The 138,806-nt window shown below is 48.9% G+C and overlaps 5 protein-coding genes, 1 long non-coding RNA gene, 2 other non-coding genes and 2 pseudogenes across 31 annotated transcripts in view; 6 read left to right on the forward strand and 4 right to left on the reverse strand.

The window, feature by feature from the left end:
• Nucleotides 1-210: 210 nt before the first annotated feature.
• On the reverse strand, nt 211-662 carry LOC130840990 (COX assembly mitochondrial protein 2 homolog; annotated as a pseudogene).
• A 2,425-nt stretch (nt 663-3,087) lies between these two features.
• PITPNA (phosphatidylinositol transfer protein alpha) lies at nt 3,088-38,919 on the forward strand. The gene is made up of 12 exons (XM_057716474.1): nt 3,088-3,243; nt 7,253-7,283; nt 11,773-11,918; nt 14,981-15,072; nt 20,180-20,187; nt 21,310-21,384; nt 23,332-23,415; nt 25,572-25,649; nt 25,811-25,921; nt 26,811-26,933; nt 37,436-37,503; nt 38,514-38,919. The coding sequence occupies exons 1-11, from the start codon at nt 3,224-3,226 to the stop codon at nt 37,478-37,480; spliced, it is 813 nt and encodes a 270-aa protein (XP_057572457.1). The 5' UTR covers nt 3,088-3,223; the 3' UTR covers nt 37,481-37,503; nt 38,514-38,919.
• Nucleotides 17,786-17,888, forward strand: LOC130841068 (U6 spliceosomal RNA). The gene has a single exon (XR_009050112.1). It is a non-coding gene; the product is annotated as a U6 spliceosomal RNA (small nuclear RNA).
• On the reverse strand, nt 24,973-41,922 carry LOC130840716 (uncharacterized). 2 transcript variants are annotated; one of them, XR_009050045.1, is made up of 3 exons: nt 41,798-41,922; nt 41,572-41,697; nt 24,973-25,386 (listed from the first exon to the last, which is right to left on the reverse strand). It is a non-coding gene; the product is annotated as an uncharacterized LOC130840716 (long non-coding RNA). The 2 variants fall into 2 exon arrangements; XR_009050046.1 differs by lacking the exon at nt 24,973-25,386 and adding an exon at nt 28,030-28,337.
• On the reverse strand, nt 41,312-41,413 carry LOC130841162 (U6 spliceosomal RNA). Its single transcript, XR_009050198.1, has one exon. It is a non-coding gene; the product is annotated as a U6 spliceosomal RNA (small nuclear RNA).
• Nucleotides 41,923-41,999: 77 nt separating the features above from the next.
• Nucleotides 42,000-60,583, forward strand: INPP5K (inositol polyphosphate-5-phosphatase K). 5 transcript variants are annotated; one of them, XM_057716468.1, is made up of 12 exons: nt 42,000-42,481; nt 44,278-44,385; nt 44,693-44,801; nt 48,374-48,490; nt 48,864-49,039; nt 49,622-49,733; nt 50,406-50,551; nt 57,272-57,458; nt 58,324-58,461; nt 58,728-58,811; nt 58,980-59,084; nt 59,273-60,583. In XM_057716468.1, exons 1-12 carry the CDS (start codon nt 42,432-42,434, stop codon nt 59,327-59,329), a joined length of 1,389 nt encoding a protein of 462 aa, XP_057572451.1. In that variant the 5' UTR covers nt 42,000-42,431; the 3' UTR covers nt 59,330-60,583. The 5 variants fall into 5 exon arrangements, with proteins under 5 accessions (XP_057572451.1, XP_057572452.1, XP_057572456.1 ...); XM_057716469.1 differs by having other exon boundaries at nt 50,442-50,551; XM_057716473.1 differs by lacking the exon at nt 44,693-44,801 and having other exon boundaries at nt 42,453-42,481.
• Nucleotides 60,584-62,778: 2,195 nt separating this feature from the next.
• MYO1C (myosin IC) lies at nt 62,779-85,768 on the forward strand. 6 transcript variants are annotated; one of them, XM_057715020.1, is made up of 32 exons: nt 62,779-62,868; nt 69,857-70,012; nt 70,131-70,246; nt 70,798-70,996; nt 71,080-71,160; nt 72,913-73,092; nt 73,173-73,271; nt 73,478-73,591; nt 73,681-73,752; nt 74,162-74,281; nt 74,394-74,476; nt 74,698-74,803; nt 74,915-74,995; nt 75,276-75,367; nt 76,841-76,935; nt 77,023-77,069; nt 77,184-77,264; nt 79,855-79,960; nt 80,066-80,183; nt 80,773-80,886; nt 80,962-81,038; nt 81,382-81,450; nt 81,541-81,625; nt 81,727-81,886; nt 82,166-82,249; nt 83,090-83,183; nt 83,279-83,334; nt 83,466-83,601; nt 83,687-83,757; nt 83,846-83,949; nt 84,031-84,130; nt 84,535-85,768. In XM_057715020.1, exons 1-32 carry the CDS (start codon nt 62,794-62,796, stop codon nt 84,559-84,561), a joined length of 3,198 nt encoding a protein of 1,065 aa, XP_057571003.1. In that variant the 5' UTR covers nt 62,779-62,793; the 3' UTR covers nt 84,562-85,768. The 6 variants fall into 6 exon arrangements, with proteins under 6 accessions (XP_057571003.1, XP_057571007.1, XP_057571006.1 ...); XM_057715024.1 differs by lacking the exon at nt 62,779-62,868 and adding an exon at nt 63,333-63,473; XM_057715023.1 differs by lacking the exon at nt 62,779-62,868 and adding an exon at nt 63,660-63,791.
• Nucleotides 85,769-92,070: 6,302 nt separating this feature from the next.
• On the forward strand, nt 92,071-133,978 carry CRK (CRK proto-oncogene, adaptor protein). 13 transcript variants are annotated; one of them, XR_009050050.1, is made up of 5 exons: nt 92,079-92,456; nt 101,540-101,905; nt 116,440-116,572; nt 117,355-117,441; nt 118,842-118,857. XR_009050050.1 is itself a non-coding variant. In XM_057716498.1 (3 exons), the coding sequence occupies exons 1-3, from the start codon at nt 92,216-92,218 to the stop codon at nt 112,889-112,891; spliced, it is 615 nt and encodes a 204-aa protein (XP_057572481.1). In that variant the 5' UTR covers nt 92,071-92,215; the 3' UTR covers nt 112,892-115,389. The 13 variants fall into 13 exon arrangements, 7 of the variants coding, with proteins under 7 accessions (XP_057572481.1, XP_057572477.1, XP_057572475.1 ...); XR_009050051.1 differs by lacking the exons at nt 117,355-117,441; nt 118,842-118,857 and adding an exon at nt 120,574-120,705; XR_009050052.1 differs by lacking the exons at nt 116,440-116,572; nt 117,355-117,441 and adding an exon at nt 120,574-120,702 and having other exon boundaries at nt 118,842-118,982.
• Nucleotides 131,375-131,556, reverse strand: LOC130840728 (ATP synthase subunit ATP5MJ, mitochondrial-like; annotated as a pseudogene).
• A 22-nt stretch (nt 133,979-134,000) lies between the features above and the next one.
• Nucleotides 134,001-138,806, forward strand: part of YWHAE (tyrosine 3-monooxygenase/tryptophan 5-monooxygenase activation protein epsilon) — a 53,004-nt gene continuing 48,198 nt past the window's right edge. For both annotated transcript variants that reach the window (XM_057716502.1, XM_057716501.1), the window contains exon 1: nt 134,001-134,140. In XM_057716502.1, the coding sequence (XP_057572485.1) occupies nt 134,077-134,140 (64 nt within the window). In that variant the 5' untranslated portion in view covers nt 134,001-134,076. The remainder of the gene's footprint in view (nt 134,141-138,806) is intronic.

The raw sequence follows: 138,806 nt of genomic DNA on the forward strand, positions 1-138,806 counted from the left end.
TCCTCCCGGACCAGGGATGGAACCTGTGTCCCCCGCACTGGCAGGAGGATTCTTAACCACTGCGCCACCAGGGAAGTTCCAGGGCTCGATTCCTCACAGGTCATTTTCCATTCAAAGGATTCTGGAGACCAAATGCAACAGGATTCCTTCATCTACCAACCAAGAGTCTTTGAGTCTTCTCTCAACCAAGGCATCCAGTGAAAATATGTTCTATTTTTCAGATTCCTCTGGAGGATTAAGAAGTCTCCTTCGCATTGCATTGCCATGCCCCCTGCTCTTGCTCCTCTTTTCCATGTAGTCATTCTTCAAGCATTTTCTCATCTCCCTATCAAGATCATTTCAATGACCAAAACATTTCAGAATGCTGTGATTTTTCTGACATTCCTTACGCAAGTTAATTAAGAGGTTGCATTCTTCAGTGTGGAGATAAGTCAGGATGCATCTTGAGGAGGAGATGGAGCACAGCAGAGCAACCCGACTTGCAACCACACCCGGGGAGCAGAAGCGGTATTTACCGGTGAAGACTGCACCCAAAAGCCAGCAGCCTGGGCCCTGGAGCTCGACCAGCTCTGAGTGGCCAAGGCTCCTCGCCCTCCACTCCAGAGAGAGGTTTATTGCAGGACCAAGCAAGGAGAACACGTGGCTCCTGCTCAGAAACCCTGAACTCCCAAATGGTAAGTGAGCGGGGGCTACTCTTCGCTGCACAGCACGGGTTCCAGGTGCACGGGCTTCAGTAGTTGCGGCATGCGAGCTCAGTAGCTGTGGCTTGCAGGCTCTAGAGTGCAGGCTCAGTAATTGTGACCCACAGGTTTAGTTGCTCCACTGCATGTGGGATCTTCTCGGACCAGGGCTCAAACCTGTGTCCCCTGCATTGGCAGGGGGATTCTTAACCACTGTGCCACCAGGGAAATCCAGGGAAAAGTTTTTATAGGCAAAATTTGGGGTGAGGGCTGCAGGGTGTGTGACTTTCTTCTGATTGGTCGGTGGTGAGGTAACGTGGTCTTGTTTCAGGAATCCGTTTTTTTAAAAAAAGTTATTTATTTATTTAATGGCTGCGTTGGGTCGCGTGTGGGCTTCCTCTAGCTGCTGAGAGCGAGGGCTACTCTCCATTGTGGTGCGCAGGCTTCTCATTGTGTGGCGGCTTCTCTTGTTTTGGAGTACAGGCTCTAGGCACGTGGGCTTCAATAGTTGCAGCACACAGGCTCAACAGTCGTGGCTTACGGGCTTAGTTGCTCCATGGCATGTGGAATTTTCCCAGAGTAAGGCTCGAACCCACATCCCCTGCATTGGCAGGCGGATTCTTAACCACAGCGCCACCTAGGAAGTCCTTGTTTCAGGAATCTTGTGTTCAACTGGAAGTTACTGTCCTCCACCTGGGTTTGCAGCAGCAGAACTCAAAGATATTGTTATGTATATTCCTTGAGGAGGACCCTGCCCCAAGGCTGCAATATTGTTTCTTGACTGCTGCTGCCTCATTTCTGCCATTCCCTCCCTTCCCTTTTTGAGTCTGCCCTTCGGAAGTCAGGGAAGGTCAAGGAGGCTGAGTGATGCCTATTTCTTACAAACTGGAAACGGGGGACACAGAAAGGATTTGTACTTGGGAGGGCCCCCAGGGTCCTGCTCCGTTTCAGCCATTGTCTTCCCCTGTGTAAATCTGCCTTGCCAGTGTTTTCCAGAAGTCATCACCATCCACCCAGGCTCCCAGGTCAGAAACCTAGGAAGTTTTCATCCTTCCTTTCTCGCTCTCACTCTCTCAGCCAGTTAGTCAACAAGTCTTGCCTATTTTACCTGCTGAGTTGCTCCTGAATCCTTCTCTCTTTTTTCCCCCTTTTCCCACCACTGTCCTAGTCCAACTCCGCCTGGACTTCTGCAGAGGCCTTCTCACCAGTCTTCCTGCCTCTGCTCTGTTTCCCTTTTCACCCAGCTGTCAGAGTGAGCCTTCAAACACTAGACCTGCTTAAAACCCGTAGATGACCGCCCATGCCCTGATGATGGACTCCGAACACCTTGTCACCCAGGCCAAACTGCATGCTCTGGCCCCACCCCTCTTCCCACCCCCATCTTCTACAGCTCCTCAGCCCCCAAACTTTATGCCCCAGTCACTTCTCTCAGTTCCCCTAAAGCACATGCTGGCCCTCTGGCCCCCAGCCTTTGCACTAACTCTGCCTGGTACCTCTTCCCCTCCCAGCCCCCCACAAGGCTCAGCTTAGAACCTTTTCCTCCAGAATGCCTTTGCTGACTACACCTCCTGGGTGTAAACCCACCAAGCCTGTGTTCACAGTCCTTTTCATCCTAACTGCCTAGCTGTCCCTCCACCTACCCACCTACCACCCCCACTTGACCTTGAGTTCCCTAAGGGCTAGATGGTATCTGCTTTGCTCACTCAACAAAAGCACAGATTTTGATACACAGCAGGTACTTAGCAAATACTTTGACGAAAGACAGACTAAGACAGCAGGGTGAAAATCTCGGCCCCATCACATGTTAGTTTTGGACTTAAGCAAGTCTCTCTCTCTCTCTCCCTCTCTCCCTCTCTTTTTTTTTTTTTTTTTTTTTTTGAGCAAGTCTTTTAATCTCTGCCTCCTCCTCACCTATCAATGAGGACAGTAATAATATATTTCTGGTAAAGCTGTTGTGAGGAGTCAAGCCCTTAGAAGAGCACGTGCAAGTAAACTTGGCCATTATTAATATTTTTTGACACCTTTTCCTAGAGCTCAAACCACACCACCGGGGAGGCACAACTGTACAGTGGTATCTGTTCCGCCTGAAGATGAACAGTCATCCCTAGGACCCTGCGGCACACCTCGGTGTCGACCTCGCCTACTGCCCCAGTCTTGCGCACGCCGGGGACCCACCCCGGACGCGGATGCTCACGCCGCGGCCCACTTAAGGACGGGAGGGGGCGGGCCTGGGAAGGCTCCGCCTCCGCGCTGAGGTCAGCGCGCAGCGCTGCGCGTGACGCTCTGGTTGCCGCAGAGACGCCCCGCCCCCGCGTGGCGCTGCGGAACCGGAGCTCCGGGCGGCGTCGGCAGCGGAGCGGGAGGCGGCGAGGCCGGAGCGGCAGGAGCCGGCGCGGCGACCGCAGCGAGAGCGGCGGGGACACAGCAGACCACGACGAAGGCGCACAGGCAGCCGGGCCGGGCCGGGCCACGGGGAGAGCGGCCGCCGGGAAGCGGGCGGGAGGCTGGGCGGGCAGCGGGCAGCCGCCGAGCCGCGAAGCGACATGGTGCTGCTCAAGGAGTAGTGAGTGTCCAGCCGGCCGTGCGGAAGCGAGGAGGGAGGGAGAGTCGAGGATGACGACCAGGGAGGCCGATGGCCTGCCGGAGGGGATGCAGCGGCCGGACGGGGCCCGACGGGGTGGAGAGCGCTGGATGGGCTGTTGGGCGGCCCAGCAGGGGCTGAGGGGACAGCAAGGGCCGAAAGGGGCCCGAGGTGGGTCGAACCGAGATAACGAGAGAGGGACAGCTCCTGAGGTGTGGGGCCCAAGGGGCAGTGAGGGCCGAATAGGCCCGAGGAGAGGCTGAGGGGACAAAGGGGGCCGGGCAGGTCTGAGATGAGGTCAAGGGGACAGCAAGAGCCGGACAGGGCGTGAGGAGGGACTGAGGGGATCGAGAGCGCTGGTTGAGATGTGGGGTGGTCCTAGAGTGGAGGCTGAGGGAGGCAGGGGCCAGCCAGAGCTGCAGGAGTGGCTGAGAGGAGCCTCGGGAGAGGGAGGAGTTGTCTGAGTGGCCGAGGAACAGTTAGACAAGGGCAGACAGGGCCGGGGAGCCGGCCAGAGTGGGGAGGGGTTTGGGGCTTGAACAGTACCAAGGGGCAGGGGGAGATCAGATACGCCAGATTCAAGAATGGAATTGAGATGATGGGGCGGAGTGCTGAGGGCAACCTGGGTTATGAGCAGTGGCTGCCTTAGGCATCAGGGGAAGGATTGTGATCAGTAGACACAGGAGGACTAGGGAGTCAGGGTCAGGCTGAGTGACAGGGGAAGGGTATAAGGAGTTAGCAGAGGGGATTGGTAGTGTGACATGCTGCCCAAGTGGTAGGCGCAGAGGATGAGGTATTTGGGGAAAAAGCTTAGGATGATTGCTTGGGACTTGGAGACACTTGGGTGAGGAGTCCAGAAACTATTGGGCAGGGGCTGAAGTGATATAAGGGAGTTATGGTGATGGAGAGGGCTAGGTTGTTACCAGGGAGGAGGACAGTTTGGAAAAAGTATGTTTGTGAGTAAATATACATGTTATTGGAGTTGGGGTGGGGGACAGGACCAGCCTGTCTCTGGGGGATTCTCAGTCTTGGTGCAAAGAGATGGGGAAATTGATCTGAGGAATTGCTGTTTTCATAAAGCCATTGACTGAGGTAAAACAGGGATTGAGGGAGTTTCTGAGTACCAACGGGGGTGGGGGGTGGAATGAGTGACTTCTGTTAGGAGTTGCAGGGTGATGGGCTTGCTCCTGAAATCCAGGGGACTGGATGACAGGTGGGGATGTTTGTATTGCTATATCTTTCAAATATGAGATGACCTATTCTTGAAGCTCATGGTTCCAAGCAAGCATCTTAGGACTTTTTTTTTTTTCTTCTTCTTCAAAGAGAACAGGTTGGGGGCGGGGGTTGAGGGGAGAGAAGATATTGGATGTGTACCTGCAGAACTTTCAGTGAAATCGTGCTTCCCTGGAGGGGAAGGCAAGTGGGCAGCATTGGGCCAGAAACCCAGGAAGTCCGGAAATGGGAGTTGTCCGGCTAGAGAGCAACTGGTGGGGTAGCCAGGCAGATGTGCTGAGAGCTGTTTCCATTTTGTCAGTGAAGAGATTTTGCCCCATCCCATCTGGCTTGCTCCTTGGAGGTGTTTAGGACGTATAGGACATAGTGTGGAGCTTTGCATAGCAAAGGGAAGAGACTCAGGTGTCATTGCAGCTTGACACCTCATCTGAAGAGTGTTATTTCAAAGCCCCTCCACCTATATTTCTTTCTTTCTTTTTTTTGTTTTTTGGTTTTTTTTTTCAGTCCGCGCTGAGCCACATGCGGGATCTTAGTTCCCTGACCAGGGATCGAACCCATGCCCCTGTAGTAGAAGCTCAGAGTCTTAACCACTGGACTGCCAGGGAAGTCCCCTCACTTCTATTTCTTGACATCCAGTGTGATGCTGATCCAGCCAGAGCAAGAGTTTTGTGTGATTTGGATTTTAATCTTGACTGTCCAGATGACAGACTTTTCCCATTCTCTCGATTCTTTTTTTCTTTCCCAGTTGAATCCTAGAACCTGTAGAAACCTGTAGTTTTTGTAAAGAAGGTCAGGCAGGGAAGGGAAGGGACCTTCAAAAGAGATCTGAGTGAGTTTTGAAAAGAGGTCCTCCCTTCCCAGTCTTTGTTCTCCTCTCCTTGAAGCCTGCCAGGGAAAGGTCCAGGGTGCCAGGGATGCAGAGCCTGTCTGGCATCTGCATTTCCTTCCTGCCCAACTTGTGCCCTGTGTGTGCTCAGGCGTGTGTGTGCATCCCTGGGCGGGGGACCAGGAGGGGGCCATCAGAGACACTTGGCTGTGGCTGCAGCGCTGCAGTTCTGGGGAGAGTGCAAGTGAAGGTCACACTGAAGTGAGCACAGCTCCAGTCCCAGCCCTGTACCGCCTCTGTGGCCTAGTCCTTTGGAATTGCACCCTATTGCTGCTGAAGTGGTTTTGCTCCCAAGGAGCCAGAGAGAAATGTTTGGATGTGCAGCTGTCCCGTAGCAGCCTCAGAGCATCCTGTCAGGAACTGGCTGATGCCAGTCTCTTTTGGGGGGGAGACTTAGTGCCCACCCAGGGTCTGAAGGTTGTCCCTGTTGATTTTTCTGACACTTCCTCTAACAGGATTCTCCTTGATTTGATCTCTGCAAATTCTTGGATGTGATTTTTACTGCTATTCTTGAAGATAAAAGGCTTATTGTTTTCTAGGAGGTTTCTTCTGAGGGTGCAGAAATTGTAGCCTCCAAGTTGGAAGTATTTTTCTGCATCGTCGGCTTTCTCTAATGGGTGGAGAGCATTAGTGGCAGCATCCAGTAACCTGCAGGATTTACCTTATTTGAGTCATTCTGGAGGAGGGGAGTTAGCAGGCAGTAAAGACTTGAAGCCCATTTTGTTTTTCCTGTTACTTTCCTGCTCAGTGCTTTGCCTCGAGTGTGATGTTTTTCTCAGACCCCTCTGGGTGCCTTTTGCAATCTGGGGACCTTTGTGGGACTAGAAAGTAGTGAGAGGGCTATTTACCAGCCTGGAGCAAGGATCCCAGTTGGCTGGACCACTGCATAGGAAGGAGAGCATAGCAGCACGTGCTTCACCAAGCATGCAAGATGCAGGAGGCTCCAGGAGGTTCCAGCTAGGGTCTGGGAACTGAGACTCTAAGCTTGGGAGCCAACTTAATTTGTAGGAATACAACCAAGCGTTTTTGCCTCAGCTCTCTGACCTCACAGCTTTGAGCTGTGGGTTGGCCCTTGCTGCGCATTACAAATGCAAGCCACCTGGAGGAGGGCCGCTGGCCCCCGCACCTCTGTGTGTAGAGTTCTGACCAGTGTGGAACTTTGCTGGCCATGGCTTCTCCATCAGGTGATTAATTGGTGGTACCTCCAACAATTGGTAGTCATTGAAATGGAGAAGGAAAAGAAAGTCATCAGTTGGGGTGCCTTTGGACAACTTCTGGAGGTCAGGACATGAGTTAGGTGTCCTTTCTTGGTGGCTTTATGGTAATAGCTTGTATTGTAATATTTGGCCCCAGAACAGAGATGGTTGGTGCGTGCTCCTGGGGTGATTAATTCTCCAAGGAGCTTGGTCCCTTCCTAGCCTTTCACTTTGAGGGCTGTTGTTGGCTGGTGGGGCCCACAGAGTTGTGAATCCCCAAGGCCTGCTTCTTTGGGTCTGAATCCTCATTTTGGCTTTGGAGTTTGCAGGGGTGGGTTCTCCTGTGTTAACCTCTGTTTTACTAGACTCATTGGCAGGTTTTGCTGGGGAAGATATTGGTGGGAGAGAGGGAGAAGAAGGCAGCTCCAAACGTGAGTCAGAGGCCTGGGAAGGAGCTGGTGTGGGGACAGGTTTGCACTGAATCATAGGATTCTAAATGAGGTGCCAGAAGGGACAGAGGGTCCTAGCCTTGAAGCAGTCAGGGGGCCATTCTCTGCTGGGTTTTTGACAGTGAGTGATGTCATGTGCAGCAGAAGGCTTAATACTTTTCTAAGATGATTCTTTAAGAGCAGGTTTCAGAGCCTGAAGTTGATGCTCTGTTTTCCCTCTCTTGCAGTCGAGTCATCCTGCCTGTGTCTGTAGAAGAGGTAAGTCCTTTTTCTTCTTTTTATCCATAGTTGGATATACTTGCTGGTGACCTTAGCTCATTTGGCCTCCTGACGGCCCACACTAGTATCTTTGTGTGGTTTTCATGTTTGTTCTAGCATAGAGATAATCAGTACTCACTGGGAATTTTCCTGGTGTATCTGACCAGCTATGTGCGACCTGCCTCAAGCTGTTGGCCAGCGAGATAACTTTGAATAGGCACGAAACCAGTCCCTCTTACCCGCTGGAACCCTGCCTGTTTGGCGACATGTTACTGAGGGGATGAAGTATGTGCATTTGTGGGACCTCCGTGACTCGACAGGGAAGTGTGCCTGGCTGTCCCTGGTTGCGCAACAGATCAGTGGGGCTGAAAGTCTCTGAGGCCCTTCCTAGCCCCAGTCTAGGTGACTGCTAGGAAGACTGAGGCCCAGAACCCTCCTTTTACGGAGGGCAGGGAATGACAAATGGGCCTGGCTTGCCCTCTGTCCTTTTATGGTTCCTGGGCGTGACCTCTCTGTGTGTGAGCATCTGGCAGGATTTGCCACAGGAAGGTTCATAGAAGGTTCATAGGCCGTGCTGACTCAGAGTCGGTCTCTGGGACAGCAGAATACTGTCCCAGAGCCTCCCTCGTCCCACCCTTCCTCTGGACTTCCTTCACTCTCCTCTCCCAGCTCAGCCTTGCTCTTTGCTCCCTTTGGAATCCACAAGTCCCCCAGCTTCCAGTCAAGCTCGATTTCGGGTGAAGCTGCTCAGCCAGTGTGGTGCCCTCAGTCACTCTCTTTCCTGCAGTGTCAGCCCCTGTGATAACTTCCACTCTGTTCCGAATATGAAATGAACCTTTGGAAAATGAGATCAGGCCAACAGAGCCCACAGCACACTTGAGAGATGAGACAAATAGCCTCTTGGCCCCCAAAGGGGGTGGGCAGGCATCTGCCCCCCGGAGGATTGTCTCCAGTGGTGGGTTGCGTGTCTGTTAAGAGCAGTGGAGACCTGGGGGAAGGGTCACAGTTGGGCCTCAGACATGATGTGGGAGTTCCGGGAAAGGAGAATAAGAGAAATGAGAGTGGGGAAGCTCGGGGAGGAGATGGCTGGGTGGATGCTGCGATCCCTGAAGGCCTCTGAGATGTACATGGAGCCTGGAAACCATGTGCTTGGGCTGACAGCGTTTGGCTTGGGGGGGCCTTGCTAACTCACCTCCTTTGGGGTCCTTGCTCTCTTTGTGAAAAAACAGCAAGTGATGATTTTCCAAACCAGGAGGCTAAGCAGGAAGGCCCAGCACGTCACTTGCCCTGAAACTCGGCTCTTGGGGGTCTGACGACTCCCTCTCTGCTGTATAGGAGGATCCCACACCCCAGTGAGAACGATGTCCCCCGGGAATTCAGGAGTGCCTCAAAGTGGCACTTAGGGGTGAAATAGATCTTTTTTACAGGAAGTTTCTTGCTGGAACGACACGTGGGAATGTCTCTGAGAGGTGTGGCAGGAGGGCCAGCACTGTCCGGGGCCACCTCTCGGTTGATTGCTTATGACGGGGCCAAGAATGGAGGGAGAGGGGAACTCACCTCGAGAGCATCTGCAATTGGCGGTTTTCAGTTTGTGGTGGTTTGTTTTTGGAGCATTGAGGAAGTGGTTTGTGGGGTGAACCGAGCCTGAAAGCAGAAGCTTGGGAAGTAAGCACTGGTTAGGATTCACCTGTAAGCCTGGTTACAGTCAGTGAGAAAGCAGTGCTTGGCCTGTGTAGGGTTGAAGCAGGAGCTGCTCTTTCAATGGCTTGAACATTAGTTCCAGAAGATCAGAAAATCTTGAATGGGAAAGTCAAAGAAGAAATAAGTAATGACCAACCTTCTCAGAGTCTTTATCAATAACCCTTCCTGGTTCACAGTTCCCATGGGAACAGCTCAGTGTCATGTGGCTGTTGGATTCACTTCCCAATTGGAGGCCCTTGGAGCTTTCTGATTTGGGAGGGGAAAGAGAAGAGAAAAGAGAAGGCCCTGTCTTTATGACCATCCTGTTGGCTTGAATCAATGTTCTGGGGTGAAATCAGCTTCTGGCTGGCCAGAGCCTTTGGCCTAATACTTACTGCACAGGGTTTCTAGACGTGCTGCAGCAAAGCAGGAGAGCCCTGGCTGTTTAATGTGGTGTGTCCACCCGTGGTTGCTCGCTCAGTTTGGCCTGCCTTTTCCCCCTGCTGTGGGTAGGGCTGTTTTACTTCTCATTTCCAGAGAGGCACGGCACTGGGCCCCTTTGGTACCTGGCCTGGCAGAGCCATGGGGGTGGGACCAACAGCTGTTTTTCATGACATGTTTCAGGCCTACCCACTACATCTTCCTGGGCTCCCACTCTCAGATTACCAAAGTGGTGGAGCCTCTGTTTCCCTTAGCTGTCTTAGTTCTTGGGAACAAGGGAGCAGATCTCCAAGGCAGGGAACACTGTTCTAGGCCAAAGGAGGCTGGAATCCTGGTCTCCTCGGGGCTCTTTATCTGATTTAATGTTCTGACCCCCAACCCCCACCTCCACCCCATCTGAGTCTGGCTGCTTTCTGCTTTCCCAGGGTGCGGAGCCACAGTGCCAAAGGGAGCCCTGTGGCATGAAAAGTGTCCCTCACTTGTAGCTTGTGGACGCCAGTCTTACTCACCCCTTTGGATTAACGAAACTGCCTTCACATGTCTCATTGGGATTAAAGGATCAGAATATCAAGAGAGATTAAAAGGGGAAGATGCCAGCCCAACACACTGATCCTCTTAGAGCCTGCGCTCTGATTCCTGCAGCTGAAGAGGAATGAAATGAAGGGGATTAGTCTCTGCCGGGGCCCCTCCCCAAGCAGCACCACCATTCACAACCCAGTCCGCTCCACCAAGGCCCTTTCCCTAGCCTGCCCTTTAGGATTGCTGAGTCAGTGGTTAGATGTTCTCATGACTCTTCTCTGCTCCTTAGGAGCCCCTGGCTCAGCCAGACCCTGCCCCACCTGATAGGGGTTTTCATGTGTGCCTCTGTTAGGGGGTGGGCTTGGAAAGGCACAGGGACAGCTTGGGGTTCCCTGGGGGCATTGAGGCAGCCCTGATGTTGCTCTGGATTAGCAGCGTCAAGGTGACTGGCTCTCACCCACATGTTTCTCTTTACGGGATTACTTGAGCCTTGATGGTTTGCCTGGGCCTTTCCTTGGCATCCTGTACTGCGTTTTTGCTTTGGAAGTTAGGATTCTCCCAGCCTCGTGGTAAACAGTGAATTGTCTTGGTGTGCTGCTTCGACTTGCATGTTTTGCCCAGAAACGTCCCCGCAGTGCTTAGGAGGCTGCCTGGTAGAGCAGGCTTCCAGGGTCGAGGCGGAGCCCGGGAAGCTGCACTGCTCCTTCTGCTGCAGGCGGTGGTTTCAGCGGCAGCTGCCCAGAGAACCAGAGACGCAGCTTCTGTTTTAATCTCAAAGGGAGAAAGACCTTTGTCTTTCACTCCTGGGAGTACCAGGAGCTTGGGGAGGGGAGGGGGAGGGGGAGGAAAACCTCAACCCCCACCCTTCCCCCCAAACTATAATCAAGTACCTTTTTCTCATACTCCCTAAACTGCTGTGCCTGGTGGCATTGGCCGTGATAGGGAAGATGCATCCTTTGGTATAGACGTAACTTCCTGCTTTAACGGTTGCTGTTTATTCTCTTTCTACCTCATTTTTCCCTCTAGACAGCTGCCCTCAGAGAGAGAAAAGCAGAAGGGCCAGGCCTGGGCAATGTCCAGGTCATTGTCCCTAATACTGTGTTGTCCTGAGGGGATCAGAGGAGGCCAGTGATCTTGACGGGTGACTTGATAGGGTGGCATGTGACCCAAATAATGGAAAACTAGGCTTTGGCCATCTAGTAAGTGCCAACACAGAGGGTGCACCCCACCAGCACCGTGGGGTAGGAATCTGTGCTGTCTGGTACGGGAAGCAGGGCACTTGCTTCATTCCTACCAGGAATCAGGAAAGCATCAGGAGGTTTGGTTGCCTCTCTGAGTGGCTGGCAGGGTGAGGAGGGGCCCAACACTGGAGAAGAAACAAGTAGATGAGCCAGTTTTACAGCAGGGGTTGTGGATCTCAGAGAGGACCGGGTACCTCTCTGTACAAGAAGTCATGTCTTAGGATCTGTTTAAATGAATGAGATAAAGGGATTTCTAACAACCAACCCAGATCTTGTTTGAGGATCTGGGACCAAAGGCAGGTCCAGGACAAAAACTACCTTGGATTCTATAATCTATTTTCTGGATAGTGGTGTGAGATTAAGCATATTCACCTACCTCCTTAAGCCTTGAAGGAGAATGTAGAAATGGGAAGGATGAAATTAAACACATCTGATGGCTAAAGAGAGGCCACGAAGCAGTATTCTCAGCAGCTCTGGGTGGATTTGGGCAAGGCCGCGTGAGAAACTGCAGGGCGAGCTCCCAGATCAGGGGGTCGCAGAGCGATCTAATTAGACAATTCCCAGCAACTGGACAGTGTGCAGTAACTCTCGTCTCTCTGTCCCTTCAGTATCAAGTAGGGCAGCTGTATTCTGTGGCTGAGGCCAGCAAAAATGAAACGGGTGGTGGTGAAGGCGTGGAGGTCCTGGTGAATGAGCCCTATGAGAAGGACGGCGAGAAAGGCCAGTACACGCACAAGATCTACCATTTACAGAGGTAGGTGGCCGCGCGGCAGAGCGAGGGCGGCCTGGTATCAAAGTGGAGACAGCGGATAATTGGGGATGTTTCTAGGTCGTTAGCTGGTTGCTCAAGTTGCTTCACCTGTGAGAGTGGGTAGAGGTGGTTCTTCTTTGCTCATTTAAAGGGTTATTTTGTTTTTAAATAAAAGTAGTTCTTGTCCCACCAGGCTCCTAGTCCCCAGGAGTGATAGTGTTTAGCTTCTTGTGGCTCCTTCCATTGTCTAAGTTACAGAAGTGTGTGTGTGTTTGTGTGTGCGTGTTCGAGTGCACTGTGTGTGTAAACGGGTGTTCATTTCCTTTATTGTTATCTGACAGAGATAGGATCTCTTGTTTCTTTATATCATGCCTCTCACTGTCAGCATATTTGGCCTCATTCTTTTAAAGTACATGCAATACCTATGAACAGACGTGCTGGAGGTTGTTTCACCAGTCTTCTCTTGACGTATGTTTACAGTCATTTCCAGATGTTTACCTACAGTACTCCACTAAAACTCCTTCTGCACAAATCTTTTGATGTACTCAATGTGTGTAAATCTATAGTAAATGCTCCTAAAAGTAGAATTGTGGGGTCAGGTAGTATTTTAAATTCTGATATTGCAAAATCAGCTACCAGAGAAATTTTGGTACCGCTTTTTGGATCAAAGGCATAAGTATTTAAAAGTATAGCTTGAACTGCTGTGTGTACCAACATCTGTTGCAAACCACACAATTGCTGAATCCCTAACCAAGACAGTAATATTTAAGTGAACTGTAAGCTGGCCCAAAGGACACTGAAAGCCATAGTAAACATACACCAGCTTGAATGGAAGTTGAATCAAGCTAGTTTTAGAAATTACCCAGTACTGGAAAAAATAAACCTGCTGTTTTTTAAAAATTGTGGTCAAGTGTGCATAACACAAAATTCACCACTTTTATCGTTTTTAAGTTCCGTGGCATTAAGTACATTTACATCGCTGTGCAACTTAAACCTGAACCTTAATCTCTAGTCAATTAAACTGAACAAAGCAGTTTCATTTTCATTTGGTACAATCACTGATTTAATGTAGCCTGCTGCTCTAGGGATATAAAAGTGCCGGCCCAGAGAAGTCCAGGATTTTGTGAGTGCCGGCACCAGGAGAGCAACACTGAAGTGGGGGAAAACACCTCACCAGGAGACTTCCTAGCGGTCCAGCAGTTAAGACTCTGCGCTTCCACTGCCAGGGGCACGGGTTCGATCCCTGGTCAGAGAACTGAGATCCCACATGCTGCACAGTACAACCAAAAAGTAAAAGACAAAAAAAAGAAATCTCATCACGATCCCATTTCCTTGCCATTGTGCTCTTTACCCTCCGTGCCTCCTGCTTGTCCCCTTCTGAGTTGACGGCCAACCAATCCTTCCTGAGCCATTAACTGTTGATTAGAATAAGGCCTAAGACATACCTTCCCCACAGTGCATTTGTATTTTTTTAAGAGGACTTTGAAAAGAGATAGTGAGGCTGGTAGCAGGGGCCAGTTGGTCTCAAGACTCAGTTGGTCCAAGCAAAGGGGCAGAGAGGAGGTCTGTACTTATGGAGGGTGGGACATGTCTCACCTTATTCCTTATGGAGAGGGTGGAAACTTTGAACTGCTGCCTACCAGTACTCTTAACCCCAAAACACCCAACTGCCCAAAAAAGAGAACAAAACCAACACTGCTAAATGCCATGACCGCCTCCCCTCATGAGGACCAAACCCAGTAGTTGTCCCAGTCAGAAACCATGGGTTCACCACACCCTCTTCCTTGTTCGTCATATCAAATCAAGTCCTTCTGAGTCCGTCTCCAGTGTTTCCATTTCCTTCCATCATCTCTTGCCTGGATTACTAACTGATCTCCATGCTTTCCACGTCTCTGCACAGCTCCAAGTGTTCTGTCCAGAAGATCTGTTGCTCCCCAGCTTAATATCTGTAGGTAGCCCTTTGCCCTCGGGATAAAGTCCGTCCTCTTTGATATAATTACAAGATCTCTTATGACCCAGCCTCTGCTTGTTCTCCTGTGTTCCCCGCCTCATACCTTACACCAGCTACTCTGAACTTCTCACTCTTCCCCCCAGCTTCTCGCACCCCACTCCTGTCCTCTTGTCTAGCTCAGTCCTACCACTCGCTACTCTGCGTAAACCTTCCTTTCCCTGGGGAGGCTCCCCGTGCACTGCGTGCTCACAGTGCCCTGCCTGGTTGGTTCCACTCTTCAGTAGCATGGAAGCTCCCTGAGGGCAGGAGCCACGTCCGTGTGACTTCTACACACATCCCAGTGCCTGACACACAGAAATACTTACCTGAGTGAGCATGGCCACGAGCGAGTGGACCTCAGAGGGCTGCTGAGTGTGCCGGGTTAGCCCTCTCCTGGGGGCAGCTCTTTTTTCTTAGGCCTCAGGCACTAAAGCTAATGAGATGGTTGGAGCCTGCTAGGACTGCATAGATTTCCAGTTAAAAGCTAAGGCAGAGAAATATACATACCTTTTTTAAAAAAAAAGAAACAAGAAGAGCTCATATTGTACCTGCTGTTCTGTAACCTGAGATAAGAATTGAACAGAAAAAAATATTTTGTCCTGGGAGGCAGATGGCCGTGAGGCCCTCCTGGCTGCCCAGAACTGACCCTAGCAGATCACATCTTCTTGGATCCCATATTCCAAGTTAGTCAGCCAGTCACTGTGGTCCACTCTCGGAGACGTCTCATCCTTACAACGTGTAGTGTCGTGCCCTGGGCCCAGTGAGCTCTGGAAGAGCGCGTAATGGTAACGTAAGGCCTGATTAGCCATGGCAGGTAGCCCCGGGCCTCACCTGCTGTCCTGTTCCTGGCGGGTAGTGGGGCAAGTTTCGGGTGGATGTTAGTAGCCGGCCGAGCTGGGGTGTCGGTCTCTGATAGGTGCTTTTTCACGCACAAGGGTAACCCGGTCTCATGGGAACTTGTGTGTCAACTCCCCACTGAAGAAGCTGGAGCTGCAGCTTGTAGACTATGCTGTAGAAGCCCATTGTCTTCTAACTCTCTCCTCTGATTCTCTCCGTAACCCTTTCCTCACTACAGCAAAGTACCCACGTTTGTTCGAATGCTGGCCCCGGAGGGAGCCCTGAATATACATGAAAAAGCATGGAATGCCTACCCTTACTGCAGAACTGGTGAGTGCAGAACTGGAAGTAGGCCCAGGGGTGGCAGTGAATTGGGGTTTTGTATCCCACCTTCATTTTCCAGATTAAGCCAGTGGAGGGATGAGCTTGGGGCCTCCCTTCAGGCTGACGGTGGGTGGCAGTGTAGTCCAGTGCAGTGTGGCAGCCATCTGGGTGGGAACCGCTGAGTAGCCCCGCCTGAGGTGACGCAGAACCAATCCCGCCTATCTGGGGATGCCATGGTAATTTTGATTATTTTCACTGATGACGGAAGCAACGTCTTCTGTTCTGGGGAAAACATGATCACCCATGATCCTTCCGTTTCTAGTTACTGTTAACATTTTAGTGTCTTTCTTTCTAACCTTTTTTAAAACGCTTTCATATACGCATATATATATAAAGTCTCAAGACGTGTTTTTCAGCCCAATTTTGGGTCAAATCATACTAATTATTAAATTGTTCATTTTTTCTCTGTAAATGGAAAACCTTTTCTCTGTCACTACATATAGTCTATTTTTTTAAATTTATTAATGGCTGCATAGTATTCCATTGTATGAATGTACTGGGATCTTTTTAAGCCACTCCCTTATTGTTAGATAGTGAAATTTCCGCTTTTAATGGGCTGTATTCGTGTTTGGCTTGAAAAGCAGCAGTGAGGCCCAGGGACTCTTGAGAGAGGCAGTCATAGGAGAGGGCCTGTAGGGTAACCTTCCTGCTGTGGGGAAGGGCCAGGCCTAGACACTAAGAAAACATAGCAAAGAAAACCCTGATGTTGTTGGGGGAAAGCTGAAATAAGCCCAATGGTTGATGACAAAGGATTTAGAAACAGTTATCCCCCAATTATGTTTAATAACACCTGCAGTCCGCGCACCAGATTTGAGTGAGGGGGACCAGCAGGAGGGAGCTCACTGCTAAAAGCCCTGAATCAGTGGCTTCCATTAGACCAGCATGGTTTTTTCGGTCTGCACCATGTGGCTTGTGGGATCTCAGTTTCCCGACCAGGGATTGAACCCAGGCCACAGCAGTGAAAGCGCTGAGTCCTAACCACCAGACCACAGGGAACTCCTTAGACCAGCATGTTCCATAGTTGAAGGTGGGAGTAGGAATGGAATCATTCTCTTAATCTTCACTAGTCTCCTCTCCGGAGCTTATGGAAAGGAAAAACTTTGACCCTCCACAGAGAACTTTCTATTCTAGACATTTTGGGATTTCAGACTCTTAGCTTTCTAAGATTCCTAAGTCTTGAGGGCCATTTAAGAGTAGGCCTCTGCCTTTTTCTCACCTTCTGAGTCGGCCCACACTCTGTCTGTAGAGTGTGTTTCTCTCTAAATAAATCCACTTGTTACCTTAAAAAAAAAAAAAAAAAAGAGAGAGAGAGAGAGACCTCTTGGAGGGCCCCTGCTCTTATGAGCCATATGGGGGGTGGGGCTAGAGGTCCCCCTGAACTTGACTGTGAATTAAGTGGCTTTCCCCCAGCCAGTCTACATTTGTTGGCACAGACAGCCTGGCTGTGGGGTTCTCCTGCCAACCTCTGTTTAAAGGTACTGGTACACTTCTCTTATTTGTTGGGATCTGGCACTCCCTAGATTGTATCTGATGTGGAAGATACATGTGGCCCTTATCCTGTTGACTTTGGGAGTGACTAAAGTCTAGATCACAGGGTCATTGCTCTCTTCAATCCTACTCAGGTTCAAGAACCTTGTATCAGGAGATACACAGTCATTGGTGGGACCTGGGATGTGTAATGCTTAGAGTTTTATTGCTGTAGCTGAAAATCGCTATTAGGGAATAGCAAACATCACTATTCCCTAAGCATGAGGCAGGAAGCTGTTCAATTCTTGGAAAAGAGACACGCACACACCTTCTTAAAAGACAGTGTGACTTGGTGTACCCCCCCAAAAAAAAAAAAAAAAAAAAGACAGTGTGCACAGTGGCTGGGTGTGTCGGGTCTAGGGCCAAAGGCGAATTTTCTTGATGTCTGAGAGAGTTGCAGTGAGCATGTGTCATAAGAACCTTAGCTAACTTGGCATAAAGGAAGCAAACAGATAGGGTGGACTGCTGCATGCCTGGGGCAGGGTTCTGGGTACACAGCTTGTGCCAACTGAGAGATGCAGCCGTCCTTTGTGTGATTCTGGGGAGAGTGTGCTAGAGCTGACCTGGGCATTTTTCTAGATGCCACATGTTCATTCGCATCTTGTTCTGATCCTTGGCCAAAAGAAGAAAAATGTAGTTTCTAAATGCTCCGTGAAGAGGAGAGGCAGGGAGTAGGGGAGGGGAGGTTGGCTTCTTCAGTGGGTTCTGACCTTGTAGACTTGACTCTAAGAACCCACCGTCACGCAGAGTGAATGTCTTGAATCTTAGATCTGTTCAGTTAGACATTGCTCTTTTAAAAAAAGATATAAACAAGGAAGGCTGTGTCCAGTTCCCTCTGGGGACTGGTGGGAGAAAGATTATCAGTTCAAAACTCTTAGGTTGGCCTAAGTAGATCAGAGTTTGAGGCAAGATGGATAAAGGAGTGTGGAGTGAGACTTCCACATGCCTTTTGGAAGGCTCTAACCTTGCACTCGGTGGAGTGAAGATGGACTTGGAGTACTCGAGTCACTATCAGTCCTTTCTATCCTCCTACCTTATTTATCTCTGTTTCTTTTCCCCTGATGCTCCTGAGCTGGGACATGAGAAGGGGGTTAGATGGTCTGGGTCTGTGAATGAAAGTAGGAAGAGACGCTTGCTTCAGCAGCACATACACTAAAACTGGAACGATACAGAGAAGATTAGTATGGCCCCTGTGCGAGGATGACACGCAAATTCATGAAGTGTTCCACCAAAAAAAAAGAAGTAGGAAGAGGAAAACAAATGTTTCTCCTCCTGCGTCTCCCTCTAACCTTAACCCCAGGCTGAATACGGTCTCAAAAAAGTCATTGTTTGTTTGTTTATGGCCATGCCACGCGGCATTTGGGATCTTAGTTCCCTGACCAGGGATCAAACCCAAGCCCCCTGCATTAGAAGGGCAGAGTCTTAACCATTGGACAACCAGGGAAATCCCAAAGCCATATATTTTTTTAATTAATTAATTAATTAATTAATTAATTTTATTGGCTGTGTTGGGTCGTTTTTGCTGTGTGCAGGCTTTCTTTAGTTGCAGTGAGTGGGGGCTACTCTTCGTTGTGGTGCGCGGGCTCCTCATTGCCGTGGCTTCTCTTGTTGTGGAGCACAAGGTCTAGGCATGTGAGCGTCAGTAGTTGCAGCAATAGTTGTGGCTCACGGGCTCTAAAGTGCAGGCTCAATAGTTGTGGTGCACGGGCTTAGTTGCTCACGGCGTGTGGAACCTTCCTGGAGCAGGGATGGAACCTGTGTCCCCTGCATTGGCAGGCAGATTCTTAACCACCGTGCCACCTAGGAAGCCCAAAGCCATAGTTTAAAATTTTTTTTCATTTGCCTTTTTTTTTTAAGAACTTTTATTGAGATATAATTGACATACAATAAACTGCTTATATTTAAAGCCAAAGCTGTAGTTGGTCTCATTGGAGAGCCCTATTTTCCAACTGCAGAGGGTTTCCTGAGTCTTTTCCAGTGTACCTAGGGTTGCAGGTTGAAGAAAAGGCAAACGCTCCGAATGCAGAGGTGTTTGGAGGCTAACAGGGTGTTTGGAGGTGGGGAGGCTAGCAAAGATTGGGGAGGATTGTCTGGTCATCCATGTTGGCATTAAAGACCAGAGAGGGTCTTCACCCTTGTAGATTCACCAACCTGATTTGTCTGAACTGAATGGATCTCTGTCTCAGGATCTCAGAAAGACCTGACATACACAGTGCCAATACATTAAGTTATGTTGAAATACAAAATTACTAATGAAAACCAGATATTCCTGTTTGCCGAATAGGGCGTGCTTTCCTTGTGAACTCCCCTGCATGGCAAACTAAATTATAATGAGAATACCAGCCTGTAGTGAAAACATCCACTTGCTTAAGTGATCAGACCCTGTGTCTGTTGATTAGCACATTCTGTTCCTACAGAGGCCAGACCAGGAGAAGGTTGCTTGGGGAGCACAGACTCAGAATCAGGTGGTTGGTGGGAGAACCTTGGTGGCTAGTGTCATCAAGCCAGGCCAACTCGACACTCAGGATGGGGTTGCTGGATACACCCGGAGGCAGCCTGGGGCTCCTGCTACCAGGACAATGCTGAGAATTGCTGCCAAACTGATCTCTTTGGCCTCACCTTCCATGGATTTTATACCCGTCATTTCCTTTTTTGTTAAACTAATAACAGGGCGGTTAATTTCAATAGGCCTTTTAGTTAAAATCTTGATCTGGTGCTTCCTTACAAGTATCTTCCGTTGTATTCAGGAAAATTACTTATAGTCTCTTGGGTTGCTTCTATACGAGGTGGATCTTATCCCTTATATTTCAGCTTTTCCTCATCTCAATCTCAGAGGACACCTTAGTTTCAATTTTGGAGATACAGATTGACTGTTAGCCCCATGTGCTGTCAGATGGGGCGGTGTGGCATCCATCCGAAATTGAGATAACTCCTAAATTCAGAGGGTACGGAATGATCTGGGCTGTGGTCAGGAGGAGAGCTAGTCTGTTCCCCAGTGACATTAGAGCTGCAGTCATTTTCTCTGATAAATAATTGAACGGTGCTTTCCGAAGGGGGGTCTCATTACAATGAGCAGGAGTGTGGAGGGTGAGAGGTTTGGTTACAGTGAGAGGAAGGATGCAGAGGGCAGATAGCGCCTGGCCTACAGTGCCCTGCTCTGTGCCCCGGGAAGCGGCGCAGGGGACACCAGGTGATGCTCTGACGGCAGGGCAGTGGGTACCATGCTTCAACTCCTCAAGCTGGTCCCTGTCCTTGCCCAACTGTGAAGAGGCCTGAGGAGCCTATAGTGGCATCGCTTTAATTAAATTCCATATTTGGTCTTTGGGGACGTTTGTATGAGTGAAACTTGAGGGTTGTTGCATTTGAGGTACCAGATGTGCCCACTGGCGCTGGGAGGGTGACTGGAGTAAGCCCCCGGGAGCGGAGGATTCTCTGCTGCCATGGTCCCTGGGGGTGAGGGGTGGATATTTTATCCATCCTCATTAATCTTTTTCTCTCTTCTTTCCATGTCCTTGCCTTGGAGCAGTTATTACAGTAAGTATTTTCAGGGGGGTTGGAATTGTAGATGATTTATAAGAAAAGGAGAAATTAAAATGGAACTGCCCCAGAGGCTCCTGGGTATTCCTCTCTTTCTCTTGGGTGACTTTGGGGCTTTCGAGGCTTAATCTTTTCAGTCCTAATGAGGAACTTGTTAATTGGCAAAGTGGCCTCTCACTTGAAGCTCCATTGGCAGGTGGCTTTGTAGATGTAGCAGTCAGGACGATGGCATCCTAGCCCCGGGTCTCACGTGTACCGAATGACGCAAGGCTCTCCCCTGCTCGCCCCAGACCAGGCCTTCCCAGGGTTGTACAGAAACTTCAATTCAGCTGACCCAGTTGCGGCTTTCCCATTTAGTCATCTGTTGACCCCAGCGAGCACTGACCCTTGGCAAAATTGTGCCATCAGCAAGGTTTCTTTTCCATGACCAGCCTGTCTGTCAGTGCCCCTTCTCTTCACGCTTCAGCGTCCTCATCCAGGTGCCTTGTCCCTGCTGCTAAACGTAGGACCTTTCTGGGAACCTCATTCCCACTGAAGAGTGAGGGGGTTAACGTGTTCCTCCTTTGAGTAGTTCCAATTTTCAAAAAGCACCAAGGGAGGAAGATGATAATTCGCATGAAGGGTTAAATTGCTGAGAACTTCAGGCCTCAGCAAAAGGCTGGCTGGGGAGAAGGGGAAGTGCAGTGCGTGGGGAACACGTTTGGTTGGCTGGAAAGTCTCCCCGTGCTCTTCCCACACTGCCAGTCAGCCGTTACACCCTGTGCACGAGGTAAATGGCAGAGGTGCATGGATTAAATACATGATTTTGAAGTCAGATGGAACTGAGTTTGAGACCCAGCTCTGTTGTTATCTCTTTGGCTTTGGGCAAGTCCCTTCACCCCTTTGAACTTAACTTTCCTCAACTGTAAGATGAGGGTGGTGTTACTACAGCCCTCATAGGCCGGGGTGGGGATTGAATGGGATAACACACGCCTGGCATGGTGCGGGCTCCCAGTATAGTTAGCTGTTACTATAAGGCAGAGGCTAGGGTCTCTCGACTACCCGTGAGAGGGTAGTGGGGGATGGTTACTCTCCAACTTTGAGACTGGTGACTATAAGGTATTTTTTTCTCCCTTCCAGAATGAGTACATGAAAGAAGACTTTCTGATAAAAATTGAAACCTGGCACAAACCAGATCTTGGCACCCAGGAGAATGTAAGTAGCACTTCCCAAGAGCCTGGAGGACTTACAGGTCCAGGACGGCGTGTTGAGGCTCCATCGCTTCCAAGAGGTCTTTGCCATGGTCCCCTTTTTCCCAACCAGGAAGGCAGCAGCCTGTGCCTAGATCTGTCCTACCAGCATGGGATTGCTCTGTCTCTAATCTGAAAACTATGATTTCCAAGACCCTTTATAAGACCTTCTCCTAGTGCTGGGATTAGTCTAAAATGTAACTCCTGGCGCAGAGGAGCTGAATTTTTAAAACATCAGAATTAGGGAATTCCCTGGTGGTTAGGACTGGTTAGGACTCTGCTTTCACTGCTGAGGGCATGGGTTCAATCCCTGGTCAGGGAACTAAGATCCCGCAAATTGCATGGCACAACCAAAAACAAACAAACAAACAAAAAACCCCAAAAAACAAACCATCAAAATTACGGCCTCTGTAGAGCATAATTTGCTGATAACTCCTCAAATTTAAAATACACCTGTCTGGGCTTCCTTAGTGGCGCAGTGGTTGAGAATCCGCCTGCCAATGCAGGGGACATGGGTTTGAGTCCTGGGCCGGGAAGATCCCACATGCTGCAGAGCAGCTAAGCCCATGCGCTGCAACTACTGAGCCTGTGCTCTAGAGCCCACGAGCCACAACTGTTGAGCCTACGTGCCACAGCTACTGAGGCCCGTGCATCTAGAGTCTAAGCTTGACAAGAGAAGCCACAGCAATGAGAAGCCCGTGCACCACAATGAAGAGTAGCCCCCGTTCACTGCAACTAGAGAAAGCCCATTTGCAGCAACAAAGACCCAACGCAGCCAATAAATAAAGTTATAAAAATAAAATAAAATACACCTGTCCTTTACCTCAGCAATTCTACACCTAGGAATTTACGTTTTCACATGTGTGAAATAACTTATATACAAGGAGATTCATTGCAGCATTCTTTGTGTAGCCAAAGGTTAAAAAAACGTAAGAGCCTGTCAGTGGGACCCTTTTAAATAAATTGTGGTGTGGTCATTTGGTGGTGTATTATGCAGCCATTAAAAAGAATGAATAGGGAACAGTCTTCTAGATACATTGTTCAGTGGAAGAAGCACAATGTAAAGCAGTGTGTATATGTGCTACCATCTGTATTAAAAGAAAAATCTCTGCAGTGGTGGTACTTGGGAGCTGACTGGGAGACAAGCAAGAGAAAGAGTTACTCTTTATCATATCCTTTTGTTTCACAATTTTGTATCTCGTACCACCTGTTTTGAATTTTGTTTGGTTTTTTTTGCTGCATTGGGTCTTCCTTGCTGCACCAGGGCTTTCTCTAGTTGTGGCAAGCAGGGGCTACTCTTTGTTGCGGGGCACGGGCTTCTCATTGTGGTGGCTTCTTTTGTTGTGGAGCACAGGCTCTAGGCACACGGGCTTCAGTAGTTGTGGCACATGGGCTTAGCAGTTGTGGCTTGCGGGCTCTGGAGCACAGGCTCAGTAGTTGTGGCACACAGGCTTAGTTGTTCCACGGCATGTGGGATCTTCCCGGAGCAGGGCTCAAACCTGTGTCCCTGCATTAGCAGGTGGATTCTTAACCACTGTGCCACCAGGGAAGTCCCCTGAGTTAATTTTTAAGAGCATTAAAATAAGCAGTATATGGTTAAACAGGCAACATCCCCAGAGAGGAGTGTACAGTCTTTATAAATGGGGAACATGTGGAGATAAAGTAGGTGCTGGGAGAGCCCTGAAGTGTCTTGAGCTGCTGCAATCGTACTTAGCCTGAGAAATCAGAGCATTAGTTCTCAAATGTATGTCCACTTAAAATCCATCCTCCCACTCCTTTGGATAATTCTGTATGTACCAGGAGGAATCTCACATCTCTGGCTATGGGAACAGCTGCTGCTAGGTATCCATTCTGGGTGAAGGGTGCTTTGTAGCTGAAAAACACTACACAGTGGTCCTCCTTGTTCCTGCAGGTGCATAAACTGGAGCCTGAGGCATGGAAACATGTGGAAGCCATATATATAGACATTGCAGATCGAAGCCAAGTACTTAGCAAGGTAGGAACTGTCCAGCCATATGGGTGGCCTTTGAGATGCAGAAATGACTTCTAAGTGTGAGAGAAACGAGGGAACCATACCCAACTTGGCTCAATGGGAAGTTCTCTCTTGGGTATTTTATTTTTTAAATAAGTGTTAAAAATTGCCTTGCCTTGACTTGGGAATACCACCAGGAACATAGTGGCCCAGATGTACGTGTCCTGTTTGGCCTCTGGAAATTGTCACTGACAACACAGGTAGCCCTGGGGGTGATTTCGCCCTGCTGAAGTGAGACTTAGCCTGAATCTAGTTCTCTTTCCAACCATGTGATTAAAAATATATATTGTCTGTGTGTTGTGTTTGGAATACTCTCTTCTGTGGTTTCCAGGTTGGGGGGTTGCCAATTACATGAAAAGACAAGTTCCATGCCCTCAAGAGATTGGTGGTCACTTCTCAGAGTAACAGACACAGCAGCAGCCACCTGAAAAAGTCCGCTGCTAGACTGTAAAGTTGGAGAGAGTGGGGACCAGGTCTGTCTTGCTCACTGCTGTGCTGCCAGGAGGTACTGGATTAGGAAAGTAAAGTACTAGGTTTCCCCCATTCCATACTCTTCCTATTTGACAGAGGCCTGTTGAAATCTGGGCACAGGAACTTGACTCTCTGCCCATTGGTAGGGAATAAGTGTTTGCTCTCTGTATCCCAGGGGTATGCTACCTCTTTCCTGGAGTCACTCTGTGCGCCTAAGATATTTTCTTTTGAGCATTCCCAAGTAGATACAAAAGCCATCTTATGCTTCTTTGCCTAATATCCCCATCCCTACCCTCAAAAGATTAGTGGATTTTAAAAAAAAAAGGTTTTTTTTCTTTTTTTTTTAATTTTATTTATTTTTTATTATTTTTTTGGGGGTACACCAAGTTCAATCATCTGTTTTTATACACATATCCCCATATTCCCTCCCTCCCTCCCTCAACTCCCCCCCTAAAAAAAAGTTTTTTATTCAAGTATAACATATATAGCAAAGTGAATAGATCATGAGTGTGCAGCTTGATGAATTTCCTCAAACTGAACATCCCCAGTTATTTCTCAAACAGAAATACTAGCCAAGAATATGGCGCTTAGAGTATTTTGTCGACTCTGGTTGTTTCATGTGAATGGAGAGAAACAGAGGTGGGGAATGTTTAATAAACCGTCTCCTTCATTTTGGGAAATGCTTTATGATTGTGTGCTTATGTGTGTGATTTGATATCTTCATTATTTTTGTTAAGTGATGCTGTAAGGAGTTTGCTTTTCTGTTGCCCACATTAATCAAGGCAGAGGAACAGCCCAAGAGTAAACTTTTGTTACTGTTAATTAACGCACAGCATCGACTGTATTTTAAATCAGTGAGGGGAGACTGACGATAGTGCACAAGAGTGTAAAGTCTATACATTGAACATTTCCAATAATGATTTTATTAAAACAAGGCAGTTTAAAAACAAAAACAAAACAAGCCAGAGGGAGGTGGGACTAGAGATTTCAGGAGTGACTGTGGCCAGTTGTTCTCAGCTCCGACTGCCATTTTAGAATCACCTGCGGAGGTTTTAAAAAAAAAAATGTTATGCTACCCTCCTCTGCAGTTGTTCTTATTCACTAGGTTTTAGGTGGAATGGCCCAGAAATCTGTACAATTGGCCCTTCAACAACCTGGGTTTGAACTGCGGGGGTCTACTTAAAAGCGGGTTTTTTTTCAGTAGTAAATACAGTACCACACCATCCATGCTCGGTTGAATCCAAGGATGCAGAGGAACTGTGGGTACGGAGGGCAGACTGTCAGTTTTACTTGGGTTTTTGACTGCGCAGCAGGTCAGCATCCCTAACCCTTCCTTGCACAAGGGTCAAGTGTATCTTGAAAACGCTTCCTTGGTCATCTGGATGTTCACTCCAGGTTGCAATCCCCGTCTTAAACAGTGGAAATCTGCCTGCTCACACAGTCTGGTAGAAGTGAAAACAATCTCTGGTGGAGAAAATCACAGAGAGTTCTCCTCTGAGGCAAATGTAAACAGTTCTATATCTTGTTTATAACACTTTCTCAGATTTTCTGTGTGCCAGCAGCTTCAGGAATGGTATGAACTGTTCTCTGGTGGAAAATCTGATCTTTCTCTCTCTCTCCCTCCCCCTTCCAACTCCAACTTCTCTCAGGATTACAAGGCAGAGGAAGACCCAGCAAAATTTAAATCTGTCAAAACAGGCCGAGGACCCTTGGGCCCCAATTGGAAGGTGCAGTTCACACCCTCACCACCGGGGGGGGGGGGGCGGGGGCCAGTGTGGGTGGGCCTCCCCCATGAAGGAGGGGAGTGGGGGCCGGAGGGCAGCCTAAGGGGAGCCAGAGGCCTGCCCTCTTAGTTACCTGCCTGCCTGTGGGTGTGTTTCTAATACAGCAAGAACTTGTAAATCAGAAAGACTGCCCTTATATGTGTGCATACAAACTGGTTACTGTCAAGTTCAAGTGGTGGGGCCTGCAGAACAAAGTGGAAAACTTTATACATAAGGTAAGTGACCAGGGTGGGAGCCCTTCCCAGTGTGTGTTGGGGGCGTGGGGGGAGTTGCCCAACAGGAGAAGATCACACAACCCATGTGGCTCGTGTCCTCGGGTAGCCAGCATCGGGATGTTTTGGTTTGATTTCTCAGACCTGCACTTCCCCTTGTACTGAACTGCCTTACAGTTTAATGCTGTCCATGGGCACCACCTGTGAAAGGGAAGGAAACTGAGGCAAAAGAAGGAGACAGGAAGGGGCTTGCTATGATTAAACATCAAATAAAACTCAACATCTTTTCTTGACGCCAAAAGGCAAGAGGCACTATGAACCAAATTCTCCAGTGCCCTGAACTAGACAGACTTAAGGAGTTTTTTCCTTTTTTCTGTTTCTTTTTTTTTAACAAGACTATCAAAAGTGTAATAACGTGTATAAATGGGAGACCCAGGAAAACAGAGCAACTTGCCCAAACGGCGCCTAAGGAGTTTCCATAGCCTTCTCTCTGATGTGTGAGGGTCTGGTAAAATTGGGCAACGTTTCATAGCTGCTGGCCAGTTTTAAGCTGGCTTTAGGCTCCAGAGACAAGGAGGAAACTTGGCACAGTTGTTTTGGGACCTTGGCTGGTGGACTACCTGTCTTGGTAGCATTTTGAGCGCAGAGAGAGCCTTGAGGTGAGGTAAGCATCCACCCTCTCCTGGGGGCGTCCCCTACTTGAGGCCGTACCCGTCAGACACGTGGAGGCAGAGGTCACTGACCTGAGGGACTGGAGGGCTGATCCAGTTCAGCCGGCCAGGCGTCACCAGCCCACAGTAAAGTGTGGGTACTGGCGCAGAGGTCATGGGGTGGAGGGCTGCAGCCGTGGCCTGCACCTTCCAGTTCTAACTTGGGTCCCTCCTTTTTATAGCAAGAGAGGCGTCTGTTTACAAACTTCCATAGGCAGCTGTTCTGTTGGCTCGATAAGTGGGTTGACCTGACTATGGACGACATTCGAAGGATGGAAGAAGAGACGAAGAGACAGCTGGACGAGGTACGTGGGAGGCCGGAGGAGACTCTTGGGCTGTCCACTAGATAACTGTGAACATTGCAGAGACTGTCGTGCTGGGGCAGTTCACTGAGGGCACCGTCCTGTGGTTCTAGGAACATGTCAGCATCCACTGTGGGTAAGGTCTAATGCCAGGCGATATGGGAACTACAAGGAAGAAAGCAGCCTGTGCTCTTGAACTTGCAGTCTAGTCGAGGTCTTGGCATATCCAGAGAGAGAAATATGGCGGGCTGTGCTGAATGCCAAGTGAGTAATACAGTTGCTGCAGTGGTTCCTCAGAGCCGGGTGGGGGAATTGTGCTGGGCTGCAGAGGTGGAGGTGGCCCCGGGAGGAGGCAGGCTGGCTGGTCCACAAATACCACGCACGTCACCCACAGAGGACAGCAGTGGCACACGCGGAGCTAAGCCCCCTAAAAGGGTGTTTGGAGCTATTTTTAGAGTTTGGAGCCTTTGCCTTTTTTTCTTTTTTTTTTTTTGGCCTTGGCATGGATCCCAGAAGGAGAGCTATCTGCTGCTCCATGGGAGCCTGAAGACCCAACACTCCTCTTGCCTCATTTGGGGAATTTGGGGAATTTGGAGCTGCTTCCCTGCAAGGCTAACTCTGAGGAGACAGTCAGTAAATAACATTCAAGCACCCACTGTGTGTGAGGCACTGTTTATTCTGAGGGCTTTTCCATGTCTTGTCCCATCTCCTGTGATCCTCGCAACCCCTGTGCCACTGTTACCCCCGCACTCAGGTGAGGAGGTAGGGGCTCTGAGAGTTCAAGGCCGTGCCCAGGGTCACACAGCCTGCAGGTGATACAGTCAGGGTAGCTCTCAATCACTCGGCCTCTTCTCCCTCTAAATGCCATTTGAGGCTCCCTCTTGCCTCTCAGGGCTGAAAATAAGGCAGGAAGCTCTGTTTCATAGGAACTGCCATCCATTTCTCCCTCCTTGCCCTGGGAGGGTTGGCACGGCGCCTGGGTGTCTGGCAGACAGGGCTTTGCCCGGCCTTGCCCGGCTCTCTGCCAGGGCCGCAAGTGAGACGCAGGCCTGGGTCCGCGGTGCCCCCTACCCACGGTGCTCCCGCTGCACTGTGCTGGTCTCGGTGGACACTGGGCCAACAAGCTCTTCCTTCCTCAGGAGCCCCGTGGGGAATTGATTTTACCCTCCAGGATGACACTTCCTCGGCCGACTCACTGGTTACACTGGCTTGCTGAGTTAGTTCCTCTTGAAGGCAGGTGTTTCAGTTATTCATTCAGCTACATTTGGCAGGGAAGTGACAGGATTTTGGACACAACCCCTGATTCTTCTGCTAAGGATCTTCAGGAAGTGGTAGATTTTAATGTCCAGGACTTTGGTAAGTCTAACTGTGTAAGAGAGAGGCCTGAGTCTTGTGGTCACCTGAGTCCTGACAAAAAGAAAAGAAACGAGTTACCAAATGGAAGAACGTGAAGCCTTCGGGGTTTAGTCTGTAGCCTCAGCCGCCCACTGCCTGGCAGGCCAGCCAGAAGTACACTGGGGTCATGGAAGCATTTGCTGACAGCCTTTCAGTCTTGGGTTGAATTTGAATTCTTGGCGCTGGGAGAACTCTCCAGAGGACCTACTAGATCTGCCTCCCTCAGATCCAGAGTTTGAGATCTCATCCTCAGGGAGTTTTTTTTTAATCACCAGCCCTTGTCCTTGCCCGTTTCTCCATTCTGTGGATAATTGTGCCAAAAGCTTAGATGATCTCTGTCCTCCAAGATAACTGCAAATGCAGAAAACCCTCTTTGGAACTGGAATTTTTAAAATAGTTGGCAGTGGAAGAGGAAGCAAAGCCTCTGGGAGACGTGTTCCGATCCCCTTAGCAACTCTATGGGACCTTTGTGTGCTGACTGTACCTCCAGCTCGCTTGTCTTTCTTATTTTTCCTCTTTCTAAAAATATTTTTATCAAAGTTTTATTTTCAGAGTTTTTGTTTCATCTTTAATTTAAAAAAAATACTTTATTGAGGTCTGATTGACATACAAAGAGCTGACATACACATTAGCTGCATTAATGTGTACATCTTGATGAGTTTGCAGATAAATAGTCATTCGTGAAACCATCACCACAGTCAGTGCCATAAGCATATCCATCACGTCCACAAGTATTTTTATAGTTTACAGTATCCCAGGTTTATAGAAAGACGCTGTCCTCCTCTGCCCTGTCCCTGTGGCCCTGCCCCCAAAAGTAGCCCCTTGCAGTTCTCACAGTTGTTCCTTTTGTTAGTTACCTCCATGTTTCTAAATAATAGGCTTATCCTCTTAATTCTTAATTTTTCAACTTTAGCTGCTAGTTGCCCACCTCTTATGGGAGATTTAGCTCTTTTACTCCACCCACCACTCACACTCTCCTCCTCTCCATCCTTCAGTCTCACAATTTGGGGTTAACTCGTTATTCAGCATTTATTATTATTATACCTTTGTCATTCTTGTTCCCAGCTGAACCCTTTCATCTACTTTGATTTTCGTTCCTTCCTTGGATAATTTTCTTGTTTTGTTAGGAAGTTAGTAACCACGTCCCTTCTCTTTGTTAGCTTAGTTCTCTGTGTCTGTATCATTAAGTTTCTGAGTCTCACGGGGTGGTTGGCCGGGTTGGTTGCACAATAATGTAGTTGACGCTGGTTCATCCTCGTTCCTTTTGCTCCCACTCAGTGGGCACTTTGATCTAAAGGTCTCTTCAGTTCTGCAGAATGTTTTTGTGTTACCTGTTTCATCATTTTCTCCCCTCTGTTTTCTTTGTTCTCTTTCTGGAATTTTTTTTTTAGTTAGAAGTTGGAACTCATGAATTGACCTTCCAGTTTTCTTATGTTTTATCCTGTTTTTTGTCTACTTTCTAGGAGAGGTTTTCTTTCCTTTTTTTTTTTTTTTTAATAAATTTATTTATTTATTTATTGGCTGTGTTGGGTCTTCATTACTGTGTGTGGGCTTTCTCTGGTTGCGGCGAGCGGGGGCTACTCTTCATAGCAGTGTGCGGGCTTCTCATGGTGCTGGCCTCCCCTGTTGCGAAGCACAGGCTCTAGGTGCGCGAGCTTCAGTAGTTGTGGTGCGCAGGCTCAATAGTTGTGCACAGGCTTAGTTGGTCTGTGGCACGTGGGATCTTCCCAGACCAGGGATCGAACCCGTGTTTCCTGCATTGGCAGGCAGATTCCCAACCACTGCACCACCAGAAAAGTCCTAGGAGAGGTTTTCTGAAGTTAACTTTTCTTTCCTCTACTGAACTTAAGACATTTTTAAGCATTTTTTGTTCTGTGTTCTTTTTTTAAGTATTTTTTCTTTTTTTCTACTTGCATCATTTTCCTTTTCCGAAGCTCTGGGTTTTGGTTTTGTGTTTGGCTTTGCGATATCTCTATCCCCGGAACATGCTTTGTTTCCTCTGAGCTCCTTTTTCTTATCGGACTCTTTGCTTCCTGGTAGTGGCTTCCCTCAAATGACTGGTTGAGGGGGTGGTGTGGTCCTTGGCTGTCTGTTCACAGTGAAGAGTGAAGCTCCAGAAAGCGGTTGGAAGTTCTCTGAGTCAGTGGCTGGGCTTATTGAAGGGCAGTCAGGTGGTTCCACTGGGATCCCCCACTTCAGGATCCCAAGTCTGTTTTTCTTGGGCTGCTTGTTTTGCTTCGACAGGACTCCCCAGTCTTTTGCTCGTGGGGATGGTCAGGGCCAACGTTCTGGGAGCTGAGCTGGAGGAGGGTCCTGGTGGGCTCACTATGCCATGGGGTGGCTCTAACTTAATCCCCTTGTATTCTGCACTGTGCCCACCTCACCCCTAGCTGAGCCTGGGGTCTTGAGTTCAGGACCTCAGTGCCTCCAGAGAGTGAACCCCCTGGCTTTGCAGGAAGTGGGGGTTGCTTGACTATGAGAACTGGGGGAGGGAACACCAGGGCACTCCAGGCCCAAACTGTTCTTTATTCCCACTTTCAGTGAAGTCACCTGTATTCACCCCCAGTTGCACTCCCACTTTTAGAGGCACCTGGTGCTGCCAGTTCCCAAGCCTCTGAAGAACCTGCCACACCAGTGAGTCCGCTCCTTCCTGGCTCCCCTCCTCACTGGCACTTAGGTGTCAGCGCCTGCTGCTCTGCAGATTAGTCACTGCTCATCCGTCCTTTTTCATCTTCCAGAATGCCATTTCCATCTCTTATCTGCAGTCGTCTCCTCTGTTCTTGCTGTCTTTGTAGTTTTCTTTTTTTATTCTTTTACCATCATTGTGGTAGGGTTTTGGGGAAGAATAGCAATAAATGCATGTATTCAACCCACCATGATTAACTGCAGGTTTGTGATAGAAATTCTGACTGTTAGGGAGTTCCCTGGTGGCCTAGTGGTTAGGATTCTGGGCTTTCAAGCCGTGGCGGAGGTTCAATCCCTGGTCCGGGAACTGAGATTCCGCTAGGTGCACAGCACAGCCAAAAAAAAAAGTCGGAGAAATTATGACTGTTATTCTGGAAACCAATGCGTAGTAGTCTGGTGTGAGTGGGTTGTTTTGTGAGTTATGAGAGGTCACTATAAGGTCACAGTCACCACAGCCATAACTTGTCCCTCCGGGGGTTGGACCCACCATTCTTGGATGAAGCTCAAGGATTTGAGAAACAAGGGATCAAGGGATCAGTCCTTTGCCCTAATAACAAAAATGTCAGGAAATATGTGCCTGTAGGGGAGCAGTGGCTCTCTCTCCCTCCCTCTCCCTCGCTGCTGTTCTTAAGAAATTCCTAATCTCAAAAGTGGAAGAAGGTACCTTAAAGGTCATTCAGTCCAATTATATGGCCAGTGCTTGTGTCCTCTCTGCAGCTTTCCCACCAGCTTGTGCTTGATCACCTCCTGTAGTGGGGAACTCACTGTCTTATGAACATGGTGGTAATAAACATATCTATATATTTTAAATTTAGATCTCCCCCACCCCCGTGCCACTCGGCTTGTAGAATCTTAGTTCCCCGACCAGGGATCAAACCCAGGGCTGCGGCAGTGGGAACGCCGAGTCTCCTAACCGCTGGACCGCCAGGGAATTCCCATACAATGACATATCTTTATTATTAATAGAAGCTAATGTTTATTGAGGTCTTACCATGTGCCTGTCATGTATGGTAAGCATTTGACATGTATTGTCATGAAATCATCATGGCTACCTGTGCCATAGGTATTATTTTCAGAGAAGTTAAGGATACCTTCTAGTTCAGAGAGCAGGTACCTCCTGGGCCTTGGTCATAAACTCTGGATAATGAGACTGGGAGAAGAAGACTCACTTTAAAAATTTTGAGCAACCTTGTTTCCCTACCTACTGGACCCTCTAGAACATTTGCTGAAAAACAGCAAAGAAAACACGATTAAGATCCTGCAGCGTTTTCTTCCCCAGCCTTCCCTTGTGGTCTTCCTCTCTAAATTGGTTGGCTCCTCTGAACCCACCATAGCCCATTCCTTCCGGACTTTGTACTTTGGGTTGGAGCTCAGAGGCTACACGGCGCTCTTGCTCTGCGGGCCCACCTTGGGGGATGTCTCTGAGCCTCCTTGTAGACCGTCTTCCTGTCCATGTGCTTGCATGTAGATGCAGCTGTCTCTTTCTCATCACCTGAACTTGGATGAAGAGGGCCCTTGCTCCATCCTATGGCTTTTTGAGTGAGGGATCACCATCAGTTTTAGATTTTAAGTCTTAAACTCTGGACTGGTTACCAGTGATTGTATAAGTGACCCTGTGCAGTGAAGTGCCTGGCAGGACACTACATTCAAGAGTTTCCCATTTGGGATTGTGGTAGACAGAGGGTCTGAGGATAAAGAGAAACCACTCAGTGCCTAGTTCACCTGCTGGGCCATGGGAGATTGGAATCAGATTCCCATAGCGCCTGCAGAGGGCAGAGCTTGGTTGCTCTTTTGAGGCCCGAGGGATCCCTGTCTGTGGAGTCTTAATTCCCTCCACCCTGCCCAGCAGTGATTGACCCCAGGGCAGACTACCTGGAACATTGACCAGCATCTTGAAATATAGGAGCAGCTTTATTTTCTTTTTAAACCGTTTTGTTTTTCAATATTAAGGTAATATATAAGCATTAAACATTTTTTGGAACAGAGTAAAAAGTAGAAAGAAAAAAAAAATCACTTGTACTCTCACTATTTAAAGATAACCACTGTAAACACTTGAAGAATTCCCGTACACTTTTACTTAGCTGTGATGGTACTGCATGTGCCTTGGTTCTCTCACTTTTATTATAACAAAGCATTTCCCGTTAAAAAGTTTCTTCACATGTTTCTAACAACAGCATACATATTGCTCTGTACTCTGTCACTACTTTGTGTTGGATTTCCCTTCATGTTGTTTGTAGCTTCTGTTTATAAATAATGCTGTGATGAAAATATTTTGTGCACTCAGTTTTATTGGTAATTAGGATTATTTACTTAGAATAAATCCCTACAAGTGGAATTAGGGAACTTAAGACTCTTGTTACTTATTGCCAGATTTCTTTCCCAAAAGGCTGAGCCTGTTTATAGAGTGGCTTTCTAAAGAGGCTCTAAAAACAGTTCCACGTTTGCCTCATATCTGCGCACTTTCAGAACTAACTGGTTTGTGGTTACTTTTCAGTGTCTTAAACTGATTTTTTTTTTCTTACTCGCTTTATTTTTTTATTTTTATTTTTATTTGGTCCAACTTATCTTTTTTTTTTTCTTTTATTGCTTGTTCTTTTGGTGTCATATGTAAGAACCCATTGCCGACACTCAAAGTCACAAAGATTTGCTTTATGTTATTTTAGTTTTTTGGGTTTTTTTGGCTGTGCCACAAGGCATATGGGATCTTAGTTCCCTGTCCAGGGACCGAACCGACACCCCCTGCATTGGAAGCACAGAGTCTTAACCACTGGACCACCAGGGAAGTCCCTAGCTTTATTTTTTTATTGAACTTTTTATTTTGAGATGATTATAAGATTCACATGCAGGTATAAGAAATAATACAGAGAGGAGATCCATTTCTCCCAATGACATCTTGCAGAATGATAGTACAATATCACACCCAGGAAACTGATACTGATACTTTTATAAGTTTCTTTAAGTCAAAGGACTATTTCATACTTATAGTAAAAGCGATTTTCAAAAGATAGAGAAAAATATTAAAAAACAGAAGTCCAAATAAATAAATGAAATAAGTAGATGAATAAAAGTCTCTTTCTTCCAACCCCTGGCCTCATTCCCTAGAGGAAACCACTGCTAAAAACAAACCAACCAGGACTGGCGCTTCTATTTTCATGTTCCTCGACTATACGTGTATATATAGCCTGCAGTGGCTTGATCCGAGGAACACTACAAACATTAGATAAAATCTCTCGTGTCATTTAGGCCCCAGGAAACAGGAAATAAGCGTTCTTAGAGCATTTCATTATAAGAATGAAATAATGCATTTTTATCTCAGTGGCACCCTCTGTGGGGGGAACCTTGTCTCTGAGAGTAAAGGAAGCTATCGTGTTTCCTGATAGGAAGCTGCATCTTATTTCAAGCAGTAGGAAAACAGGACCTGGCTTTGCAGTAGTAAATTAAAGCCAGGCAGTGAACTCTCAAGAGTATACAAGGATCTGTTTGAGGCCCAAGGAGCTTTGCTCCCATGATGCTAAATCTTAGCCTCTCTGATTACTGAAAACCTATGTGAATGATCATTAGTCAGGAGACGTTTAATGAGTGCGTTTCTGTCTTTAAAAAACAAAAATTTTTGTTTTGAAAAAGTTTCAAACTTACTGAAAATGACAAGAATACGAAGAACTCCTGTGTACTCTTTAACCCAAAGACTTTTTTTTTTTTTTTGGCCACACTATACATGGTTTGTGAGGTTTTAGTTCCCTAACCAGGGATCAGACCCACGCCCTTGGCAGGGAGAGTGCAGAGTCCTAACCACTGGACCACCAGGGAATTCCCCAAGAGACCTCATTCCTTTAAAGGAAAGGGTACAACCCAGCATCACGCACTGCCCCCTTCTAGTCTTAGTCTGGTGCAGCTCCTTAGTTTTCTGGAATTTCCATGACCTTGACATTTGTGGAGGTTATAGGCTAGTCATTTTTTTTTTTTTTTCTTTTTTATTAGGCTAGTCATTTTGTAGAATGTCTTTCAATTTGGATTTGTCCAGTGATTCTTTGTGATTAGATCCAGTCTCTGTATTTTAGGCTAAAACGTCACAGACTTGGTGTTCTCTTCATGGTATTATACCTGTCTTTCTGTCCAGTTCTGGTGAAGTTACGACTGTTCACCTGAAGTACAGCAAGGTCTTCCAGGCTTGTCTTGCTCTTGCTGTGACCAGCCCTAGAATCAGCTGTATCACCAAGGAGCCCTGGTTTCTTTAGTGGAGGATGGTGTTTGGGTGCTGGGTGTGCTCATGACTGTTGGGGTGTTGCTGCTCCCAGACCTTCTCATAGGGTGGAGCTAGGGGACTTTAACATCTGTAGTTATTTCTGTATCTATCTGACATTGTGTGTTCACACAAGTACTTCCAGTTCCGACTTCACACCACAAGGTTAACTTTTTGTTTTTTTAAAAATATGACAGTACCCTTATCCTTAACAGATTTTTCACGTTGAAAAATCTTGAATTCGTTGAGCCCTTATGAAGTAGTATATTAACAGGTATTAATTAATATGGATACCTGAAGTTACAGGAGCAATAAAAATGCAAAGATATCATCCAGGAAAGTGAATTTTGAGCAAAATCTACAGGGTGGAGGCATTCCAGAGGGAGCTAGGAATAAGCACATACTGGCTTGGTGTCAGAAAATAGGCTTTCCTGTTTGGAGCAAAGGATTTTTGCTGGGGATGATGAAAAGCAAGGCTTGTGAGGCCGATTGATTTTTCTGACTCACTTAGGGTCCAGCTCCTGTAGGTTCTGATTCATCAGGTCTGGGGCCTGAGAGCCTACAAGTGCCCAGGCGATTATCTTGATCAAGTTTGAGGAAACTCTAGCCTCAAAGACCAAGCTAAGACCTTAGGTGTAATTACAGTAATTGTTGTCAGTAAGGAGTGACTATGGGAACCTCTGGGGAGGACCAGGAGAATGTTTTTCTTGTGTCCAAGTTCCACATGGACTTACCGATTTATAATAGCTGGTGGGGGGAGGGGGGATGAGCAGTAGACACGGGTTTGAAATGTGGCAGCAAGTGTATTTGAAGATGTTTCCCAGTGGAGAACTACTACGGCTGAGATAGAACCTCTGCACCGTGTGGCAGTATGAAAGTCTAGTGAAGAAAACCAGACTGAGGAGGCTATAGCTTAAAAGTGCAGGTTCTTGAGAGCTGCGTACACGCACATCCCCTTCGCTGCGCTGTTTGGAACAAAGACAGAACAACACAGATAACGTGTACAGGCTGCCAGGCACTCTGCTGTGCTAAGTACTCTGCGTGAATATCTTACTCTTCACCACAACCCCATGATGTAGGCATTATTATTGTTTCTATTTTATTATGACAGAAATTGAGGCTTAGAGAGCAGGGAAATAACTTGTTCAAGGTCACACGATTTAGTGATGGAGCCAGAATGCCATCAGGCAGTTTCATTCTAGCACTCATGCTCTGTGTGCTCAGAAGTGGTTGAATGAGTAAAGAAAGAACGTCAAGCAGAAAACTCACAGATAGTGAAGACGTATCTAATGGGAAGTTAAAATATACGTGTTATAGACATCCTGCAATTGGCATAGAATTTTCAAGTTGGAAAGGATTTGACAGCAGTCGCCTCCACAGCATCCCCAACAAGAAGTTGTGTCCACCGCTGCTTGGAAGGTGCCAGGGACAGGGACCACTCAGGGCTTCCAGGGAAGACCCAACCCTGTTTTCCAGCAGCCTCGCACTTCTGCCAAGCTGAGATCCACTCCCTGCACTTTCGAGCCCTGAGTTCTGGTGCCGAACACTGGTGCCACACTGTGCCCACCTGGCTGACTGGGCAAAGCCTCTAAGCAGAGCTCAGGAGAGGGAATTGCTGTTCCCTTTGCCTGGAGTGCTCCCTTCCCCCCACGCCCACAGGATTTCCCCCTCACTTCCTTCAGGTCTCTACTCAAACGTCATTTATCAGAGAGGCCCTCCACAGCCAGCTCATAAAATAGCGCTTCCCCACAGTCTCTCTGTCCCAGCAGCCCTCAGCCCCACCTGACATAGTTTGTTCATCGACCTTGTTCCAGAATGTAAGCTCCTGGAGGAGAGACTTGGTCTGTTTCGGTTCACAGCTGAATCTTCAGTTCCTTGCACAAAAAAGATGCTTCATAAATATTGGTTGAATGAATGAAAGAAAGAGAGGAGCTTAAGGACTACACCCCAACACTGGGACGCAGGGGAGAGAAACGGAAATCATGGATGGTGGGACCAATGGCCGAGCTGTAAATAGTATGACTTTGGCTGTGTGTACGCAGAATTCTATTCTTCTGATTTGCTTTGGGCACAAAAAAATGCTCTACCCTATCGACTGGCGGGATTGGGGAGAAGGAGGAATGTATTTGGGGTGGAGTTCCATCAGCAGCAGAAGCCTTCCACTTTCCTGTTCTTTCTGTTCCAGATGAGACAAAAGGACCCAGTGAAAGGAATGACGGCGGATGACTAAAGCCACTCCTCCCCTTCTGCACTGTATGTACCGAATTTCTCACTGAGCATGACACAGACACCAGAATCAGTTTGGGTCCTTGAGGCTCAGCAGCTCACCCTGGAGGCAGAAAGCTCGCTTCTTTCCTGCCCTCTAGTAACAGTGATGGTTGTGATGCTTAATAGCTCTCGGGCTTCCACTGAAAGAGGTTATGCCTGTTAAGACATTTCAGGGATCTATGCGATTGTATAAAGAACCAGTCAGAGACAAGGACAGGGTGGTGGGAAGTGGGGCTGGGGTGGGGGCGGTGGGTGACAATCAAAACTTATCTGGGCCTAATTACGCTTCCTCTCGTAACTTGAGCCATTTCAAGTTGAAGCTGGCATTCTGGGTGCTCGCTGTGCCCCCTGTGCCAGAGCTGCTCCCTGCCCCTCCCTTGGATAATTCACTGGCCAGACAGCCTTTCCTAGTGGTCCTTGTGGGGTCTGGTGCTTCATTTCCTTCCTCTCTGTACCCTCTGATCCCAGACCAAGTAGCTGTCCTCATCAGAGGCAGCATCTTTCAGATACTTGGAGAGTATTTCTGCCCAGGTCATGGGACCAGGCTGGGATGTCTCTTGTTTCATGTGGTCATCTTTCCCAAGACCCTTCCTTCTATTAGCTCCCAGTGCCCTGCACAGCTCCAGACTTGCTGTTATTCCAGCAGCTCAGAGGGACTTAGTCATGGAATCAAAAGCCTGGTCGTGCTCCCATCAGACTTGAGAGAAAATTGTTATCGCATAAAGCCTGGCTGGGCTCTCACCAGCCGTGAAGCGAACCTCTGCTTGCTCTCCCTGCCCTGCGTGCTTGAGGAGGACTTCTGGGAGATAAAACAGTAGGATTAAGTGGAACGTGGTGATGCCAGCCTCTCAGTCAGTGCTTGGACCTTAGTTTCCTCTCTCCCCCCCACCACACCGCCTGGCATCCTTCCTCCTTTAGAAATTCCCCCATCAATGATTTACAGTGTGTTTCTGTTTTCCTCTGTCGCTTCCTTAATAATTGTATTTCTCTTCTAGTTTTGCAAGACAGTGGTCAACAGGAAGGCCCAGCAGCTCCACCCTCCCGAGTGACAGGCCATCTTCGGACGCAGCCTTTCTGTGCCCATTCTTCAGGCAACTTTGATCCTTCACTGTAGCTAATTCTAGATGCCCTTTAATATTGTGAACACATAGACCGTCTGGTATTATGAAGCCCGTGTGTGCGGGAGCCTGCCCCTCTGAGATACGTGGTGTAGGTGGCTGTATTTACAGCTCCTCCCTCTCCAACCATTGTGTTCTTGACCCACTTCTGTGTCCCCCCCCCCTCCATTTCCAAGTGACATTTTTAGTCTTTCAAAATAGCTGCCTTTTGTGATGTGGTGATTTAAATGATTACTTTGTTTGTTTTCAACCTTGGGATAAACTGAGGTATTTTGCTTCCTGGGCAGATCTTTGCAATTTTGAATGCTTACCTGGGGAGAGGGGATGAGTTAGAAATACAGACTTTTCTCCCTCCAGTTCCACAGAACAGCATTGTGGCTTCAAAACTCTGACCTCTGGTCCCAGTAACCCATTGTTCGAGTGCTCGAGGCACCATGGAAGTACCCAAGGCCCAGCCAGCCTCTGTTTTGGAAATTAAACAAATACAAATAACCCCTACCCCAGGCATTGCATCTCTGGTCACTAGTCTTAGAAATACCTATGGCTTCTTGGCCCTCCTGTTGCTCACTCTGTCTGAATCCCCGCAGAACCCGTAACGTGCCCGGGTCAACTCTACCCGGAGGGAACTGTCCCGTGTGGCCCTTAGAATTGAGTCTGCCCCATATATACCTACTAGTCTGTCCCCCGAGGAGCTCTGTATGTCCACGCTCCTCTTCCCTTTTGGGCTGGTGCTGCCACTCAGCAATAATCCCCTTTTCTCTGTGCTTTCTTAGATTCCTGTCCTCTGTCTGAGGCTGGTCAGGACACAAGGGGTCTTGATCCTTTCATGCTGCACAAAACAAGCATGCAAAAAGCTTTCCCCAGAACTTGTTCCCCCTTGTCTCCAGTTGCTGGAAAGGAATTTGGGGATCAAGAACTCCGCTCGTCCTGCCCCTATGCTGAGTTCTGCCCTCGACAATCAAAAGCAAGTAGTGATCATAGTACTGAACTCTACCGAAGCTGGCTGGTGAGAACGTCCGGGAAGCTGCCGAGAGCTTCACGGTTCCCTGTGACTTGGCAGAGCCCGAGTATGCCTTCCCAGTGGGAGACTTTGAGATAGCTGCGGTGTCACCTGACATTTCCCAGACCTTGTTAGGTTTGTTGGGCCAAGTGTGCAGTCACTCAAGCCCATGCTAGCCTGGGTGCAACTGCTAATGAGAGACCAGATCTCTGTTGGAGGAGTGAGAAGTGGGATGGGATGATCTGTCCTTAGGTTTTTGTCAGTTTGTTTTGCCTTACTCATTTCTAAGTGCAATAAGGGAGTGTCACACAGGATGACACCTGTGACTTCCTGATGGCTGCCTCCCTGTGGCCCTCCCGGGGCAGGCGTGGACACACTCAGCATGGTTAGCTCCCACCTTCACTGAGGCCCTTTTGGGACCAGGCGATATATCCTGTCACACCTTCGAATCACACCTGTTAGTCTCCTCACCTTGTGGGGCTTTAGTGATAGGTCTGGGGCAGTTCAGTTGGTTATTAGCATCCCAACTGCTGGTAGCATGTATTTGACTGGGAAAGCTGAAGAGGCATTCCTGCTGGAGAGAAATGTAAATGTTTTCCTGCAAGCTCTGTATTAGCTATAATTATATTTGTGCTTAAAGCTTTCCCTTCTTTCATTCATCAACTAAGTGAAGTCCAGGTGAGGGTTAGCCTGGGAGAAACAAACGGTGATATTCTAAGCGGACTATTGTTTATGTGGTGGAGGGTCAGCAGATGCTAGTCTCCTTCCTCCAGCTCTTCTCTGAGACCTACACGCATCACTCCAATTCAAGGATGGTGGGGGGGGGGGGTTGCTCTTTGTGGGGCTTTCCTCTGGCTCCTCCCACCTCCACCTGTTGCCCCCGTTCAGCGTCCACGTGAGCTGAATGAGTTTCCAGAGGTCAGCTGGATCTGGGGCTCCAGCCCGTATCAGCATGAGGAGGGATGTGACTGGGCTGTGCCGTCTCCGTGGATAGTGTCGCTGCTGGGCAACAATGTTGGCTTCTTTTAAGTACCCCCCTTCCTTACCCACCCCCCAAACTGACTGGCACTCAGAGGGGCTTATGACGCAAGGCTCAGCTCCAGGGGTAGTACCTGAGGCTGTGCCACGCCCCTTCAGGCCAGCTGCTTCCATCAGATTTCCAGGGCCAGAGTCCCAGGTGGAAGCAGCAGTGCCTCTGTAGGAGGGGTGCTGGGCTCTGGCCTTCTCACGGAGCGAGGCTGGGGACAGGGTCAGTATTGTGGGCACGTGTATATCTTCCCAAATTCTCTTACAGTCCCTGCTGGGACTCCCTGACTTATTTTGGTTCCTAGTGCTACTTCTTTTACAAAATACACTTTGTAGAACTGATTAGATTACCTTGTTTATTTAATGTGAGTTTGTGCCTTTTTGTCTCAATCTTCCAATACAGGTATATTGGGGAAAAAAAGCAGTCTAATAAAATCCTAGACAGAGCTTTCTGGAGTCCAGCTTATTGGTCATGTCCTTATGTGCATTTTACAACTTAGGTATCCTCAAACTCTTGCTTATCTCCCCTCCCCCCCCCCCCCAATTTACCAGGGAAGGATTAGAAGGATACCAGATATCTCTGAAAATTGTTGCACATCGATTTCTGTAAACTAAAAAACCCCTTTATCATTTTTTGTTTGTTTTGCGCAAAAATATGGAACGCTTCCTTGCGTGTCATCCTTGCGCAGGGGCCATGCTAATCTTCTCTGTATCGTTCCAGTTTTAGTATATGTGCTGCGGAAGCGAGCGCCCCTTATCATTTTATGTATGCAAACATCACATATCCGAAAGTAATTTGGCCATTTTCTACTGGCAGTGTTTCCTTTTTGCTTTTGTCTTCCCTCCTCTCCACATCCCCCTCTTTTTCCCATCCTACCAAGCAAAACATTTATTTAAGGGAGTTCTTACCCTGGTTTCCGGGTCTGTGAACCTCATGAAGCTTATTTGTAAAACTGCGGTGCGTTTTTCTGGGGAGAGTCACGGCCTTCATCAGATCTTCAAAGGAATCCCACGCACTGTCCTGCCCCCGCCCCCCTAAAAGAGTAAGAACCAGGAATTTGAAGGTAATCATAGTTAATCTTTGGCACAGTAAATACTTTTCATTTCATGTTTGGTCGTAAACAGAGACACTGACTTATTTTTCGTCCACTGACGGCTAGTTTTCCGAGTCCAGGAGCACCGTCTGAAAAGCGGAAAACACTTGAACGTGGGAGTGGAGAACGGGAGGCGCTCAGTGACCAAGAGGAGGGGCATCCCTATCGTTGAGGGGAGAGAGGCTGGCGGCGCCCGCTCCCCCTCGCCCTCTGCGCCTCGGCGCGTGCGGAACCTGAAGGAAGACGGCCGCACCTCCGGCACCGGCGAAACTGGAGGCGCTGGGGAGGGCATAGCGGCTGCTTCCGCCGGAAGACTGCCCCTCCCGGCCGGCCTGGCGCGGGGCACCCTGGGAGCCGCGGGGGCGGTGTTGCGTCGGGTCCTGGCGACAGCAGGACACGCCTCCCTTGCGTCCCCGGTCCCCTAGGCGCCTTTCCCCTCCGCCTTTCACCGTTTCGCGCTCCCTGAAGAGCCCCGCCTCTTCCCCCGGGTCCGCCACCCGGAGCCCTCTGTGCTCCCAGACCCCGCCTCTTACGGAAGCCGAGGCGGAGGGCCGAAATCCGGAAGAAAAACAATCAGAGTGAGCTGGCCGGCACCTGCCGCCAGAGAGGGGCCGATCGGGCCAGGACCGTCTGCGGCGCGGAGACGAGAGCCGGCCGGGCCACCCCACCGTGGGGATGATGGCGGCCGTGAACCCACAGACCGAGCCGAGAAGCAGGACGCTCAGGTGAGAAAGGCGACTGCGGGCAGGCCGGCCTGCTCGGGGGCGGGGGGGGAGGGGATCACTGCCTCCGACCCAATCGGGGCTGCGGGTCTGGGGCGGCACCAGGCTGAGAGAGAAGGGGCCAGGCCTACAGGGCTGCTTGTAGTTCAGAGGCCTGCCACATTCTCCCAGGCCAGTATCGAGAGGGCTATGTTGGGCTCGAACCCCGCGTCCCCTCCAAACGCAGGCTACCAGCTTTTTCCCACTTGGGCACCCGAAGCAGGTGTCCCAGTTGGGTTCTGGAGGAGGCAGCAGTGTTGGGCTGGGCTGTTATGTCTTTAGACGTAACAAAGCATTCTCCCGTTAGCTCTAGAGAAGAAACCTTGTTCTTCATTTGGATCAGCACATACATCATAGGGTCTGCCTGATCCCATTGTAACCTCCTGAAACCCCAAATCAGATTTAGATAAGATCCTTTAGTGAAGTGATAATAGTCTGGTCTCATGCTTGCTCTTTAACGAGGAACAACGCTAATCACCATCTTAGTGCCGGTCACGATGCAAGGATTTGCTGCTAATCGTGGGACCTAAAAGTGGGAAGGAGAAATCCCGGCTTTGGCTCTCTATCCACTTAGAGCAGGTCCCTGGGAAAACAAGGAGCCTTAGCGTAGAAGAGCTGTCTCTTAATCCTCCGTTGGACAGCAGGGGGAGATCGTAAACAAACGAAGCTCGGAACCCCTGGCTGAGTGCCTGGGAAGGTGGTTTTTGTATTGTTTTGTTGATGTTCCTAGGGAGGGGCAGGAAGTTGCTTTAAGCTGGCCAAGGATTTCTTCAAGTTGTGCTTTTTAGAACATGGACCTCTAAGAACAGGGTCCGGTGGAGAAAAGAGGTTTGGGGACATCCTGCCCTTTTCTCCCCCCACCCCCTTTCTATCCTTTCCGCTGTTACAGGTCCTCCTCCTTATGGTGTGCTTGGTTACAGGTCTCTGCAGGGTTTGTAGCCCCTGCCTGCTCTGTACTCAGCACCGTCTGGGGGCTTCCTGGGCGCATTGTGCTAACTATTCCAGCGAAGAGATTTGCATGTCTCTCCATCCCGTGAGCCTCTGAGGAATCCGGTGTTATTGAGAGCTTCTGATTAGATCTGTGGCTTCCCTAGGGTTTATATGAAGCTGAGGTGGATGTTATCCAACTGATGACTTTTCCCAAAAGAGGGTGGACTCTTGAGAGAGGTGTTGAGAAGCCTGTTATTTAGAATCTTCTTAGGCTTTCTGAATTGCTTGGCAGAATTGGTTGTGCTCCAGGGATGAGTGAGGAAGGAAATGTGGTGTTTTTATCTCTGCTGTTTTTGAAATTCCCGTCTTGCAGTACTAAGGCCTCTCACAGGGTGAAAACTGAACCTCCAGAATCTTTCTGGTGGTCGTAGGACCCAGTGAATTGAAGCGGGGAGGGGGGGGTAGGGGGGCTGAGCCATAGATGAAGGGCTGATGGAATTAATAAATTCCTGACTGTCCATCCCATCCACATCCCTTCCCTTGACTGACTCAGGAACCTTCCGCCCCGCTTCGGCAGCTCCAGGGCTGCCAGGTAAAGGCAGCTGTATGCCTGCACAGAGAAGCCAGTCCAGGGTGGGAGTTTCCAGCTTCAGGGGACAGAGGTGAAGACGAAGGGCTTGTAGCTCAGTGGCCCTGTTCCCTCCATCAAATGCAGAAACACACTTTTCCCATTCTGACTAGAGCGGATTGTGGTGCAGCCGTTAGTACAGCCCCCTGTCTGTTACCTGGACGAGGTCTCATCCTCCTTCCTCCATGGCTTCCCTTCTCAGCATACATGTCGTGACATGGAACGTAGCCTCCGCAGCACCCCCTCCAGACCTCAGTGATCTGCTTCAGCTGAACAACCTGAACCTGAACCTGGACGTATATGTCATTGGGTAGGTGTCTGCAGGGCCCATCGTGCATTCCTGTATCTGAGATCAGATGAGCCTGAGCAGTCCCAAGTTGTCCCTGTGGGGAACCGCTGTAACCTGTACACCCTCGCTCTGGAGTCTGAAGGCCAAGAGCTTTCAGCCTGCATCAGGGCCAGGCAGCGCCTGGTGTCCTAGATCAGCAGTGGCAAGGGGTTGGCGATCGACAGCCAGGGGAGGGAGAGACCACGGTCATGAGAACCCCAGGCTGGAAAGTCGGCTGAGGGCAGTGCCCTCCAGGCCAGGGGGAAAGCCTCTGACCTGGGATGGGCAGTTTGCAGGAAATGAACTGTGGGATCGTGAGCCTCCTTTCTGACACTGCCTTTGAAGACCCATGGAGCAGTTTCTTCATGGATGTGCTTTCCCCTCTGAGCTTCGTCAAGGTAACTTACAAGTTGACGGGCAATTGGGAAATGTGTCTCACCTCTGTGTCTCACCTCTTATTATTAACCCCTAGTCCTTTGGTCTCCCACTCCAGCTTTCATGCTGTTTCCCTTTTATTTCAAGGCCCAAACCTCAGGTTCACCTGGCTCCCTGGGGCTCCTGCCTGCCTTGTGTCTTTCCGAGGTAGCTGGAGCTGAGCTGGGACCCCAGGGGCTAGTTTAACACCTTGATATTTTTCAGGTTAGGAGAATTCCTTGGGGAGGTGCAGCAGGGCTTAGTAACACCTCAGTGCCTACCCCACCCCTAGTCTCCAACCTCTACTCACAGGCCCAGCCTGAAATCTCAGAGTACGATAATAACTGCCACCGTCTATCGAGTGCTTACTTGGTGTTAAGCGTTATAAGCAAACTCTTTATATACATTATTTTAAAATCTTAACTCTTTAGAAATATGGGTATTATACAGATAAATTCAAGACTCAGAGGACTCACAGGATACCTGGGGTTTGGATCCAGATCTTTCAAACTTCATAACCCATGTTCCTAACTACTGTGCTTTGTTGCTGTACTGGTGATCTCTAAGGCTGACAGGTATCCCATGACTTGCCTGCTGATATCAGAGGGTGTCCTCTGATCATAAGGGACATGCACCTCAAATTCTCAGGGTCCCAGAAGTTAGAAAGGGGACACAGGTGTGGAGGAAGAAGGTTCTCAGTCTATAGGGCCAGTATTCTTCAGGGAATCTTTAGACAATAGGAGAATCTTCAGGAAGGCTCTAGATTGCTGGATCCCCTTTCTGCCCTGCACTGCCGAGGGATGAAACGCACTCCCACTCAGAATACCTCCAAGAAGTAGTGCTTCTTGGAAATTCCAGAATTCCTTTCTTTCTTTCCCTGGGTGATTGGATTTCTTCAGAATTAGTTCTGTTACCCTAACTTGCCCGAGGGTGATAAGGCAAGAGCTGTGAATCCTTCTAGGAGGGCAGAGCCAGGGGGAGGGCAGAGCCGGGGGGGGGGGGGGGGGGGGCAGAGCCAGCGGGGAGGGCATACAAGATTTGGTCCTGCTGCTGAGCCAAAGACTGCCAGCCGCCAAGCCCTTGGCTCCCTCCAGATCAAGCGTGGGCCTCTTCCTGCAGACCTGGAGCTAGACCTTCTCGGAGGGCAGAACCACTTCTCTCTCACCAGCCACTCCCTCCCCCAGACTGGAGGCCTCCCGGTACCTCAGCTCACTGGCCCCACTGGCGAGGGATTGCTGGGGTGGAATTGAGCCAAGGAAATAAGCTCATCCCATGGCGCGGACATAGCTCATTCTGTCCACGCGGCCTCCCGAGGTTGGGAGACCAGCCTGAGGGCCTGGCACCTAAAGCAGATGACCCTCCTTCCCCCAGCCGAGAGTGGAGGTGAAGGGCGAGCGCTGCCTGCAGCCTGTTCCTTAGGCCGGAAGTTGCCAGTCAGAGGTTGAGAAGCCTGGGGCTGACCCCCTTTGCCAGCTCCTAGGCTCCCAGCCACCTCCTTCTCGTCCCTTCCTTGGCTCCTCCTACTTCATTTCCTCCAACTAAAACTTCCCCTACAAGTCTCCTGCCTTTCCCCACAGCCCCACCCTTTCTCCCAATCTGAAGCTTTCCTGCCCCACCCCCACCTCCATCCTCCCTGCCCCACCCCCACTTCCCTGCTCCTTCACAGAGTGAGCTGGTGCCTTTGTGGTGGAGCCTAGTGGCCCAAACCTGCTCCGTGGGTTCAGATTAAGCTTGAAACTTACCCCGAGTCTACATCAGTTCCCTGGGAATCAGTCCCTCATAGTCCAGCCCTTCCCCCACTTCCATTGTCATATTTGCATGCAAAGGGGAGAGACTGAGACTGGAGGTGGAGAGGGAGGTGGGGGACACATTTGTAGCAACTTCTGCCCAACCCTAGGTTCCCACGCCTCCCTCCCTTGGTCTTGGATTTGGGGTTCCCCCTGCTTTGACTCCTGTACCGTACCAGAGCTCCTGGGCTGCGAGATCAAGTTTCATAATTCCTGGAAGGCCCCAGTACACACTCCCCACCCGGGGATTTCCTCCTTGGCCTCTGCACCTCATGCTCCGGAAATAGCTCCTCGGGTGGTGGGTGTAGACAGCCTGAAGCTGAGAGACAGGGTCACTGGCCCCTTCCCAGCCCACCTCCACAACCACAGAGAGCAGGGGTTTCGGCAGTCCTGGTCCTGTTATCCAGGTAGTCCTACTGATTCCTTAGTCTCCTTGAGCCTCAGTCCTTCATGTGCAGACAGGGATGGTGCTTCCTTAAAGGGTCAGCGAGATTAAATGTGCCAGGCAGCATGTCAGAGGGACATGACAGCATGTCAGCTCTTCTCCCCAAGCTGCGGACACACGCCCTCTGTACTCACTCTCATCCCCCCTGCGTGGCCTTCATGGACACCAACTACCCACAGTCTATGTTATTTTTTAGTAGCATTTTCTTTTTCTTTTCCTTTTAAATATTTATTTATTTATTTGACTGCCTCGGGTCTTAGTTGCAGCATGCAAGCTCTTCATTGCAGTGCACAGGCTTCTCTCTAATTGTATCACACGGGCTCCAGAGCATGTGGGCTCAATAATTGTGGCGTTCAGGCTCTCCAGTTGTCACGTGCTTGGGCCTAGTTTCCCCACGGTATGTGGGATCTTAGTTCCCCGACCAGGGATTGAACCTGCGTTCCCTGCATTGGAAGGCAGATCTTAGCCACTGGACCACCAGGGAAGTCCCCTTTAGTAGCATTGTCTTCATTTCTTTCCACTGAGCTATAACGTATGTAGAAATTAACTGTACAGTTTGATGGGGGTGGGGTTTGTTTTTGTTTTTGTTTTTTTGGCTGCACCACGCAGCATATGGGCTCTTAGTTCCTCGACCAGGGATGGAACCCATGCCCCCTGCAGTGGACACGCAGAGAGTCTTAACCACTGGACCCCCAGGGAAGTCCCTTGATGGATTTTTATATATATGTGTGGCCACGTTACCACTGATCTGATAGATACAGAACATTTCCAGCACCCTAGAGGGCTCTCTCATGCTCCTCCCCATTTACTTTCAAGAAACCAAAAAATAATAGCTTCCAGTTAATCCAGCATCTTTGAGATGGATTCCTGCTTTATCAATGAGAAAATAGGCTGAGACTTGCCTTATATCCATACTAAGAGCCCGAGCTGGGATTTGAACCAAGGTCTGGCCTTTAGCCACTGTCCTGTAAAATGTCTTTGAAGTCCTTTGAGCCCCAGTGCACAGAACCCATGAGACCTCGGGAGGGTATTGGGGAGAAGAGCACCTGGCCATGCCTGGGCTGGGGCCGAAGAGTCAGTACCCTCCTGATGGCACGGTCCCTGGCAGCCTTGTCTGCTCTGCCTTCCACCCGCAAGTCCAGGAGCAGAAATGGGAGCTTGGCTTAGCTCCCAGAATGCAGCATTTGGCAGCTGAGATTCCATCTGCACTGAGATGCCATAGACCCCTGGGCAGGACATCCATGCGGCGCAGGACGAGCCTCTCTAGAGTGGCCGGCACAGGGCCCGGAGGGACATGAGTGACCGTTGCCCCTCTGTCCTGCAGGTCTCCAGTGTCCGCATGCAGGGCCTCCTCTTACTGATCTTCGCCAAGTATGAGCACTTGCCCTTTATCCAGATCCTGTCTACTAAATCCACCCCCACGGGCCTCCTCGGGTACTGGGTAAGGACTGTGCTGTTGTCTGAGTCAGGAGCTGGGGGGCCTTCTCTCACTGGGCTGGGCAGGGCTGGGGGCCTTCGAGCTGGGCAAATGAAAAAGGGGGTGACATGAATGGGAAAAAGGGGTGAAATGAATCTTGGCACTCTGTCCAGGCCTGTGCCCTGCATAGCTGCCTTCCCGCCTCAGGGGGGCTTAGCGTCCCTGGGACGGCAGGTGGGTGAGCTGGGCTCTGTGGATGGAGAGGCCACTCTGGGAGCTGAGTGTCTGACCCTGGGAGATCCCACAGGAGGTGAGACCATCTGCCCTGAGGCCTGGGATGGGAGAAGAGAGCTGTGTCCCCCCGGAACAGCTTCCCACCCTTCTGCCCACCTACCAGGGGAACAAAGGGGGTGTCAACATCTTCCTGAAGCTTTATGGCTACTATGTCAGCATCATCAACTGCCACCTGCCCCCCCACATGGCCAACAACGACCAGCGGCTGGAGCACTTTGACCGGATCCTGGAGACGCAGAATTTTGAGGCACAGGATATCCCCAACATCCTGGACCACGAGTGAGCATGCCATGGGGAACTGCCGCCCCTGCCCGCTCCCCCAGGCCAGCCCAGGCCAGCGTGCTCCGCGTGGTCACTTCTCCGCAGCCGGAGGCAGTCTGCCCCATCTCCCACCCTCTCCCAGCCTCTTCCCTGACACCCAGTCTGCTCTCCTCTCCAGCTTTGCCTGCCTAGGGTCTGGAACCCCTTCCCTTTCCCTGGCCCCTCTGCCCTGCCTGGCATCTCTGGGCACTTCCAAACATCCCAGGTCAAGAACCTCATGGTTCCTGAGGTCCCTAGAAGGGCTGGTTCTCAGCCTTGCCTGCTGCCGAGTTGAGGGAGGGTTAGAGCCAGCTGCATATTTGCCACTTGCCCCTTGAGGCTGGTCTCTGCTTCAGTGTCGGGTTGGGGGCCATAAGAACAGTCCCGTTGGGCCCCGCCCTTGTCTCCGCCGGCTCCTCTGCCTGGATGTGGCTTCTCACCTGCGCCTCGAGCTTTCTGCTCTCCGCAGCCCTGCAGCGAGCGGCTGGAGCCCCTCTTGCTCCCGCTTTCTCTGACTGCATCACAGACCTTCAGGCTGCCTGCCTTCCTTTCTTCCTAAAGCCTCATTCTCTGGTTTGGAGACATGAACTTTCGGATCGAGGACTTTGGGTTGCACTTTGTTCGGGAATCCATAAAAAATCAGTGCTACAGTGACCTGTGGGAGAAGGATCAGGTATCTGATGAGGGGAGGGCCCCGAGGGGTGGTCTCAGCCCGTGGTGGGTGGTGGTCACCGTGAGATGTGGGGAGGTTCCCTAGTGCCTGTTTGCCTTTCCCAGGCCTCCCAAGTCCCTGTTTCTAGGCAGGGTGGGGTCTAATAGAGCTTCGCTCCTGGGGGTGGGGCAGCCAGTCTGTCCAGCCACCCCGGTCTCCACCTGGAGGAGCTAGGGCACAGCTGCTGGGTGTGTGTGTGAGTAGCGAGCGAGAAAGGCTTTGGCCTGCCGTGGCCCTCCACTGCGCAGCAGCCCTCTGTGTCCCTGCCGTCTTTCCCACCCCCGGCCTGGCTTGCCTCCTGGAGGATGAGATACCACCCATGTTGGGGGCCCTGGCTACCCCAGCCTCCCCTCTGACCCATCTGCTAGTGGCTCCCAGGAAGATGGAATTCAGAGCCTGGTCCCTGTAGTCCAAGGACTGGAAAGTGGCAGGCAGCTGCCTCCCCTGGGACCATGGGGTAATGTCTGCAAAAGGATTCAGCTGCTCTCCTGGGAGTGGGGGTGCTGGAGGCTGGCGTGCTGAGGCTGCCGCTGGGGCAGTGAGGAGGTGCAGTGGCCGGGTTTGACTCTGGCCCCGCTGCGGTGGCATGTGCTAACCCCTTGACTGGAGCGGGGTGCTGGGCCCTTGGGGCAGGACTGCTGGCAGAGGGGACCGTGCCTTTCCCTCCAGCTCGGCATTGCCAAGAGACACGACCCGCTGCTCCGGGAGTTCCAGGAGGGGCCCCTGCTCTTCCCGCCCACCTACAAATTTGATAAGAACTCCAACAACTATGATACCAGGTGAGGGGGCTCCACCATAGAGGATCAGCCTGGAGCAGATCTGGGCCTGGGGAGGCAGATTGTGCTGGCCCTGGTGGCAGTGGGAGCTGCCTCCAAATAGAGGTGCTGGGGAAGCATGAATAGATCCAGCCATCGCGGCTGAGGAGTGGCGCCTCCCCTCCCCATGAGATGCTGACTGTGGGAGCTGTTCCAGGTTGTCCGCAGAGAGAGCAGGAGGGGAGACGATGCTGGCAAGGATGGGGTTGGGAGAAAGGCAGGTGGACACAAAGCAGAGGGAAAGACAGTTGATTGCTGACTTGGGGGGGACTATACTTCAGCATCCTGGCAACCCCTGCCCCTGCTCCCCAGGGCTTTCCGGTCCTGCCCAGACCGGGGGGTGGGGGGTGGACAGAAAGCTTGGCTCAGCCAGTTACTGGTATTAAGTAGCCCTGCCCAGCTGTGAGGGGGTCGGATACTATTTAGGAAGATGAAGTAGTAGTTGTCAGTGGGGCAGTTAATGGAGAACAATGTAGAGAGAGTGCATCTGGTAGATAGAAGCACAACTGCCCTTCATCAGCTGTATGACCTTGGACACAGTACTTAAGCCTCAACTTTGTCATCTATAAAATGGGGATGATAGCAGTAGCTGTTTCCCGGGGCTGAGGATTAAATGAGACCTTGCATGTGCTTAGCCCAGTGCCTGGTGCCCAGTGCCTGGCACCCGGTAAGCACTGTGATCACTGCTGTTGTTATTTTTATAATCATGTCTTCAAGTGGTAGTTTTACTGAAAACCTTTCTCAGAAGCTGAAAAAGGGCCAGGTGACCACCAAAACCTAAGGCTTAGGCAGAGGGGCAAAAGTAGCTCTGGCAAGAAGTCCCTGGCCCGACTTAGGGCACAGACCCTCATCTCTTTGAAGAGAAAGGACCCCTACGTGTCCTGGGCTCTTTGTTTCACCTGGAGCAGCTCCATCATGCATTCTCCTAGCAGGACTGTCTTAGGAAGGAGGTAGGAGGCGCCTCTAGGGCGGCCCAGGCCTCTGGGATTTAGCAGGTGAGTAGGTATGTCCACAGCCAGGCCGGGGTGAGAGGAAGAGCTGCTGGCCCAGTGCTGGAAGCCGCGTGGCAGAGCTACGATGTCCCTGCCAAGCAAGGGGGAGAGCATGAGCCCTTTCAGGCATGTGGAGCAAGACAGAGTCGGGTCACAGCCAGGGCAGTGCACGCAAGAAGAGGCCACGAACACTGGAAATGGGGTCCAGTCTGGGCCACAGTATAAGCCAGAAAGAAGGGAAGAGGTCAGGCTCCAGCTGGCCTGCTGGCCCAACTCTGCAGCTGCCGGTCTCCCCAGCCATCCATTGGAAATGACGGTCATTGTGGAAGTTGTCAGGCCTCAGTGGGACAGGCTGGGGCCTTGGGGGCTGGGACCCTCTACCAATTGACTTCAAAACCTCACTTGCCAGCAGGAAGAGAGCTGCTGACAGGCCGCGTAGCCAGGTGTCCCTCTGCCCACACCCCTGGGTTTGGGAGGGAAACCAGCAAGAGACTGGAAGTCACTGAGATGGCATAGAGAGGCTCAGAGACACTCAGGGTCTTACCCAGGTGGCTCAGCTAGTGATGGCGGAGCTGGGGCTCAGACCCGATTCTCTGGACCATGTCGCCCCTGGTGCTTTCCTCTAGCCCACAGTGCCTCTGAGTTTACAGCCAGGCTTGCCAGCAGCAGCAGAAAGGGGGCAGGATGGGGATCGCAAAGGCTTGCTAAGGAGCAGGGAAGGCAGATGTTATTTCCACCTAATAGATGCAATCCCCACTGTGGCTGACAGTATTGAGCACTTACCACGGGCCGGGCGTTGTGCAGAGCGCTTTGCCCGCATCACCCGAGTCCTACTGAATCTTCATTAGGGAGACACTGTTGATACTGACTGTTTACAGATAAGGAAACTATGTCTCAGAGGATCTAAGTAAGGTAGTAACAGAGTAAGTGATGGAGCAAGAATTTGAACTGGAGGCCGTGTGAATCCAGACTCGTGCTTCCCCTTGCCTGGAGCCCAGGAAGTGAAGGAATGTCTGGACAGGAACAGGGGCACTACAGGGGGACCTCATAACTGAAATATTCCCATCTGGGAGCTCCTGCGGTGGGCAGGGTCTGAGCCACACGTAGGGAACAGAAACACTCCTGTCTGATCAGTCCGTTATTCATCCTCAAAAACCCAGTTCAGGCATCATCTCCACTGGAAAGCCTTCCCTGACCCTCACCTGTTTCACTGAGTTCTCTCCTTCCCTTGTACTGCCTGTAGGCCTTGCACACACCGTGCTCTCCGCGTTGCTTCTAAGACACAGTGTGCCTTTTTTGCTGTGCTGTGAATGCCCACAGTGCAGAGACTGGCTCTGATTTATGACTGTCCCTGGTACGTAGCATAGTGCCTGGCATATGTTTGAACTGGGAGCCTGAGAGGACAAAAGGAAAAGATAAGGTATTTAAGGAGCAGCCAGTCTAGCAGAGGGACCCGCCCAGAGCGAGAGAGCCAAATAAACACTCTCAAGTCCAAGAGTTGGCCCACAGAAGGTTCCAGAATTCTGTGAGGAAGTGCTGAAGGAGGGTGAAGCGAATGGTTAAGGAGGCGGGCAGCTGAAGCCAGCAGGAGTCAATGAGAGTTGTTGTCAGGGAGGCAGCAGAGTTGGCAGAAAGAAGGGCAGGCATTCCGATCAGTCAGCAGTGCTGACGAGAGGCACCTTGAGTGGCGCTGACCTGCTGTACAGAGGGACCAAGCTGCGTGCAGGGCATGGTACACAGCTTCCCCGGCCTCGGCTGCGTCCCCGAGCCAAGATGTAATGAGAAACAAGGTCAGCTCCATTACAGGGGAGGGCGAAAGGGCTGAGGGCAGGAAATCCTATTAAAGTCAAGGATTGCAATAGGGTTTTGTTACAGTCGACAGGAACCCAGTTCGCCTCTTCGCTAGGCAAAGGATGTTATGATCAATCTAGTCAAGACTTGAGTCCAGAGTTCCATGAGACACTTAGAAGCCATCTATAGGGAGCTGAAAGGAAAAGTGCTCTCAGACCCCAAAATGGAACACATCACTACTTTTGGGTCAGGAAATTGGCTCAGGTTTTCTAGGCTCTTAAGCCAAGAGCATCTTGCAGAGCTACTTGGTTTTAATTTTTGGAAAGTAAAGACATACTACAGGCATACCTGGGGGGTATTGTGGGTTTGGTTGTAGACCACTGCAGTAAAGCCAGTATCACAAGTTTTTGGTTATACAAGCGAGTTACACAAATTTTTTGGTTTCCTAGTGCATAGAGAAGTTACGTTTACACTATACTGTGGTCTATTGAGTGTGCAATAGCATTATGTCTCAAAAATGTACATACCTTAATTTAAAAGTACTTTATTGATAAAAAATGCTAACCATCATCTGAGCCTTCAAGCAAGTTGTAATTTTTTTTTTCAATAGTAACATCAAAAATCACAGATCACCATAACAATTATAACAATAATGAAAAAGCTTGAAATATTACAAGAACTACCAAAATGTGACCCAGAGACATGAAGGGAGCAAATGCTGTTTGAAAAATGGCGCCAATAGTTTTGCTCAATGCAGGGCTGCCACAAACATTCAATTTGTTAAAAATCACAATATCTGCAAAGTACAAGAAAAACAAAGCACAATAAGCAGAGGTATGCCTGTAATCTCCAGAAAGCACTTTTGTATTCAGTCACAACCATTCAGCCAAAAAAGGCATTAGTGAGGCCCGGCTCTGGTGACGCACACTGGGAGTCGGCCACCACGGGGCAAGCTGGAGGAGACGGGTGCAGTGGAAGGAACACTGACTCCACAGTCAGCAGCGCAGGCAGGCGCCCAGCTCCCACCTGCACAGGGTGACCTCGCTTAACTTCAGTGCCCTGGAGAAGAAGGAGAATGTGACCTGTGGCATTCTTCCAGCGTTGGGAGGATTGGAACAGCCTGTGAGATGCCTGTCACAGTGCCTGATGCACAGAAGGACCCCATGTTTAGCTGTTATTAGGAATGGAGCACTGGGGGAATATATATAATATTTATTTTGCTTATTTGTTCTGTGTCTTTTGTTTGTTAAACGAGCTCCTCCGCGGCTCTGTCAATCCCGTTTAGCAGATCCCCAGTTGCCTGGCGCGTAATGAGAGCTCAGTAAAGCTCACTGAAAGAATGAAAAGTGCAGGTGCCCAGTGATGAGTGTGGACCAGGCCATGGAAAAGGAGGAAAGGGAGGGACTTCCCTGGTGGTCCAGTGGTAAAGAATCCATCCTGCGATGCAGGGGATGTGGGTTTGATCCCTGGTCAGGGAACTAAGATCCCACATGCTGGAAAGCAGCTAAACCGGCTCACACGTGCCCTGGAACCTGCACGCCACAACTAGAAAAGAGAAAGTCTGCACGCCACAACTAGAGGGAAGCCCACACACCACAGCGAAAAGCCCATGCACCACAGCGAAGAGCCCGTGTGCCACAACAAAAAGATCCCGTGTGCCGCAATGAAGACCTGATGCAGCCCAAAATAAAATAAATAAATATATAAATAAATAGAAAAGGAGGAGAGGGAGACAGGCTGAGGTCCCAAGGGGGAAGGAGAGTTGGGCTGTGGTCAGGACTTGGAGAGGATCCTGACAGGATAGCAAGTACAGGTTCTTGACCATAATAGGGAAGTGGGGGCTGGAGGATGCTTTGAAAGGGAGAGTGGTACATTCATGTGGTTCATTACCAAGTTGTAAGAATTGCTAGGCACTGGATGTCCAAGGTTGGTTTGGAGATTTATTTGAGTGTCTGTTGTCTCCGGGATAGGAATAGCACATTCCCATATCCCCTGAACACTCCTCAGAAGAGTGAAAGGTTGAACCAACCCAGGAGCCCCGAGCAGAAGTGGCTTAGCCTGTTCCCATTTCTCAACTATTCCCTTGACAATGTCTCTTTGAAGTAAGCACTGTTATCACCCCATCTTAGAGTTGAAGAAGCTGAGGTTTGGAAGTGAAGTCACTCGCCCAAGGGCAGAGCTGTTTTTTTTCTTTTTAAACTAGATTACTGGTTTGTTTTAAAAGGATATAACTCGGAAACAGGCAGACAGAAGAGATATGTAGGACAAGTTATGGGAGAGGACAAGGAGCTTCCGTGCCCTCTCCAAGGGCACCACTCCCCAAATTTACCAGCCGCATAGCTCTTTAATTAACAGGGTAGAACCTTCCCCTAACTGGCCTCTGATACTAGAGTCAGAGTTCACCACCAAGGCACATTCTCCCTCTGTTGCTAGAAAACCGTATTGCTATCAAAGTGACGAAAGTGTGTTGGAAGTGTTTGTTTAAAATAGTAAGTGAATAAAACAGAAGACAAAAATAGTATTTCAAACTGATTATAAGCATATGGAACTGTATACGTTAAGATTAGGTGGGCATTTTTGAGGAAAGAGAATGAGCTTGGGGTTTTTTTAGTTATTTGTGTTTCGCAAGCACTTGAGTACCTCCAGCTTGCCAGGCTCTGTGCTAATGCTGAGGATACACAGGAGACGCCAAGAGCCCATCCTCACCTTCCAAGCTCACACGCTAACTGATAGGCTGACTGGGAAATGTAAACTACAATATAATGTAATAGGAGACGTACTTGTGTAAAACGCTTTGGAAGCAGAGAGGTCAGGGACAGCTTTATGACAAAGACAGCACTGGAACTGGGCCTCTCCCTGTGACAAAGGGAGTTACAGGTAGCACAAGCTGCAAAATTAGAGGCGCAGAGGCTTGAAAGATTCAGCGGAGTGAGCTAGGTCTGGGGCAGAGGTAGGAGATAAGGTAGGACAAGGGGTGTCAGACTCCTGTGCACCTTGAAAGCCACATTTGGAGACTTGAGCTTTATTCCGGAAGCAGTGAAGATTGCTTAAAGGTTTCAAAGCAGCGAATCATCTGACCAGGCTGTATGGCCTCTCTTATGCCCGTCAGGGAAGCTGGTGAGTAAAGAACAGGTGGGAGGTCTTTCACTTGACTCTTGAGAACAAAGCATCATAATAGCCAGTGTCTGCAGAGAGCTTAAGTTGTACAAAGCATGGTGCTAAACATTTTTTGTGTTTTATCTCATCTAATCATCTCAGCAACCCTGTGACATAACTACTGTTATCTCCATTCTATAGATGAGGAAGCTGAGGCCTGAGGGGTTGGCCTGGTGATTAAGGGCACATGCTCTGTGGTCATGCTGCCAGGCCTGGAGTCCTGGCTCCACCACTCAGTGCTGTGTGACTTTGGGAAAGTTACTTCCCCTCTAAGACTCATGTTCTCCACCTGTGAAGAGTGAAATACATGGTTCTGGTCTCAGGCATGTAGTGAGCATTCCCTAAGTGCTTCCCTTTCCTAAGGTCACATCTTTATTATGGGGGAAGCCAACTTCCAGCTCAGCTCTGTCTCAATCCATGTTCCAAACCTCAGTTTCTTGGATCGTCTGTTCCTTTTGTTCAAGAGATAAGAAAGGCTTTCAACAGAATGTTTCTGAGTCACAGTTTGATTCATAAAAATGTAGACTAGACTGAGGGTCCTTGGCTGAGTCTGACAAAAGCCAGCATACTTTCGACTCCATGGGACACCCTCCTGCCTGCTGCCATGCGGGGCTCCACCTCTGGCCCAGGGGTCTCATGGCCACTAAGAGGCCCTGGTGTTAGGGGCTCCAGCAAGCTCCTGGGGGTACCTTGTGCTCACCTGCCGACGCTTTTCTCCCCATTCTTCCTCTCCTCCCACACCCAGTGAGAAAAAGCGCAAGCCCGCGTGGACCGACCGCATCCTGTGGAGGCTGAAGCGGCAGCCCCAGCTCGGCCTCCACACTCCCGCGCTGCCAGCCCCCCACTTCGCCCTGTCTTTGAGGAGCTACATCAGCCACATGACGTACAGCATCAGTGACCATAAGCCTGTCACCAGCACCTTTGACTTGGAGGTAAATGTCCGGGCTGCCCAGCACTTGGCAGAGGAGCAGCCGTGCTGGGCCGCGTCCCCAGACCCTCCCGCCCTGGGTTCTAATGTCAGCAGATCCCCCAGGGGAGACCTGGTGGAGGACATGATTGCCTTTCCTCCCAGGTCAGGTATCCCAGCTCTTCTTAGGGGCTGTTGACGGCTCTGTCAAAAACATGTTCAAACCCTTTGTCAGTAGGTTTCCATTTCTTCCTGGTCCGGTCCCTGGGGGCTCCTGAGCTCCATTACGCTTATTACCTACTGTGTGAAGTAGGACTTCCTTTCACTTGTCCTGAACCTATCTGGCTCAGGTTGCAAAGGGAGCTCCCTCCATCCTCGTATCTTGCCATCTAATGACCAAGGTGGTGTTGACCTCCTTCAAGCGCCTGGCTGTCCTCATGCTGTTTATCTGTCTTTATACCATTGTGTCCCTCCATATGCCTACAGCTGTTCTCACCAGAGGCCCCCAAATTGGATTTGGGCCTTTGGGTCAGGAACCCTGAAGGCCCGAGAGCAACTCCTGGGCTTCTTTCTTCAGCCTGTCATCAGCACCCCCGATCTCCCGCACTCTCCCCTCAGCACTTGGCTCTCTGCTTGGTTACCCACCTGGCCCCTAGTCCCGTCCTCCCTGGGAGGGCCAGCAACCCCCGAGCAGCCTTTGGGCCTTCTTTCCAGCTGGCCAGCCAAGGTCTGATGCTCTCAGGGCACCCTAGCGCAGTCCTCAGCCCACCCCGCTGGGTGCCCCTCCACCCGCCACCGACCCTGACCTGTAGGAAGGGCACGGTAAGCACGTTCATCTCAGGGGCCGGCATGATGCTGTGCGGCTTCAACCCCTCCCGCCCCGTGTATAGCTGAAGCCATTGGTATCTTCTCCGCGGGTCACCCTGCTTCCTGAGGGCCGGCGCACCGAGGAGACCGACATGCTCATCAGCTGCTCCCCGACTGCGGACTTCCTCAGCAGCCCCTGGGACTGGATTGGCCTGTACAAGGTGACGTGGCGGGCGGGCAGAGAGCCCATCAGCCACACCCCCCTCGTGTATCCGTTCTGAGGGCTCCTGGGAGTTGGGCACAGAGACTACAGAGCTACCCTCACCCACCCCGGGGTCCTCGCCCACGGAGGGGCTGGTAGTGAAGGGGAGGAGGCAGATGGTATGATGGCCAGCCTTAGAAATGAGACCGTCCTCTCTGTAGGAGTTGACGTGGCTCCCGTGTCCCCCCAGACCACTGACCACCCACCCGATCCCCCCTCCCACAGGTGGGGCTGCGCCACATCAATGACTACGTGTCGTATGTCTGGGTCAGGGACAACCAGGTCTCCTTCGGCGACGGGCTGAACCAGGTACCTGCCCCCTTTCCTGAGATAGGGGTTCCACGTCTCCAGCAGGTGGGCTGGTCGGAGCGCCCCTCTGTCTCCTGGAAGGAGCAGAGCGCTCGATCCCTAGTCGCTGAGAGCTGAATGGGGCCTGGGGCCGCGGAACCGACCCACTCTGTCTGTCCTTCACTCCAGGTGTACATCGACGTCAGCGCCATCCCTGCGACTGAAGATGAGTTTCTCCTTTTTTACTATAGCAACAGCCGACAGTCTGTGGTGGGGGTCAGCAAACCCTTCAAGGTAATGGAGGCTGGTGGGTAAGAGGAAGCGGGGCCCGGGAGACGAGAGCATCACCGGTTCCCCGAGGCCACGGGCCGAGGAGCCCACCCTGCTGTGGCGCTGCATCCGCTGGGGGGTGGGGGAGGCAGAAGGCCCCACAGTGAGGCCTGCCCTTGCCCTGCCGCTCACCGCCTGCTTTATCCCGGCAGATCCGGCCTCGCTCCTTGGAGGAGGACCTACTGGATGAAGCCCAGCCACAGATGTGAGCCGGGAGAGAGTGAATCCAGGGCGGAGGCCGGAGCTGGCAGCCGGCTCTGCCTGCCACTGCCAGGAGCACTGGGGGCCCAGCCCGGCTCCCTGGGGAGGCAGCGGTTTCCTCCACCTCCCGGGGGAGCTGTAGACATACTCCTTTGCTCCCTCCCGTCCAGATCTCTGCATTTGGTCCCTAAATACAGGTTTTGTTGCTGCGGTGTGAGTGAAACCAGCTAGCTAGTCAACAGTGAAGATCTGGACAGTCCACTGAGTGTGGCAAGGACCCTCCAGCCTGCGTCTCATTTCTAGATTTTCCCCCACACACTTCCAGTCCCGCCTAAGCAGGCCTGCCAGGCACATGCCCCATCTGGCACAGGCCTGCATTCTTGTCACGCCACCCCGGGGCCTTCGGCTGCCTGGGAGGGGGAGATGCTCACATTTGTACAGGCTGCAGAGACTGGTTGGCGCAGGCAGCACTGGGTTCCAGGAGTCTTGGCATCTCATTTCCTGTCCCCCTGAGGGTTGGGCAGAGGGTCTGGGATCCCTGCTTTCCGCAGAAGCAAATGACTAAGTAGGCAGGATGGAGGAGCCCTCCACCCAGGCTCTTCTGTAGGGGTTGGGGGCAGGTTGATGTGTCCATCTGCCAGCAGCACACATACACCCCACCCCCACCCGTGGCTTAAGGAGTCCACCCAGGAAGTTCCAGGGTCTGAGCAGAGGATTGGACCCAGGTTCGCTTCTGCTAGTGGGTCAGGCTCCACACCCCCAACCTGCCTTCTTGTGAAGGGCTGGCAGGTGGTGGAGGAGCTGCGGCCACAGACTTTTCCAGGGTAGGCCTTGCCCAGTCCACCTCTGCCCCTACCCTTGCCTGCCGTCACTGCCCAGAAACCTGCCCTCTCTCTAGACCGCTCTGGGGCCTAGAAGTGGGGGCAGGCGGAGAGGAGAGCCAGAATCAAGATGTTGTGGAGAATCTGGCCTGGGGGTGTTCAGAGAACATTCTGCAGGTGCTATGTGGACCGGCCTGGCCCCACTCCCACCATTTGCCTCCCGCCACTGTTGATTTAACGGCCCTTCTCCCAAGAAAAGACGCCTCAGGGAGCCTGCTCTGTGACTGTCACCCTGCGACCTGAGACTGAGGGACACTCTAGTTGCTCTGCATTCTTACTGCACCCTGCGAGCTACCAGGAACTGTCCCTCTGGCTTCTAGCGGGCCATGGCCGTCTGTGTTCTGTGGCTGTTGCATTGGGGGATAATTAGAAACATGGCTTTTACCCTTGTGTGTGACTCCTTCATGATGGTGGTGGGAATGCTCACGGGCCCCTCTAGACTCCGGGACAAGGGCGCTGTCATCCACATTAGACTGTCCGTGTCTGAGGGTGGCAGATGCTGCCCGGACGGGAATGGGATGAGGTTCTGGGAAGGTGGCCCTCTGGACCCCTGGTCCAGGTGGGGCGTGCCTCCTATGCTCTTGGGCACTTTACTTTGCTGTTAAGTAGGTAGAATGGGTTTCTTGGGACTGAACTCTCAGAAAATGTGCTTAACTCTGCTCTCACTGGTTCATCCCTCCTCACCCGGGACTCTCTCACACCTTAGTCTTGAGCCTTGGTCCTGGGTTAAACTCTTCAAAAATGCCAGCATCTCTTCTCTCTGCCCCACCTCTCCCCAGATCCCTCTACCCCAAGGTCCCCACGGTAACTTCTGTCCCTGCCCTCAACACACACACACCTGAGGAACCCTGAACCCTCAAACTCACCCACCTCTTTCCTTCTCACATCGTGGGTGCTGCCGCAGAGCAGCCTTCATCTGTAGGCAGGGAAACCAGAGCTCAGAGGAGTGCTGTGATCCCTGCAAACTTAGCCAGGGAGCTGTGGTGTCCAGGAGGACCCGAAACACAGGAATGGGGTTGCAAGTAAGAGTTCCATCTCTACCCTACTCTTACTCTAGGAGTCTGCGTTTCTGTAACATACAGTGTTGCGGTTTACAAGATTATTGTGAGAGAACAATTCAGAAACAAAACACTACCCAGCTCTTCATTCTGATCAACGTAGCCCAGGGCCTGGCCCTCAGGGCTCCTGCCTCCAGGGGTCCCCGTTTCTCCTATTTCTGGATCATGCTTGTCCTGTATGTGCCCACCTCCCCCCCTTGCCCTTAAGTCTTCACACACCGCTACCCCTGCCTCCCGTGACAGGGAGGGGTGAGTCCAGCAGTGATTGAGAGGCGGGAAGGGGAAGGGGGGGTACTCTCCCTCCTCTTGGCCCCAGTCAGGATATGGCCGCTCTGGGCCCAGCCCTGACCCGCTGGGTGGAAACAGGAAATATGTGAGACTTGGTGTGCGCTGGGTCTCTGTGCCTGGCTCCGTGGCTGATAAGGGCCATTGTGTGGCCGCCGGGGATGATCCTGCCCTGGATAGATGTGCTTCCTGGAGGAAGGAAGGAAGCGTTGCCGGCCTTTCCTGAGCGGGGGAAGCTGAGGGGAGGGAAAGAAGGGTGCCTGCGGGAAGATGCCTGCCTGAGGGGCTGTCAGGGCCAGCATGGGCCCACTGGACTCCACCCCTCCCCTGCCAGCATCTTCCTCTGAAAAGGTCACTTTCCCCCATCCATTTCCCCCTTCGCACTTCCTATAAGAAATGGCCAGAGACCCAAGGGCTCAGTCCCAGGCCAGGCAAGTGTCAGCTGTGATTTAGCAATAAGAAAGAGAGAAAAACAGGAACATTTGGGGGTGGGGAGCACCTGGGGGTGCTATGGGAAAGTAAGGGGCGAACAAGACTAAGGCTCCTCACCGCCAAGCCACCCAGGGACCAACCTCTCAAGCATTTAAGGCTCCAGACGAGGGTGGGGCAGGGGCCCCCTCACAGTGCCCTCCTGCCTCTCCAACCAAGCCCCTCTGCCCAGCATAGCCAGCCCGCAGCAGCCTTGGCTTCTCAAACTCCAGGGGCTCACCTGCTGCTGCAGGAGGCAGGCAAGCTGGGGGGGACATGCAGGAGGGGCAGTGCCTATCGATGGTTTCTCTTGGCTTAGGGCAGGCTGTGCATTCTGATTTGGGGAGTGGTCACTGTGCTCCCTAGCTGACACCAGCGAAAGGGCAGCGGGAGAGGCCTGGCCATGGAGCTGCTGGGGGGAAAGGCCTCACACCCTTTGACCTGGAGCCCAGGGTTCCCCATGGGTGGCTGCATCAGCTCCTCTGGTTACCTGGGACAACAGGCATTTCCTCCATCCCTCAGCCCCTCCTCTTCCTGCCCCAACCCGGCTGGGCCAAGAGGCCTCCCAATCAGACCTGGGCTGCTCCAGCTGTGTCCTGAGGCACTGGACCAGACACATCCCCTGGGGCTGGAGTTGAAGCTGAACCAAGTGGCCATCCCAGCGTGAGACCAGATTCCTGGTTCCGGGAGTAGCCAGAGCCAGCAGCGGGCAGGCAGGCAGGCGGGCAGGCTTTTGCTCGGAGGCCCCAGCACTCAGCACGCTGGCTATCCACAGGCGGAATGGCGCTGCAAGTGGAGCTGATACCCACCGGGGAGATCATCCGTGTGGTTCATCCCCACAGGCCCTGCAAGCTTGTAAGCTGGGATGCTCTGGGCTGGGAGGAAGGGTGGCAGTATCCCCCCAGGGCCAGCAGCTTTCTCTCAAGCCAACCCCTTGGGAAAGAGGTGAGCAGTGGGGAAGCGTTCTGATCCTTGGTGGGACAGGAACCGACTGGGGTAAGTGGAAGGAAGGAGAAAGGGTTTAAGCCCACCAGGAGCGGAGTGTTTCCCAGCGAGGATCTGGGTTTGAATCCCTTCTGCTCCAGCTCCCTGATCCTCAGTGGGCTGGGCTATGAACGAGGCTAACAACACCGAGGAGACAGGGCCTCGCTATGAGATTTAAAGACCAGTGCCTGCAGAGCTCCAGGTGCTTATAGCGCAGGCTCAGTTAATGCCGCTGCTTTCCCCTCTGGCCTGAAGAACTGACACTGCCCGGCTCAGAGCAGTAGTGTGGGTGGGGAAGGAGGGTGAAGGGAGCGAGGCAGTCAGAAATAGGGAAGAACTGACTTGGCCTGGCACGCGGGGCAGGGCCAGGTTTGCTCAAGTGATGCAAAGGCGCCCTACGATGAGAAGGGAGAACCCCATAAAACACCCGCCGCCCAGCACTACAGCGAGTGGGCCGGGTCGTCAGCAGGAGGAGGGTGAGTGTGTGCACGCGCGCGCGTGTGTGTGTGTGAATGACTGTGCCGCGCCCGGTCCCCGGGAGCCGGCTGCGGAGTGTGCTGCACCAAGCCCCCGCGGACGCCGACACGGACGCGGGCCGGGGCCGGGGCCGGCCGGGGCGGGGCCGGAGGGTGCGCGCGCGCGCGCCGAGGCCTGAGCCCTGCCCGGGATGACGACAGGCAGCGGCCCGGCCCCGGGCGGGCCCTGGGCGGGGAGAGCGTGCCGGGGCCGCCGACTCCGGAGCCGGCCACGCCGCCCAGCCTGGCCCCCGCCCGCGCCCCCGCGAAGCCGAGCCGGTGGGTACGCGGGACTTGGGGCGGGCCGCAGCCGCGTGGCCCCCGGTGAGGGGTGCGGGGGGCTCGCTGGCGCGCGGGATGGGGGAGAGGGTGAGCGGCCGGGCGGCGAGCCGGGCCCGGGGCTACTGTGTGGGAGGCCGGGGTCGCCGGCCCAGCGATCGCGGGGACCGAGGGTCGGCTCGGCCCGGCCCGTGCGGGGTCCCAGGGCCGGGTGGCGCCGGGACTCGGCCCGGCGGAGACCTAGATTCCTTGCGGGTAACTTGAGGGCGGCGAGGAGCGGCTGGGGTCGCGGGATCCCGGCACCCCGCGCGCCCTTTGGGGCCCTCGGGCAGCCGGCTCTGCCTCGGGGTTCCGGAGGAGCCGCCCGGGCCCCGCCCCTTCCCGTTCCCCGCGCCAGTGGCCCCTGCGTGTGAGTGCGGCGGCCGGGGGGCTCCGGGATGAATGAGAGCATGAATGGCTGGCCCACGGCCTATTCAACGCCCGGCACGCTCCGGCCTTCTGCTCGCACTCCCAGGCTCTGTGATTCATTCATTCACACAGGCGTCCACGAGGGGTTACTGAGCCCCCACTGGGTGCCGGCCTGGAGCGGGAGCAGTCTCCTGAGAGAGACTGACAAGGAAATCTTCGATTAGAGCGGGATGCGATAAGGAGGAGGCTGTGTGTTGCCGGGGACTCAGGAAGGGGTTCTGGAGGAAGTGATACCTGAGTCGAGTCTTCAAGGATGACTAAGAGTCAGTCAGGTGGGGAGGGGGTTGGGTGTGAGGGCCAAGGAAGCTGCAGGTGCAAAGGCGAGAAGCTTAGAGCCACGCGGCTGTCGGCAGAGGCGGGAGCAGCTGCTGGCCCTGTGTGGCGGTGCGGGAGGCGTGGGGAGAGAAGGGACTGGAGAGGGCTACCCCTGTGGCCACCCAGGAACGCAGAGCAGTGGGGTAAACTGAGGGCACAGGGGGCTGCTGGAGCCCACATACAGGGGCCTGGCAAGGAGCCGTGGATGTGCTTGGCATATGGCCAGGTGCCCTATAAACCTTCACTCTATTAACACGAGATGTTAATCGATTGGATTTACATTTGTAAATACCACAGGCGGCTGTGGGAAAAATGGATTGGAGGGAAGAAGGCAGGGAGGCCAGTTTGGAGGCTGCTGGCCTGGTCCAGGATCAGAGCAGCGATGGAGGAACAAAGGGGAGGTTTTAGCAGGTGGTGACTCCTTGGTGTGAGGAGTGGAGGGAGGAGGGCAGGCCTTTTGATGCCAGGCGGTGATGACTAGCTGGAGGTGTCTGCCTCCTCTCAACATACAGGATATTGAACAAGGAGGATAGGTTAGGGGACAAGGTGCTTTGTTTACTTCTGCTGGACCCCCAGGCAGACGTGTCTGGCAGGCAAAATGTCCATAGTTCTAGAGCCAGAATGTACAGCCCTTGACTGGGGCCCACTGAGATATCAGGTAGAAGCCCTAAGTCCCCACCTTTCCTTTCCATTCCCCTTCGCAACAGTTCTCTCGAGTCTGGAACAGTCCTTGGCGGGGCAACCTGGGCCCAGATCTAAGATATGTTTGATAAAAAAAAGTTGAGCACCTGTTCTGTACCCAGCACATGCTGCAGGTGAGATAGGCAATAGTTCTTTCTGCTGCCCCAAAAGGCCATGAAGCTGCCTCAGTGGAAGTCAGTTTCTAGCAGCAATCTGGGGATCCTCAGAACACCCTCTCCAGACCCGCATAGCCCTGGACTGGGCAGACACCTGAGGCTGCCCCCTGCCCTCCCCACTCCTCCAGAGGGCAGGCTTGGGGGCACTTGGCCCATACTAGGTAACAGGCACTGGATAACCCAGGTCTGCTTGGCCTGCCCATCCCCACCTTTACAGAAACACTTCCCCAGGTGGGAGGAGACCCAGAGGCAGCCTTTGGAAATAAGTCCTGGGTCACTCAGGGGCCATGGCTGCACCCCAACCTGCAGCCAGCCTCTAGGTCCAGGGCTGTGCTGGGGGCACAAAGGTCATGGCCACTCCCTAGCTGCTATTCCTAAGGCCTACATGTCAGTACTCACACAACACCGTCAAGGGTGGGTACTGGGCACTGCCGTCATGGGTTCACTGAGGAAGGTCACAGCCTGGCAGGTAGCATGTTAACCCTGACAGAGAATTTGGGAAACCCGCCAGCACTAAGCAGGCGTCTCTCCCTCAGGGCAGCCCTGCTTAAGTAGATGGTAGTAGACATCCCGGTTCCAATCCCACCCCTCCTTTTACTAGTTCTGGGATCTTGAACACGTCAGTCGACTACCCAGCCTCAGTTTACCCGTCTGTAGAATGGGGTAATAATACAGACCTCATGGCTCCGCTGAGGCCATTGAAAGGAGTACGGTACCAGAAGACAGTGTTCCGAACGCAGGAAGCGCCTTGCGCTGCAGCCTTGGCCCTGGTGTCTCTCACACCCTCGGTCCCCCGCCCCCCTACCCCCTCTCCCAGGCGGGCGCTTCCGTCCAGAGAGGCCGGGCGGCCGGTGGCGGTGGCCAGGGGCTGTGGTCGGGGCCGGGGTGGGGGCTGGCCCTCTGGTCCGCCTGGCAGCGGAGACACTGCCTCCTTCCGCCGCCGGGAGGCGGCAGTGGGAGCGCCAGCGGGCATCCTGGGAATGCAGCGGCGCGGCTCGGGCGGGGGTGGCCGGCCGGACCCCTCCGCACGCGGATTCCCCTCATTCCAGCAGCTTGACTCGGCGGCGGGCGGGGCGGGCACTGCGGCCGCGAGGCCCCGCCCCCTTGCCGGCTCCTCCCCCTCGGGCCCGCGGGCGGTGCCAGCCTCGCCCGCCTGGTCCTTGTACAGCCCGGGAGCCGTGCTCCTGGTGGGGACCGGCTTGATCCTCTTCCTTCAGTCTTCCAAGGCCCTCCCCACTCGCTGAGTCCCCTCCGCTCTCCCTCTCCCTTCTGTATCTTCACCCTCGGGGCATCGCGGAGGGGCCTCCTCCGGCCCTGAGCCCGAAGCTGGTGGCATTTAAGACACCCCTCCTTCGCTCCCACCCATCTCCCAGCTGCACGCGGTGGCACCCGGTCCCCTCGCTCCCTCCGGAGGGCCCCATCTCCCAGCTGGCGCCCCTGCCGCGGGGTCCCCCGGGCCGCGGCTCCGGCCGGGCTGTTTTTCTCGAAGTAATGGGCCTTCCCCACGAGGCTGCAGCCCGCACCTGCCACAACCTCACTCCCTCTCCGGGGACCCCAGGTCCGAGAGTGGGGCTTTTGGTCCCAGCCCTGCCTTTTGCCCCCTAGGACAAATCAGCATCCGCCGTATTGCGCCTCTGGTTCCTTATCTGTCAGGTGTGGCACAGGTAAAGTTCAAGAGCTTTTTGTAACTGGCAGACAATCACGCCGGAGGGGCTTTCCCCGGGAGATAAGAAGTGTGACCTATCTGGCCCAGGACCTGGCTCTTAGTAGGTCTGCTCCAAGCGTGTGTGCAAAGAGTGTCTGGCTGAAAGAGGGAAATGGTGTTTACTGGGGGCCTGGGAGGTGCCTTGGCGCCTTTTCTTAGCCTTCTCAACCGCCCTTTGAGACAGGTATTAGCCCCATTTTAAGGCTGAAGGAGAGGCTCCCAGAAGTTAAGTGACCTGCTGGTAGTCCTACAGCTTGTGAGAAGCAGCCCAGCCTTTTGGAAGCACTAGCCATTACACCCCCACCAGCACTGGGATGTGAGCTAGAGTTTGCCCCGCAGGCTGCGGCCCACCAGGAGCCCAGCGAGGGTGGGTCTGCTTGGGGCTGGTTTGGGTAGAGGGAGGATGTCCTGGGCAGAAAGTATGGAGGAATCCAGAGGGACAAGAGAGGGAGGCCCTCTCCAGAGGAAGGAGAGAGGTGAAGCGCCCCTGGGCACAGGGGCCCTAGTCGTGGTGTCCGCGATAGGGGAGAAGGGTATTGGCCCAAATGCTGGATATCGGACGTGGATTTCCCAGGTGGAAAGCTGAGCTCTCCTTGGAAGCCGGGCACGCACCGCGCTCGGCAAAGGCGCTCTGTGGCCATCTCCGTCCCTGGGGCGCGCGCTCTGTGCGGACGCGGGAACCTAAAGAGATTTTCTTGGGACTTAAAGACGCGGGATCCACCCTCCAGAGAGTGTACGGGGGTGGACAGTGTCCCGCACTGAGGCTCCGCCCGCCTGGGCGCGCCGGCCGTATTTGGACATTTCGTTCTATTTTTAACTTTCCCGGGACTCGAAGTTGGGATCAGGAGGGAGGGAAATCCTGCTTCCTCCGGGACCCACGGGCCTCTGCCTAGTGAGTCCCGCGCCTGGCCTAGTGCGTAGTGTAGACACTAGCCCGGAAGTGAGTTCCGGGTCGGTGTAGACGCGGCGCCCGCGCTGGTTCCGGGCCCCACCCTGGAACCAACAACGTCCCTCCTGGAAAACCTGACTCAGGCGGAGCCCCTGTCCGGCGGGGAACCCCGCCCCCGCCGTTACCCCCGTGCCCGCCCCCACGCTGTCCCCAGCCACGCCGCGAGATCCCCCTGCGTTCCTGCCCCACCCCTACCAGCTGGAGAGAGACCCCCGAATCCCAGCCCCGAGGGAGGCGGGGGCGCTCGGGGAGTCCCGCGCCTCCGAGGCTCGCGGAGGGGGCGGAACGGGGGGGCGGGGCGGCCCCTCCCTCGTGACGCCGCCGCCGCCGCCGCCGCCGCCGCCGCCGCCGCCGAGCCCCGGGCGGAGGAGGCTGCGCGCAGCGGAGCGGGGCGCCAGGCCGACCGGGCAGGATGCGCTACCGGGCGTCGGTGAGCGGGGCTGGCGGGCAGGGAGGGGGTCCCGGGCGTCCCTCCCGGCCTCGAGGCGCCGCCTTGGCCCCGCCAGGAAGCGGGCGCGGCCCAGGAATTTCGGGTGAAGAAACGTCCCGGAAAGTTGCAGTGGGGGGAGGCCGAGGCAGGGAGGGCCGGCAGGCGCTCGGACCCGGGCCGGGCGAATAGCTCCCGGGGAAGGCGGAGAGCGCCGAGGCCCGTCACCCAGAGGGCAAGGGGGCAGGAGCTTGGGCCAGATTTGGCAGCAGCTTCGGGACAGGATCGGAGGGGGGAGGGGGAGGGGAGGGACAGGCCTAGGAGAGGCAGGCCCCTGGCCGGACCCGAAGGGGTGCCAGGACCAGGGATCTGGGTGGTCTGTGGTCGGAGGAGACATAGTGGCCTTTTCGGGAGTTACACCCCCCTCCTACCACCGCCGCCAACTTGCTCTTCTCTGACCCTTGACACTCTTGGTGTCAATTTCCTAGAGCCCGCAGACCCTTTTGTAGAGTGTGGTGTGGGGTGAGGGCCTTGCTGAGCCTGTACTTCTCCCCACCCTCTGATGGGGTCCGCAGGCAGCTGGGTTTTCCGTGGTAAAACCCCCACTCCCTTGAGGCTTCTCAGGGCTCAGTGAAGGAGGGTGTCTGGGGAGCCTGGCAGCTGGAGGGGAGGGCGTGGTTCAGCTGTGGGAGGGAGGCCCCCCTTCTGGGGTGGGTGTTGAGCCCAGCTGGGATGGGAGGTCCCCTGGGGGAATCCCTCTTCTGGTCCCTCTGCTCTCTCCCCTTGGAGATTTTGGTGAGTGGGTGTGGGGGAGGCGGCCCCACCCTGCCTGTAGAATTCACTCTGAGCTATTTGTCCTGCAAAGCACCTGTCACACGTGGCCCAGAGCTAAGGGACTTGAGGTCACCTGGTCTACCTCAACTCCTCCTTCTTGAGAAGGAAACAGCCCAGAGAGAGGAGGGGTTTTGTCCAAGGTCAACAGAGCATTCTTTCTCTTTTTCTCATGACCCCCCTTTCTCTACGCAAAACCAGCATCTCCCTGGATTCAGTGGCCTTGCCGCATGTCCTCTGGGTCCTCTGTGCTCCAGTGTCCTGTGTCCGGGTCCCATGCGCCTCATGTGGTCTGTGTCCTCAGTGTTCCACGTGCCAGCTTCCCGCCATCCAGGCGCACTGTGCCCAGCCTGGTACACCCGTCTCCTGGGTGTTCCCTGTGTCGTGCGTCCAGGCCCCCTGCGTCCACGTGCCCCTGGTTGCCCTCTGGGTCCCGCAGGCTGGGGTGGGGGGGAGAAGTGACCTTCCCTTACCCTGCTGCCTCTGACCCTCTCCCGTGGCGCATCCCTGCAGGCCCTGGGCAGTGACGGGGTGCGGGTGACCATGGAGAGTGCGCTGACCGCCCGTGACCGGGTGGGAGTACAGGATTTCGTGCTGCTGGAGAACTTCACCAGTGAGGCAGCCTTCATTGAGAACCTGCGGCGACGCTTCCGGGAGAACCTCATCTACGTGAGGCCTGAGTGGGAAAATGCAGGGGGTGCTGGTGGGGCACAGATGCAGGGATGCACGGGAAAGAGGCTCAGGGGTCTCTGGGAAAAACTTCTGACCCTCCTCCCCCAATCCTCAGACCTACATTGGCCCCGTGCTGGTCTCTGTCAACCCCTACCGGGACCTGCAGATCTACAGCCGCCAGCACATGGAGCGTTACCGTGGCGTCAGCTTCTATGAGGTGCCACCCCACCTGTGAGTGACCCCCCCCCCGTGAGTGACCCCCTCATCTCCGCCTGAGATGACCCCACCCGACCTCCCAGTTGGGATGAATCAACATTCACATCTGTGAGGAATCCCCAATCCCCACCCAAGGTGAATCTCTCTACTCCGTCTGGGCAAGACCGCACCCCACCCCGTCCTCCACCCCAACTCACGCCTGTGACTTATTCCCCAAACTCCACCTGGACATGGCCCTCCAACCTCAGTGACCCTCTGACCCCCACCTCTGAGGGGCCCCCCAGCCCTACCTATGAGCGACCTCAACCTTCACCTGAATGACTTCCAGTTGCCCCTCCCACGAGTGATGCCCTCAGTCCTCCGTCTGAATGTGACTCCCACCCTCAGCGGGGGAGGACCTCCCTTGATGAACGTCCTGGAGAGTTCCCCCATCCTCAAGGGTAGACCCCCCTGTGAAGCCCACCGGACACGGGAGTGCCCACCCCCAGTCTTACCTGTGGGACTCCCACTCCCTGCAGCCACTTGGCCACCGCATCCCCTAAGCTCCCGACGGGCCTCTGTCCTAGGTTCGCGGTGGCCGACACTGCGTACCGGGCGCTGCGCACGGAGCGCCGGGACCAGGCGGTGATGATCTCTGGGGAAAGTGGGGCAGGCAAGACAGAGGCCACCAAGCGGCTGCTGCAGTTCTATGCTGAGACCTGCCCAGCCCCCGAGCGGGGCGGTGCTGTGCGTGACCGGCTGCTGCAGAGCAACCCGGTGCTGGAGGTGAGAGGACAGCACATCATCTGAGGGGCGAGAGGGGCAGGGAAAGACTGCCAGGCACCCCTCACACCCCCGTCCGCTCCTAGGCCTTCGGAAATGCCAAGACCCTGCGGAACGATAACTCCAGCAGGTTTGGGAAGTACATGGACGTGCAGTTTGACTTCAAGGTACCTGTGGGTGGGGTAGGGCAGGGGGAGTGGGATTCCCATTTGGCAGGCGCCCACTGGCCAGGTCTTTGGCACCAGCAAATATTTATTGAGCGCCTACTGTGTGCCAGGCACCGTTCCAGGTGCTGGTGGTACAGCAGTGAAACAAAACAGACAGGAATTCTGCCTCCAGGGAGATAGACGGTAAACAGAAAAATGTAATTTAGCCGACAAGTGTCATGGCAAAGAATAAAATGAAACAAGGAGAGGGGACTGTTGCTATTTTATTTCTTTCTTTTTTTTTTTTAATGGCGCACGGGCTTAGTTGCTCCATGGCATGTGGAATCTTCCCAGAGCAGGGCTCGAACCCACGTCTCCTGCCTTGGCAGGCAGATTCTTTACCACTGCGCCACCTAGGAAGTCCTGTTTCTATTTAAAATAAGGCAGATACAGCAGGCACTGAGAAGGTGACATTTGGTAAAGGCTTGATGGAGACAGAGGAATGAGCTGTGCAGATGCCTAGGAGAATGGGCAGAGGGCACCACCAGTGCTGCAGAGGCTTCCATGGGGAAGGTGCTCGACTCGGGGAGAGAGCAAGGGGCCAAGGAGTAGAAGAGGAGGCTGGATGGTGGACACTGGGTCTTGTAAGATCTTTTTTTAAACCTCTGAGTGGAAGGGAGGCCAGAGAGTTTTTTGAGTGTTTGTTTGGCTGTGCCTGCTGCCTGGCTTGAGGGATCTTAGTTCCCTGACCAGGGGTCAAACCCATGTTCCCTGAAGTGGCAGTGCAGAGTCCTAACCACCGGACTGCCAGGGAAGTCCCCAAAGTTTGAAACAGAAGTGTGTTATGATCTCACTTCCCTCCTTTTTTTTTTTTTTTTTTTAATTAAATATATGTATTTATTTATTGGCTGTGTTGGGTCTTCACTGCTGCACATGGGCTTTCTCTAGTTGCAGAGAGCAGGGGCTGCTTTTCATTGTGGTGCGCGGGCTTCTCATTGCAGTGGCTTCTCTTGTTTCAAAGCATGGGCTCTAGGTGCATGGGCTTCAGTCGTTGCGGCACACGGGCTCAGTAGTTGTGGCTTGCAGGCTCTAGAACACAGGCTCAGTAGTTGTGGTGCACCGGCTTAGTTGCTCCACAGCATGTGGGATCTTCCCAGACCAGGGATTGAACCCGTGTCCCCTGCATTGGCAGGCGGATTCTCAACCACTGTGCCACCAGGGAAGTCTGACCTCGCTTTCTTCTTAAAAGGATTGCTCTGGCTGCTTTGTTGAGAAAAGATGGTAGACAACCAGATTGAGCAAGGAAACCAGTCAGGAAGCTGATGGTTATTAAATCTAGATGACAGATGATGGTGCTGGGGCCACTGTGGTGGCAGTGGTTGGATTCTGGACGTTATGAAGCTTAAGGCAGCAGGATTGGCTGTCTGATTGGATGTGAGGCTTCCAGGAGGACTGCAGACTTTTTGGCCTGAACCCCTAGAACACTGGCCAAGATGGGAAGCGGGAGCTAGTTTGACGAGGGATATCAGTTCAGCTTCAGGCCTGTTGAGTCTGAGATGCCTGTAGCACATCCAAGTGGAGCCACCGGGTAGATAGGGTTGGGCATCCTCATTTCTTAGAGGAAGAAACTGAGGCCAGAACGGGTGACTTGGCTGAGTCCGTGCAGCCATTGGCGGGGCTGGAATTAGCACCCAGGAAGACAGGGGAGGAAGGGGAAGATGGGTTCTCTCCCCAGTCCCCCTGAGCAGTCACTACATCCTGCCCTGCCCACAGGGCGCCCCTGTGGGTGGCCACATCCTCAGTTACCTCCTGGAGAAGTCCCGGGTGGTGCACCAGAATCACGGGGAGAGGAACTTCCACATCTTCTACCAACTGCTAGAGGGGGGCGAGGAGGAGACGCTGCGCAGGCTGGGCCTGGAACGGAACCCCCAGAGCTACCTGTACTTGGTGAAGGTGAGGAGGGCACAGGCAGGGTGGGCGCCACCCGGGCAGCCCAGCGCCAGGGTTGTAACCCAGCTCTGTCCTTTCTCCAGGGCCAGTGCGCCAAAGTCTCCTCCATCAACGACAAGAGTGATTGGAAGGTCGTCAGGAAGGCCCTGACGGTCATCGACTTCACTGAGGATGAAGTGGAGGTGAGGCCTCTGCTGGGGACCCTCCACTTCTCCTGTCAGACCCTGAAAATCTTGGTCCACCTTTACTACCCATTTCTACTCTAGCCGCCTTCTCCTCTCAAATGCTTTACCACCTGGTCCTGGCTCCTTCTGACCATCCGCTGTGTGCCCTCGCGGGGCTCTCAGCCCCTCCTGTGACCCCCACCTGCCCCCCGCCGTCCCCCCAGGACCTGTTGAGCATCGTGGCGAGTGTCCTGCATCTGGGCAACATCCACTTTGCTGCCGATGAGGAGAGCAACGCCCAGGTCACCACCGAGAACCAGCTCAAGTATCTGACCAGGGTGAGCGGGGCGAGCAGAGGGCGAGGGCAGGGCGGCTGGGCCGGGGGGGTGGGTTGCACCCTCACCAGCCCCCCCCCCGTCCCCGGCAGCTCCTCGGTGTGGAAGGCTCAACGTTGCGGGAAGCCCTGACGCACAGGAAGATCATCGCCAAGGGTGAAGAGGTGAGGCCAAGCCTTTGCCTCAGGAGCGGGGTTAGGGGCGGGGGGCGGGGGTGGGCAGGTGTTCCAGGGAAGCCCCCACTCCCATCGTCCCCCTTTCCCTTGTCTGCTCAGCTGCTCCTCTCAGCAATGACAGAAGGACATAGGTAGGTGGCGCTCAGAGAGGCTCAGGGAGCTGGTCAAGGTCACACAGCAGGAGCATGAGGCTGGAAGGAGGACTCACCTCTAGGAACGAGGCCTCTTGTTTGTATACCACCTTCCCTCTGGTGGAGCCACTCTGTCCTCCCCTGGTGCTCCCCATCCCCAGGCTCACTGTAGATGGGGAAGTCAGAGTGGCCAGTTTCCTGAGCCTGAAGTGGCCGGCAGTGGGAAGGGGCTGCATTCATCTCCCCATCTCACCCTCCGCCCACAGCTGCTGAGCCCGCTGAACCTCGAACAGGCTGCGTATGCGCGGGACGCCCTCGCCAAGGCCGTGTACAGTCGCACCTTTACCTGGTTGGTCGCGAAGATCAATAGGTCCCTGGCCTCCAAGGTGAGGGCTTGGCCCCTGCCGCTCCTGAGGCTGCGGGGAGGGCAGTCCAGGGAGGCCCGGGGCTGGGAGCTGGCGACTGTGGTGACCCATGCTCTCGGTCAACTGGCCCTAGGATGCCGAGAGCCCCAGCTGGCGGAGCACCACGGTCCTTGGGCTCCTGGACATTTATGGCTTCGAAGTGTTTCAGAACAACAGGTCAGCGCCTCCCTGCCCCCCACCTGTCTCTCCTCCCTCTCCCCTGTCCTGGTCCCTCTCCTCTTCCCTGGCCTCTCTCATTCCTGCCAGTGACTTCCCAGCCACCTGGGTCCTGCTCTGTGTTTTGTCCCTTAGCAGCTCTGGGGCCTCGTCCCGCCCCTCCTCTGCGCGTGGGCCCGTGTCCCCCTGAATTCCTGAGGGCTGCTGTGTTTCCCTCACAGCTTTGAGCAGTTCTGCATCAATTACTGCAATGAGAAGCTGCAGCAGCTCTTCATCGAGCTCACCCTCAAGTCGGAACAGGAGGAGTACGAGGCAGAGGGCATCGCGGTGAGTGCAGGCCTCCAGGCGTCCCCATGTGCCGTGGAAGCCCGGGCGTCAGCCTCCCCAGGAGAGGTGCCAGGACCCCACGATGATGCCTTCCTCCCCTCTTGCCCCCAGTGGGAGCCTGTCCAGTATTTCAACAACAAGATCATCTGTGACCTGGTGGAGGAGAAGTTCAAGGGCATCATCTCCATTTTGGTGAGCCATCTGCTCCCCCAACGCCTCGTGATGGGGGCTGAGTGGGATGACATCACCCCTTTCCCCTTGCTTTCCGGGCCTGTCCGCAGAAGGCCAGGGTCTGAGCAGGGACAGGACAGGGCTGTCTGTGGAGGGTGAGGTGAGGTGCTGGCCAGGTCTGGGAGGCTCCCTGGGCTCTGCCCCTTTCCCCTGTGTCTGCACCTCCCATGGGGGCCCCTGAGTCCCTGTGCTCTCCAGTCCCTTCCCCCGCCCACCCCTCACCCTCTGCCACATCCCCCAGGACGAGGAGTGTCTGCGCCCCGGGGAGGCCACGGACCTGACCTTCCTGGAGAAGCTGGAGGACACAGTCAAGCACCATCCACACTTCCTGACGTGAGTAGGGCTGCAGGGCTGTCCTGGGGCAGAGCCTGTGGAAGCCTGGGATCCCCCCAAATCATAAGACACCAGCCACAAGGAGATGACCAGGGAGGTGCTAAGTGAAGGACAGGCACACAAAGACGTGGCTCCTGGTGCATCTACAGAGGAAGAAGCGAGGAGCACGGCTTCTTTCTTATCCTTTTGAAAACGAAACTTGCTAAGATTTTTTTTAGCTTCCTTATTTGGAAATTCCTTTTTATTTAAGGAATCCCCTAAAATGGGGTGAGGGGAGAAAAGAAACATGCTGCTCTGTCCCAGCTCTGCCCTGTGTGTTTTGAGTACATCACCTCCTCTTCCCTGAAGCAACCCCTAGAGGAGATTTTACTGCGGCTCAAAGAGGTGACACCATTTGCCCAAGGTTATCTCACATCTAGTAAGTCCAGAGCTGGGACTCAGGCCCAGGGCTGCAGATTAGTTCCACCACCAGGGATCAAACCCCGGGCCCCGGCAGGGAAAGCACCAAGTCCTAACCACTGGACTGCCAGGGAATTCCCAGGCATTTTTTGCTTAAGAGAATATTAAAACGTTTTTCCGGAGCGAGCAAACAGGGACACCTGTTGTTTGTTCTTGCTTCCCCCCTGCTGCAGCAGGGGCCCCAGTAAAGCCTTGCCTGAAAAAAAAAAAGAGAAAAAAGAAAAAAAAAAACCTTTTCTGGTTGTAAAAGTAATGTCCCTCATCAGAGAAAAGTTGGAGCGTGTGCAAAAGGCACTTGTAATCCTGTCACCCAGAGGTCACCACTGTTAATAATTCGAAACATTTTCTTCCTGCTTTTTTCTATACATTTTTTTTTGTAGTTGAGAACTTATTGTGTATAAGGCTCAGGATAATGTTATATCCTGAGTATCTTCCTGTATCATCAAACAGAAAAATTTCCTCAAAACACTTCCTCCAGCGGCTCTAACACACAGACAGTCCACTGCTCTTACCCAGCTTCTAGGGACCCTGTCCAGCCTCCAGATTTTTGCTGGGAAAACAGGGCTGCCACAAATATCTGTCTCTGTGCCTTAAATCTCTGCCTGGTCTCTCTGGTTAGTTGCTTGGAATTTTTCTTATAAGTAGAAAATGGGCTAAAGGGTATAAACGTGCTTAAGATATAAGTAGTCTCTTGGGGCAAATTCCAGTCTTAAAATGTAGTAGGCAGCACTCAGCGCTCTGAGCAGAGCCACGCAACAGCCAAAAGCAACGCCAAGCGCCGTTTACCCAGCATGTCCTGGCGGTGCAGAAGCTGAGTTCCCCATCCTGGCACTGTGTGACCCCGGACAAGGCCATCTACGTCTCTGAGCCTTTGTGGCGGCCTCTGTGCAGGAAGGAGGCCCCCGCCCTGCCAGCTTCTTACTGATGCCTGGTTCCTCTCTCGAAGTCTCTTCAGCGGGCGGGGGGCATGGCTCAGGCCAGCAGTCTGCAGCTTCCTCTCCCTGTCGCCCCCAGGCACAAGCTGGCTGACCAGCGGACCAGGAAATCTCTGGGCCGCGGAGAGTTCCGCCTTCGGCACTATGCTGGGGAGGTGACCTACACCGTGACTGGTGAGGGTCCTGAGGCTGGGTCCTCCCCGTGGGCGGGGGGAGGGGCTCTCCCTCGTCTCCCATCTCACATCTGCTCTCTCCTCCCAGGGTTTCTGGATAAAAACAACGACCTTCTCTTCCGGAGCCTGAAGGAGGTGAGGAGGACCAGGGGGAGGGCTTGCGGTCTGGGCTCTGAATGACCTCTGCCCCAGGAATCTAACCCGCCTGTCCCTGTGCTCCCCCCGTGACGCCCTGCTCTGCCCTCACAGACCATGTGCAGCTCGGAGAATCCCATCATGAGCCAGTGCTTTGACCGGAGCGAGCTCAGTGACAAGAAGCGGCCAGAGACGGTGTGAAGGCTGTGGGACCTGAGGGGGCGTGTGTGTGCACGGGCGCGGGACCAGTGCCTGCGTGAGCTGTGCGTTGGCAGTGTGTGTGTGAGTTCGTGTGTTCGCTGGTGCCCGGGTGCACATCTGTGTGTGTCTGGGAGGCTGCCCGTGGGTGCATCTGTGCCTACTTCCATGTGTGCCTGTGTGTACACTGTCTCTGAGTGTGGACGCGTGTGTGTACACCTGTGTCTGTGCAGGCGCTTGCATGCATTCACCCCCATGGCAGACATTTGTAGTGGACGTTGCTGGGCACTTCGGTTACAAAAATGAATAGGTGCTCTCCTAGAAATGAGCATAGGGTGATATGGAAACTTAAAATAGGGAACAGCAAGTTGCCTGAGGGAGTAAAAGAGGGGAGGGGGTCAGGGAAGGCTTCCTGGAGGAGGAAGCATCTGAGATAACTTGGGAACGAGTAGGGGCTTAGCAGATAGACAGAGGGCCCCACACAGGTACACGGTCCAAAAAACAGACCAGGAGGTGGATAGGAAAGTGACATTTTTGAGGAGAGAGATGGGGGAAGGCGGATATGGCCAGGGATGCCAGAGGCAGGGAGAGCTCCAGTGAGCTGTGGACAGAGGTGTGGCGGCTGGGTTGGTGGGAGGAGGGCCATGGCAGTCCCGGGAAGAGCGAGGTCACGCAGAGGCAGAAGCCAGAGCGCTGTGGCAGAGACGTGCTGGCAGGGAGGCCACGGAGGCAGCGTGTTGCCCAGCCTGACTCCCTGGGACCCTGCCCTCTGCTCCCCACCCCCACCCCTGCCCTGAGCGTTCTCATCCTCGGCCTCATATGCCCCTCCACACCCTCAGGAGGACACACCCACTCCTGTCCAGGTCTCTCCAGCAAGCTGTAGATGCCACTGATCTCCCCCAAGTGGCCCACAGGCACTCCAGACCCCGCTAGTCTATAAGGGGCCCTTGACTGTCCAGTGTCCCAGGCCTGCTCCTTCTGTTCCCTAACTCAGGGCAGGGACCACCCTCCACCCAGTCCTGAAGGACAGAAACCTGGGCAGCATCCCTGATTCTTCAGCCTCCCCCATTGCCCTCATCCTAACAACCTCTGGATCTTGCCGGTTTCTGCTGCCTGAATACCCCTTCCTCTCGGCCCCTCTCCGTAACCCTTACTCCTCTTCAGTCCTCTGAACCAGCCACAGCCTCCTCTCTGGTCTCCTGGCTTCCCATCTGTCCTTACCAACCATCCTCCACCTATCGGCTGTAGAGATATTCCAGATGGCAGATCTGTTCCTTCATTCCCTCCCTCCAAATTCCTCTTTGGCTCCCTATTTCCATCAGGATAGACTCCCTAATGTGGCTCTCGAGTCCTACCATGATACTGCCTCTCTAACGCTATCTTTCTACTCCCCCTCCGGATCCTTGCACTGCTTGGAGCTCCCTGTGTAACCAAGCCTTTGCTCACTCTGTGGCTCTGCCTGAATGCCGTTGCCTCCTCTCTTCCTTCTGGCTGTCCCCTACTTATGCTTTAATTCTCAGCTGAAGGGTTACTTTGAGAAGACCCTTCCTGATGCCCCCTGCCCCACAGACTGAAATAGTTGACCCTTCTTGATGCTTCCAGAACCCCCAGGCATACGCCCCTGGCATTAATGGGATCACAATGGATTGCAGACCTTTGCTGAGGCATCTGTTTCTCCCACAGGCCAGAGATCCTTGAAGGTCCTGCAGGGCACTGTAGAGAGATAGCGCTTGGACACATGGGAGTAGGACACATTGTTTAGGAACGTGGCCCTGAAATTCTAAAAAGAGAAAGAGTGGCTGCCCGAGGGAGACATAGGATTGAGGTTGCCAGGAGACCTGAGCAGGATTTTTAAGAGGGGAGTGAGGTTCCTAAGCTGAGGTCTCTAGCTTGGCCAGAGGGATGCGGGTGATGTAGTCTGGCCTCCTCCTCTGTTGTGAGGGAGGGGTGATGGGACAAGGGGATCTGGAGATTTTGTTGACCTTCGTGGGTTTACAGCCTCTGTCTCTAAACAAAGTATAGAAATGGTAGAGCTTTTATTTTGCTTATGCTTTTGTTTTGTTTTGTTTTCCCCCCACTAAATAGAAATGAGGGTTCTTAGCCTGTTTCTGGCAATCTGTTAACTTATTAGGGTATTTGTCTTTCATTTGCTTTCCAATAGGCATAGTACACTTAATTGAAGAGCACATCTGTGTGCTATAACTTGATTACATCTTTTTTTCTAGCTTTTTTGCATTTTTCTTTCACCAAGTTTCAGTTCCTGCAGGTAGAATTGAATAAGAAACAAACCTTATAAAGTTGTAGCATTTCACATGGAAATGCTTCCCCATCTTCAGCAGCTTCAGAAATCTGAGCTTTGCCAATGCTGTAATACAGTGTGGTAATTAAAACAAAACAAAACAAACAAAACAACAACAACAAAAGTAAGGGTCCACGCAGAGCAGGGGTAGTTGTGGGACCTGGTTCTGTTTTGCCCCAGGGAGGGGTCTCTGCAAGGGTCCAGAGCTCTGCCACAGGTAGGGGCATTTGCAGGGGTGAGCGGTCTCAGCCCAGCTCCAGCCAGTCTTCCGTTCATCTTGGCTGACAGGTGGCCACCCAGTTCAAGATGAGCCTCCTGCAGCTGGTGGAGATTCTGAAGTCTAAGGAGCCTGCCTACGTCCGCTGCATCAAGCCCAACGACGCCAAGCAGCCGGGTAAGCCCTCCGCCCCATGGGCCGCTGGGGGCCGTGCCTCCCCTGCAGGGGCGATGGCCAGCTGTTGGCAAAAGCCCGCTGACCACCCGGTTATCCCTGTCCCAGGCCGCTTTGACGAGGTGCTGATCCGGCACCAGGTGAAATACCTGGGGCTGATGGAGAACCTGCGCGTGCGCAGAGCCGGCTTTGCCTATCGCCGCAAATACGAGGCTTTCCTGCAGAGGTGGGGGCGGGGCCTGGCTTGGCGCCAGGGGAAGGGGGTGGGAGGGTCGGAGTGTCCTCGATCCTGGGAGGGAGGACGGCGATTCTCAGCCCCATTCGGAGACGGGGCTCTGAGCTGCTGTGGGATCCACGCCAGGGGCCCCCTCGGTGCTGCAGAGCTAATGTCAAGCTTGGTAGGGCAAACACCAGCCCTCCCCACCCCGCAGGCCCTGCCCTCACAGAGCTGCTGCTCAGGGGTCCCTGAGGGGTGCGTCCACACGCCTGTCAGCAGCGGAGGCAGTAAAAGCCTGTGAAGAGGACAGAGTTTCCAGTCAGCTCAGAAAGGATAGAGAAGCTTTGCGGTTTTCCTGAGTTAGGGGTCTGGGTGTGAATTCTACCTCTACCACTTTCTACCCCATGACCACCGGCAGATAAGAAACCTCAGTTTCCTCATCTTTAAAGTGGGGGTGGTAACAGAGCGACCTCTCAGGCTGTGAGCTGCGAGTCAGTGGCAGCACGCAGTAGGTGCCCGGGAAAGCTGGTTTGGGCTCCCAGAGAAGGGTGCTGGCGGAGGTGGGGGCTGGGTGCATTTCTGCCCCTCCTGTCCCCAGGTACAAGTCGCTGTGCCCAGAGACATGGCCCACATGGGCAGGCCGGCCCCAGGATGGGGTGGCTGTGCTGGTCAGGTACCTCGGCTACAAACCGGAAGAGTACAAGATGGGCAGGTGAGTGGCGCCCATGCCTGGTGTTTGGGGGGCACCACGGTGGCAACCAGGGGCTGATCAGTGTTCCCCTCTCAGGACCAAGATCTTCATCCGCTTCCCCAAGACCCTGTTTGCCACAGAGGATGCCTTGGAGGTCCGGCGGCAGAGCCTGGGTGAGAGAGGGGCCCCACCCTTCCTGTCCCAATGGGGTCCATTCTGGGGAGCTGGAAAGAAATCACTGCATTTGGGCCCCTTCTCCAGGAAGTCTGCCAGGCCCATGTTCAGCTGCCCTCCTCGTCATCAGCTCCAGTCCCAGCACCTCCTCACCTACCCCTGGGTACACACTCGGCACATTCCCTCATTGCTTTGCTCCCTCCCTGGCTCTTCCATTTACTCTCCGCTCAGTGCTCATTCAGCCACTCCCCTCACTCATGCCACTCAGTGAGCTCTAACAGTGCCAGGCCCCCAGCTGGGTCCCTTGCGCTCTGGCCAAGTGACTTTCTTTCCCAACCACAGCCACGAAGATCCAGGCCGCCTGGAGAGGCTATCACTGGCGGCAGAAATTCCTCCGGGTGAAGCGATCAGGTTAGGGGGCCCCGGGGTCTCCAGGAGGGCAGGGGCCGGGGCTGGGGTGGGGAGGAGATAGAGGTCAGCCGGCGTCTGTGGTCTCCGCAGCCATCTGCATCCAGTCCTGGTGGCGCGGAACCCTGGGCCGGAGGAAGGCCGCCAGGAGGAAGTGGGCGGCCCAGACCATCCGGCGGTGAGCACTGGGTGCCTGGGAGGCGGGGGCAGAGCAGAGTGTGTGGGCGGGTCTGTTACCAGGCTTCTCACCCCCACCCATGTCGGCCCGCCCACTCCCAGGCTCATCCGTGGCTTCATCTTGCGCCATGCACCCCGTTGCCCCGAGAATGCCTTCTTCCTGGACCACGTGCGCACTTCTTTTTTGCTCAACCTGCGGCGGCAGCTGCCCCGGAATATCCTGGACACTTCCTGGCCCACGCCCCCACCTGCCCTGCGTGAGGTCTGTGGGCCCTCCCTGCTGACTTGGGAACCACCAATACGCTCAACAAAGGGACCTAATAACCATGTGACCAGAGGAGCCGTCAGGGAAGGGAAGGGGAGGGAAGGGAACTGGAGCTGGGCTGCGGAGAACAAGTTCTTTGCAGAGAAATGACTGGGGAATAGAAGGGTGGTCCAGGTTGAGGGGATGTCACTTAGCCGGTGGTGGGCACATGTCTGTTGTCTTCAGAGGGAAGGGAGCCAGGCTGCCTGGGCGCCCTGACCTCGCTCGTGCCCACAGGCCTCGGAGCTGCTGCGGGATCTGTGCCGGAAGAACATGGTGTGGAAGTACTGCCGAAGCATCAGCCCCGAGTGGAAGCAGCAGGTACGGGCCTGGGAAGCAGGCGTTGGGGGACTAGGTGGAGGCCACTTGAAGAGTGCTGGCCTGGTGGACCCTTGTCCCAATTTACCACGGGACCTCAAATGGATCCCAGCCCATTTGGCCTCATGTATGAAGCCGAGGCTGGAGTAGATTTTGTACGGTAAATAGGGTTTATCTTCTAGACCAGCTCCACTGGGCGGGTAAAGGCTGCCCAGAGCCCTGTGCTGAAAAAGCTGCAGCTTCAGTCTGATGGAGTAGTTCCAGAGAGAGACATTGGTGGCCGACGTGCCTTGTATTTGCCAACTCAGTGTAGGATGATGCTGAAGGACCCACCCAGCGGAGTTAATCTGCAGTAGCTTTTGTTTGTGGTTTCAACTTCTTTTATTTTTTTGGCCGCGCTGTGTGGCCTGCAGGATCTTAGTTCCCAGACCAGGAATCAAACCCATGCCCCCTGCAATGGAAGCGTGGAGTCTTAACCACTAGACTGCCAGGGAAGTCCCCACCTGTAGTCGTTCTGAGCATGAGCAATCAGCCAGATCCCAAGCTGGAGCTGCGTCTCAGGGGCTCCAGGGCCTGCTATGATCAGGAATGATCCCCCAAGTGGGGCCTGAACCCTGACAGTACTGTCACGACCCTCCTGAGGAGCCCTCTGCCTTGGTCCGTGGGGATGGGCTCCGGGAGACAAGGGGCTAAAGGGGAGTGTGGGTGGCAGGGCTTAGCCTCCTGGTGCTGGGACCAGGGAGAGGGTGAGGGAGGCCGGCTCAGCTGCTGAGGCTGGGCCTGTCCCTGCTGTGACGGTTGCCGCCCCTCTGACAGCCCCCCTCCCTGCCCTTGTGTCCTCAGCTGCAGCAAAAAGCCGTGGCTAGTGAGATCTTCAAGGGCAAGAAGGACAATTACCCCCAGAGTGTCCCCAGGCTCTTCATCAGCACGCGGCTTGGTGAGCCCCTGACTTCCCAGCGCGCACGCCCTTCGTCACCATCCTCGTCCCCCCTCTCCTCCTCTCACCTCCCCCTCCCCCAATCTGGGTTGCAGGCGCAGATGAGATCAGCCCCAAAGTGCTGCAGGCCCTGGGCTCTGAGCCCATTCAGGTGAGACCCCTGCCTGCTGGCTGCCCTCAGTCCCACACAGTTCTGCCACCCAAGGGCTGGGTGGGGGGCTCCAGGCCCGGGCGGAGGGTGGGGAGGCCCCTGAGCCCCTGAGCCGCCCTCTGCGTCCCCAGTATGCCGTACCCGTCGTGAAATATGACCGCAAGGGCTACAGGCCGCGCTCGCGGCAGCTGTTGCTGACACCCAACGCTGTGGTCATCGTGGAGGACGCCAAAGTCAAGCAGAGGATTGAGTACGCCAACCTGACCGGTGAGCCAGCGTCCAGGGCTGGGTGGGGAGGGCCCCTGCCCTGACCCTGGACCCTTGATCCCTGACCTCTGCCCTCCCCCCTCAGGAATCTCCGTCAGCAGCCTGAGTGACAGCCTCTTTGTGCTCCATGTGCAGCGTGAGGACAATAAGCAGAAGGTGCCCCTGGGGGGCCGGGAGGCAGGGAGGGGGTGGGTTCTCTAGCTCCGGGCAGGGCCTGACAGCTGACCCTGTCTGGGCCCTGCAGGGAGACGTGGTGCTGCAGAGTGACCACGTGATTGAGACACTGACCAAGACGGCGCTCAGTGCCGACCGTGTGAGCAACATCAACATCAACATCAACCAGGGCAGGTGAGGCGGGGAGGGGTGTGCGGGGGCTGTGCGTGCACTGGGGGAGGGGGGCAGGCCTCACGCACCCCCCCCTCCCTCCAGCATCACGTTCGCAGGGGGTCCCGGCAGGGATGGCATCATTGACTTCACACCTGGCTCGGAGTTGCTCATCACCAAGGCCAAGAACGGACACCTGGCTGTGGTGAGTGGGGCCTGGCAGCAACACCCTGCCTCCCCGCTGAGGGCCCCGGGGTCAGGGCAGAGCCTCTGGTGGCCAAGCCATCCTCCCTCTCTCGGCAGCGCTGGGCACCGCCTGGGCACCCCATCGTGGGTCTCGATCCAGAGGGCATCATACGACCCCCTTCATCCCATTGCTCACTGGGGACCAGAGAGGGAGCCCTTTGAGCCCCCACAGTGCAGAGGGTCACAGAGATGGCGGCATGGGGAGGTGGGGGCTGGCGTGTGCTGGGCGGCAGGAGAGGCCCATTCTGGCAAGGGCAGAGATTCCTATGGGAACAGGGTCAGAGTCTCCAGCACCGAGGCCTCTAGACCCCAAAGCAGTCTGCTTCGCGCTCACCACCTGGGCGTCTCCCCCGGTCCCCACAGGTGGCCCCGCGGCTGAACTCTCGGTGATGAAGGCGCCCACTGGACCCCCTCCCGCCTCCCAGTGCTTTGCTGAGCCCCTCCTCCCCTTCCCAGTTACCAAAGACGCGCGCTTCCAGACAGGGACCCAGGGACACCTCAGAGCCCACCGACAAACTCCTGCCTCCTGCGCGCCCCTCCCTTGAGGGAGCAGCAGGGGCCAGGGAGCTGCCCCAGGAGTGGGCCAGGCCGGGCCACAGCAATAGGAAAGCCGGGGCCAGAGGCAGCCGCGCCAGCCCCACGGCCAATGCCAAATATTTGAGAGAAGGGAACTTTTGCCGAGGTTTTCTCTGAGATTTTTTGATGCTTTATAGGAAACTATTTTTTAAAAAAGCCATCTTCCCACCCCCAGGACACACTGGATGTGTTTTCCCTGACTCTAGCAGGGCAGGGAATGTAGCTGAGAGGGTGGGCAGTCTGGGCCCTGGTGCCCTCTTCCGTGCCCAGGCCACCCTCTCCTTCTCGTTCCCCTGGCACCTTGTCTGTCTGTCTGCCTGCCCACGTGTAGCCCATCCAGCATCCCCTTGGGGGCTGAGACCACCCTTGCCTGTCCCCTCCTTCCTGCCTTAAAAATGCCCTTCTAATATCATCCCAGCCAGAGGGCATCCTGGAGTAGGGACAGGACTCTCAGAGCATGGAACTTGGACAGCTCTGAGAGATCACCTAGTCTAGTCTCCTGGTGTGACCAAGCAAGAGACAGAGGCCCAGAGAAGGGAAGGGACTTGCCTAAGATCAGCCAGCAGGTTGGGGCAACACCGGACTGCAGCCGTGTCCTCAGCACACCTCACTGCCTCTCCCAGGGACAGGGGGCCCCCTGAAACAGGCTCATGTCTTAAGGGTGCATTTGGCTCCCTGACCAGCAATCACCTTTGGGGGCCACTAGGTGGGAGGAGCACTCCTGCCTGAGTCTATGCCTTAGGATGACAAACACCCTGCCCATGTACTTTGGCCCAGTTCAAGGACGTAGGGCGTTTACTGGCCCCTGACCCCCTCCCTATCTGGGAGCCTGGGGAAGGGGCCGGCCGTGGGAGGAGCTGCAGGGGCATCACCTCTTTCTGCTGCTTCTCCCCCTCCCCCCCCACCTCCCCAGAGGGCCTGGGTGCTGTCCAGCTGCCTCGGCCCTCCTGGGGGTCTCAGCCCACTGCTGACACGTCTGCAATCCAGAGAAACACTAAATAAAGCAATATGTGTTTGCCAACATTGGTCTCCTTGTGAATGTTAGAAAAGGGAGAGGACACCTAGAAGGCAACCAGGGGCCCTCTACTATGATTTTTGCCTTGTCCTCAGAATGCAGGGCTCCCTCCCTGGGGGGAAGAGCAGGAATGACCAGTAGCTGCAACATGGCCTCACTCTTTCATTGACTGTTCATGGAAGGGCCACTCAGCCTGGCCCAGTGCTGGGGGGTGGGGTGGGGAGGAAAAGCATCACACAGCCCCTGCCATGTGGTCCTCCACCTGGCGGGCAGGGCTGGCGGATGGACACATAGCCCAGTGTGGGAGGTACAGGCATCAAGGGCACACTGATGAGAGACTGACTCGGGTGGGGGTGAGGGTTGCCGACACTTCACAGAGAAGGTGACATTTGCAGTGGATCTCAAAAGACAGTCTCCAAACTCCACTGCAGGTGACAAACCCAGTTCAAACTGGCTTGAGCAGAAGATGGCATTTATTAGCCTTAACAACCTAGCAGTTCCAGGGAAGGGCTGCTCTCAGGCACTCACTCTCAGGGATGCGTCGGGAACCATCTCTCGGCGCCTATTTCCTGGGTGGTGGCTTCATCCTCCGGAAGCTTCTCCCCCCATGCAGTGGCAGCAGCAGCCACGGGCAGCTCCAGGCTTGCATTCTGTAATTCAGCATTAGAAGCTGAAAAAAAACCGGTGGCTTTTTCCCAGCGGTTGGAAAGTCTCAGTGCTAATTCTCAGTGGACCACCTTGAATGAGGTGCTCTTCCCTGACCCAACCAGTACAGTAGGGAGAAGAGCTCATTCCGATGCGTGCCTGTTGGGTCTGGTCATGTGTCTGCTCCCCCCAGACAGAAGCGTGAACCACACCTGACTGCAAGGACCAAGACTGCGAAGAGACAATTTCCCGGGAAATCAGAGCTCTGCCTCCAGAAGAAAGGGAGTAATTGTTGCAAGCTGCAACCACAGAGCTCCTGGGCTGGCTAAGTTTTCCCAAAAGGGAGGAGCCTTGTAGGCAGAAGGAGTGGCAGGTGCAAGACTTAAAGGCAAGGAAAGGTTTAGTGTGGAGTCAGGCTACCTGCTGAGGGGTTTAGATTCATCACCCAGGACAGAAGTTCCCAAAGAATAAGATACCACGTAACATGTGACTATCTTGGTTTTGGCGCAATCACGTGAACACACCTAGATTTGGACACCTCCCCGCACATTAAATTACAGAAAAATGATGGGACTTCCCTGGCGGTGCAGTGGTGAAGAACCTGCCTGCCAATTCAGGGGACACGGGTTCAGTCCCTGGTCCAAGGAAGATCCCACATGCCGAGGAGCAACTAAGCCTGTGTGCCACAACTACTGAGCCTGCGAGCCACGACAAGAGAAGACACTACAATGAGAAGCCCATGCACCACAACAAAGAGTAGCCCCCACTCACTGCAACTAGAGAAAGCCCGTGCACAGCAACGAAGACCCAATGCAGCCAATAAAATAAATAAATAAGCAAATAAGTAAATAAACAAATTTATTTTTTAAAAGTTATAGAAAAATGAAAGCGCCGCAATAATTTGTCCACTCTGTCAGCAGTAACGGCAGTTCTAAGAAGCTGACACCTTGAAGCGGACAGATAAGATAAGCATGGCGATAGGTGCAATTACCAGCTTTACAACTGTAACAACATGCCTTCCTCTAGCAAGTTGGAGCACATGTGGGAGTGATGTCACAGACTAGCCCAGATGGAGCCAGGGACCTGTGCTTTTGAGAGGTGACCAAGAATGGTTTGTGAGCCCAGCTCACCTCCTGCGGGACGTGCAGTGCCCTCCAGGAGAGACCTGCCAATTGCCGGAAGCTAATTTTAGCTCTGAACAGCGCCTCCACTGGACTCTCCTTTCATTCATTTCGTCATTCGACCAATATTCACTTAATGCCTATATGCCAGGCTCTCTGCCAGGCACTTGAGATACAGCAGGAGCAAAAAGATCAAAATCCTTGCTCTTGGGGAGCTTACACTCTATAGGGGAAGAGAGGACAGTGCAGAAAACAAATCTGTAAAACTAGGAGATAAGTGCAAGGAAAATGAAGCAGAGAAGGGAGAGCAGGAGAGTTGGGTATGCAGTTTGCAGTGCCGAATGGACGGGTGATGGAAGGTCTCCTTGAAGAGGCGACATTGGAGCAGAGACCGGAAGGTTTCTGAGGGAGTGACTGAGGGGCAAAGGGAAAGGCAAGTCAAAGCATGGAGGGAGAGGAAGGTTAGTGGGGCCAGAGAGGAGTGGGCAGGAAGAGAAGAGGAGAAAAGATAGGCACACTTGCATCTCACCTCCTTCAGATGTTCTTGATTTTTCTCAGCCCCTGGAGGATGGAGACAGGGAAGTTGGCACCTTCTCTCTCTCTCTTTTTTTTTTTTTGTCACGTCTTGTGGCATGCAGGATCTTAGTTCCCCTGCAGTGGAAGCGCGGAGCTCTAACCACTGGGAAACCAGGGAATTCCCAGGTAACTTCTCCTTGATTCCTCCCTGCGGAAAGCATCTGTGTGAGCAGCTCTCCTAAAGGATGATGTTATCAGGGGAATTACATTGAAGCAAAGCAGACAAATGATTCTCAAAAGCCCTGCAGCATGTCATCCCTGGGAACATCTTACCGATCTTTCTAGAAAGGTCCCACCTCCTGCTTTGGTTCCCACCACATTCTTCTCCCCTCCAGCTGCCTTGCAATATCCTCACTTTTCTCCCCAGAGCTTTCTCCTTGTGTCTGCCTCCAGACCCTACCTTTGCACATCTTAAGACAGGTCCTTGTCGCTGCAAAACTAAGGGTACCCACTGGTGGTGGGGCATCTCTCTTCATTATCCAGAAACTCCAGCAGAGACTTAGAAAATTTTCTGTCTCCTTTCTCTCTCCTCATCTCCAGCAATGGATGAGAACTGGACAGAAGTGTATTTTCGCACCAATACAAATGGTACCTATACACCCACCAACTTTTGTCTCTCCCTTTCTCTCACACACACTTTGCAAGATGTGTCCATTTTCTCTCTAAATAGCAATTTTTGTCATCTTCATACAAATAATCTCTTTTTTTTTTTAAGGGAAAAGTCAGTGTGAGTTGCCCAACTCCAGAGGGTTTCATTTACATAGTACCCTGGAGTTGTGCAGCGCATGACTTGCACAGCTGTATGAGGCAGCTTTCATCACTTTAGGAGACACAGAGCAGGGCAGTAAATAGGTCCTTGAACCTCTGCTCCTGGTCCTTTGCTAAAATAAGGAATGCCTTTCTTTCTTTGGCCACTCAGCTTGCGGGATCTTAGTTTCCCAACCAGGGATTGAACTGCCCTTGTTAGTGAAAGCACAGAGTCCTAACCACTGCACCACCAGGGAATTCCCAGGAATGCCTTTCTTTGGTTAGAGGGGAGCTAGTAGAGGATTTTGACGTGTTTTTCTCTTGAAAGGGGAAGCCTTCCCTTTCTTTTCTCCTTTCATCTCTACTTCTCCTTCAGGCAACTCCAGGAGCATCTTCCTAAACAAGAAGGTCACATTCTTTACGTTCTTTGTAGGGCAGATCTCAGGCTTATGGGGGCAAAAGCCACCATTATAGCTGTAAATCCTTATATACAAAGGGGAGAAGAGGAGCAGGAGGAGAGAAAGGAGGGAGGGGCAGGAAGCCTTGCCTTCTTGTCCCAAGGCCACTCCTGTTCCCACCTTGTTGGCCTCTGAATTTGTCGGTTCTCTGTGCTGCAAGGAAGAACGCACTTGAATAACTGCTTGGTGCTGGGTATCCCCTCCTTACCAATCTCCTTGCTTATTTTCTAGCTCAGTTATGATTGTTCTCTCCTCCTTCTCTCCTGTCTTCTCTCTCTTTCTTTCTTTCTTTCTTTCTTTCTTTCTTTCTTTCTTTCTTTCTTTCTTTCTTTCTTTCTTTCTTTCTTTCTTTCTTTCTTTCTTTCTTTTTCTTCCTTCCTTCCTTTCTCCCTACCTCCCTCTCTTCCTTCCTTCCTTTCCTTCTCTCTCTCTCTCCTGTTCTTTTAAGGTATTTTCTTCTGTTGTGTCCATGTGCCTTAGACAGGGGGTCTTAGAGGCATGGCTTGAGACCCCCACAAGCAGTCCCTGGTAAGGTCCTGCCTTAAAGGCCAGTCATTCTGGGGAAATGAAGAGCCGGCTCGTCTCTTTCCCAAAGGACCAGAATTCACCCTGGGCTGGCTTCTGCTGCTTGTGGTGACATGCTGTGACTAAGCCAGGGTCATGATGAGTCACCCACAGCAGGGAAGGTGCCCTTGCTCCCCAACCCTTCCCAGAGCAGGCCTGGGGGTGTGTGAAGTGGGTCCAGAAGAGATGTGTTATTCATATAACACCATAAAACCCAGGGCTGACTGATTTTTTTTAATGTTTATTTCTGCCATCTTTTCCCACCCCCAGCTCCTGCCATTCCTATCCCAGAAGTCTGAGGATAAAGCAGAGTGACCATAGCTCTCTTCTCCTTCCAGGATTTGACTCCCAGCTCCCAACTCAGTAGCTATGTGTCTCTGGACAAGTCACCTAACCTCTCTGAGCTTCATCTGTAAAATGGGACCAACCCATAAGGTTGTTGATAGGATTAAAAAAAATGATCCATCTAAGGGCAGTTAGCACTATGCCCGGCAGGTGGTATCCCCTGAATAAATGTTAGCTGTTGGTATGAAATGATTATGGAGTGCACCCTACACTAGATGCCTGGCCTTGCTTGTGTTGCCAAAAAAACCCCAGCCTCTGTTCACTGATGCTGGATAGAAATATGGAGACAGAGCTTTGGAGGAGTAGAAAGGAATAGCTTTATTACTTTGCCAGGCAAAGGGAGTCACTGCAAGCTAACGCTCTCAAGTCTGTGCCCCCCTTCCTGGGGAACAGGGAGAGGTCTTATAGTTGGGGTTTGTGGTCAGGGGTATGTGATAGGGATCAAGGCAGTAATAGTCTTGCATTCTTCTGGTTGGTTGGTGGTGAGGTAAGCAGGAGTCAGCATTATCAACCTTCAGGTCCAACTGGTCTGGGGTCTACATGCTTACAGGGAGCATACCATCATTAATCCTTAACTTCTCCTATCTGGAAGGGGTTTCAGTATCTGCAAAACTCTGAGGAGATCTAGCATGGAACACAGACAGGTAGATGAAAGATTACAGTACAACAGGTGAGAACAGTAATAAAGATAATATGGACATTGTGCTATAGTTGCAGAGAGGGAGTGATGTGATGGTCAGAAAAGAGGAGGCGTTTGAGTTTGAGATCTCAAAAGCAGTGAAGGGCATTCCAGAAAGAAGAAACACAAGATTCATGTAGAAGCGGTGAGGATGAGGCTGTGATATGGTTTTATACTGTGAAATAAACTGGGAGCTCTAACACCTGGAGACTGTTAAAAGTTTTACACAGGGTAGCAGCAGACTCAGAGCTATAATTTAGAAAGTGTGAGCTGGCAGATGTGTGCTATGCGATTAGGGGCAGGAACACTATGGAATACCAGTGAGCAGGCTGTCACAGGAATACAGATACAGATATGGGGTATAGAGACAGAAATGATCGTGATGGCAGGGAGAACATAGGATACCCATGGCCACAGTCAGAGTCTAGAGAATCTCGGCAGATGACTAGCCAGCCCCAACAGAGAGGAAGGCTCCATACTTCCACCTGGGTTGGCACACTCTGTTTCCTTTGTCTTCAGTGCTCTTCCTCACTGCCATTCAATATCCAGCTCAAGCCACCTCCTCTGGGAAGCCCTCTTGGATTCCTCTACACAGTGGATTAGGGTCTCCTGCTCTGTGTTCCTAGAGCCCCTTGTCCCTTCCCCATCGTATCACTTGGCATTCCTTCGTCTTTGTTTCCTGGTTCCTCCCACTGGTCTGAGAATGGTGAGGGAAGGGCCCAGCCCTGATGACCTTTGCATCCGCAGGACAAATGTGGCGTCAACTGTTTGCTGAATGAATCAATGGAAACGAGAACTTTAGCAGGCCTGGGGAGAAGCTGGAGGAACCATCAGAAAAAGACTGTCTCAGGGAACTCAGGCCCTGGGGCCACCTCACCTTTTCTTCTCTAATTCTGTCTCCTAGTCGCTGCCTAGAAGCCTGGGCCTTTCAGGAACGTGAAACACGGAGGAGCGAAGAGACGCGTGGCCAACTACGGACCGGTAGCTGAGGCCCCGCCCCTCGGCCCTAGACTCCGCCTCTCCACCCTCTGCAATCCCAGTCCCCGCCGGGCGGCGACGCCCAAGAGGCCGCATGCGCAGTGCGCGCACGAGCGGGCCCTTGCCCTTCTCCCAATGGCGGGCGGCGGTCCCCTTCCCGGCATCCTCCCGGGGGCAAGGAGCACGTCATTTCCGGTGGGGAAGGCCCGCGGCCGCCGCCGCCATTTCGGGCGCTGCTGTGAGGCTGAGACCCGAGCCGGTCCGCTGGGCGGCGGGCGTCGGGGCTGGAGGGGCGCGCGTGGCGGCGGCGGCGGCCCAGCGTGTAGGCGCGGAGGCGGCCATGGCGGGGAACTTCGACTCGGAGGAGCGGAGCAGCTGGTACTGGGGGCGGCTGAGTCGGCAGGAGGCGGTGGCGCTGTTGCAGGGCCAGCGGCACGGGGTGTTCCTGGTGCGGGACTCGAGCACCAGCCCCGGGGACTATGTGCTCAGCGTTTCCGAGAACTCGCGCGTCTCCCACTACATCATCAACAGCAGCGGCCCGCGCCCGCCGGTGCCACCGTCGCCCGCCCAGCCTCCGCCCGGTGAGGGACGGACGGGACGGGAGGCCCCGGGCGGGGGTGAGGGCCGCGGGACGCCCCAGCCTGGCCGGCTGCTCCTCGAGAGCTGACCCTCACGAGGGACGTGGGCAGAGGGCTGGAGTGACGGCGGCCGAGGGGCAGCCCGCTGCCGCGGCTCGCTCCCACGGACGAGCGGGAGTGTGTGGGGGAGGCGGAGCCGCTGACCCAGGCCTCTGGGTGTGACTTGGGAGGACAGCCCAGGGGAAGGGGAACTGTTTCGGCCCCAGGGTGGGGCTGGCGCCCTTGCAGGGCCGGGCAGCGTGGGGACAAAGAGCTGAGGGGGATGTTGGCACTGCGGGGGCATCATTTGGCAGCGGTGCCCGGAATGAATCCGATAATCCTACAAGTGGCTTTTTAGGCTTGAAACGTTTCCTGCAGCGTTGGAGAGCCGGGTTTGGCCACACTCCCCTGGTGGCCTTGGGTAGGAAGTCACCTCATACTGGCCGGGAGGGATGGAGACACCCTCAGGAAACTGGTCAGCTTTTTCCTTTCTTGGGCATTTTTCCAAAATACTTTTACCGTCCTCTTCCCCCGCGGAGGACGAAGGTGGTGAGCTAAGTGCCTTGGTTATAGAAGAAAGGCCTCTGTGACCAGCCCAGAATAAGCTGATGCGCGGCTGACTGTGTTCAAGGGACCTTAGCGTCCAGAGACTGTCCTCCACAATGAGAGGGTTCTAGTTTTCAAAGCAGTGAGTGGAGGAAAGATTTTTTTTTTTCCAGGGAATAATTCAGAAATAAGCCAGTGAAAACAACCCCTTCCCTGAAAGTGAATGGAACTTCATTTTCCCTTGGACCTCAACATTGCCAGTCTTGTATTCCAGGGCTTCTCCTTGTTGAGTAAGTTGAGGGCTGTGGCCTGAGGCTTGCTAGATTTTGGGAACAGACCCTGCTGAGCTGATTCTCTGAGAATTTAAATTATTTGCACTGGATCTTCCTTGCCAGAGATTGAGATGTGACTCTCTTAAAACCCATGCCATTGGAGTTGCTTGGGGAGTGTTAAGGGGTTTTGTGCACTTGGTACTTGAGATTTGTGAGGTACAGAGTAATTCTGGTGTAATGGTACCGAGAATCTTCGCTCCTTCTCCCTGTTCCCAAGGTGAAGCAGTTTTGTCCTGAACAGCTGAGATTTGGTCCAGGCAAATCTCATGTGAATTAGGAGGCTCCTGAACCAGCCTTTGCAGACTTGCCCTTTTAGGAGAGTCCTGATTTAGATTTATTCACTCTGGCCAGAAATGGGGAGATGGGATAGTCTCTTTGTTATTAGCACATACCAATTGTAAGAAGAGTGTGGGGATCTTTAAGCCCACAAATTATTCTAGGTCTTTCTCAGTCTGATTGGTTTAATAGCACTATAACACGAGACGGGAATATTTATGTATTTAAACCAAATATATTCTTTTACCACCTTCATGGTGTCTAGGGTTTTGCATTACCGTGCAGTGACATGATGGCAAATGGTCACTGAGACTGAATTCTCAACCTTTTGTTTGTTTATGTGTTTTGTTGGTTGCAAAATTTGGAAATAGCAGCAGGCAGTTTTGTTTGAGCTTTCCCCACATCTTGGTGTTATGACTTTAATTTCATCTCTCACCTTAATATTGAGCTCCACCTTTTCATAACAGATATGAGTTCAGATCCTTGACCCAAGAGAGAAGGTGAGGATTGCCAGAGTTTGTGGATGGGGTGTGAAAAGTTCATGGGCATTGTGGTCATTTTTCTTTCTGCCATGTACCCTGTTTTCCACATAGGGCAGTTGATTCCGTTGCTGTCATTATAAAGATTACTTAATCTTTGTTCTTTCCCTCCCCCATCAAGCTCTTCTTTTGAAACCACACAGAAGAATTTCTTGAATTTTAGAAAGGCATATACAATATTAATAGCTAACATTTATTGACTGGTTATTCTATGCTAGGCACTTTGCTGAGTGCTTTATGTGCCTTGCCTTGTTTACTGTCTATAACAATTTACTGAGGAAAGTACTGTGATCTCCACTTATTAAAATATTTTCATTTTATAGATGAGGAAACTGAGAGATTCAGTAAATTGCCCAAAGTCACACAGCTAGTAAATGACTGAGCCAGAATTTGAATCTAGGAATTGTGACCTGAGAGCCGACACTATCACGTTACTCCTTTCTGTCAAAGCCAGTTTCCTTTTGAGATCCCAGCAGTGCACTTTGAGGACTCAACACTTTTGTATTTGTCCTGGGTCCCAGGTTTCTGTTTAAAGGCCAGAAGGAAAGGATGACAATAAGAAACTGGCTTTAGCATTCAGACAGTACGTATCTGCTATTTAAAGTTGATGATGAAGAGACTTTTAATAACCTTATTTGGCAGACTGAATATGGGAAATGAGCTTTTTGTTTATGATTATATAGTGTATTTTGTGGACATAATGCAGAGGGTGAATTTGTATGGAATGGCTTAGATATAGATTCTAGAGGCATAGGGACAAAATAGACCAGGTATTCTCAACCTTTTCAAGTGAACCTGTTTGGTGTTTTTTGGTTTTGGGTTTGTTTTTTTTTAATATTTTATTTGTTTATTTGGCTGTACCAGGTCTTAGTTGCTGCATATGGGATCTTTAGTTGCAGCATGCGGGATCTAGTTCCCTGACCAGGGATTGAGCCCTGCCTTACTGGGAGCCCTGCATTGAGAGCATGGAGTCTTAACCACAGGACCTTCAGCGACGTCCCCACAAATGAACCTGTTTTTAACATAAGCGTTTAGCTTCACAGGCTACCAGTGCTGCCATTACCTGGAAGTGCCCTAACTGTACCCCAGGGCCATAGGGCAGGGCTTGGTCAAGTCTGGTCATACTCTGTTAGGTGTACCTCTTGGGAAAGGTTTGCAATCATTGATCCACTAGTTTTTTCCTCTTTGAACGTGAGGTTTTACTAGCCCTCGTCCAGTAGATAATCGATAAAACTGAGTAAATATGAGTTGGGAAAGTAGTTACAAGCTTGTGCTCCTAAGCCTGGGTTTGAACCTTCCTTACCTGCTGCTTAATACTTATATAACTTTGGGCAGGTTCTTTAACTTCTCTCTGCCTCAGGTTCCTCATATGTGGAAGAAGGGAAATAGTACTGACCTCAGGGTTGTTTCAAGTTTAGTGTATTAGGGATGGAACTGACATATAGTAAGTACTCAATAAGCATTAGATATGTTAATCTATGTGGTTGAGAGGGAAGAGTTGAGGCAAAATGGAAAACTTTTCTCAGCTTTTGAGAGGCTCACAGCATGTCTGAAGGAGTAAGTGCTAGGTGGAGGGGGATGGGGTACATCAAGAAGTGTGAAAGAACCTTGGCTGCAGTACATGGAAATAGGATGGCACCTGCCATTACCTGCTCAACCTAGAACCTCGCACCTGTTGCCCTAGTGGGTGAGGGGAGCATAAAAACTTGCCTTTGGGGGTGGAGGCAGAAGTTAGGGTGAGAATTGTTTGCACTGCCTCTTCAAAGTGGTGCTGGGCCAAGCTGCTTCTGGAGATCCTAGGGGACTGCCCATTATCCACTGCTGCCTTTTTGTACTTTCAGCATCTGTTTACCTCATCTTTGTAGTTCTCAAGCTTGGTCTTCATAATTTACTCTTCAATATTAGAGTATCCCTCCATTCAGTGGTTCTGGAGAAGTTCCTCAATGAGTTACTTAAAGGTTTTAGACCAAAAAAAAAAAAAAAAAAAATCCTTGGTAAAAGGAGATGGGTTAATTTATTGCAGAACTTCTCCAAGCCTTTACTGTGCTCATGTGAAATTATGAGCCTGTAAGAGAGGCAGGTATTGGATACTGGGTTTTTCAAAGCAGTTTGACCACAGAACTTTTTGAGAAGCATCTTGAGATTCTGTGGAATCTTCCCTGGGAAACAGTGCAGCAGACTCTGGATTTGGGGATGAATCGAAAATTTCTAAAGGAATTTGGAGGTTTGGGGTTGTGTTTTAAGCTGATGTGCTTTTATTGGGCCCTTACAATATACCAGCTACTTTTAGGAACTTTATTAGATAGGACTTAGGCCCGGTGAGAAGTTAAATAACAGCTCATATAGCTAGGAAATAACAGGGACAGGATTCATCAAACCTAGTCAGTTTGAATCTGCAAAGTACCATGCTCACAGTCCACCATTTTTAGAAGGTTCTGTTTGCTTTGGAAACCATGCATCCTGATACCTCTTCAGGATACTTTCTCAAGTGGAAGTCAGTGGCCTTGTTAGCCCTTTGTATTGGACAGGTAGTGACAGTGCTGAAGCAGCCTCTATAAATAGCATAGGCAGAGGAAAAATAGGGAATGAGAATTAAAGAAAGAGGAAAGGAAAGAAGAGAAAGTGCTGTGAGATTGAGAGGCTTGTGGAGCCACTGTGGTGGTGCCCATGCCAGAAGTGACCTGGCCTGTTTAGCTCACAGAGCTCTTCAGTGTTCTTCTTAACACCTCCAGGGAGTGGTGCTGTAAAAACTGATATAACCTAAGGGCTGATATGCTTAGAATTAATGAGTTGAGTGTGTAAAAGATACTTCCGACTGCATTGATTTTGATTTCTGATTATGTTCATAAGTGCACGTTCAGAATCCAGCACAGATTTAATGTAGAACAAGTCAGGTTTTCCAGGTTCCAGCTATGAGAACGCTGTTGTTCTGTTCTCTAGACTGACTGACTGTATCTCCTTCCTTTCCCGCCCTTCTGTTTCCTGCCTTTGGCTGTTTGTGGTTGGAAGGAGATGAACTAGGGAGAAGGAACCGGAACATAGCTGTGGTTTGGGCTTATCTGGGACTTACGTATGTTCTGTCCCCCCTCCTCTTCTGGATCAGTGAAGCCCCATATAACTAATTCTAACTGCTGCAGCAGTACACAGAAACAGATATTCCTCTGTGGCATAATTACAGTGTCGTTAGAATAAGAAAAGAGGGAATTCCCTGGCGGCCCAGTGGTTAGGACTCTGTGCTTTCTCTGCTGTGGGCCCCGGCTTTGATCCCTGCTTGGGGAACAAGACCCCATAAGTTGCTCGGTGTGGCCAAAAATATATATATATATATTAAAAAAAGAGAGAGAGAGTAGGAAAATAATTTATAGGTAAATTTTCCCTTAGTGTTTTCCTTGTATTTTTGTGTCCATTGGAATTGCCAAGCAAAAGTCAAAAAAAATAATGGGCCTAGTTCACATCATGAAGCATTTGAACAAGAAATGAATTGAACCAACTTGCTACCTTTCTGGCAGATGAACTGACAGTTTTTCTTTTCAGAATTCTCACACTGATCTTTTTAAGGGATTTGACTTAGTGGTCTTATTTGTTCTTCTAAACCCCTTCCCCCCCAAAAAACCACATTTTACTTGGGATAGTACAGTAGTTGGAGGAACCATAACAATGGATGAAAGGGAGTAGTTGCCATCTTAGAATGAAAAGAGTACCTTAGAAACATTCAGGGTACTTCCCTGGCTGTCCACTGATTAGGACTTGGTGCTCTCACTGCTGGGGGCCGAGGTTCGATCCCTGATCGGGGAACTGAGACCCCCCGCAAGCTGTGCAGTGCGGCCACACACACACAAAAAAGACACTCAGGTATGGAGAGAGCTGCTCTTTTTATCATGATTTTGTTGTATCTTACAACGTAGTTTGTTGTTGCCACTATTTTTTCTGAGAGCATTTCTCCAGTTGAAAGTGAAAGCCGGGGGGAAAATGTCTTCTTAAGACATGGTGCTGTGCTCCTTGCTCACTAGCCACACTGTGTATGCTTTTATATCCCCAACTATGCTGTGAGTTTCTCAAAGCTCGGAACAGATTTTCATTTAACTTTTCCTCACTTCAGGGTTATGTTCATTAAGAATAATATCTAACACTTAATGAGCATGTACAATCTGCCAACCACTGTCCCAAAAGGGTGGCTAGTGAAAACCATATTGGCTGTTGTACCTCAGCACGTAGTTCGGTAAAATAGCAAGGGAGCTTTTCTTCCCAGGTGTCATCAGGACCATTTTCTAAGCCGGGGTGCTCTGCTGGTGTAAAGGTTCTTGCTATCACTCTGCCCTGGAGGCTTTCTTGACCAGGCGGTGCTAAGGAAGTCTTCTTGGAGCTCACACTGACCCTGTCCTTAATGTAGTTCCACAGGCCTGAAGGATCACTATAGCCTAGCTGTGATAGGTGAGGTTGCGCATCTCCTGGTTTACCAGACTTGAATAGGAATAATTGCCCATCAGTGATCTGCTTTATTGAAGAGAAACTCCAGAGTATAGCACCACCGTGCTCCATTATGGTCATAAACAAAATTATCTCTTCAGTCGTGCACTTGGAACTATTGGGGTTGCATTCTGCTGGTGTCTGATGAGTATTTGCCATAGATGGACAATCCTGGGTTTGGGCATGTATTTCAACATCTTGAGTTGGAGAGACAGCCAACATTACTGAATGTGGGCTATTAACTTGTTTTAGTTTACAGCCATGAATTCCACAGATGGACTTTTGCAATGTTAGAAATGTGTATGTGTCCTCTAAATTGCATCTCCGTCTTTCATTTGGATGAAATGAGAAGGCACTCATCAGTACTCATTCTGTATTAAGGACTTTTGGGTAACTTCCAAAGTTTATCTTTTCACCTCTAACCAGTAGAGAATTTTAAGTGTACTTTTTCTGGTCTTTCTGGGGAAAGTGTTTTCTAACATTGAACAAAATAATTTGATCTCTTTTTTTTAGAGTGGTGAAATAATTTGGACAGCTGGGCTACCACAGTGTTCCTATTTCACAGCATTGATAATACAGGTTTTTAAATAGATGGGCTAGTCTTAATGGGAGTGGAGAGGGTAGATTGGCCCTTTCCCTTAACAAAAGACTCGAACAAGTAACTTTCACAAAAGAAGTACAAATAGTTAATAAACATGAATAACGTCAAACAGTCAAAGATGATATTTAAGAAGAGATATCCTGGCTCTTTCGACAAGGATATGGGGGAAATGGGAGCTCATAAACCACTGGTGGGAGGGTAAAATTATACAAACTTTTTTGAGGACAGTTTGGCAAGATAAACCTAATGTTCTTACTTTGTTGGTTTATTTTTTCATGTGGACCAGTTTTAAAGTCTTTATTGAATTTGTTACAGTGTTGCTTTTGTTTTATGTTTTGGTTTTTTGGCCATGAGGTGCATGGGATCTTAGCTACCTGACCAAGGGTCAAACCCACACCCCCTGCATTGGAAGGTGAAGTCTTAACCACTGGACTGCCAGGGAAGTCCCTAAACCTTAATGTTCTTACACTTTGATGTAGCAATTGCATTTCAAGGAGTTCATCCTAAGGAAGTAATAAAAAAATGTTCATTAGTAGACCAGAACAAAAACACTCATAACAGCATTGTTTGCAGTAGTGAAAAGCTGGGACTATTCATATTCTTGAATAATATGGGGAAATTTTTCTTATATAAAATATTATATAACAAAATATTATATAAAATAAACCAGTTTTATTTTAGAATAGGGAAAAGGGCAAGGTATAAAACAATAGTAATCTAGTTATAGAACTATTTATGACGTGTCTATAAATATTTGTACATATATAAAAAATCTGGTAGGTTATAACTCAAGAGTGGGTTATAAGTGTCCTGTGGCAGGGTTAAGGCTGATTAAAAAATAAACTCCACAAGAAAAAATGTTTTGTAGAGCTATGCATTACTTTATCAGGAAACCAAATAGTAAAAAATCCAATTAAGATAATTTGATATTTTGGGTGATTAGCAGAGTGCAAGTTAAAAGTTCATATTTTTCATTAGAAATTTTTGTTTCTTATTTGAAGTGAAATACATTCATTTATTATCCTTCAGTTCTAGAATCTCAGGATAGGGAAGGAATGCATTTTAAAGTATGCCCTGTGGGACTTCCCTGGTAATCCAGTGGGTAAGACTCCATGCTCCCAGTGCAAGGGGCCCAGGTTTGATCCCTGGTCAGGGAACTAGATCTCACATGCATGCTGCAACTAAGAAGCCTGAATGCTGCAACTAAAGATCCCTCATGCTAAACATGCCGCCACAAAGATCCTGCATGATCTGTTTGTTTGTTTATTTTATTGGCTGTGTTGGGTCTTCATTGCTGCACTCGGGCTTTCTCTAGTTGCGGCGAGCGGGGGCTACTCTTCGTTGTGGTGCGCAGGCTCCTTATTGTGGTAGCCTCTCGTTGCAGAGCACCGGCTCTAGGCGCGTGGGCTTCAGTAGTTGCAGCACATGGGCTCAGTAGTTGTGGTTCACGGGCTCTAGAGCGCAGGCTCAATAGTTGTGGTGCACGGGCTTAGTTGCTCCGTGGCATGTGGTATCTTCCTGGAGCAGGGATCAAACCCGTGTCCCCTGCATTGACAGGTGGATTCTTACCCACAGCGCCACCTAGGAAGTCTGATCTGTTTGTTTTTAAGGGAACAGTCTAGTTTCCATGTTTTATTTAAGTGAAAGTCTTATGAATTGATTTTTAAGCAGTTAGCTTCTTAGTTTCTCCTTTCAGCTATCAGAAGTGAAATTGAAGTCAATTGTAGATTAAAAAGATAATCTAAAACTTTTTTTTATCAGGAATTATATATTCTAGATGTGAAGAGACAAATGTATGAGCCTGGTGTAGATACCAAGCCTTCCCCTCCTCTTCTTGGGGTAGCTGCTGGGATCTATGAAAAAGGAGAGCTTGCTATATTTCCTGAGGTTGAAAAGGAGATTGTAACACAGGCATGAATCGCTTGTACTCTGTAAATGGAATAGCAGCAGAACATTTTGGGAGAATGAACAAAAAGTCTCCACATAGCTCTGTCTTTGATGCAGGATGAGAGCTTGTCCTGACTGGCATGGTTGGTCCCTCATAGCCTCCTGTCTGTTCTCTGCTGAAGGTGGTGATAGGCATCTTTCTTCCCAGGGAATGTTAGAGCTACAAAGTATGATTTTAGTTTTACTATTAGGAGAAGGAGTTATTGATTCTAGACAGGTTTGTTTTTTTTTTCTTTCTGATTAAATATTGACTAAATGTGTGTGGGGAGTGTTTAAAATCTGCATTTCATCTCCAGTATAACATATCTTTAAATAATGCCCTGCTCTGTTTTTTTCCAGGGGTGAGCCCCTCCAGACTCCGAATAGGAGATCAAGAATTTGATTCATTGCCTGCTTTACTGGAATTCTACAAAATACACTATTTGGACACTACAACGTTGATAGAACCAGTTTCCAGATCCAGGCAGGGTAGTGGAGTGATTCTCAGGCAGGAGGAGGCGGAGTATGTACGAGCCCTCTTTGACTTTAATGGGAATGATGAGGAAGATCTTCCCTTTAAGAAAGGAGACATCCTGAGAATCCGGGATAAACCTGAAGAGCAGTGGTGGAATGCGGAGGACAGCGAAGGCAAGAGGGGGATGATTCCAGTCCCTTACGTCGAGAAGTATAGACCTGCCTCCGCCTCAGTATCGGCTCTGATTGGAGGTAACCAGGAGGGTTCCCACCCACAGCCACTGGGTGGGCCGGAGCCTGGGCCCTATGCCCAACCCAGCGTCAACACTCCGCTCCCTAACCTCCAGAATGGGCCCATTTATGCCAGGGTAATCCAGAAGCGAGTCCCTAATGCCTACGACAAGACAGCCTTGGCTTTGGAGGTACATAATGTGCAAAATGTAGAAAGAAGAGATCTGCTACAGGGTCTCCCTTTCAGACCTCTTAGAGCTTTGTAGGAATGCTGAATACAAGCAGCAGGGTTGTGATGTTGTTATAGATGTCGAATGGTACTTTTACCATTAAGTACTGATTTGGGCGTTTAATGTTGGGTTTTCTCTTTTTTATAGAAAACCTATTTTGGAATGAGTAAGCTTAAAACTGAAAAACTGAATGTTCTGATTGATCTACTAAACCATACTTTGACTACTTTAATAACACCAGCTGTATTCACAGGAATTAACCTAAAATATTTTTTCTCATCTTCTACATTCTAATCTGTTTCTGTCTTTCTGTTATCATTATCTATAAAACAAGGTGGGCTCACGCAGATTTGAGTATAATGAGTGGTCTGTATCAGAATACTTAAACGAATTTTCTTATAAAAAGACAATGTTTTTACTTCAGGGGACATGGGGTTTCTTACCATTGATTGATTGTATTCATCAAGTAATTCAGGAGGAACAGTGAGGTATATAGGTATGAAGAGATACATACCCAGAAGTACTAATTCCAAGGAGCAGCGGGTTTACTTGGTCTTTGTTGTTTAATGCATTTTCTAGACAAGAAGCCAGTTCCTCCTGAGGAATAAGTTTTTGCCTTTTACTGGTGAATCGTTATTCCTGTTAGCCCATCTCCTCTGGCCAACCACTGCATTATATTTATTCCTGTCTTTAGCACTCACAGCTTTGTCCCTTATCTCCTCTCTTTCTCCTTCCCTCCCTCCCTTCCTTCCTTTCTGAGTTATGCAGAGCTAGTGGTTCAGCATAAAAGCTAGTGTAGAAGTGGCATGCTTTCCCATCTTTCAGAGCCTTTCATATATGGTAACTTGAATGCAAGCAAGTAGCTGAATTTCATAAGCACAGGCTGACGTTATGTGAGCACAGGTTTGCAGAGAAGGTGTGGAAGTATATTCTTGTAAACTGCAGTCTTCTCTAAATTTTGTTTTCTTTGGGTCATGTTTATACACTGAGGAGTGGGAGCTGCCCTCTATCGAAGTGGGAGTATTAGCCTGTACAATGAGCTGGAATTTGAAATAGTCTGTGGTATTACTGGATTTGACATTTTTCTGTTACATTCTGAATAGTGGGTGCAAAGAAGGGTTAGTTAGGTCTTATAGGTTTGACTGGAAAATGTGTGTTTTTAAAATGTGTATATTTTGAGAACATGTTGTGACTTAAAAGTATTGTGTCCCAGTTTTTTTTGTTTTTTGTTTTTTTTAAATAAATTTATTTATTGGCTGCGTTGGGTCTTCGTTGCTGCACACGGGCTTTCTCTAGTTGTTGTGAGCGAGAGCTACTCTTCATTTTGGTGCACAGGCTCCTCATTGTAGTGGCTTTTTGTTGTGGAGCACAGGCTCTAGGCGCATGGGCTTCAGTAGTTGTGGCACATGGGCTTAGTTGCTCTGTAGCATGTGGAATCTTCCCAGAGCAGGGCTCGAACCCATATTCCCTGCATTGGCAGGCAGATTCTTAACCACTGCACCACCTAGGAAGTCCTGTGTCCCAGTTTTGATGAGAGATAAAATGTGTGTTGTTTAGGTCACACCACTTTTTCCTACTTAGAGTTTGGGAAAACACGTTTCTAACCTCATGTTTTCATTTAAGTTCAGATGGTGGCGACAGTTAACATGGTGCTGTGCACATGACAGTTGTGACTCTTGACATTTGTTGCAGACTGTTAGTACTGGGCTGGAGTGTGAAAATAGCATTCATGGAACAAGCCAGCTAACACCCAGGAGAGAATAGTTATCACATTAATTTTGCTTCCATTTGCAATTCCTTTCTCAAAGAGAATGGTTTGTTTTGTTTTGTTTTTTTGGCTGCACTGTGCGGCTTGCAGGATCTTACTTCCCCGACCAGGGATTGAACCCAGGCCCACAGCAGTGAAAGTGCCAAGTCCTATCCCCTGGACCCTCAGGGAATTCCCAGAGTTGTTTTTAATGATGCCTGCGTTGATTAGAGGCTTTAGTGCTCAAAGGTGGTTGAGCTGCTCTCCTACTGTGAAACCTAAATCTTGTGAAGTAAAGACTAAAGTAGAAGACTAGTTTGTGATTTCAGTAAGTTTTCTTTTTGGGTTGGATATTAGTTTTGAGCCACATATTTTTTGTTGTTGTTTTTGTTTTTGTTTAATATTTATTTATTTGGTTGTACCAGGTCTTAGTTGCAGCTGGCAGGCTCCTTAGTTGTAGCATGCGGGCTTCTTAGTTGTGGCAGGCAAACTCTTAGTTGCGGCATGCATGTGGGCTCTATTTCCCTGACCAGGGATTGAACCCAGGCCCCCTGCATTGGGAGCACAGAGTCTTAACCACTGTGCCACCAGGGAAGTACCCAAGCCACGTATGTTGATTGTTGAAGATAGCCTCTTTAAAGTTAGAACAAATACCCCAAATAATAGCTTTAAAACACCTTATGAAAAAAAAAGCAAAAAAAACACCTTATGTACTTAAAACACATAATGTTAGTTTAGCATCATAGAAATCTAGAGCTGTAAAAGACCTTAGATGTCCTTATTCGTTGTATGAAAAACTTATGTTGAGACAGTTGGAGGTGGAGATATATGGAACCCAGATCTACTTTGGTGCCTTTTCAACCATACCCAGATTCAATCTATGATTTTTTTTTTGTTTTTGAACAGTGATGCTGCCCTCCTCAATGTAAGTTTTGTGTGGTTTCACTGACAGCATATCCTCAGTTGTGTTCTCTATGGAGGGAGGCAGTTTTACTTTCCCATCTCTGGTTTTCCATAGGAGCTGATGCCTAGTCCCTATTGAGATGAGGGTAGGAGATAGGTGACTCTGGCTTTCTGTCTGACCTTAGCATTCTGATAAGAAAAACATTTATTGCTCTTTTTGACCCACCATAAACTTAGATCTGTAGTGAGCTAGGCACATTTTAGTGGAGCTTTACGGTTAACTTGAAATTGATAAATTAGATTCATTGCATTTTAGAATTGGGCAGAACTCTAGACATAATAGGGTTCAGACTGCTTCTCAGTGTCCTAACATTTCCCAGGAGGTAGCTGAGGATTCAAGGCTCTGGGTTCCCTCTCTTGCTTCAGTCAAAGCAACTGTTTTTAACTGTGTTATATATTGGGGTCTCTCTAAGATTTTTTTTTTGTTAAATACAGAAGGGTTTCTGTACTTAAAAAACTAAATTTAAAACATTGTTCACAATCCACTTGTCTTCTTACAGATGGATATTTCCTGCATGGTATATTTGCTGTGAACAGAGTCCTCCAGTAGAATATAAGTTAAGGCCTATTTCCTTTTTTCCCACCCATCAGATTTCTCTAGTAGGAATGAAGGCTGTTGGAAAGAAGGGATTAATTCTAGCTAACAACCAAAGTAGGGGTATTCCTCTGTCCACTGTAATTCTGGGGGAATATAACTGAACCAGGAGGACACCATCTGTTCCATCCTGGAGCTTCTAATGAAGACAGATTTTAAACAGATGTAGATATGCTGAGTGTTTTGAAGGAGAAACACTGGAAATAATACTAGAACAGTGAGAGGCAGCTTTTTTTTTTTTTTTTGATCTTAGATTTGATCTAAGATTTTGATTTGATTGGTTTTTGTTTCATGGCTCATGGCTCCATGGGAGCAGAAATAATGATGAATCTTATCTTGTAAATTGCAAGCATTAAAGTTTATTGTGCCTCTGCAGACTGTCCAGAACAATCGTATTATCTTTAAATGTACTAATCATGTAACTTCCATTTTCTGATTCAGCCTGGCATCTTGCCTTTGATAGATAAGACTTCTGAGTATAAAAAAAAAAAAAAAAAAGACTTCTGAGTAACCAAGGAGCTTCTCGGGTAGACTTAGGCATAGATTTGTTCTTCAGGGCACAGATAGGGAAGGTGTAAAGTGCTTTGGGTCCCTGATTATACGTAGTAGCGACTACATCAGCTGTACATCTCCCCATGTGGAACTCTGTGAAACATAAGTTATTTCGGCCTTTTGACCTATATATGGAAAAGTGGAGTGAAGACCTTAATTTTCCCTGTGTTCCAGAGAGAAAAAATGAGATTAGAAAGTGTAAGAACCTGAGTGACAAGTCTTGGCTGTGTTCAGTTTGTCTTTTTCTGGAATTGTAGCTATAGATTTCTGTACTGTTCATTCAGACAGGTGTCTGTTTTCCCTCTCCTTCCATCCTTTTTGGACTTCTTCATTCAAATCACAGTATCTAAATGGTAAGAGACTTTGGAAGTAACTAATCCAGTTTCTCAGACATTGAAGGCAGGCTCTTTGGTATCCTCAGAGAGGAATTAAAATAATTTTTTTATTAAAGTATAGTTGATGTACCATATCATGTAAATTACAGGTGTACAACATAGTGATTCACAATTTTTAAAGGTTATACTCCATTTATAGTCGTTAGAAAATACTGGCTATGTTCCCTGTGTTGTAAGTATATCCTTGTAGCTTATTTTATTTTACTTTTTATTTTTTTGATAGTTTATTTTTGTTATTTGTTTGTTTATTTATTTTTTTGGCCATGTCACACAGCATGTGGGATCTTAGCTCCCCGACCAGAGATTGAACCCATGCCTGTTACAGTGGAAGCATGGAGTCTCAGCCACTGGACCACTGAGATGTCCCCCTTGTAGCTTATTTTATGGATAGTAATTTGTACTTCTTAATCCCGTATCCCTATCTCTCTGCCCCTTTGACCCCAGATGACTGCTAAAAAAAAAATTTGGGTATAGTTGTTTTACAATGTTGTGTTAGTTTCTACTGTATAGCAAAGTGGAGTTCCCGGTGCTATACAGCAGGTTCTCATTAGTTATCTATTTTATACATATTAGTGTAATTATGTCAATCCCAATCTCCCAGTTCATCCCACCCTCCCCTTTACCCTCCTTGGTGTCCAGTACATTTGTTCTCTACATCCAGATGATTTTTTTTTCCTCTTTATATATATTTTTTTTTCTTAAATTTTAATTTTTTTATTTTTTACAATAAACTGCATATATTTAGAGTGTACAATTTGGTATCCCAATCTCCCAATTCATCCCACCCTCCCCTTTCCCCTCCTTGGTGTCCAATACATTTGTTCTCTACATCCAGATGATTTTTAAACATGTTATTTGAATTATCTCTACTTTTGGGGATCTCTCTATTATCCACAACAGTGTTGTCTAGAGGTTCCAAACTTTCAGAGAATCCATAGTGGGGTTGTTTTGCTTGTTATTTATTTATTTATTTATTTGGTTGCGTTAGGTCTTAGTCCTGCAGACGGGCTCCTAAGTTTCCATTTGAGGTCTCCTTAGTTGTGGCATGTGAACTCTTAGTTGGGGCATGTGGGATCTAGTTCCTTGACCAGGGATGGAACCTGGGCTCCCTGCATTGGGAGCGTGGATTCTTAGCCACTCTGCCACCAGGGAAGTCCCTGAAATACTTAACAGTTCCATTTATTAAGTTGGTAGGTTCAAACAACTTAAATATTTATATCCTAATAACTTAGTACCCACTTAAAAAAAATAAAAATAATTGGAAGAAAAGAGTATTTTTGTTTTAATAAAATAACTTCAGTTACTTAACTAATGAGATGTGCACACATCCATTTCTCAAACCTTGGGATCATGTGGAACATTGCCATCTTCATTTCCTGTTCCACTCTTATTTTCATGAGGTACTTGATTTTTATCATAGCAACTGCCAAAATCCAGCTTTACAAAGATATGACATCTTTGAAAGGGATGTAGTATAATCTGATATCAAAATCAGAATTGTTATCTGCCTTGAGCTAGTAGTTTGCATGGCATAACAGATGTCAAGAATTGCTGTATTTCCCTCATAAATTTAGAATACTTGGTAGCACCCCTCTGAATTTGCTGCATTGCCTCTGACACTGCACAGTTTGGGACCCTCAGGTCTAGTTCACTGGGCTAGTTGTTAGAAAATTCTTTATGTTGAGCTAAAATGTACCTGCTCTATATGGTCACCTCCTGCCTCTCAGCAAGGACGGGGAACTTAGTGTCAATCATTATCAGTTGTTGAACTACAGAAAATCTTTCCTGATTTGGATTAGAATCAGGGTAAGGTAAGACCTATCTTCAGTGTGATGCTTTTGCTCTATACCAGGAAGCCTACCTACCAGTAAATCTCAAAGACCTGCAGCTTTCCACCAATATGAGCCATGCCCATTTCAGTCCATCTCTGAGGCAAGTGAATCACTGAAGCTGAATTGTCCTCACTTATCTTCACTGATTTGAAAGATTTTAGATTGGCCCCAAATATTACCTATTCCTTAGATCAGGGGTCAGCAGACTTTTTCTGTAAAGGACTTTACAGGCCATCCAGCCTCTGTCACTCTGCCATTGGTAGCTAGAAAGCAGCTATAAAAAAACAACAAAGGAGCTTGCTGTGTTCCAATAAAACTATTTACAAAAACAGGCAGCAAGCTGGACGTGGCTCATGGGCCATAGTTTGCTGACCCCTGTCTTAGATTACTGTAGTTTTCTTACCTTTTTTCTTCCTTCAGTCAAATCTTGAAATATTTACTAAATGTGTTCTTGGTGTGTTTGAAAATATTTGAAAATGAGGTCCTTATACTCTGTCTCTGTACTTAGTTTCCTTGGCTTTATTTGTATGAAGTTATGTGTGTTTCCTGTCCTGAGCTCACTGGAATCCTGCAGCAAATCTGGATCAAAGGAACGTTGGCAACTGTTGATGCCTTTCCTGTTAGATAGTAGGGATGGAAACTAGAAAAGCAATCACCAGGCGTTACACCATCAGAGGAGGTCACACAGTTCCTGATGTCTCCTGTGTAGTGACTACCAAAAATTAATGCTATTTTTTTTAAATAAATTTATTTATATCTTTACTGGCTGCATTGGGTCTTTGTTGCTGCACACGGGCTTTCTCTAGTTGTGGCGAGCGGGGGTGGGGGGGCTGCTCTTCATTGTGGTGTGCAGGCTCCTCATTGTGGTGGCTTCTCTTGTTGCAGAGGATGGGCTCTAGGTGCTTGGGCTTCAGTAGTTGTGGCTCACGGGCTCTAGAGCGCAGGCTCAATAGTTGTGGTGCACAGGCTTAGTTGTTCTGCGGCATGTGGGATCTTCCTGGAGGAGGGATCAAACCCGTGTTCCCTGCATTGGCAGGTGGATTCTTAACCAGTGCGCCACCTAGGAAGTCCCAGTTCTTTTTTTTTTATTAGTATGCAGGTGTGGATTTTTTTTCCATCTGTAACTTGAATTTTGAAATCAGTAGTGTTATAACTACAGTTATTACTACACTCACTGATTAGTACATTCCTTTGTGTCTTAAAGTTGTAACATTTCTGGGGCAAGTATTCAGTTTTGCTTTCTTTGTTTTCGAAGTAGTACACCAAGCTTCAAACCTGTATGCATCCCCCTTACCCTCCCTGGTCTGGCCTTGGGGAATTCTGCTTTAGAGTGTCGTTACCTAACCGGAAGAGGAGCACAAATTACAGTGTCATTTCTGACTTGGAGCAGGACTGCACTTAGTGAATTACTTTGTTCCTAGATTGCCCCATCCCCTCCTGCACTCAGCCCCCGGGCTCAACAGCCACCCTTTCTTCCAGACTGTTAGAGCGTGAGGGTCTCTTGTCCGCAAGGATAGTCATGTTGCCTTTGAGACTTGTCTGTTCTTGATCCCAAGAGTCCCCACATGCTTTGAATATTTTGGGAGGAAGAACCCATAGGTTATTGTACATAGGGTATTTAATTCTAATAAGGTCTTCTTCTAAGTATTTGTACTTCAAGGCCACTTTGGGCAGGGTAATTCGCCTGTTAACTGCTTACAACTTTCTTCTTTTATCTGTTTAAAAATCAGAATGGTTTCAGGGTCATGACACAGCCTTTTTTCACCCTGTGATGCTTGGACTTCTCTGCCAAGAACCTAATGAACTGTAAAAAAAGATTTTGGATTCCAGAAGGTGGTGTGCTTTCCCTGAGCGCTTCTGTGTAGGGTAGAACCAAGAGAGTGTATACATCAGCAGTGACTCTGATGTTGTCCAAAGGACCGATTTGCACTTCATTCCTCCCCCCAGTAACATCTTGCTGACTCATTTCTCCCTTCAAGCTCTGAAGGAAGAAAGGTCTGAGAGCAGATGAGCAGGTTTTGTCCTGCTTGTGGAGAAGCTAGTTTGATTTTGTGGTACTGATAACAGCAAGGAGGTGGGTGGTCCACATTTCAACCTACCTGTCACTTAGAACTGTTAGGGATGGGATTTGAGACAGCACTTTGAATGCTTAAGAATAATGACAATCATATTAAAACTGAGGTGTTTAAACCTAGACTTTGGTATCAAGTAGAATGGTGGGCTTAAGGATGTATCCTGAAGAACCATCTTTTATAGAACACCTAGAAAAGCTGGATAAAACATAACATTCTTTTCTTCTCACCTTTTTGTTTAGATATGAAATCATTTGGTAGAATGTACCAATCCTAAGTATATAAGTATATAGCTCAGTAAGTTTACATGCATGTATATATATACCTATGTGACAACCACCCAGATGAAAGTATAGAACATTTCCAGCACTCCAGAATGAAGGAAACTGGCTCCTTCATCCCCATCTGGAGGGGGATCTAACTTGAGTGGCAATTTAGATTTTTGACATGAGCATACACATCCCCTCAAATGTTTTTGCTTTCTTATGGTCAGGGACTTGTATTATTCTGAGTCCAGCTACCTGAATAGCACTTTAGTATCACATGAGTGTTTTAACAGATAGTACAAATAAATAATAGAAATCGGGGCGGGGGAGTGCTGTTCTTGATATAATTTACCTTAACATAGCAAGGGGCTAGCAGCACAGGGGCATTAATTTCAGTAACAAGTGTTGTGTGTGTGTATGTGTAAAGTGTGGGGAGTCAAAGGTCGTTAACAGGTCAGAAACAAGGAAAATTCACTAAGGAATGGTCACATGTGACAGAGTTCATGTGGAGCCTAACTTCTTGCAACACTGCAAGAGTTTCAAAAAGAAGAGAACAAGTGAGATAGTCTGAGAACTAGAATTAGAGATATAGGAAGAAATCTTTTAGATTGTTTTTACTACCAAGGAAGTTTTCACTTGATGTTCTGGTCTTCCTTTCTCCAAAGGTTGTTTGAACATTTTTTGCTTGTCATAGTTGGCCAACTCAGATGTCAGGAATTGAATTGGAAGATGGCTGGGAATAAACAACCCTGGCGCTAGCAGCTTATAGGAACTGAATCTGTTTGGAAGGATGGACATGCAATATCGTTTTCCCTTTACACCATCAGCCTTCACTATCAACAGATTGAGCTACTGCTTTTTCTTACCCTTTTATCTTAGCCTTTGTCTCTCTAATTTCCACGGTTTCTGTCTTCCTTTTCTCAGCATCCTATGACTCCCACAGCCACTTTAGACCTCTGCGGTTTTCAGATAATTCTTTAGGAAATTGTAGATTGGCCAGTAGGTAACCTGTTTCCTCTGTGAGAGAGATTAAGCTGGTTTTAGAGAAGGCCCCGGCCTAGACTTGCGTTGGCTTTGGCCAGTAGTTGGCCTGCATTCTTAGGGAAGGAACCCCCAGGACTGTGGGAGGATAATTTGAAAGTTCTTGGTGTGGTAGAGAGAACATAAATGGGCTTGAGAACTAGACACTTCTGGGCTCAAATCTCAGCGCTGTCACTGGCTTTGTGATCTCAGGTGTAACATGTAATTGCTCTGAACCTCAGATTCTCCTATGTAAAATGAAAACAATTCCTGTCTTATAGGGTTATTATGATTGTTAGAAAATAATTTATATAAAATACTCTCTATAGTACTTTATGAAAGTTAAATATATAGTAGTTATTAACTTAATAAAACCAAATGAACAGTAATGTTTAGAAACCACTTGCATGCTCAGAACTCAGATGTTGATAATTAAGGGATAGTCATGAAGTTCTGTAGTCCTGTGACATTTGAGGACTTACCTCACCATTGTTAAATACTTTACTACAGGGTGAATCCATTCATCAGACTGACCTTAAGATTCATAGTAAGATAGAGGTGTATCCTAGATGGTCGAAAATATTAGATGTTGCAACAGGAAGCTTTTGGTAATAGCAAAAACAGGATGTCCCCCATTGTTAACGAACAGGTACCAGGTGACATTGAGGGAGCAACAAGATCTGTCAGTACATGGTGGGGTGGGAGTGAGGGGACTGGCAGGCACTAGTAAAACTTGCTGAAGAAGGTGGGGGCTTTCAGGGAGCTGATGGAATTTGGAGTCTTGGCCTATACTTGCTCAAGTGGGAAAAGCCTTGCCTTGGTAGGAAGGTGATAGGAACACTTCATTTTCTGGGACCAAGTGAAGTATGCTTCCCATGATTGCCTTCTGCTCTACAAGTAGCAGCAGGATATGTGTACAAGAGTGGGCTGGGGGATTGTGCTGCTGTATGCCAGGGAGGGGAGGGCCAGTGTGCGCCAGGCAGGAAGCTAAGGGTAGTGGGTACAAAGTCAAGGAATACCAGATCACTCTAGGTAGGGTGGCTCTTCCAGAGACACTTTAGATTTCTAAAAGGTATCATTTTCTAGGATCCCTTCTATTTTCTGTACTCTTTTTTTTCTGCACTGCTAAAATCACTTCTTCCTCCTGCCTGCATTAACCACAAGTAATTGGTCTGGTGGCTGGGGCTTGGGCGGCAGCAAATAGCCATTTCTGTAATATCAGCCCTAGAGCAATCACGTGGGCAGGGTATGGCTAACCAGAGAATGGAGTTTTTCAGCTTGCATTCATAACTGGAAATAAAGTGCTGTCCTTATTCTCCTCCTGCAGGTCGGTGAGCTGGTAAAGGTTACGAAGATTAATGTGAGTGGTCAGTGGGAAGGGGAGTGTAATGGCAAACGAGGTCACTTCCCATTCACACATGTCCGTCTGCTGGATCAACAGAATCCCGATGAGGACTTCAGCTGAGTATAGCTCAACAAACAGTTTTGCTGACAGATGGGAACAATCTTTTTTTTTTCCAATTGCCATCTATACAATTTTCTTACAGATGTCAAAGCAGTCTAGTTTATATAAGCATTCTGTTACCTGTGATCTTTTTCAGACTGAACTACTCCATCCCTAGTCTGATTTACCATATTCAGGGTACGAAACTGGAGGGCTTGTGTGTTAACTTTTGAATTGGCAATTTTAGGTGGTAGTAACATTGCCTGAGTGTATCTGAAGGGACAGGTATCTTACCTCCCTTCTCTCAGACAGTACAAATCAACCTGTGGAAAACTGATGGACAGGAGAGAAGTGTTGCACACTGCTTACCCTGATTTATTCAGCGGTTTTGTTTTCATTCTGAAACCATGCTATCAAATGGCAATAGACTGTTCCCTTCCACCCCCATAAAGTAATCATGCACCGTGTGAATAGTGCCCAGTGGGATTGCTTTCTCATTTATAGAACATGACCATTGTATGACTCATTCTGACAGTTCAAATCCTGAGGATTCTGAGGACACTACTAGAAGCATTTGTCTTCCTTCCCAGTCAATGCTTCACACTTTTTCTTGGGATTCTTTCAAGCCTGGTAATTCTTTTTCCCCAAACCTACGAATAGGTTATTCTCAAGATAAATGTTTACTTTCATTCCAGATGATAAGCAGGATGTGCAGAGCACTTTATTCAGTGCATAGCTTTAAGCCAGTATTGGATTCACTGCGTGGACAGCCAAACTCCCAGCTTTCTGCCATCTCTCAAGGGGTCATTGTAGGTTCACATTGCTACCACAGCTAAATAGACTTCTGGCTAATGGGATCCAGCAGGGCCATTCTCCTGAGTGCCAGTATCCTATCAGGGGACTCCTTGGAATTCTTAGCTTCTACTTGGAGTGGAAGGACCAATCACTTAGAATATTCCGTAGACGGTTGGGGTGCCAAATTCTGCCCTTTGCTTTATGTACAACTTGTATAAAGGTCAAGTTAAAATTACATGAGTTTGGGGATAGGGTTAGTGCTTTGAAAAATATTTGAACCAATCATGAATTACTTATGTATTATTCATTTCATATGGCCAGAATAGTGCTTGAAGTACATTATGTTATAAACTGCCTTTATTTTGGGCTCTTTTTCTTTGTGTTCAGGTTTAGTTTACAAACCCTTTTAAGTATGGAATGGTTTATACGGGGTCAGGTGCTCCAAAGAATTGACTTCTGAGACCAGAAATGAGCTAGGCTATTTAGATTATAATATGAAACTTTCAAAGTTAGTTCCCAGTCTAGAAGCACTTACTGGTCTGTGGCGTGATATGACCAATAGAAATACCTTGTTTTTTGCCTTGGGCCTCATTTTAGAAAAGTAATGTGTCTTTCCAATTGTTTTGCATAGGTTAAGATTAATTTGCATTCATTGAACATATGCCAAATCATGGTATCCCAGTGACTAGCACAATGCCTGGCACAGTCGACGTTCAGATACTCGTGTGAGTGAATGAGGGGTGTGCAGAAGCTCATTGTATGGCACAGGGAAGCCAGCTGGCACAAGATTACATACATTACCACAAGCAAACTAATGAGTTGACGCTAATTTAATATATTTTTACCTCACACTAAGGTAATGCTTGATAAGGACATTAATACTCAACTTTTAAAATGTTAGCACAGTGCTATGCACATAGTGGGTGCTCAATAATGTTGAATGGACAGATTTGCAATACTAGACTTAATTCCATCTGACTACTTTGTTAAATTTTCAGTTAGAGCATAGATACTGTAAAATCCAAATACACATTAAATCTTGTTTTCCTGAAAGTATGACATTTAAAGTATTTGTAGAAAAGCTTTGTCACAACTGATTTGAATGTTTGTATTTTTTTTTGCCTTCAACTTTGATATTGGCTTGTAATGTCTCTTTTCATCGTATGTAATATTGGTGGAACATGCAGCTCTACCCAAGTCATAAGAATTTCTCAATGATTGGTTGTCCAAAGCCATTACATGAACTGTTGGATTGGATTTGGCTGGGTGTGGCAGTTGTTGGACTTTAAGAAATCAAAGGACTTCTTATAAGTATCTTCCAAAAGCAAATGCTAGAATCCTATTCAAGTGCATATGTACATTGTCACAGAGCAAAATAAACAGAAATTGGCTGCTATATTTTATATAATAATTTCTGCAAAAGCCCATTTTTTGGATACTAATATTTGACATGATTAATTCTTATTAATTTGTTGGAATTGTTTATTGTTAATAATGCAAATAGATAATTTTTAATTATCCTTAAGTAACATTTCACTGTTAATGGTTTGAAATGGATGATAAGCAAACCAATTTGAAATAAAATACAAACATATGCCATTGTATTATAACACTATACACTTTCTTGACAGTTAAATTTAAGAAAAAATGGTTTGGGTTTTTGTTTTTTTGTTTTTTTGTTTTTTTTTGTTTTTTTTTTAGCATGTATTGTATATGTTTATAGTATATGTAGTAAATAAAAATATGGCCAAATGCTTGGCTTGGTGATCTTTTGAAGAAAGTAATCTTTGAATATTTTTCACAAAAGAGCTAAGTCTTTTATGCTTAAGGAATAAAAGATAAAGAAACAATTATACACACTCTGTGGGTGCTCATAAAAGATGGGATCAATCATTGGTATTATTTCGAAGGGTCTCCAGAAGTCATGAAATAGTGATTTGACTATAAGATGAATGATTATATAATGATTGGAAAGCTGGAATGTTGTGGACAGATAACAACAAACTTGTCCAGAAATGGTTATATGCGGGTATAAAGAAAATATGGATGTGGTAGGGGGCTTTGTAAAGCAATTGAAAAGCAGTTGAGAAGTGTGGATGTTATACAACAGGTTTTTAGAATGTCAGTGTGATTTCTTTTTTTATGTAAGTAGCACTTTTTCAGGGTAGATAATTTAGGAAATTTAAAAAAGTTAAACGTTATGTCTTCCCATCCTTTCTCAAAGCACATGTATATTTAGATGCATACACAGTGTGTGAATATATACACCTTAAAGGTTGACTTTATACTCCATAGTCTTATGTCCTGTAGGTAGTGAAGTTTTAAAATGAAAAGGACAAGCTTTGCCAGTCATTTATAGAGTATTCTGCCTTGGACCCAAAACAGACATCTAGTTACTGCTGTATACATAGCAGAGTATCAACCCAGAGGTTAATAAAGGGAACTACTGCAAGGGAGCCGTCTTTGCCATACACACACTTAACAGCAAGGTGATGTAAGTATTTTTCCACTTTTTATCAAGAAAATAAGCTGCCAAATCCTGTAGTAGGTTGAGTGTTGGGTTCCTTTACATAGCCTGGAGTGCTCATTAACAGCTTATGTTTTGTGAACCTGATCTTCAGATTAAAGTCTATTCCTCTTACAGATGTGAAGAGAGAAGTGGCCCCATCCATAGATGAAAATATGAAAATGGTCTTTCAAAGTTTGGCAGGAGGAAGCTAAGAATTTGGAACCCTGCTTCCACATATATCATGAAGAAAAAGAAATGGGGAGATAAGGTAGGGGGCCAAGAAGAGCTAGCTATTTTAAGAAGTGAGGTTCAAAGAGAGCAGGGCTTAAGGATCCTCTAGGGATACAGGTCGAAGCGAGCTTAACTTGCCTCCCCTTAACTCTGGCTTAAGTGTCACTTTCTCAGAGATGTCTTCCCTGAACTCCTAAATCCCATTTATAATCATCACATCATTCACCTTCACAGCGCTCCTCTCAGATTGTAATGATTTCTGTGATTTCATTCCTCCTCCTCTGTTAGACTACAAGTCTGTTCCGTCAGGGCAGGAGCCACATCTAATTTGTTCATCATTTTGCCGCCACAGCCCAGCACAGAGCCTGGCTCACAGCAGGCAATACCTATTGATCGAATAACGTTTTCCTCAGCAGGGTTTGAGTCTGGGGAATAGGGACCCCACTGGTTACGTCTCTGCTGTCCCCAGTGTCTCTGGTCTTGTGTATGCTCGGAGACCGTAGGTTCGTTTTAATATTGGTCAGAATAAAACCATTTCTGAAGGTTTTTCTGTTGCAGAAACATGAAATGCTTGACAAAGCCCAGTCTCAAAGGTTCTGGTGCTTTCTTTCCTTTTCCATAGAAGAGGAGGTGACTGGATCAGTTAGAGGGGAGCTGTACTTTTACAATGAAGATTATTCAAAAAAGCTGAATTCCATTAAAAAAATGTCAAGATTATGTCCAAATTATCTTGTTCTAAAATACCAGTTGTAATAGAAATAGCTTAATATAGCCTAAGCAATATTCAAAGTAGTTATTCCTTATCCTTTTGTCATTTAGGTCTTTCAATAACAGACCTCAGAGGCAGCAACTCAAGAAAGCACCCAGGAGGGGCAGGGTCCTTGTGAATTCTCTCTGTGCACTATGGTAAACAGCATGACCCCGTTCTAATGTCAAAGGAGGTAGGAAGTAAAGACAAAATTGGCCTGAGTCTGAGGCCCGAATCCTTTTATGAGCCTTGTGATATAACAAGAAAAAAGGAGAAAGCTAGATCCCATCCCCAAAAAAGAAAGTAACAAGAGGAAGTGGTTTTATGTAAATTCTCTGGCCACATCTTTTCTCCCACTAGAATCAAGTTCTTCCCCTACTTTCACTTTATCTTTTGAATAAGAAATTGCCCGCATTTCTTATTTCCCTTGTTAAACGTAATGCCTGAGGGGTTAGGTTTATGGCTGAACCAACTAGTTGTTTCTTTTTCTTTCTTTCTTTCTTTTTTTTGTCCCAGCTAGTTGTTTCTTATTCCTTAGCAAGCTCTGTCATTTGATTAAGGGCAGTCTTTTTTTTGTTGTCATGGCAACCAACATTTACATAAGCAAGAACTAGGGAAAAACGTTTGTTGTTTGGAATGATTTGTGGTTAATTTCGTCATAATGGAAAGATAAAATACTAACTTGGTGGGCTAGCAGCTAGAATTTGGAACAACAGGATGGACTTTTCCTGTTCTTTTTAGTAAGATCTATTTGATAGGTACCACTTTTGGCTATCAAAAAGAACCCTGATGTCTGGGAAAAAAGGAATGCATGCAATTAATGATCTTTAGTTCTGTCCTTGATCACATTTTCAGGAGCAGTTAGGATATGGTGTATGTGTGGGTGCCTTTTCTTGTAAAGAAGAGGTTATTGATCCAGAATCTCGATCCCTAGGGAAGCCACAGATAGACTCATAAGGGAGTGTGGCAGAGATTGCTTACTCAAAGCCATGTTGTTTCTTCCTGTGCACCCTGCGTTTCCCAGGCTCTCTTGCATTACATGTGACCATGTGATTGAGTTCAGCCAATAGACTGTGTACAGAAGTACCTGCACCCCTTTCAGGCCTGGCCTACAGAAACCTCTCACAGGAGCTCCTCCATGCTTTTCCTTTCCATCAGGTGGGAATGGAGATGACACCCAGGACCGAGCCTTCATCCACCTGAGTGCAAAGTGACTACACGGAGAACGGCCTCTTTGGCTTGGTGACCGGCTTAGTTAGCAAGAAATAAACTTTTGTTTATATGTTTTAAGGTCGAATAGTTAACATTAGTTACCCTACTCTGACTAATACGAGGGAGTTGAATTGGGTAGATGGGACGGCCAACTGGCAAATTGTTAGGACCACACAATGCTAAAGCTTAGTAGAAATCAGTAAGGTGCTTCAGGCACCTAGATAACCAACAAATAATTTTGTTAGTGTAAGTATGTCCTATGTAATACCTGAAGTTGAAATTTAACTGGGCATCCTGTATTTTTATTTGCTAAATCTGGCAACTCTATCCCTGGTCTCCCCTTTAGAGAAACACCGCTGCAGGGCTGCTGCTTTTTCCTCCAGGGGAGATGAATTCTGAAGCAAAAAACAATCCAAGCCAGGAGAGCTGGGGCCAACCAGCTCATTCCATAGCTTACTTTCTTGTCATCTTGTTAATTGCCCCAAGTGTAAGTCCCACCTCTCATTTTGTTACTGGCATCCTCAAGCTGTACTAGGTCTTTTCACTGACCACACATCCCCCATTTTTGGACTTCACTCCATCTTTGAAGCTTTTGGCAAACTGTTATGCTCCCTACCCTCTTTACTGTCACCAAATTTCTTCTGATTTATTAAAGCTATTTGACAACTGGATCACAGAGTTTCTTGCCAAGGCCAGCTGTCATCTGGGGTTACCCATCCATCACCTTGGCCTCTCACATTTTTGACCACCTCAGATCCATTATCTTGTACTGCTATATCCCCAGAATTTTAAACATCTCATTCCAGCTTCTAGCCTTCCAGTTCTCTCAGTCTTCCCAAAGCCCTTGTTCTTCCATTTCAAGGCAGCTTCTAGTTCCTAAACTCCTCAACTATCAGCCATCTACTATCCCTTTTTTTCTAGTTAGATAATGATCAAATATATAAGATATTGTCAGGTCTTAGATATATCCAACTGCCTACTGAACAACTTTAGGATATCTTGAAGGCACCTCAGACTCAGTTTCTTCCAGACTGGATTCATCGTCCCTCCCCTCATCTGCCCCTCATCCACATTCCCTGTCTCAGTGACTGTCACTAGTTGGCTAAGCCAGAAACCTGGGGACCATCTTTTATTCCTTCCTCTCGAGAGTCCATCATCCCCTTTACCAAGTCCTAACTCCTAAGCATTTAAAATCAGTCCACTTATCTCCATCCCCACTGCTGTTACCTCAGTTCAAACTGCCAATATTTTTCATCTGGGTGACCTCAGAAGCCACCTAGGTGCCTTTAGTTTTGGCCCCTCCAATCCTTTTGTTATATTGCAGCCTTAGTGAGCTTTCTATATATTATATTCTGCTTCAGCAGATATCTAAACTCCCTAAAAAGGGACACAGAGCTCTTTGTGTTCTAGTTCCTGCTCCTCTCTCCAGCCTCCCTTCTCCTCACTTCCTCTGCTGTGCTCTGGCCTCCAGCCATACTGAATTTGTGTCCTTTCTTTATCTTCTTACCCACCTATTCACCCCTCCAGGCTGTACCTCTCTCTGGCTCACCTTCAATTACTAGTCTTATCAGACACTCTAGTTTGGATTGTGTATCTGTTCCATCTCCTCTCGGCAATATGTGCTTACACTTCTCACACTGAGCTGAAATTGCCTGTGCACATATCTGTCACAAGACCAAGACTTCTCACTGTATTTCCAGCACCCAGTCCTGCTTGACACACAGCAGATACCCAGAGTGTGTATTTTGAATAACAGGACAGGTGGGCTAGAGGTCATCAAAGTCAGGTGGGAGCAATGGGTAGTAATAATCCTAGGGACTTAAAGTTACCGTGTCAGCTTTCGCTGCAAAATAAACCACATCAGTACTTAGTGGTTTGGAACAACAATCTTTTATCTTACAACTCTACAGCTCAGCAATTTGGGTTGGGTTCTGCTGGGCTATTCTTCTGGTCTGGGCTAGTCACACTGACATATATCTGAGGTCAGCTTCTGGTTGGCTGGGGGCTGGCTGGTCTTGGATGGCCCTCAGCTGACAGAGTTTAATCTCTGCTTCCTGTGATCTTCCATCCTCCAACAGGGTAGCCTGGACTGGTTCTCATGGCTATTGACAGGGTTCCAAGAGAACAATGGAATCACACAAGGCCTCTTAAGGCCTAGCTTTAGAACTGACACAATGTCAATTCCACTGCATTCTGTTGCTCAAAGCAAGTCACAAGGCCAGCTCAGATTCAAGGAGTGAAAAAAGAGACTCCACCTCTTGATGCAAGAAGCTGTAAAGTCATACTGCAGAGGGGTCTGGATGTAGGAAGAGTGAAGGATTGTGGCCGTTTTGGGACTCTACACAGCTACCCCAGAGAAACTATTTGCCTAAAATGTATGAAGAAGCACAGATTACTAGGAAGCATCATCACTGGGTGAGTCAATCCCCAAATGTTCATAGTTTTTCTTCATTTTATTTTGTAACTGAACATGTTGCATGTGTAATTATGATTTTTAGTACCTGTTAAGTAGGTGTTTGAAACTGGATCATGGGGACTGTTTGAGAAGAAAGGCCCTTAGAAAAATGTCACTGAGAATGAAGACTGTGATGGGAAGCTTCATAAGGGAAGAGGCTGTGTCTACTTTATTAACTTTTATCTATAGCATCTCACATGATTAGCACATGGAAAGCACTCAGCAAATATATTGAATGAATAATAGCAAACCTCTACTTACTATTGTAAAGGACAGCTGAATGTCTAGTCTCACAAGCAGTGCTGCTGCGTGTGGATGTGCAGGTGATGCCCTTCCCAAAGACATGCCAAGCAGGGAGGAGGAGTGAAGCTGAAATCCAGCCTGCACTGTGGTAGCCAAGAAGCAGGCCTGGTCCCTGGCTTCATCTGCCTGCAGGAGGCATCACTTTAAATTCAAAGTCCCATTTTGCTTACTAAGCAATGAGCCCCTAGAGCTGCATCTATGTGGAAAGGGCACCTATTTTATTATAAGTCTCACAAAAGTTCCCTGTGGGCTAGCAGGGCCCCAATACTCAACCTAAGGTAGCAGAGAAATGGTTACTGAGGAACATGAGATGGCACAAAATGCACAAAGCAAGAAAATTAAGTAAGCACAAAACTGTTCTTATGAGTGAATCAAGATAAACGAATGAGGGATTAAGAGAACCAGGAGCAAGAAAAAAACAAAAGACTTGGGTTAGTATGTCTGAATCGAATTCAGAGACCAACTGAGAGTTAACAGAGAGACCAGAACACTGAAGCACACAAAATATGATTTGTTTCTATAAAAGGCAAATCTATAGAGACAAAAAATAAATGGTTGCCTGGGGCTGAGAGTAGGAATGGGGATTGACTGTAAACGGGTTCAAAGTTTCATTTTCGTGTGATGGAAATGTTCTAAAATTAGATTGCAGCAATGGTTGTACAAGTCTGTAAATGTACTAAAAGTCACTGAATGCTGTGCTTAAAATGGGTGGATTGTATGGTATGTAAATTATATCTCAATAAAGCCATTTTAAAAACATTGTCTTGTCAGTGTTAGTGTCACTAAAAGCAGACAAAACGTCTCTGATGTGATACAAGAGGAAGCTTACAGCAAGAACCACCTCTGAGGCATTCAAACCCCCTAAAATTGAATCTGACTCTAATCCAGCTATTAGTTTACAGGACATATGAGGAATAGAGGAACAAGTTAAATAACACCATAGGAAGCTGAGGAAACGAATCCAGGACGTGAGGTATTCCACAAAACAAATGGCCCAGTTTCTTCTCAATTCAATGACATGAAAAAGGACAGGAAGGGAGATCTGTTGTGGATAAAAAGAGATGAGAACTATCAACTGACGCTCTCTGTGGACTTAGTGTGTATCCTGACTCAGGTAAAGCAACTGGAAAAAGACACCAGGCAAACATGGGAAAGTGAACATGGATTGGATATTAGACGATGTTGAGAAATGTTAGTTTTGGGGGTGTAACAGTTATTATATAATAACAAAATCTGTTAGTGATACTGTGGGAGACAAATTTTAGAGCCCCCAGAAGGAACTCAGTCCTGCTGACCCCTTGATTTTCTTATTCACCAGGACCATGAAATAATAAATTTGTGTTGTAAACCACAAAGCTTGTGGTAATGTGCTGTATTAGTTATATGAAAGTGTTACAGATATGTTCATGAATATAGCCTTTTGATTCAACTGAATTATTTTTAGCACAAATTCCCAGGAGTAGGACTCCTGGGTCATGGCTGTTACCACCATTATTAAATTGCTTTCCAAAGGATGTTTACCACTTGTCAACACTACTAACAGAATAACCTGGAAAGTGTGGACCACCATTGCACTTCTTTTTTTTTCCCCAAAGCAATTTATTTATTTATTTTTTTTGAGGTACACCAAGTTCAATCATCTGTATTTATACACATATTCCCGTATTCCCTCCCTCCCTCGACTCCCCCCCACCATTGTACTTTTAAAAGATAATTTATAAGTAGGTCTCCTATAGCAGTGTGAATGTGTTTAACACTATTGAACCATATACTTAAAAATGGTTAGGTGATAACTTTATGTGTATTCTTACTTTAACTTTAAAAAGAGAATTTAAAAAATTTAAAAAGTATATCTCAGTCACTTTATTTGTATATTTTTATTACTAGTGAAAATGAATCTATTTCCATTTATTTACCCCTTAAATTTCCTCATGTATGAATTACCAGGTTATATCCTGTGTGTATTTTATTTATTGGATTAACTGTTTATTCAAATAGTCAGTTTTTACTTTTAATGCTGAAAAAGTATTCCTACACAGATCTGACAGATATTTGATTGTGTTTTATGTACTAATATTTTGATAGGTTGGTTCTTAAACTTATCTCATTAAAGTTAAAAAATAATTGGTGAATGGCATAAAGTTTAGACCTAACTTCTTTCTAATTTACTCTTGTCCTCAAGCCACTTTTTAGATAATCCTTTCTTATTCCTATGTCAAAATCTTGAGAGGTTTGGGAGTGATGGGTTTTACAAGTGATATGGAGAACATCAGAATCTTGATCTGAATCAACCATAAAAGTAGAAGGATGCGGATGCGGTGGATGGCTTATGTTCCCACGCCTCTCTAGGATTGAGGAGAAATGGCAGGACTGAGGAGGTGCCAGGGGAGCCACCTGTACTCTCATATTCCGGCACAGTAAGAACGGCACAGTAAGAACGTGGGTATTTTCCTGAGGGTAAAATGGACAAGACAATAAATTGCTGGGCTGAAGAAGCTTGCTTGTAACCCCACAGAACCTGCCAGAGAACTCTCACAGGTGTCTGCAGGAAAGCCAGTCACTGGCTGCCTGTCGTTTATACAACTGAGGAGAAGTTATTCCAGCAATGCAACTGTGGTTCCATATTAGGAAATCTATTAATATAATTAACTGTACATACTAATTAAAGAAGAAATCATAGTTGATAAAAATGGAGACTCAAAAAGCATCCCGTGAAAGCCAGCCCTCATTTTGGCTGTGTTGGGTCTTCCTTGCTGCACAGGGCTTTTCTCTAGTTGCGACGAGTGGGGGCTACTCTTTGCAGCAGTGTGCGGGCTAATTGCGGTGGCTTCTCTTGTTGTGGATCACAGGCTCTAGGCTCATGGGCTTCAATAGTTGTGGCACATGGGCTCAGTAGTTGTGGCGCATGGGCTTAGTTGCTACACAGCATGTGGGATCTTCCCGGACCAGGGATGGAACCTGTGTCCCCTGCATTGGCAAGTGGATTCTTAGCCATTGCGCCACCAGCAAAGTCCCAACCCTCATTTTTAATAAGCTCTTGCCAAATTAGAAATAGAAGGATCCCTTTAACTGATTTAAAAAAAAACTATTTATCAGAAACCAATAGTAAAGATCACCCTTAATGGTGTGAAATATTAGAGACATTAAAATCAGAAATTCAACAATAATGCCTATTGATGCTCTCTTATTCTATATTTCTCTGAAGCTCCACATCTATGTAATAAGGAATGAAAAGTAAATAAGAATTATACATATTATAAAGCAAGAAAAAATTTTTAGTACTTAACTCTGGAGAGCTGAGCCAATTAACTGAAAAGCTATTAGAACTAATAAGAAAGTTCAAGGCAATTGGATGCAAGATAACTATTCAAAAATCATTAATTCCCATATATACCAACAGTAACAATCAGAAATGAAAAGCAGAGGGAGAGGGACTTCCTAGGTGGCTCCGTGGTTAAGAATCCGCCTGCCAATGTAGGGGACACGGGTTCCATCCCTGGTCCAGGAAGATCCCACATGCTGTGGAGCAACTAAGCCTGTGTGCCACAACTACTGAGCCTGCGTGCTGCAACTACTGAAGCCTGAGAGCCTAGAGCCCATGCTCCGCAACAAGAGAAGCCACCACAATGAAGAGTAGCCCCCGCTCGCCACAACCAGAAAAAGCCCACACACAGCAGCACAGCAACAAAGACCCAACACAGCCAAAAATAAATAAATTTATTATTAAAAAAAAAAAAGCAGAGGGAGATCCCATTTACAATATCAATAGCCTCCTAAATACTTGGAAATAAAATTAACCAGAAATATGTAAGATCTCTATAAGTCTAACTACACAAATATAATTAAAATCATATAAAAGACACATGAAAAATGCGGGAGAAATGTATTCTTGAGTGGGAAGACATTGAAAGATTTCCAGTTCTCTCCTAATTCATCTATAAATTCAGGGCAACCCCAATTAAAATCAAAAATGAATCTTGAGAGAACTTTTCAAGTTGATTCTCCAATTCACCTAGAAGAATAATAGTACAAAATGAGTGAAATTTTGGGGCTTCCCCCAGGGTCCAGTGGTTAAGACTGCGCTTCCAGTGCAGGGAGTACAGGTTTGATCTCTGGTTGGGGAACTAAAATCCCAAAAGAGTAAAGTTTTGAAGAAAAAAATTATCCTACCAGATATGAAAATGTGCTATTAAGCTGTTGCAATAAATAATATATTAAAATAAGAAGAGATAAACAAATCTACTAAATAGATTCTAGAATCAGATAAAAGAAAATTTTATATATAGTAAAGATGACATTTTCAAATCGATTTTAGAAGTAATGAAAAAAATTTAATAGCATTAGGCCTATTGGTTTTTTAAAAAAGGTCTCTACCTTTCCAACACACACAATTTCAAATATATTAAAGATGTAAAAGTTAAAAGCAAAACTATCAAAGAATAAGAAGAAAGAATAGGTGGATTTTTTGTACTGTTGAATGTCCAGAAGACTATTAAAGCATGATACAAAATTGAGAGGCCCAAAAGGAAAAGACTGAAGACCTAGCAACAAAATATTTGAAACTTCAATTTAAAAGTCAGCATAACATATACACAATGGAATATTACCCAATCATAAAAAGGAATGAAATTGAGTTATTTGTAGTGAGATGGATGGACCTAGAGTCTGTCGTACAGAGTGAAGTAAGTCAGAAAGAGAAAAACAAATAGCATATGCTAACACATATATATGGAATCTAAAAAAATGGTACTGATGAACTCAGTGGCAGGGGAAGAATAAATACACAGATGCAGAGAACAGACTTGAGGACACGGTGGCGGGGTGGGGTGGGAAGGAGAAGCTGGGACAAAGTAAGAGAGTAGCATTGACATATATACACTACCAAATGTAAAATAGATGGCTAGTGGGAAGGAACTGCATAACACAGGGAGATCAACTCAATGATTGGAGGGAGGGGATATGGGGATATATGTATAAATACAGCTGATTCCTTTTGTTGTACAGCAGAACCTAGCACAACCGTGTAAAGCAATTATACTCCAATAAAGATCTGGGGAAAAAAATCCTATGATAAACCATAACGGAAAAGACTATACAAATAGAACATATATATATATATATGTATATATAACAATCACTCTACAGCAGAAGTTAACACAGCACTGTAAATCAACTATATTTCAATTAAAAAAAGAAAAAAATCAGCATAAAGTTAAAAGACAAATGACAAAGGAGAAAATATTTGCGTCGTATACAATAACCAAAGAATTCCTATACATAATAAGAAAAAGAACTCAGCAGAAAAATGAACAAGGATAGTGACAGACAAATTACAGAAAAACACAAATAAAATCCTCAACCTCATTAAAACCCCAAAAATGCAAGTTAATGAAACATGATTCTCACCTCACCTACCAAGCTGTCAAAAATGAAAAATACGATAACATCCTGTGTTGGAGAGGATATAGAACCTGGCAGTCTCAAATGCTATCGGATTATGTGTAGATTGGTTTAACATTTTCAAAAAGCAATTTCACAGCGATCATAAAAACTATAAAGTGTGCATACACAAGAGGCTCCTAGGCCTTGAGTAAAATTCTGCTTTTGGAACTGAATGCAGTTTACATGAGTTACTTTCATTTGGTGAAAAGTCATTCAGCTGTGTACTTAAGATTTGCGCACTTTTCTTTTTGTATATTATAATTCAATATAAAATTGACCAAAAAAGTGTGCATACTCTTTGCCTTAATTATTTCCCTTCTAGAAAATAATTTTCCCTTCTAGAAATACCCTTGTATATGTGTAAAGATAGAAGGGGTTTGTTGGGTTATTTGTAGAAGCAAAACATTTTAAAGAGCTTAAATGTTTATCAATAGAGGATTGGTTAAATGATACAACACTGATTCAAAAGAATACCATAACATTATTAAAAAGAATAAGGTAGGTTTCTAGATACTATTGGAAAGATAGTCATGCTATATTAAGTAGAAAAAGCAATCTGCATAACAATATTGCAGCAGTAAGTTATTTTTATTTCTTTTAGTTCATCTTTTTATCCTCTAAAAGTAACACATAATTAAAGAATTTATGAAAATTAAAAAAGCTGAGGGCTTCCTAGGTGGCGCAGTGGTTAAGAATCCGCCTGCCAATGTAGAGGTCACGGGTTCGATCCCAGATCCAGGAAGATCCCACATGCTGCGGAGCAACTAAGCCCGTGTGCCAAAAAAAATAAAAATAAAAAATAAAAAAAGCTGAAAGTAAACCACCTGTAATCCCTAAACAAAACTCATTTGAACATTCTTTTAATGTCTAAGTATGATTGTATTTTTACCAATGCAATAATACTAAATATGAGATTTTATTTCTTGGCTTTTATACTTAATCATGTATTGTGACAAATTTTCATGTGACTGCATAGCTTCAAACACATTTCAACTGTAAAGATAATCCCATATATTACATTAAAATGTAAAGGCTATATATATATATGTATATACGTGGTAAAAAATTAAAGTCAAAAAAGTATAAAATAAAATTAGCCTATTTTTACACATAAAAACACAATAACCTTTTTGAAAAATAAGCCCTAAATTGCAACCTCCTGGAGGCAATGACTAATCATATTTTTTAACGTCTTATTTCCTTCTTGTAGTGGTTAGTACACTGCCATGTGTCAGCGGATACTTTCCTCAAGGTAGGACAAATGAGTTCTTGTTTCTATTAAAGCGGATTCTTCAATAACATTGGGAGACTCCTGTTTAAGGGGGTGACCTACTGACCTGGTGATGTTAGTGAGGTATCCATCCACACAGCAGCATGAGAAGTGTGCAGTCCAGCACCTGTGATTTTTTTCTCCATTTATAATCCCAGATGCTATATCAAAATGTTTCTCTTTATATTTTTGTTGCCCTGTCAACAATTTCTATCCCTTTTAGTTCTGTTGGTTGAGAGAACAGGCAGTACAGTTAGAGAATCAATCTAAGGTTTAAGATTTCTGCCTTTCCAGCAGTTTTTGAAAAGTCACCTTCAGATGGACCTCAGCCAGTCTTGGGAGACACTGTTCAGGAGAGAAGACCCGGTGGTTAAAAAAGATGTTACTCCTAGGCTTCCTAGGTGGCGCAGTGGTTGGGAGTCTGCCTGCCAATGCGGAGGACATGAGTTCGATCCCTGCTCCAGGAAGATCCCACATGCCGCGGAGCAACTAAGCCCGTGTGCCAAAAAAAAAAAAGATGTTACTCCTAATCTCTGCATATCTGTGGTCAGCTTCGCAGCAGGGCCGGCTTTGTGAGGTGGGGTGGGTTTTGTGAACATGTGCACCAACTCTAATTTGCCCACCCCTACTGGCCACTCATTTCTCTTAAATGATCACCCTCTACCTTTTCACAGCTATTCTTCTGAAGAGAACCCTACACTCACTGCTTCTACTTTCTTGCCTTCTTTGTGCTTCAACCAAATGCAGTCTGGCTTCCAACACCCTTTTGAAACTGCTCTTGAATGAAGGTCACTAATGACCTAATTGCTATATCCAGTGGCTTTTCCTTTGTGCTAATCTTGATGTCTCTGCAGAATTTGACCACCCCCTTATTTTTGAACTCTTCTCACTTGTATTTTATGACACTAACTTCTCTTGGTTCTCGCTCAAGCTTGAACCATAGAAACATTAATAAATACAGCTAACATTCATCGAGTATCAGGTTCTTTTCTTGCATTCTCCCACTTAGTTCTTATTTGTAGGAGGATAATACCATTCCCATTTTATAGGTGAGAAAACTGAGGTGTAAAGAAGTTGAGTAATAGGCTCCCATTGCACAGGTGATAAGGAACTATTGAACCCAAGGATTCTAAGAGCAGAGCCCACCACCTTAGCAGCTGTGATGTGTCTGGGATGGGTTTCTAAGAGGTTAGCAAATTCAGCTGTTTCACTTCATTTCTGCAAAAAATGCCATTGGGATTTTGATAGAGATTGCATTGCATCTGTAGATCACTTTGTGTAGTAATGTTATCTTTATTTTTTTTAGTCTTTTTTTATTTTTTATTTTTAAAAATTTTTTCTTTATTGGAGTGTAGTAGTGTTATCTTAATAATACTGTATCTTCCAATCCAAGAACACACAGTGTCTTTCCATTCATTTAGGTCTCCTTTCATTTCTTTCAGCATTGTTTTGTAGCTTTTGAGGACATCTTTCACCTTCTTGATCAGTTCATCCTAATTTTTTTTTTGATGCTGTTATGAATAGAATTGTTTATCTTAATTTCCTCTTTGTATTGTTCTTTTGCTACTGTATAAAAATACAACAGACGTGTTTGATTTTGTAGCCTCCAACTTTGCTGAATTTGTTTATCAATTGTAACTTTTTTTGTAGAACCTTTATGGTTTTCTACATAGAAGTTCATGTCTGTGAACAGAGATAATTTTACTTCTTCCTTTACAATTTGGATGCCTTTTATTTATTTTTATTGCCCAATTGCTCTGGCTAGAATTTCCAGAACTATGCTGAATAGAAGTGGCAAAAGGGGGCATCTTATCTTGTTCATGATCTTAGGGTGAAGATTTTAGTCTTTCACCACTGAGTATGATGTTAGCTGTGAGTTTCATATATGGCCTTTATTATGTTGAGGAAACTCCCTTCTATTCCTATCATTATTTTTATCATGAAAGGGTGTTGAATTTTCTCAAAAAAAAATTTTTTTTTGAGCATCAATTGAGCTGATCCGTTTTTTCTTCTTCTTCATTCTGTTAATGTAGGTTATCTATTACATGGATTGATTCTCTTGAAACATCCTTGCATTCCTGGGTTAAATCCCACTTGGTCTTGGTGTGTAATCCTTTCAATATGCTGAATTTAGTATGCTATTTTTTTTAAATAAATAAACTTTATTTTTGGCTGCGATGGGTCTTCATTGCTGTGCTCGGGCTTTCTCTAGTTGTGGCAAGCAGAGACTTCTCTTCATTGCAGTGCACAGGCTTCTCACTGCAGTGGTTTCTCTTGTTGTGGAGCACTGGCTCTAGGCGCGTGGGCTTCAGTAGTTGTGGCACACGGGTTCTAGAGCACAGGCTCAGTAGTTGTGGCACACAAGCGTATTTGCTCTGGGGCATGTGGGATCTTCCCCAGCAAGGGCTCGAACCTGTGTCCCCTGCCTTGGCAGGTGGATTCTTAACCACTGCGCCACCAGGGAAGTCCCTAGTTTGCTATTATTTTGTTGAAGATTTTTGCATCTATAGTCATAAAGGATATTGGCTTTTGTAGTTTTCTTGCAGTGTCTTTGTCTGGCTTTGGTATTACAGGCCAGGTAATGCTGGTCTAACCAAATGAGATAGGAAGTATTCTTTTTTTTGGAAGAGTTTAAGAAGGATTGGTGTTCGGGAATTCCTTGGTGGTCCAGTGGTTAGACCTCCACTCTTCCACTGCAGGGGGCATGGATTCGATCTCTGGTCCTGGAACTAAGATCTCCTGTGCCACGCAGTGTGGCCAGACAAAAAAAAGGGGGGGGGGGTTGGTGTTAATTCTTTAAATTGTTTTGTAAACACATTCACCAGTGAAGCCATCTGGTCCTGGGATTTTCTTTCTCTTTTACTTTTTTTAAAGTAATTAATTTACTTGGCTGCACTGGGCCTTAGCTGCAGCACGTGGGATCTTCAGTGCAGTATGTGGGATATTTAGTTGCAGCATGTAGGATCTAGTTCTCTGAACGGATTGAACCCAGGCTCCCTGCATTGGGAGAGTGGAATCTTAGCCACTGGACCGCCAGGGAAGTCCTGTTGTCTATCTATTTTACATATAGTAGTGTACATCTGTTAATTCCAAACCCAAATTCCCAATTTATCCCCCCAACAAATATTTATTGAATACCAGAAGTGTGAGTGCCTAGATCTGATCCCCAACTCCTACATGCTAATTGAGATATTTACTCCTCAGTCCCTCAGGTTTCCTAAGGATGGGATGACTCAGTGAGACTCTGACTGCACCTGCTGCATCACAAAAATCTACTCAGAGCACGATGGGCACGGGGGCTGAGGGAGGAACACCCATGCAGGCAATGTGGATCTCACAGATACATTTATTCATGCCAGGAGGGCAGTGGCAGGTTCCCTTTACTGACATTCTCTCCAAGTAAAGCTGGTTAATGATGACCGTGAGCAGGCACAGGAATTGAAGCTTTCAAAGGTTTATTTCTTTTATCAGTACTCCTCACTTTATAATGATGTAGCCCATCAACCCCATTCCTACCCAAATCTCTTGGTAAACTTGAGTATAGTGGTGCTTCATGGGGATCTAAATATTTTTAATAAAGCTTTGAAGCATATGGGTGTACGACCAATGACTTAGGTGCCCCCACCTGTGAGACCTTTTTTTAAAAATTTATTTATTTATTTTGGTTTTGCCAGGTCTTAGTTGCAGCAGGTGTGCTCCTTAGCTGCAGTCAGTGGGCTCCTTAATTGTGGCATTTGAACTCTTAGTTGTGGCATGCATGTGGGATCTAGTTCCCTGAACAGGGATCAAACCTGGGTGCCCTGTATTGGAAGCTCAGGGTCTTAAACACTGCACCCCCAGGGAAGTCCCAATCCTTCTTTTTTAATGTAGACATTTACAGCTATAAATTTGCCTCTTAGCTTGATTTTTTGCTTCATCTCATAATTTTTGGTATGTTTTCATTTTTATTCCTTTCAAGGGATTTACTAATTTCCCTTGTGATTTCTTCTTTGACCCATCGGTTAGTTATGTTAATTTCCACATATCTGCAAATTTTCCTAATTTTCCTTCTCTTATTGATTTCTAGTTTCATTCCATTGTGACAAGCAAAGATACCTAGTACGATTTCAATCTTTTAAAATTAAGACCTGTTTTGTGGCCTAACATATGGTTTCCAGTTCACTTTACAGATGAACACGAAGCTCAGAGGTGAAATGACTTTTTGAAGGGTACACGTGTGTTTAGTTATAGAATTAGGGCTAGAACCCAGGTCTTTTGTTTCTTAGTCATTCACTACTGACATTTGATAAGACGTATTTAAAGTGTGAAGGGACTTAAGGAGCCAACCTTTGCTGGCTCTTCCGCTTTCTCCTATCACTTGAAAGTAAGTATTCTCCAAGGTTTTGTTTGTCCCCTTCTACCTCCACACATTCTCTAGTTGCTTGCATTGCAAGCCTCCCTCCAGCTTGGAATGCCAGTCCCCTTTTCCAGTTCCATGCCTGTTATTTCTACTTGAGTCATCTTTGAGAACCTTAGAACCAACATGTGATAAAAGGAACTCATGTCTTTCTATGCATTCCATCAGCAAATTTTCCCAGCATTCCTATTTTTGTTTTATTTTGTTAATGGTACTGACACTCATTATCCCAGTGACTCAGGGTGGGAAGATGGAAAGTCAATTTTAATTATTTTCCTTTAACAAGATCTTCCCATATGATTAGCTACAAACTGCTGTGGTTCCCCTCTTGTAGTCCTTTTTTTTTTTCATTCACAAGAATTTTTTTTTTTTTTGGCTGTGTTGGGTCTTCGTTCCTGCATGCAGCGCGCGGTCTTTCTCTTGTTGTGTGAGGTGGCTTCTCTTGTTGTGGAGCACAGGCTCTAGGCATGCAGGCTTCAGTAGTTGTGGCGCACTGGCTCAGTTGCTCCGAAGCATGTGGGATCTTCCCAGGGATCGAACCCGTGTCCCCTGCATCGGCAATTGGATTCTTAACCACTATGCCACCAGGGAAGTCCCCTGCAGTACTATTCCTAGTTGTCCTTTCCTTCTTAGTTTTACTGCTATTCTATTGCCTTTTGCGTGTACTACTGTAATAGCCTAATAATTTATCCTGCTCTTTAATCACTGCTATACAATATTTAATGATCTTAAAGAATAACCATCACAGTGTCATCCTCCTTGCAAAATCATCAAAAAATAGCTTCCTTGTGCCCGCTGAATAAGGTGCAAACTTCTCAGCTTGCCATCCAAGGCTCTTCATAATTTGGTTCCAATCTTTTTATTCCACATTTATTGCAGACTTTACCACGTGGCTTATGTTCTAATTACCTGAGTCTTGCAACATAATACTGTTTTGAGTACAAGGTGCTGCGAATTCACTGGGAAGCAAAACCAGGTCCTTTACCATTCCTGCTTCCTGGACCTCAATCAGATCTTGGCCCTACTCTTCTGCACCTTGCACTCCAGACCAGGCTCCTCTAAGAACTTCCCTGTTCCTACCCACTGTGGGCCTAAAGGGAAAAAGGCAGCTAAGGGAAAGGAAAAGAAAAAGATCGCAAAGTGCGAAGGTGAAGTGTGAAAACTGGAGCCCTCCTTCCCCTATCAGCTACAGCAGGGCCCAACTCTTTACCCCGGAGCTAAAAGGGTCTGAATAAGACCCAGGTGTGGGTTTGGCTGAGAAAACAGGGGCAACAGGAGAGAAATTGGTTTCCAAGAGGAAGTCTTGCCATTACAAAAACCGTTACAGCCTCTCGTTTCTCTGTCCGCAGTTCAGGTTCTCCTGGTCACTCTCTCCTGGAGCGGTCCAAGCTGGCCTCGCCCGGCCTCCCTCGCTCCCTCGCCGCGCTCTCCGGCCAGGAAGCCACAGTTCCCGCCTCGAGCAGCCGCTGAGCCCACGGAGGAGGGGCCTCTAGCTGGTTCCAGCCTCTTCGGGCGCCGAGCTCCCGGACCCGCCCCCCGCGCCAGTTGCCAGGGAGCGGTTGCCATAGAGCTGAGCAGTTGTCCGCGTGCGCAGGCGGAAGTCCCGGATTGAGGCGCCGCCATTTTTGCTGCCCGGGCGCGGAGCGAGAGGCTGAGAGTCGGGGACGCTATCCGCTTCCATCCGTCGCGCAGACCCTGCCGGAGCCGCTGTCGCTATGGATGATCGGGAGGATCTGGTGTACCAGGCGAAGCTGGCCGAGCAGGCTGAGCGATACGACGGTGAGTTGGGGGGGCAACGGGGGGCTGGAATTCTCGGACCCTCTGCCGCCGCCCACAGAGGCCGGGAGCAGGAGACAAAATGGCGGCATCGTCTCCGAACCTGGCCCGGGGACGTGGATTGGGGAAGCAGGAAATGGCCTGTGGGTTCCCGGAGCGGTAGGAGGCTCCAGGCCCAGGAATGTGACCCCTTCGGCGTCCTCAGCTACAGACACTAGCGAGCCGAGGAGGCCAAGGCCGTAGGGTGGAGGAGTTGGTTGTAAAATGGCGGCTGGGGGGGGAGGGCGAGTCCCGGGGCGGGGGAGGGGGAGGAGATGGCGGGTGCTGTCTCCCGGCGAGCAATCCCCAGGGGAGCTTCTGGTCTGGTTTTGGGAAGTGGTGAACAGTTGGGTGGCGTGACGAGGGAAGAAACACCCGCCACATGGGGGAGAGTGGCGACCAGAAGCCGTAGCGCGGGCGCCTTTCAGGGAAATATGGCGGGTGGGGGCGGTGGCTTTTCCCCGGAGGCCCAATGTGGGGCGGCGGCTGTGGAGTCTCACAAAGGAGAACCCTTGCGAGCGGAGGGCTTCTCTGGGCTTCTGGTGGGGGGCAGCCTTGGATGAGGGTGGGGGAAGGGGGGAGAGAGTAAGAATCACTGCAGTTTATCCTTGGGTGGAGGCCAGCTGAGATGCTACGATCGGATTTCCTTCCCGAAGGCCGGCACACCTAGTAGTGGGGTTTTTTAAGCTTTCCATTCAACTTCGCCTTTTTCTAGGGAGGTCTAGAAAAACCTCTCTCATGCTGCCTCTCCTCAGACTTATCTCTGAGAGCTCGAAGTTTCTGTAATCCTTTTATGGCTCCATAAGCTATGGATTCTACTGGATAGAACAGTGAACAGGAAACAAGGAGATCATGATTCTTAGTCCCTTTCCCATGCCCGTGCCTCAGTTTACCGGTGTTTAAAAATGATGACTCTCCTGTTTACACGCAGCATTAGGAGAAATGGAAGGACCTGTTGAAAAATAAAGTTCTTTTCAAATAACGTTTAGTAACTATTCTGGTTGACTCCCCTGTCGTGGAATGCATGTTGGTACTTCATTGGGGAATCTTCAGCTATCCCAAAGCACTCAGTAGAGACTTGGGTTTTTGTATTAAGAACATAAGGGATCCCAGCAGATCGTGCTTTCTTTTCTCCATTTTTAATAGACGGTTTTATGTACAGATTTGAACAGTTCTTTGTTCATTGCTCCTTTGTTCCTAAAGGTGCTATAGTCATTTTTCAGAACTTTATTGAATTGGCCATTGTGTCTGTTTGCTGAGGCCCAAACTGCTGCTTTCTTTAAACTGCTCCTCCTAGCCTGGGTTCCTGCCTCTCCCCATTTTGGACCTAGGTGCTTGAATTACCCCCACATCCGCTAAAATAGCATTATCAAAACAAAAAATCATATATATATATGGTTTTTGTGCTTTTATTGCTATTGTGGGGTGAGACTTGGTTGGAATCAAGTGTCGGTGATCTTTGGATTTTTCTTCCTTAAACCTTTTATTTTTCAAAATGCTGTGTGGGGACCTTCTTTTCCTTGAATGCCTGTTTGGTCATGTGAATAGCCTCAGGGCTCGTCCCAGTGTGTCATCGTACGTTAGGATTCAGGAATTTGAAAATTAGGAGAAAAGACCTCGAACTCAAATTTAGGAAAGATCACTAAATTTCGTTTTGTAAATCCTTAAATTGCTGTTTGTATTGAACAAGATTCCTGTTAGAAGGGGGAGGGGAATGAGATGGGGAAGTACAGCTCAAGGTCAGATTTGTCTTTATTTCAGTGTTTAAAAGTCAAACAGATGTAGGTGTGCTTGTAATGGAAGTTTTTTTCTTCTTCCCCATCTCCTGCCCCAAATAGGTTCCCTTCTTAATCTACCAGTGCCCTTGAGAAGAAACTTTAATTTATATTTGAATGTTTTTTGTTCTGTAGGAATTTAGGCTCTGAGTAAACCTGCTGTGATGACCAAAAAGGACGTGGAGGAAGGTTTTTTTAAGAACTTGTTTTAAAAACTGATTTGCAACCTCGTGATTGTAAGCTTACAAGTGAATGACAGTATAGTGTGAAAGTCATATTTTGGAATTGAGTGTTGAGGATTTTTGACCAAAGGCTTAATTGGTTATTCAACACAGGACTATAGAGCCACATCCTTACCGTTGTTTAAACATTAGGGGTGTCCTTCAGGATCTAAGGGTGGGGGGGTATAGGATCTACCAGGTGGAGAGGAACTCCTTTCACTGTTGGGCACAAGATTGGGAGGGATTCGTTGGAAAGGAAGAACAGGACCACAGTCATTAGGAATCCGCCTCTACCTGTGTCCACTCCTTTTTTGGGGTACAATAATTCAGTTTTGTTTGTGGTGACAAAAAATGATACCATAGTTTTAGTTACCAAACAGTTTATGAGGTACGGTGAAGGTGAAGAGTGCATTTGACGACTTGGTTTGGGGTAGTTAGATATAAATATTGGCTTTTCTCCTAGTTTCTGCAGTACCTTTATCTTTTATTTTGCGTATTATGTTGAACCTAGTACTTAAACTTTTTTGTAGTATCATTTAACTCTGTGCTGGGGAATTGGAATCACTTGATACAGATCATTTAATGGTGCTGGAGGAGAGGCTAAGCTGTGATCAGGGAAGGGACAGTTTAGGGTTGCAGACAGGAAATACTGAAGTTTGAGGCTAGGATTGTTCACTTTGAAGATTGTCTAGCATCCTATCATGAAACAACAGTAGTCTAAGGGATAGTTTTTATATCACTAATAGCCATATTAAGAAAGCCCATCATCTTTTAACATTTCTGAAGGCTTAACCTCCCATGTATATGAACCATATTAGTACAGGAAAGTGGGGAATATGGGGGAGGGGGGAATGAGTATATTTTTTTGAGAATAGAGGGGTCAGCATAAACTACATTTGACTTGTGGGGTAGTTGCTGGTTCTATGGTTTCCTCACTTTTCTTCTCCCTGTGATTAGCTCCATGTGAGATAGTAGAATTTTGATGGTCACGTTTGATTCAGCCTGTGAATGTAACACCAGGAATGCATCTGTTCTGAGTCACTTGAGAACTGTCTTTTTCACCTGAGCCTCATCTTTGGCTTATTCTGGTAGTCAGTGAGGGATGGAGGGCATGTTTTGAGTTAACTCCTTAATATACATCTTGTTAGGGGAAAAAATGGTTAAGAGTAATTTGACTTTAGTAATGAGTTTAAAAGAACAGATTAATTATCAATTCTTTGACTATTGGGCAATAATAATTTTTATTATTGCTATTTCAATTAATGCTGAAATGAATTGCTGCTTCAGTTAATGGAGTTAACTTTATTGAATACATTTTTTTTCTTATCTAAACGCAGAGCTGAATAATAAAAAAACTCCTACAGGTAGCTCTTTTGGTCTTTGTATTTAAGGTAGATGCTCTTTTGAGTATACTTTTGTGCAAATGCACAATATATAATTGTGTATATGCACAATACTTGTGCATATTGGGCATTATTTCATTCTGTTCTGTTGGCTTACAAAAGTATAGAATATAATGAAATCATGAATCGTTGCAATTTGAGGTGGTGATGGGGTAAATTCTTACTGTGGGTATTTCTAGGCACCCTTTTCACCTTTATGTGAAAAGGTCTCAATTTGAATTCTAGTTTGGGAAGAACACATAAATATTAAACTGAGCGAATTTTGGATTCATTAAGTATAAGGAAACCCACTGAAAGTCATAAAAACAAGCAGGCTTTTCATAATTGTTTTATAGCTTGGTGAAGGGAATATGAAATATTTAAAAAATTTCTTGACTTTAAGCTGGTATAGCAATTGAAATTTCAGCAGTAAGTTAAGGTAATTAATGTTACAAATGAGTTTCAAATATTCGGTTGTTATGGAAAAACCCGAACTAATTTTTTGGCCAACCCAATACTTTAAGAAGTTGATCTGAAAATATGAACTTTTTTTTTTAAGGGCTGTGAGGCTGATTTTCCAGGAATTTTTTTAGCCTTATGTTGAAGTAAAGTGTATTTAAATAGTAATTACTGGCATAGGATAAAGGTTAAAGTTTTAAACTTTACATAATTCCGTATTTATATAGAAGTTCACATTTCACACACCACTTCTACGAAATTTCTTACTTCATGTGATATTGAAGTAGGTAATGTTACTTCCATTTTATGGTTCAGGAAAGTGAATTTGAGAAGATTCAGTGATTCCCCCCCCCCCCCCCATATCACATGACTAGTTGGCAAGTATATGGCAAAGCTAGAACTTGTCTGTCTGATGACCTTTAGACCAGTACTCTTATTTCTCCTGAGCCACTCACAAAAGACCTATGTGTAACTAAATCAGATGGTGCCTTATGGGGGAGGGGGTATGCTTATTTTTTTTTTTTTTAGCAGTTAATTTCACATAATATGTCTTGGTATTTATGACTTGACTAGTATCCATTGTAAGTAGATATCTTCATACTTTTCTAAAGAAATCCCTTATTTCAAAAGCAAGGCACAATGAATGAAGTGGAGGATTTTAGGTCATCTCAGAGTGTGCTTGTTTTTAGGTTTTTTGCTTTATCACAGTGTCTATATTGGGAAATGCCACGCATTTCTGTAAAGTACTTTTATTTTTTATTTATTTTTTATATAAAGTACTTTTAAAACATTT

The sequence above is a fragment of the Hippopotamus amphibius genome, chromosome 17 (assembly GCF_030028045.1).
Source record: "Hippopotamus amphibius kiboko isolate mHipAmp2 chromosome 17, mHipAmp2.hap2, whole genome shotgun sequence".
In the NCBI taxonomy this organism is placed as follows: Eukaryota; Metazoa; Chordata; class Mammalia; order Artiodactyla; family Hippopotamidae; genus Hippopotamus; species Hippopotamus amphibius.

Bases quoted from the DNA above. Each gene is read 5' to 3' on its own strand.
- PITPNA (XM_057716474.1), top strand. From the start codon at position 3,224: ATGGTGCTGCTCAAGGAGTA. The intron at 3,244-7,252 runs GTGAGTGTCCAG...CCTCTCTTGCAG, and splicing joins ATGGTGCTGCTCAAGGAGTA to TCGAGTCATCCTGCCTGTGT. The intron at 25,650-25,810 runs GTGCAGTTCACA...TTTCTAATACAG, and splicing joins CCTTGGGCCCCAATTGGAAG to CAAGAACTTGTAAATCAGAA.
- MYO1C (XM_057715020.1), top strand. From the start codon at position 62,794: ATGGCGCTGCAAGTGGAGCTGATACCCACCGGGGAGATCATCCGTGTG. The intron at 76,936-77,022 runs GTGAGGGTCCTG...CTCTCCTCCCAG, and splicing joins GGTGACCTACACCGTGACTG to GGTTTCTGGATAAAAACAAC. The intron at 83,184-83,278 runs GTGAGCCCCTGA...TCTGGGTTGCAG, and splicing joins CTTCATCAGCACGCGGCTTG to GCGCAGATGAGATCAGCCCC.
- INPP5K (XM_057716468.1), top strand. From the start codon at position 42,432: ATGATGGCGGCCGTGAACCCACAGACCGAGCCGAGAAGCAGGACGCTC. The intron at 57,459-58,323 runs GTAAATGTCCGG...CCCCGTGTATAG, and splicing joins CCAGCACCTTTGACTTGGAG to CTGAAGCCATTGGTATCTTC. The intron at 58,462-58,727 runs GTGACGTGGCGG...CCCCTCCCACAG, and splicing joins ACTGGATTGGCCTGTACAAG to GTGGGGCTGCGCCACATCAA.
- CRK (XM_057716492.1), top strand. From the start codon at position 92,216: ATGGCGGGGAACTTCGACTCGGAGGAGCGGAGCAGCTGGTACTGGGGG. The intron at 92,457-101,539 runs GTGAGGGACGGA...GTTTTTTTCCAG, and splicing joins GCCCGCCCAGCCTCCGCCCG to GGGTGAGCCCCTCCAGACTC. The intron at 102,076-120,573 runs GTACATAATGTG...ATCCTCCAACAG, and splicing joins AGACAGCCTTGGCTTTGGAG to GGTAGCCTGGACTGGTTCTC.